Source organism: Bubalus kerabau, chromosome 7, assembly GCF_029407905.1.
Source record: "Bubalus kerabau isolate K-KA32 ecotype Philippines breed swamp buffalo chromosome 7, PCC_UOA_SB_1v2, whole genome shotgun sequence".
Lineage (NCBI taxonomy): Eukaryota > Metazoa > Chordata > Mammalia > Artiodactyla > Bovidae > Bubalus > Bubalus kerabau.
The window spans coordinates 115,541,104-115,685,282 of NC_073630.1; the positions used below are offsets into that span (position 1 = coordinate 115,541,104).

The window sequence follows — 144,179 nt, forward strand, 5'->3', positions numbered from 1 at the left end:
ACTGATGTTGAAGCTGAAACTCCAATACTTTGGCCACCTGATGTGAAAAGTTGGCTCATTTGAAAAGACCCTGATGCTGGGAAAGATTGAAGGCAGGAGGACAAGGGGACGACAGAGGATGAGATGGTTGGATGGCATCACCGACTCAATGGACATGAGTTTGGGTAAACTCCAGGAGTTGGTGATGGACAGGGAGGCCTGGCATGCTGCAGTCCATGGGGTCGCAAAGAGTCGGACACAACTGAGCGATTGAACTGAACTGAGAACTTACACTGTTAATTGTTTCTGATCTCTAAACACATGGAGTAAGTTTCTGTAGCTTTTCATTCTTTCCAGACCTTCTGTCAAATAGCCCTCCAGAAAGTTCATGATAATTTATGTCTTCTGTTAGTCACTCAGTCATGTCCAACTCTGCAACTGCATGGACTGTAGCCCGCCAAGCTCCTCCGTCTATGGGATTCTCCAGCCAAGAACACTGGAGTGAGTTGCCCTTCTCTTTTCCAGGGGATCTTCCTGCCTCAGGGACAGAACCTGGGTCTCCTGCATTGCCCTGCCAAAAGTACAGGAATGTACTCTTGACTCTCAGCAACAGTGGTTTTACAGTTCATCATAATCATTGTGTAATTGGATATTTTATAGTAAAAAAATGATGTCTTGTTATTGTTTCAACCTGTAATCTTTAAGTTACCTGACTGTATATTTGTATGTTTATTGCCTGTATCCATTTATTTTCTCAAGAATCAATTTTGAACATGCTTTTCTTTTTCTTTCATTGGGTTTTTGTTATATAATTTTCAAATATTTTCATACTTCATGTTTTTTCATTGTAACTTGACAATTTGCATTTTTTTTCTTATTGACTTTTATTTTTAGACTTTAAAAGATTCCCTTACTGACTCCTCTATACATGAGTATAGCAGCAACAGAGTTCCACAAGGAACAAGCCAACAATAGCTAGAGAGCCAGCCCCTGAAATGGCTTAAAACCAATCTCTGCTCTTGTTTCCTCTCCAATCGAATCCAGATTAAATATTCATATTCTTTACTTACTGCTTCAAAAAGCCAGACTGAACGTCAGGTATAGAAACTCAGTACCAAAAGTGCAATCTGGAGCTGACATTTGGTCTGTAAGACCAAAAAAAAAAGTCACAGCAAAGTCCTCCCTATACTTTTGCTAAGTGATGCAAAATTTTAAGATAGGATTCACATATCAAGAAATTTACCATTTAAAAGTGTAAAATGTAATGGCTTTTCTTACACTCGCAAGGTTGTACAACCATCACTACTCTCTAATTTCATAATGTTTTCATCCCTCCCCAAAATGACTCTCCATACCCGTTAGGCAGCCGCTCCCTGTTCCCCCTCCCCCAGCCCTGGAAACCACTCCCATGCTTTCGGTTTCTATGGATTCACCCGTCTTGTATAAATGGAATCCTACAACATGCGGTCTTTATGCCTGGTTTCTTTCAGTTAGCACGTTTTTAAGGTTCTTCCACGCTGTAGTTAGAGTCAGTGCTTTTCTTTCTGTAGCCAAACAATATTCTATTGTATGGAGTTGTGTTCCTCCATTTAATGTTGATGGACAGTTGCTTGTTTCCACTTTCCGGCTACTATGAATCCTGTTGCTCTGAAGATTCATGCACAAATTCTCATGTGGAGGTCTGTTTTCACTTCCCTTGGGTATATATCCAAGAGAATGGCTGTCTCATTTAGTAACACTGTTTAACATTTTGGAAAAGAGCTAAATTTTTCCATAGAGTCTGCACTATTTTTCAGTTCCCACCAGCCATGTGTGAGGGTTCCAATTTCTCCACATTCCTGCCAATACTTGTTATTTTAAAATGTATTTATTTTTATTATAGCCATCCTAGAGGGAGACTTCTTTATGGAGGGGACTTTGAGTCTGTTGAAATGAAGACACGTTTTCTGAGTAGGTCTTCCAGGGAACTACTAGACACGTCAAATGATGCTCATTCTTTGGGAACGAAGTTTTGAAAGAATTCCAGCTTTGTTCTGCTCCATCCAGTACCAGGAATGCAGACAGTTATTTTTCAAGGCTACTGATGAGCTGAAAAGTGAGGGATAGGACCAGAGCAAATTAAAAAACTGAAATTATATATATATATATACACACACACACACACACACACACACATATATATATATATACTTTTTTTTTTTTTTTTTTGCAAAATTGTCTGGTTTCTAAAACACCTTTTGAAGGCCCCAACTGAAAACACTCATGGGTCAAAATCAACTGTGGTCCCCAGTTAGGAAACTTGAACACAGAGAAAAGTGGCTTGGAATAGAATGGTTTTCAATTGTTTTAAAGTAGTAGACAATTTTTGTCAGATTGCATTTTTTATTCAGAACCAAATGTGATATGGGGCTTCCCAGGTGGCTCAGCGGTAAAGAATCCATCTGCCAATGCAGGAGACGCAGGTTCCATCCCTGGGTTGGGAAGATCCCCTGGAGGAAGAAATGGCAACTCACTCCAGTATCCTTGCCTGGAGAATCGCATGGACAGAGGAGCTTGGCGGGCTACTGTCCACAGGGTCACAAAAGAGTCTTGACACGACTGAGCGCCCAGCACACACAAGGGTGATAGGGAAAATATTTCACAATCCCAAGGCCTAGCACCGGCCCCTCAGAACAGACTCAGCCTTAGCTGTGCCGGGTGATGCCCTTCGAATGGCGGGACTGTGGGAAGATGGCAGGGAGAGGACCCTCCCCCTATTAGTCCCCAGGGAACTGATGCAAGGGAACCTTCCTTTTAAATGGGGATGGGAAAGGAGAACGTGTCTGCTGAACCCCACCGTAGCCCAGACCCTGTGCAAACCGCACTCCCCATGACCCACATGCTGCTCCCCTACTCCTGTGTCCTGGACCCCCTGCCCCTCGTCTGCTACAGGATGAAGGATGGAGCTGGTGCGCCTTGTTGCTGGGGTCTCCCCTCGCAGGGATGGGTGGGTCTCCCGGCTCCCTGGGTCTCTGCACCCCCATCTCCTCAGGTACTGAGGGGCAGTGGTTACCTCTTCCCACGCACCTGCCATACTAGGGGGCTTCACCCTCTGAATGCAGGTAGGTCTCGGGCATCAGGACCGGGCTGGCTGAGCGCAGCAGTGGGGGCTGGAATCTGCGGCCTGTGTTCTCTCAGCCCCACAGGCGTCCTCCTGGAGGAAGCCTCTCCCTCTGCGCTCCCTGCTTTACCCGGTCTCTCTTCTGATGCTCTGAGTCCTCTCCTAATGCTCCACCCCGACTAGAAACTGCGCCCGCCTTTGTGTGTTTCCTAGTCTAGCTTTGCTGTATGCTCAGGTCTCATCGCTGAGTGCTGAGTCTTCTCTGTCTCCCTGCCTGAGAGAACGGGCTCAGTTCCACCCTTCTCACCCAGAAGAGAGGTCCACGTGAGCCTTGGTTTTTCTGGTCTCCCATAAGGCAAGCACAGTCCCCCTAGGCTGCCTCTTGATCCAAGAGAAACAAAAGCCCTGGCATTGTTAAGGTGTTTTGCTCAGGAGCTTCTGATCCGGCCTGAGTCTGGTTGATACTATGAATCTAATCAGTGCTCAACAGGCTCCACCCTCTTTCATGATTGACACCCATGCCCCTCCACCCCACGCCAACCCCCCGGAATATTTCTCTGACTGTGGATGGGATTAATGACCTCACCTTTCTGTCAGCCCCTGGGTATCAGCAAACTGGGTTCAGTTCTCATCTCCACTGCCTGCTGCGTGACCTTAGGAGGTTCACCTGGTCTTCCTGGACCTCAGGCTCCTCAGTTAAAAACCGGAGATAAGACTGTCCTCCTTGTGGAATACTGCTCAGCCGTAAAAAAGAATGAAGAATGCCAGCTTCAGCAATGTGGACGGACCTAGAAATGATCATACTAAGGGAAGTAAGTCAGAGAGAAAGACAGAGACCATATGATACCACTTTATGTGGAATCTAAAATAAAGAATGAACGAACCTATCTAGGGAACAGAAATAGACTCACAGACATAAGGAACAGACTGCGGTGGCCAAGGGGGAGGGGGAGGGGAGTGGGAGTTTGAGATTTGATGCAAACGTGCAGAATGGATCAACAGCAAGGTTCTACTGGGAACTATGGTCGATGTCCCGTGATAAACCCTAATGGGAAAGATTATTAAATCAGAATGCATACAATGTATAACCAAATCACTGTGCTGTACAGCAGAGATTAACACAACATTGTAAATCAACTATATGTCAATTTATAAGTAAATAAATTAAAGCATTAAATAAAAATAAAAGAGTGTGCTTCTTGCAGTGAAGAATTAAAATAGTGTGTGGAAGGACACAGCCCTCTCGTTGATGTCAAGCCGGCCAGCAACAGAAGGGAGTTTCTTTGTCTGCACCCCTCAGCCTCCGGGGCTGAGCCAGAGGGTGGGTGTCCATGCCCTCTGGGGGGGACCCATAGGAGAGGACGATTCTGTGACCCTCCACTCTCTGCCAGCTCCACCGGCTCTCAGAACATGATCATGATCCAAGGGGTAAACACGGCCCCAGGGCTGCAGAAAGGCTACAGACGGATTGAACAGCTTGGTGGTTCAGTTGGGTCTGAAGCTAGACTGCTTGGGTTTGAATGCTGCCTCCTCCCCTTCCTGTGTTCCTTTGAACTTGCAGCTTTTATCTGAAGTCAGAGTCTTATCTAGAAAAAGGAGTAGCTTGTGAGAGTACCCAGCTCAGAAAATGTACGTGCAGAAGGAATGAGCTAAGCACCCCACTCTGTGAGCAGAGAGTCCAGACCTGGGAAGAAGCACCCTGTCAATACAAACTAGTGTTCTGTGTTTTAACCTCACCAGTTGCCCTGAACATCCAATGAAACTGCAGTATGCAGGCTCTGAGTGAGTTGTACGTTGCTTTTTGAAAATAAAGGCTTTTTATCATTTGATCAAACCAGCAGTTGGGCTTCCCAGTTGGCGCTAGTGGTTAAGAACCTGCCTGCCAGTGCTAGAGATGTAAGAGACACAGGTTCGATCCCCGGCTTGGGAAGATCCTCTGGACAAGGGCATGGCATTCTACTCCAGCATTCTTGCCTGGAGAATCCCATGGACAGAGGAGCCTGGTGGGCTAAGTCCATGGGGTCGCATAGAGTCAGACACGACTGAAGCGACTTAGTGCACAAAATAGCGAAGAGGTTGGGAGGCTGGTCTTGTCAGTTTGGACTAAGTTCAGGAACACAGAGACCGAAAGTTCTAGGTCTCAGGTAGTTCGTCTGCACTGAGGTATGGCTTCAGCTTTTCAAACTCGGTCTGCAGCTTGCTGGGGATGGGCGGGGTAGGGGTTGTCTTGTGGTGTAACTGCAGTCCTCTTTTGCAAAGTGAAGCAAAGGACTTTTGCAAAGTGAAGGAAAGGACTTTTGCAAAGTGAAGGAAAGACGGCATCCATATCAGTCATCTGTGTTAAAATGGCAGAGCTAATTAATGCCATTTTAATTAGAAAATCAGAGGAATTTAATTTGCAGTGGCCGCTAAGTGTCCTGCTCAGGGGGAGGGTGGGGCAAACCTGTGGCTGCGGACACAGAGCTGCATCTGGGAGAGTCCTGGCTCCATCACCAGCCAGATGTGTTGCCTGGAGGGCAAGTTGTCTGCCTTCCCCGGTCTGGTGTTCCTACTCTGAAACATGAGAATGCATGTTGTCACTTCAGTCGTCTTTGACTCTTTCAGACCTTATGGATTGTGTAGACCGCCAGGCTCCTCTGTCCATGGGATTCTCCAGGCAAGAATACTGGAGTGGGTTACTGTGCCTTTCTCCAGGGGATCTTCCCCATTCAGGGATTGAACCCATGTCTCTTATGTCTCCTGCATTGGCAGGTGCTGGGGTTAATAGTCAGCTGCCTGTTACTCTGACTAAGCCATGAGAAAATCACCATGGGAAAAGAATAAAAGCAAAATATAGCAATACAGCATAACCCAAATAAAAGTACATTGGGTGGATTAGTTGGAGTCGTCATGCCCTGCTAAGCTAAGGAAGAACGTAGTGTAGAGTTCAGAATGCTGCTTGTGCACACACCAAGACGTCTTCCCAAGGCATATGTGGGTCTATGATCTCCAGCGAGGTGATACCCCTTGTACAAGAAAATAACAGAGATAGTTTAAAGTAATCAATAAAATGGGAGACATGGCCGGGGACACAAGAGGCTGACTTCATCATAACACAACAGATACTTTCCATTTGCCAAGATACTAAATAAACGTGATGGGGCTCCGAGGAACAGGGCTCTTGATCCAAGAGGTCTTGAGTCCCCTGGTCCCATCTTTAAAACTTTATTTCTGTCTCTAGTTTCTTTTTCCCCTCAAACGGTGCACTGATCACTTTTGATCCCTACCTGCTGCGCGGGCCACGGCAGGCAGGCAGGTTCCTTACCACTAGCGCCACCTGAAACACGGGTGTAGTCAAACCTACGTCATCTAAAGATAATTGAGGAGAACAAATCCAGACAGTATTAAGTCCCACACAAATGCAAGGTTATGTCACGATCACATCAGATTCTTCTCTCAGCTTATGTCCAGGGAGCCCAAGTTCACCAGAGAATGGCGATTTTTGTTTCTTTGTTCATTAATTCTTTATTGATGACCACTTAACAAAGATTCAAAGTAGCATATATATCTTCCCTTGTAGCTCAGTTGGTAAAGAATCTGCCTGCAATGCAGGAGACCCAGGTTTGATTCCTGGGTTGGGAAAGTTTCCTGGAGAAGGAAATGGAAACCCACTCCAGTATTCTTGCCTGGAGAATCCCATGGACAGAGGAGCCTGGTGGCCTACAGTCCATGGGGTCGCAAGAGTCGAACACGACTTAGCAACTAATCCATCAAAGTAGCATATAGAAACAGACATAGTCTAGCAGCATTCCAATACACACCACAGTGAATCACAGAGGGCTATTTCTTACAGGCAATGCAGTGCAGTACAAGTGATTCTTTGGGATTCTACTTCCCACTTGGTTTGTTGAGTGAGTGAATGAATGAATGAGTGGAAGGTAATGAATTAAGATTCCCTTTCAGGAAGATTCCTTTGTGTAGGGAGTGTGTACTTTTGCAGAGTCCATGATAACTTGTTGGGTGATCTCTCCCTTACAAGCATAATCCAGTCCCAGAGGCATCATACGAATGGGATCGGTTTTTCTATCCATCATCACCAAGCATCTGCTTGATGACAAAGAGGCTGACAGTCCACATTGACAGGAGGCAGGACCCAGGATGTGACATGATCAAAGGTTTGATGAAGCACCCTCTGATGGCATGGACCCAAATCACGGGTAGAAACACAGATGCTTTATCTCTGAACACAACAGAACCGAGCAAAGCTCTCCTTTGGAGAACTGGGAATCTTGAGCCTGACCGGGATAGAATGCGGGCCAATTGCTGTGTCCTCAGTCTTTTGGGGAAACCACGATGGAGGGAAATGAAAGGATGCTGTGAGCATCCTTTCTGACAGCCCATACTGACAACTGACAGCCCATGCTGTCCCAGCAGGGCTCAGTTCACCAGATCACCTCTGTACACCACAACTCAAGATGATATGGGCCCCGTTGAGTATGACTCCTGTGTGGCACAGTTGTCCTTAGCCACCGGAGAAATGTCCAATGACATTTGGACATTTGGGGAGGATTGTGAGGATGGTGTGCTTAAGAAGACTCAAGGAAAACTTATCCCACGTGAAAAAAAGAGTGCAGAGAAATAGGTGAAGCTTGAACACACCTGGAGAACCAGCACTGGACTTGGTGACTAGACCTGAGGAGGATGAGCCTGCTACCCTGAAATGAAGAAAGTACGCTGGGTATCTGAGATGAGAACTCCTGCCCAAGGATAAGTCTCTTCAGTCTGGACTGAATCTTTGTGTTCGCCCACCACCCCACTCCCTGGCCTTGCCCCAAATTCATATGTTGAAACTCTAGTCTCAATGTGGTGCTATTAGGAGGGGGGACCTTTGGGAGGTGATTAGGTCATGAGGGTGGTGCCCTTATGGATGGAATTAGTGCCGTGTCAGTCAGGGTTCTCCAGAGAAATAGAACCAATTGGAGACATTGGTTTAGTTGTTGTTTAGGCGTTCAGTTGTGTCCAGCTCTTTGTGGCTCCATTGACTGTGGGCCCCCAGGCTCCTCTGTCCGTGGGATTTAATCAGGCGAGAATGCTGGAGTAGGTTGCCATTTCCTTCTCTCGGGGACCTTTCTAACCCCCAACCCAGGGATCAAACCTGCATCTCCTGCGTTGGAGGTGGATTCTTTACCACTGGGCCATCTGGGAAGCCCCACAGGAAACATACAGTTATATACAAGAGGAGATTTATTCTGGGAATTGGTTCATCTGGTTAGGGAGGCCAAGAAGTCACAAAGTCTGCCCTCTGCAAGCTGGAGAATCAGGAACTGAGGGTCAAATTCAGTTCAAGGCTGCAGGGCTGAGAACTGGGTGGGGAGGGCAGTTGCTGGTTTTAAGTCCCTCTGTCTGCAGGCCCGGGGACCAGGAACGCTGACGTCCGAGGGCAGGGGAAGATGGCATGCCCCAGATCGGGGAGAGAGAGAGAATTCACCCTCTTTTCCCCCTTTTGTTCTTTTCAGACCCTCAACAGATTAGATGATGTTGCCACACTCGTTGAGGGTGGATCCCTTTATTCCTCTTGATTCAAACACTAACCTCTCTGGAAACTCCCCCCGCCCCACCTGCCCTCACGGACACACCAAGAAACAATGCTGCCCGCCCGCCTGCCCCCACGGACACACCAAGAAACAACGCTGGCTCAGCTGTCTGTCTGCCTCTAGTCCAAGTCAAGCTGACACGTTAAATGAGCCATCATGGCGCCCTCATCAGGAGAGACAGGACAGAAAGCGTTCTCTCCTCTTTCTGCTTCCCAAAGATGGTTGCCTGCCTACCCGGGAGAGGCTCCTCATCGGACCAGATCTGCCGGCAACCTGGCCTTGGCCTACCAGTCTCCAGAATTGAGGAAGATTCGTCCTTTAAGCCACCCCATCTTAGATAACTTGTTACAGCCGCCTGACTGGCTAAGACAGCCTGGAAGAGGCTCTCCTGAAGCCTGCCCATCACGGCCTCTGGGGCAGGCGGCGTTCAAACAACTTCCCCAGCCAGCCTCCCAGAACCCAGCCCCCAGGCACTGGACACTCGCCTTCCTGCATCCCTCTCTTCACTCACCCTGTTGCTCTCCTGGGGCTCACGTGTTCACACCCGTTCACGTGTGCACACCTGCCCAGCCTTCCAGGACTGATGTTGGCTCTGATGTCTACCTGAGGTCTCCTCCCCTGTTTTAAAATAATTAACACAATTTAAAAAGTTTGTTTTTGGCTGCACTGGGTTTTGGTTGCAACGTGGTCTTCCTCTAGTTGCAGCGATTGGGGGCGACTCTCTAGTTGCCGCGTGCAGGCTTCTTACCGCAGTGGCTTCTCTTGCTATGGGTCACAGGCGCTAGAGCAGGTGGGCTCAGTAGTTGTGGTTCAGGGGCCTAGTTATCCCACGGCACGTGGAATCATCCCAGACCAGGGATCAAACCCGTGTCCCCTGCATTGGCCGTTGGATTCTTAACTACTGGACGACCAGGGAAGTCTCTCCCCACGCCTTTCCCTAAAAGATTTTTTTTTTTGGGTGCGGGATATGGACCATTTTTTTTTAAAAGGTCTTTATTGAATTGGTTACAATATTGCTTCTGTTTGATATTTTAGTTTTTAGGCATGTGGGATCTTAAGTCCCTGACCAGGGATGGAACCCGCACCACCTACATTGGAAGGTGACGCCTTAACCAATGGCCTGCCAGGGAAGTCCCTCCTTACATTCTCTTCTGTGCTACTGAAACCTTGATTTTGTTCAGAGCCAATATGCTCCAGGCAGTTGATTATGCTGGGTGTAAGCTGGTGTTTCTCAAACTATGGACACAATCTATCACAAGATTATTAAATCAGCTTACTAGTGTGACTAGCATCTAGAAACTATAGAAAATTTTTGAATGAATCAGAGTGAAGGTAGTATTATTTGCGGAAATTTTACTTTTTAGTTACATCTATGTGCTATACTGGTTTCAATGTGCCATGTATGGTTGACCCTTGAACAACATGGGCTTGAGCTGTGTGGGTCCATTTATACATGGAGTCCATGTGGTCACAAAGAATCAGAAACTGAGCAACTGACACTTTAGGGCTTCCCTGGTGGCTCAGACAGTAAAGAATCTGTCTGCAACACAGGAGACCTGGATTCGATCGCTGGTTGGAAAGATCCCCTGAAGAAGGGAATGGCAACCCACCCAAGTATTCTTGCCTGGAGAATTCTGTGGACAGAGGAGCCTGGCAGACTACAGTCCATGGGGTTGCAAAGTGTCGAACTCAACTGAGTGACTAACACTTCCACTTTCCTTTTTTTTTTTTCCAATAAATATGGCGACTGTGGTGTGCTTAGTCACTCAGACATGCCTGATGCTTTGCAACCCATTGGACTGTAGCCCACCAGGCTCCTCTGTCCGTGGAATTTTTTCATGTAAGAATCCTGGAGTGGTTGCCATTTCCTCCTCCAGGGGATCCTTCTGACCCAGGGATCAAACCCACGTCTCCTTTGTCTCCTGCATTGCAGGCAGAGTCGTTACCTACTGAGCCATTGGAAAAGCCCCCAGTGCTACTATACTACTATGGTCCCACGCAGTCCATGGTTGTTTGCATCCAAGGATGTGGAAGGGTGGATTCAGAAGGCCTGCTATAAAGTTATACACAGATTTTGGACTGCAAGGAGGTGGGTGCCCCGAACCCCCATGTCGTTCAAGGGTCAGCTGTGCTTCCCATTACGGGCCTCCATCCAAAACTTCCCAAATCACCGGTGGAGGCCAAACACGAGGCTCTCAGGTTTCCATCTCCCAGACCCGTTTGTAACCAAATACCAGTAAATAAATAAAGATATGAATACACGTCACTAAGATGAAACATCTAATAAATATATTTAAAATATTTAATCTCACTCTTAACAGTAAGTACCCTTTTTTATGGAGAAGGAAATGGAAGCCCACTCCAGTACTCTTGGAAATCCCATGAACTGAGGACAGAGGAGTCTGGTGGGCCACAGTCCATGGGTAAGGCTGGCAAGGATGAGAACAGCCATCCAGCCCATGGCTGGAGGGAGGGTGGGCTTCTGGTGTGTTTACAGTGCCTCTAGAAGCCAGCTTCATAACGACAACAAAATGCGCTTGGAACCTTTGTCCAAGGCATTCCAGCTCTTGGAATTGATGTTAAGGAGTTAATCAAATGTCCAACCAAAGGAAGGGATTAAACAAATTATGATATGGCTGTATATGGAATTCTATACAGCCCTTGAAAATATCTTAAATCGTTGACATGGAAAAATGTCCACCGCATATGAAGGAAATGAAGCATGTTGTAAACCAGTAATGTAGAGCCTCGTGGAAATACATTCACATGTAGAAACCTACACCTGTGTGTATATGATCAGAAGCACTTTGAAAGAACATGCACCAAATCAGACGGTGAAATGATGGACATTCCTCTCCCCCTTTTTATTTTTTAATGTTTATTTTCCTCATTCATTTATTTGGCTGCCCCAGGTCTTCGTTGCAGCATGTGGGATCTTTAGCTGTGGCATGAAAACTCTTAGTTGTGGTCTGTGGGATCTAGTTCCTGGACCAGGGATTGAACCCTGGACCCCTGCCTTGGGAGTTTGAAGCCTTAGCCCCTGGACCACCAGGGAAGTCATTCTACCTTTTTCTAAATAATCTTCTGATTTTTCTATAATGAATGTTGTCTATTACCTGAAGATTGAAACTAACATAAGGGTTTAAAATACTTACCACTGTTCAAGACTGGACGGGGACCCCCACCCTCCTTCCTGAGCACAGAGAGAGCGGTGCAGGGCCTGCTGTTTCCACGTGTTTAGCAAGCACGTGACTAACCAGTGGTGGAGAGCCTTGCTCCTTGGTCCTGGCACGTGCATCCACTCTTGGAAAACTAAGGCCTTGGTTTCCCAGTTGGTACACAGACATCAGGACCCACCGTGGAGGGCTGGATGAGAGACCAAGGAGAGACTCCTGGAAAAGTGCCCACTACCACATGCCTCACGCTGTCTTGGTTCCTTGCGGAGGAAAAAAGGGTGATTCAACAACAAGAAGCAGAACTGGAACAATCCACTTCTAATCCAAATTTAAAAAATAGCACTCAGCCAAGCCAGTCTTTGGAGAATTAGAATCATATGAGAGTGTGAACCGGAAAATGTGAACCGAAAAGAGGTCTGGAGGAATGGAAAGTCTGTTTCACTGCTCGTGCTTTTGTTAGCAAACTACTTTTTTTTTTTAAGATTTTTTTTAAAATGTGGACTATTTTGAAAGTCTTTATTGTATTTGTTACAACGTTGCTTCTGTTTTATGTTGGCCACGAGGCATATGGGATCTTAGCTCTTCCACCAGGGATTCAACCCGCACCCCTTGGGTTAGAAGGCAAAGTATTCCATTGGACTGCCAGGGAAGTCCCAGAAAACTCCTTGATTTAAGAAAAAAGCCTTGCGCCTGTTGGGAAGAGCTCTCATGCAGGGCTGTCCTGGGGTCTGAACACCGAGCTATTGTGAAGGACTGGTGCTCTGCCATCAGAGGGACCAGTCTTTAAAATCTTGGTCCTGTTTTTCCCGAGGTATGTGACTGTTGAGAAAAACCCTCTTGGCCTCAGTTTCCACATCTGCAAAATGGAGACTGTACAGGCATACTGAGCAGATTAGATGAGCTATGAATCACAAAAGCCTTGTATGATGGCTTGTGTGCATGCTCAGTTGCTCAGTCGTGTCTGACTCTTTGCCACCCTATGGACACTGTAGCCCACCAGGCTCCTCTGTCCATGGGATTCTCCAGCAAGAATACTGGAGTGTGTTGCCATGCCCTCCTCCAGGGGCTGTTCCCAACCCAGAGATCAAAACTTTGTGTCCTGTGTCTCCTGCATTGGCAGGCAGATTCTTACCAACCACTGAGTCATCTGGGAAGCCCTAAATATGCTCTAAAATAAATCATTCTTATTCTTATTACTACTACAGCTCTTGCTGTATGACATCAGGGTACAGGAGGAAAGCAACTTGCCCCGGGACAGAGGTTGGGTGCCTGATAGAGCCTCTTTGAGGCAAAATCCCATCTTCTAGGACCTATACCATCTTTTAAAAGCATTACCTTTGAAGGAGAAATGAACATCCAATTTGCAAGGGAAAGTCATATTCTTTGTTGCTGTGATTTCCATTTAAATATGGGTTGAATCTGAAACTGCATGGCTTGATGTCACCCCGCCACCAGCTTCTTTTTTCCCAGTTCTCAGTGCAGTCCCAACAGCAAGGGAGCTGAGCCCGGGTTCCTGTTACTCAGCTGGGGGCTCTAGGGGTGTTGCCTTCCATTTCCTGTAATGCAAATGTGCTTTCCACCCTGGGCTGGTGACCGGGTCTGGGCAGTCATTTCAGAAGGTTAGCAGACCCAGAGGCCACTCATCACAACATCATCCGGTGAGAAACAGAAAATCAGACACAGATCGATTTTACCTCCTCCGCAGTGCCGACATTACAAAGCAGGAGGAAGCCTAGACTGAGTTCTCTGCTCCGTGTCAGTATGGCCAATGGAGCTTTAAAGGTTCCCGCTGGGGGTACGGGGGTGCTCCTTTGTCCTTCCAAGGTGGAGACAGAGCGAGGTCAGCCTGGGGGGTGCTCCTGGCCCTGCCTTGGCCCGACTCTAGGGCTTCCCCAATGTGGTTTATTCCATAAAAACCACCCCCTTGCTGATGTCCTTGATTCCACACTAGCTGCCTGCGACCCGTCCTTCACACAGCAGGAAAATGCAACATCCTGACCCCTTGCCTGGTCCTGAAACCAGGAACATCCTAGCTCCTCCTGGTTCCTGGGCTTGGCTGAGCGGGACCCCTGCCCCCCATCCCACCTTTTACTGCACTCCGGGCTGCCACCTGTCCCCACCGTCACCCCCACCCTGAAGCCCTGCCATCTTCTTTCTGCGGATAGACTATACCCTGCTTGTTCTCCCCTCTGCCAACTCTGAACTTGCTGGTCTCTGCCCGAACGAGGTTCCTACCAGCTGAGGTCACATTGCACGTGTCACCTTTTAGAGGATTTCCCTGACCATCCAGCTTCATGAAAGTATCCCACCCCTGTCACATTACCTGGCTTTCTCTATGGCACCATCACCCACCACCTGCCGAACTACTCAGCTGTTCTCAAGATCACTGTCTGGTTTCTCTACTGGAGAGTAAGCTGTTACCTGCCCTGCTGTGTTGAGGCTCCCAGAACAGCAGGGCTGCTCCCAGAGGGGACCGATCTCCTACAAAGGATTTAAAAATTTTTTTATTGGAGTATAATGGCTTTACTTTGCCAACAAAGGTCTGTCTAGTCAAAGCTGTGGTTTTTCCAGTAGTCATGTATGGATGTGAGAGTTGGACCATAAAGAAAGCTGAGTGCCGAAGAATTGATGCTTTTGGACTGTGGTGTTGGAAAAGACTCTTGAGAGTCCCTTGGACTGCAAGGAGATCCCAGTCCATCCTAAAGGAAATCAGTCCTGAATACTCATTGGAAGGACTGATGCTGAAGCTGAAACTCCAATGCTTTGGCCACCTGATCTGAAGAACTGACTCATTGAAAAAGACCCTGATGCTGGGAAAGGTTGAAGGCAGGAGGAGAAGGGGACAACAGAGGATGAGATGGTTGGATGGCATCACTGACTCAATGGACATGAGTTTGAGCAAGCTCCGGGAGCTGGTGATGGACAGGGAAGCCTGGCGTGCTGCAGTCCATGGGGTCGCAAAAAGTTGGACACGACTGAGAAACTGAACTGAACTGATAGTGGCTTTACAACATTGTTAGTTTGTGCTTCAGAGCGAAGTGAATCAGCTATTGCTGTTGTTCAGTCGCTCAGTCATGTCCGACTCTTTGTGACCCCATGGACTGCAGCATGCCAGGCTTCCCTGTCCTTCACCATCTCCCAGAGTTTCACAGACTCCCATTGAGTCAGTGATGTTAACCATCTCATCTTCTGCCACTCCCCATCTTTCCCAGCAGCAGAGTCTTTACCAACGAGTTATCTCTTCTCATCAGGTGGCCAAAGTATTTGAGCTTCAACTTCAACATCCATGAATCAGCTATATGTACACCTATATCCCCTCTTTTTATGGATTTCCTTCCCATTTAGGTCACCACAGAGCACTGAGTAGAGTTACCTGAGCCATATAATAGGTTTTCATTAGTTATCTGTATTATCAGTTCAGTTCAGTAGCTCAGTCATGTCCGACTTTGCGACCCCATGAATCACAGCACGCCAGGCCTCACTGTCCATCACCAACTCCCAGAGTTCACTCAGACTCACATCCATCGAGTCAGTAATGCCATCCAGCCATCTCATCCTCTGTCTTCCCCTTCTCCTCCTGCCCCCAATCCCTCCCAGTCAGAGTCTTTTCCAATGAGTCAACTCTTCGCATGAGGTGGCCAAAGTACTGGAGTCTCAGCTTTAGCATCATTCCTTCCAAAGAAATCCCAGGGCTGATCTCCTTCAGAATGGACTGGTTGGATCTCCTTGCAGTCCAAGGGACTCTCAAGAGTCTTCTCCAACACCACAGTTCAAAAGCATCAATTCTTTGGCGCTCAGCCTTCTTCACAGTCCAACTCTCACATCCATACATGACTACTGGAAAAACCATAGCCTTGACTAGATGGACCTTTGTTGGCAAAGTAACGTCTCTGCTTTTGAATATGCTATCTAGGTTGGTCATACTTTTCTTCCAAGGAGTAAGTGTCTTTTAATTTCATGGCTGCAGTCACCATCTGCAGTGATTTTGGAGCCCAAAAAAATAAAGTCTGACACTGTTTCTACTGTTTCTCCATCTATTTCCCATGAAGTGATGGGACCAAATGCCATGATATTCATTTTCTGAATGTTGAGCTTTAAGCCAACTTTTTCACTCTATTCTTTCACTTTCATCAAGAGGATTTTTAGTTCCTCTTCACTTTCTGCCATAAGGGTGGTGCCATCTGCATATCTGAGGTTATTGATATTTCTCCCGGCAATCTTGATTCCAGCTTGTGCTTCTTCCAGCCCAGCATTTCTCATGATGTACTCTGCATAGAAGTTAAATATACATAGTAGCATATATATGATCAAAAATAAACAAATGACCTAATTAACTTAAAAGCTTTTGTACAGCAAAGGAAACAATAAATAAAATGAGAAGACAAGCCTCAGAATGGAAGAAAATATTTGTAACTGAAGCAACTGGCAAAGGATTAATTTCCAAAACATATAAACAACTCATGCAACTCAATAAAAAACAAAAACAAAAAATGGGCAGAAGAACCGACATAGACATTTCTCCACAAAGGGTTTTGATGCCCAGTTGCACAACTTAGGGCTTCCCAGGTGATGCTAGTGGTAAAGAACCCACCTGCCAATGCAGAAGATATAAGAGACACGGGTTCGATCCCTGGGTTAGGAAGATCCCTTGGAGAAGGGCATGGCAACCCACTCCAGTATTCTTGACTGGAGAGTCCCATGGACAGAGGAGCCTGGCGGGCTACAGTCCATGGGGTCACAAAGAGTCAGACAGGACCAAAGCAACTTAGCACGGGAGCATGCATTTACACAACTTAATGGGTTGTGTGCCCTTTCTCCCTTCCTCAGCTTTGGTGATTAAGACCTGGGAGTGATATCTCGACTCCATGCTCTGTGATGTCTGCGTGACCCATCTGAGAAGTTCTACTGCTAGAGGTTGGCCACAGAGCCTCGAGGGAGCAGTCGGTGGAGTGCTGGGGCTTGAAGACCTGGAAGCCCCTGGGTCAGTCTTGCTTTGCCTAGTCCAGCTGCCCCTTGAGCAAGCATCAGTAAAGTGCAGATTTTAAATAAAATGTAACCATATGCTAAAGAACCCTGGGCTTCCCTGGTGGCTCAGTGGTAAAGAATCCACCTGCCAATGAAGAAGATAGAATAGACATAGGTTCGATCCCTGGGTCGGGAAGATCCCCTGGAGAAGGAAATGGCAACCCCCTCCAGTTTTCTTGCCTCGGAAATCCCATGGACAGAGGAGCCTGGTGGGCTACCATGCATGGAGTCTCAAATGAGTTGGACACGACTTTGAGACTAAACCACCACCACCAAAGAAACTTCTTTGCCCCGCCCCGCCCACCAATTCTATCTTAGTCTCTTCAACCTTTACCTTGGAAAGAGCAGCTGGAGTTGTTTTTGGCCCCATAATTTAAGGTCCACACCCTACACCGTGATGGCTCTAGGCCAAGGGGTCTTGTACTTGATCATGCGCGACAATCACCTGGAGATCTGTGAAAACAGATTCCAGTTTTGGATTCAACGGGGCTGGGCAGGGCCCAGGAATCTGCATTTCCATGTTGCCAGGCGGTGAGATGCTGCTGCTCTGGGACCACGGCTTGAGGACCACGCGTCTGGGCCGCGAGGCATTGGGTCAGCACAACTTGGACTTGTAGAGTGTTTTTCATTTGCAACCGAGTTTTAGATGCATTATCTTGCTCATTCCTCCCAACAGCCCTGACAATATTATCAAGCCCAGTCGACAGAGGAGTAGACGGAGGTTTGCAGAGTCACACAGAGGAAGCCCCTGACAACACCGCACAGCCAGCCCTCCCTGGGCTTCCTGGCTGGGTGAACATCCTAGACGTCCACCAGGTCACCACACCCTGCTCCCCTTAGGTCCTGCTACTCTGGCGTGAATGAACCAGTCGCCTCCTTAAGGGGTCTATGCCTGTGCTTTGCCCTCTTCCCAAAGCAGCAGAGCACCGGGGTTGAGAGAACAGCTTTCTAGTTAGGAGAGGGTTTTAACTCTGTGGTCTGATGGTGCAACCTGTGGGATCTGGGACAAGTTTCGGAACACTCTGTAGTTTACAAAGGATGGGGACACCTTTGAGAAGATATTGCAGGTTGGGTGCTGGATCACCGCCAAATCCGATATCACAATAAAGTTGCTGCTGTTTAGCCACTATGTCATGTCCAGTTCTTGTGAATCCTATCTGTGGCCCGCCAGGCTCCTCGGTCCATGGGATTTTCCAGGCAAGAATACCAGAGTGGGTTGCCATTTCCTTCTCTAGGAGGGGATCTTCCTGATGGAACGCACATCTCCTACATTGGCAGGCGATTTCCTTACCTCTGAGCCATCAGGGAAGCCCATCACAATAAAGGGACTCAAATAGTTCAGGTTTCCCACTGTTTATAAAATTATGCTTATCTTATAATCTATTGGGAGAAGGCAATGGCACCCCACTCCAGTACTCTTGCCTGGAAAATCCCATGGACAGAGGAGCCTGGTAGGCTGCTGTCCATGAGGTCGCTAAGAGTTGGACACGACTGAGCGACTTCACTTTCACTTTTCACTTTCATGCATTGGAGAAGGAAATGGCAACCCACTCCAGTGTTCTTGCCTGGAGAATCCCAGGGATGAGGGAGCCTGGTGGGCTGCCGTCTACAGGGTCGCACAGAGTCGAGCACAACTGAAGCGACTTAGCAGCAGCAGCAGCAGCAGTATAATTTATTAAGTGTGGAATAGCATGATCTTAAGAAAAAAAGTAATGTATATGTGTGAGTGTGTGTGTGCTCAATCGCTTCAGTCGTGTCCAACTGTGTGTGACTCTGTGGACTGTGGCCCAGCAGGCTCCTCTGTCCATGGGATTCTCCAGGCAAGAATACTGGAGTGGGTTGCCATGCCTTCCTCCAGGGGCTCTTCCCGACCCAGGGATCGAACTAGCATCTCTTGCATCTCCTGCACTGGCTGGTGGGTTCTTTACCACTAGCGCCACCTGCGAAGCCCAAAGTATATACCTCAATTTAATTTAAAAAATATTTTATTGCTAAAAAATGCTAACCTTCATTTGCGTCTTTTTGCTGAGGGAGGGTTTAGAATATTTTAAGAACCAAAATGTGATAGAGACACAAACAGAGAAAATGCTGCTGGAAAAAATTGTGCTGCTAGACTTGTTTGTTGTGGGGCACAAACTTTCAATTTGTAAAAAGTGCAGTATCTGTGAAATGCAGTACAAGGAGGTATGCTTGCAGTTTTTTCTTTTTCATTTATCTTCTCATTTGACAGGCGGTGATCACTCTGGTATATATAGGTGTTGAACTATAATGCTGTACTCCTGAAATATATAATTAATTAATTATAATAAACCATAGTGTTTTAAGGGCTTCTCATGTGGCGCTAGTGGTAAAGAACCCGCCTGCCAATGCAAGAGACGTTAAGAGACGCTGGCTTGATCCCTGGGTTGGGACGATCCCCTGGAGTACGGCGTGGCAACCCATTCCAGTATTCTTGCCTGGAGAATCCCATGGACAGAGGAACCAGGAGGGTCCAAGGGGTTGCAAAGAGTTGGACACAACTTGAAGCTACTTAGCACACAGTGGTTTAAAACAATTAAAAAAACACAAACTCCCTTAATCGCCTCTCATTGCCTACAGGTTGGAATCTGAGATTCTTGGTAAGGCATTAAAAGCTCTGTAAGACCTAGCCTGTCCCCTTCTCTAAATCCCCCCCAGGATAAAGCTGTTTTTTTCAGGTATTTTGAGCATGACGGCTGGCACCCTCTAGGCACTCAGGTATGCATGTCTCCGTGAACAAAGCTCTGTGCTGCAAACATGCTATGCTCTTCCTTCCTTCGTTTATTTCTGAATCGCCCTTCTTTTTTTTTTTATACATTTAATTTCTTCTATTTTCAAAGAAGCCTAAATGAACCTCCTGAATGACTCCCAGGTTTATTCATCCAATAAACATTTATTGGCTGCATCCATGTGCCAGGAATTGTACAAGATGCCAGGGCTACAGTGGGCACGGTGGAGCCCATCAGAATTAGATGTTCTGCCGGGAGCAGCAGCTATGTTTATGGTAGCCCTTAACCTTGGCAAGCGGTCCCTGCCAGACTGCTGATAAACTCTGAGCTGAGAGCATAGCTTTTTCAGTTCTATGCGTGCGCAGGGGCTGAGCCATGACTATTTTACATCAAGCCTGACACTTTTTTGATATACTGCCGCCCTTTCTCTCCAGTCCTCTGTGCTGTTAGGCTGTTCTCATGATCTACTCTTCCTGTACAGTGGCCTGAGACACGGGGCAAGGCACATCTTCCCTGTAGTTGCTGCTTAGTCGCCAAGTTGTGTCTGACTCTTTGAGACCCCATGGACTGTAGTCCATCAGGCTCCTCTGTCCGTGGGATTTCTCAGGCAAAAACACTGGAGTGGGTTGCCATTTCCTTCTCCTGGGGATCTTCCTGACCCTGGGATTGAACCTGTGTCTCCTGCATTGCAGGCGGATTCTTTACCACTGAACTTCCAGGGAAGCCCATCTTCCCTAGAGTATATGAACAAAGAGGACTTCGCCACTTAATGTTTAAAGTGTGTTAAAGACACACTTAAGGTTTTCTCACCCAGATTGAGATAAGCTGGGAGTCTGACCTCGGAGTAAGTGGGGTGTAGTCGTTTTATCTTTTCCCTTTTCCCGACAATCAATAGCAAATACCCAGTGTATTTTCAGAAGCACGTGTTTGGGAAGTGAGGATCTCTATCAACAGGCCCTTTCAGATTTCCATGTGAATGTGAGTTCCAATGGGCTTCCCAGGTGATGCTAGTGGTCAAGAACCGGCTGCCCATGCAGGACTTAGGAGAGGCAGGTTTGACCCCTGGGTGGGAAAGATCCCCTGGAGGAGGGCATGGCAACCCACTGCAGAGCCTGGAGGGCTACAGTCCATGGGGTCGCAGAGAGTCGGACACGACTGATGTGACTTCACACAGCACAGGGGGCTGCAACGCAGACCCTCCTGGTTCAGTGGCTTAGAACCGAGGGCATGTGCAGTCTGCGCTGACTGATCCAAGTTGACGGGCAACTCTGCTTCCCAGAGGCATTCAGAGACCTGGGTTTCTTCCCCACCCCAGGCTCTGCCATCCAGCGAGCCCTGTGCATTCACCTGCCTGGCTAGGGCAAAGGTACACCTCCAGGTTCCAGCTGGTGGGAAGCGGAGAGCTGGAGACCCTGATGACGCACAGCCCTCAGCTTCCAGCTCCTGGTGAGATTCGTCATTTGGCCCCATGTATTCATAACAGCAAGAAGGGCCCGGGAAAGCAGTCCTCCTTGAGGCAGGCAGGTGCCCAGCTACAACTCTGCTTAGCCACAGAAGATGCTGGTGGACAGCAAGCACTACTGAGCAAAAGTCTTCTCTTCCTTCCATTTTATAGAAGCAGGGTGGAACTTCATTATAAAGTTATTTTAAGACCCCCAATAGGAAAAAAGTTCAGATTTCCATCAAAATGCTACAGAACTGTATTTAAGAACTGAAATAAACATGAGAGATCATTCGGTTATCAGACGACTTGCCCCCAGCAGCTGCTGTTTCACTGACTTGTTTAGTGTCAGTCCCCCTAGGAGAGCAGGGACGTTTTTCATTGCTGGTCCCAGCAGCAAGAGCAGTTCCTGACACATAGGAAGTGTTAATGAGTGCACCTTGAGTTGCTCAGTCGTGTCCGACTCTTCGTGACCCCAGGCCAGGCTCCTCTGTCCATGGGACCCTCCAGGCAAAATGGAGTGGGTTGCCATTTCCTTCTCCAGGAACTGTTCATATGTCTTGGTTAAAAGAATAAATAGGTAGACGGAACTGAAACAGAGCAACATGTAGGGATTTTAAATTATTTGGGGCCTTTATATCTTTCTCCGCTGAGTTGGGCTCAGTGGTAAAGAATCTGCCTGCCAGTGCAGGAGACGCAGGAGATGTGGGTTCAATCCCTGGATCAGGAAGATCCCCTGAAGAAGGAAATGGCAGCCCACTCCAGTATTGTTGCCTGGGAAATCCCATGGACAGAGGAGCCTGGTGGGCTACGGTCCATGGGGTCGCAAGGAGTCAGGCATGACTTAGCAGCTGAGCACACAACGCTGTTGAGTTACCAGGGATGGTAGGAACATTTCTGATGGAACACTTTCTAATTATAACAAAATTCTTCCATGTATACCTATGGAATATAAAGTCTAAATGTACAAAGTACAAAGAAAATTTCGACAGGCCCTGAAAAAAGCTATGAGCCTGACTCATGTTGTGCCTTGTATTTTTTTTTTTTTTTAAAAGCCAAAGCACTGTGTTAAACCTGACTCCCAGATGTGAAAAGTACATGGTGTGCCATTCAAAACACCTGCAAAACAAAGTACCTTAATTTGCTGAGATATTAAATGGTCTATGATCAAGATCCAGCCAATATCTCTCTCCAAAGGTAAGAAATCAAACATTTTTCTCCTATTAAAACCAAAAAAGAGTAATTCAAATTAGACAGTCCTGTCACTTGTGAATTGTAAGGAAATTCTTACAGAGTGGGAAATTCACTCCACCAAATATAGCAGTCAATATAATTAAAATAAATTCAGTGGCCGTTTTAAAAAAAGATTATAAAATTGAATTTATTGAGTTTCACACAAGATGCACTTATAAAATTAGTACTGAATGCCATTTTAACAGAGGAAATGAACATCAGTCCAAACTCCCAATATATTCTGCAAAAAAAAAAAAAAAAAAACTTCCCCAAATGACAGCATAGCTACAGAGTCATTCAAGCTGAACTGAAAGATACACCCACATCATATTTTTGCTCTGATCAGGACTTTGTTTGGCAAAGGTTTCCCCAAGCTATTCCCATTCCTCGTGGACACTGTTCCTTATGGTGGTGAAGAGAAGGTGGAAAAACAATAATAACACAATAATAAATCTAATATGGGCCTTCACTGAAACATACACAAAGCAATTTCAAGTCTTTCATTTTTAACTTAAAGTACTTCCTAGTTTCCCAAAAGCATTTCTGTATTATTTCCTTTTTCTTTCTTATGTGAACAATCATCTTCAGATTCCTTTAGCTTTAATGCAACATTAAAATTTGTTTTTATTTTTCAGAGAAATGAGTCAAAGCATTAAAGCCTACTTTATGTTTCACCCAGGAGATAAGACAAATGAGCTTGAATTTACCTTCTGCCATATCACATGCGGGGAATATCAGCACAAGAGCTGAACTTCAAATGAAAACATCAAAGGAAGTTAACAGTTAATGGCAACATCTGGACATTCTAAAATTAGACCCTGGAAAATCTTTATAAAAATGCAGAAAGGCTCCTCAAGATAAAATGTGGTGGAAAAGAACTTGTCCTGTGATGTGGGCCATAGACTGGTAATAAAACAGAAATGGAATCTTGATCTCAAATAAAACCAAGAAGCACCGTTTGGCTGCTCCCCACACAAGCCCCTGTCCACACCCAGACGGCCACCTGCACGCCCCAAACGTCTCCTTTCCTTTTCCCCACACAGCCTGCGCACCTCCAGAGCACAGATCCGGGCCAGGTGCGGGCACGCAGACAGACAGACAGACGGGCAGACCAGCTCTTTCTGGGAGCCCGAGCAAGATGCTGCCCCACCCACACAAGGCTGACTTTAAAACTGGGACTTGAAAAACCCAGTTGAAGTTGATACCTTTGAATTTTGTCCTCTGATGGTTCCTCAGCCTGTTCAACACCAAACCTTTTTAACAGTAACAACTTAAGAAGCAATCGATTTGAAAGGGAAACCAGTTAACTCTACCTGAAAATGAATACTGCTCTGCTTTTCTCAGTATAAAAGTGCCTTTCTGTAGGGGAATTCCTATTTTATCCACTGCAATTACACAATACACAGTTCATGTTTGGCTGTGAAGAGTAAAGCTGAAAAATTAGGAAACATTTTCTGTGATGCAAACCTTCATTCATTCATATTTTTTAAATAAACTTGCTTAAGGGTTTGTTTTTCTTTCCCTCTATAAAATGCTACTATCCATCATGTCTCATTTAAGGTAGCTTTTTATTCTGATTAATTCAGATACATCTTCGAAGAGTATTCTGGTGGTAAGAACATTTATCTTAAGTTTAATTATCGTTTTCTTTTTTTTTTTTTTAATGCTTTGGCAGATGAAGTTTGAAAACTGTGGGAACAGAATGAGGCTGGAAATGGGAGCGTCATGTGAGAACTCCACCGTCTCCAGCGCATCCTGACGCCGAGGAAGACTCGAGGTGGAATCCCACCCTCTGGAAGCACAGAGTGACGGAGCAGAGGGGGTGGTGGGGTCACTCCCGCGGGGCCCAAGGTGACTCTGCGGCTTCCCCAAGCAGGAGGGACCCTTCCTGAGCCATCCATCTGTCCAAGGGCTTGAGGCTGGAGGTCACTGCTGGCTGCCCCGTGTGACCTGACTTTCAGCCAGACCATGTCACCAGAAGAAGGACACTAAGATTTGCTTTCCGTCAATAAGTTAAGTTCTTAAATAAATATTTAAGTGCCGTTTTCAGCATCTGTCCGTCCAAGGGGCACCGCATCTGGGGCCCCGGGACTGCGTCTTTGGCACCCGGAGCTCCGGAATTCAGTCAATTCGGTTTCCACAAATTGTGAACCTGTCTACCTCTAACAGATCTTTCTTTGAGGACCTGTGTTTCAGTTCCGAGTTCTCCTGTGTTATGTCCTTCTCGTCGCCATCCGGGGTGGTCAGAAGCTGATCAGAGCTGCTCGTCACAAGCAGCGGGATCGCATTTTCCTTCTGATGAGTGGGCTGGCTGGTGACTGAGGCAGACAGGGTTTCTTCTGCGGAAAAACAGATCCGTTCAATTAGAAAAGGGTGTCCCGCCAGCCTACCATAACCACAAGCTTTCCGATACAGTGGGACTGAAATAAAGTGTCAACTGTCTGTGCTTTCGGATAAAGCAAATCATAGCCTAATATTAACAGCATGCTGTATAAACCCTATAGCTTACAATGAAACTCAAGAGGCTATACTATTTCCGTTTTCTCATCCAAAATTGTATATGACAGTATAATGTGGACCATGGCCCACAAACAGCACTGTTAGCGGATGTGGGGAAAATCAGAACTCCTGTGTCACAGCATCTTCCTACACAAGCAGGTCCTAAGAAGACTGCTGCGGACCTGAAACACTGACTCCCACCCAGGACAGCAGGGCTGAGCAGACTCCAGACCACTCCGCCTCTCGTGCGTGGTCACGGTAGTTAGAGTCGGCATTTTACCTCTGAGAAGTTCAGATCGGAGATTAAAAACACACCAATGAACAAAACCCCAAACGGCCATGGGGATCCAGAGTCTGGGGGCCTGGACCCACCCATGTCTGAATCGTACATGCAGCCCTTACCTGAGCAGCGTCATCGGGCTAAGAGTGACACCCCACAAATGGTGCCTGGTTAAGACGGAGGATTGGACAGGCGCTGACACACACAGGGCCGCGATAGAGAGAGGAGCACGGTGCCGCACTCGGCACCCCTTCACCCTGTCTCAGCCCCACCCGCGGGCTCACCTCCTGCCCCTTTGCGGGCACACGCCGCACTCGGGCACTGACCCGTCTCTGCTCTGCCGCCTCACTGTGGACCCCGCAGGTCCCCTTCCTGACGAGCCCCTTCCCCGCTGCACCAGGTCCTACTCCCCGCACTTTGGGATTCAGTTCAGGCCTCACCAGCTCCGGGAAGGACCCCCTCCTCCCGTCCCCTCTATAACCCCACTGCTCTCCGATCTGGATCAGCCACTCTTGCTGTCTCCTCTGTCAGTCTGTGAGGTCCCAAAGCTTGATTTATTTACCTCTGTAGCTCCAGTGTCTCATATACCGCCTGGCAAAGGCACGGAAGAGTAAATCATTTAAACTAAAAGTCATCTGAATAAATACTCATGTGGACGTGGAACTGCTGTCCACTGACAACAATTAAGCCCCAGTCATTCCTGCAAATCTTCCAGGCCAGAAATCCTGGGACCATCCTTAACTGCTCTCTCCAGGGCACGACCTCGCCAGCAAGCCCTGTGCTTCTGGTGATGCACCCGGAATCTGGTTTCCCACCGCTCCCACGGTGACCCGTGCGCCGAGCCGGGCGTTTTCCCGCTGGCCTCCACTCCTGGGCTCACCTTCCCGAGTCTATTTCCCACAGAGACTGAGAGTGACCCTGCATCCCGGCCCCCCTCTCTCCAACAGCCCCTTCCCACACAGCAGAAGCCGAGGTGCTCACGAGAGCCGCAGGAGCCCTGGGCGGCCTCTTGCCACCTCCCTCCCCCACCTAGTCCCTCTCCCCCGGGGTTGGGGCCCTCGGGCCCACCTCGTCCCTCTCCCCTGGGGTCGGGGCTCTCGGCACCCTCCACCCCTAGTCCCTCTCCCCCAGGGTCAGGGCTCTCAGACCCCCCAGTCCCTCTCCCCTGGGGTCGGGGCCCTCTGGCCTCCTCGGCTTTTGCTGCCCCTGCCCGAGGCCTCTGCATGTGCAGCCTGCACCCCAGCCCCTCACAGCTGGGGAGCCCCCACCCCACGTGTCCTCCCGCAAACCTGCTTCGCTCTCCCTGACGACACGGTGCATATCTACCCGCTCTTCCCCTGACCATCTTGTCTGCAGCCCAGCTATCCCTGGACCCGCAAGGTACCAGGCACCCAACGACCATCTACTGAACAAGGGACGAACAGAAAAAGTCTTGGAGCTCTTCCCCAGGGGTGCCTGCCATGAGATCTCAGCATAAACACTAAAAATCCACAGCTGAGCAAAGCAAAATCTGGTCTTGAAAGCGCTGCTCAACGGTGATTTTTTTTATCATGGAGAGTTCAGACAACTGATTCTTTAGGTAATGATTCACAGAGATGATAAACAGAGAGCCAAACCCACCTTGGGAGGGTTTACACTTGTTTTGTGATTTACTGGACGGTTTGCCGGGAGCGCTGGCCGGGGGAGGGTTAAACAACTTATCTTCCATTTTGGCTTCCTTCACGTACTGGCAGGATTTCCCCAGCAGGACAATGCTGTTCAGGACTTTCAGGGAGATCAACCTAAAATCGGAAAGAAACCACCATGTGCTGCTGGGGTCCGTCTTTGCACATGGGGCCCAGCCACCCCCAGCTCAGCTGGTGAGGAGGGGAGGTGCAGGGATGGAGGACCACCCGGGGGGCCACAGGACCAGTTCTTCATGCAAACCCTGAGTTTCTGGAGGCTTCTTTACCCCAGGGAAGCATTTTTGAAAAAACTCCTTGGTTTTCATTATAAGAACAAATTATACTTAGAAGTCTTACCTGGTGCTAAATTGTCTAATATGTATTGTCTTACTACAAAACAAAGACATTTAGCAAACGCAGATGGAAACCAACAACAAAACTTAGAGCGCCCCTGCAGTGCAGAGCACGCGACATCCGGCATACGCGCCTGCGGTCACCTGTGCTCTGAACGGACACCTATTTGTACCTCTCGCTCTCCAGAAACGGGGTTTCTTTAAGAAGGCGGTGGGGGATTGGCGCTTACAGCCGGAGCAGAGACTCTGGGGGCTGAGCGTGTGGGTTCAAGTCCTGACTCCACTGCTCAGGACTGTGTGGATCTCAGTGAATTTCCTAACGAGTTAATCCATAAAGGGGTGATTTTGGTAAGATGCTTGGAACAGTGCTGCTGCTGCTAAGTCACTTCAGTCGTGTCCGACTCTGTGCGACCCCATAGACAGCAGCCCACCAGGCTCCCCCGTTCCTGGTTCTCCAGGCAAGAACACTGGAGTGGGGTGCCATTGCCTCTCTGCAGAACAGCGCTGGGCACATGGAAATGTGACCAGCTCTGCTGTATGACCACACTGCTGTAAATGACAGCACGTCCGGAACATTCCCCGACCCATCAGTGCTCCTCACTGAGCTGACCGTGACGGCTCGCAAAGCCTCACTGTGCTGGCCATCATGTAACACAGCCCCCCGAAGCCTTCAATTTCGGGTTACTTAGGTTACTTCTAACATGCTGCTTCTATTATTACAGAAGTGGGATTTCTGGGCCAAAAGGTACATAATACTTTTAGGCATTTGAAATAAATCTGGCAAAAATTCTGAAAAAACAAAAAGAAAACTCTTCACATTGATATGTGTGTGTGTGTGTGTGTGTGTGTGCGTGCACGCACGCATGCACGTGTGCTCAGTGGTATCTGACTCTTTGTGATCCCATGGACTGTAGCTTCTCTGTCCATGGGATTTCCCCGGCAAGAATACTAGAGTGGGTTGCCGTTTCCTTCTTCAGGGGATCTTCCCAACCCAGGGATTGAACCCATTATTATCTCATGTATTACAGGCAGATTCTTTACTGTCTGACAAGGCCTAGAGTGTGCTTAATAATTAGTGTGGCAAACATAGTTGAAAAAAACATTTTTTAAAACACAGAACAACATCTGATTATAATGGCAAATTTATTCATAAAAGAAAACATGGGTGAAACTTAAGCCTTAAATAAGGAGGACTCTAAGTAAGTGATTTCATTAAAAGATTAAAATACAATCTAAAGTGCCATCAATACTTCTGCCAGATAGCATATTTAATTTAGCCAGAATTTAACTGAGTCACAAATACATCTGGGGACACATGCTGTCAAGGGAGATCCCAGGACAGTTGTGACCTGGTTGCTGTTAACTTCTACTACATTGTGCACTTATGTGTGTGTGTGTGTGTGTGTGTGTGTGTGTGTGTGAAGTCGCTTCAGTCGTGTCCGACTCTGTGCGACCCTAAGGACTGTGGCCCGCCAGGTTCCTCTGTCCATGGCATTCTCCAGGCAAGAATACTGCAGTGGATCATGCCCTCCTCCAGGGGAATCTTCCCAACTCAGGGATCAAACCTGCACCACTTTACGTCTCCTGCACTGGCAGGCAGGTTCTTTACCACCAGCGCCAGCTGGGAAGCCCTTTGCAGTTACGCTTTACTGTATAACCAAAAACATATTAAAGAACAGTTCATCTTACCCCAAATAGAAGAGGACAACGCAGGCATAAGACAGGATTCCTTGCACCTTAATTGAACTTGTCACCACTCTGATGAGCTAGCCAGAAACAAACCGAAACAACAAATCACATAAACAAAACACACAACCAGAGTTATGGGTTAATATGTAAAAGAAGGTTTCTCCACGCAACTTTAACGCTCCGGGCACCTTCCTGTGGCCTCTGTCTAAACCCAAGAAAGCAGTTCTGGGACGTGTCGATTCACATCAGAACCTGGCTGCTTGTGGAACCTTTTATGGTAGATTTAGATTCTTTGGGCAAATCTAAAATGCCCGCTAATGCCAAATTCAACCGCTGACTCTAAAGTCAGACACTGCACCCAGCTCGTGACTAACATGTTTACCTGTACTTAACAGAGATGCAAATTAGTTAAGTTTAAAAATAAAAATTGTTGTGGAACATACAGACGGACTCATCTTGCTGCACGCGTCCGCACAGGGCTGGAAGCGCTTGGTGGCATCTCCCTCGTCCCTGCTTTTCCTGTCCTTTGTTCTCTGACTCTCTAAGAGCCCCGAGGACTTGCTGAGCGAGAGAGAAAGGGGAACCCTCAGGAGGCGTGTACTGTTTAACAAAACTAAATACTATCATGAAACTAATTACTTAAAGGCCAGAAAATTTCTCTTTTGGAGAGTTATGGTTGCTAAGTTGCTTCGGTCATTTCTGACTCTTTGCACGCTATGGACTGTTGCCTGCCGGGCTCCTCTGTTCATGGGATTCTCCAGGCAAGAATACTGGAGTGGGTTGCCATGCCCTCCTCCAGGGGATCTTATATTTTCTTACTTATCTCATAGAAACATGACAGTAACAGCACCATCTCTGGACATTTGCTGAATAAATCTGATGGGATCTGTCACTGAAAAGCATTTACACATGTTATAGGTTCAGCTTAATGTACATACATTAGGGTATGCGGGGACTGCTACGTGAAAACAGAAAATCAGGGAAAATAACCAACCTTATTCAGTAATGTCATCCTCAAATGGAGGAGTCTCAATTAAATAAATAACACAAGAACATTTCAAATGATATTTTTAAAATGCTTTTAATAAAAGAGCAATTGGGAGGAGCTAGACAGAATGAACCCTCACATATATTTGATAAAACGTCTGTCTCAGTCTCTAACGGGGAAATGACCTGCCATCAAACATTTGTGACGGAAAGTAATATGGTTCTAGAATTGTGTTCAGAAATAAGAAAAGCAAATGGAGCTTTCAATGACTTTGTTTTTACCCAGTATATTATTAGGCAACTTTAAGATACGTATGTCCCAAGTCTAATTTCCCTGAGACCTTAATATGATCTACTTTTCTTGGATATGAACTCATTCTAGGACTTAAAGTAACATTTACAAGGAAACACCGCTACTCTTGGCCTTACTGCAGGAATTGGCTTGGTTACCGAGGCCTCAGTTTACTCCTCAGGGGCCCTAGGTTTCTGCCAAAGCTCTGCTGTCACTCTGGTGCTCAGGGAGAACAACACTGCCGAAGAAAATCCCCCAGGTCTGCACGTAGCTCCATAATCCCCTTTGAAACTACAGGAGATTTCCCAGAAGTGTTCTGCTAATCAAGTATTAACTAAACTTAAATCTTCTGGTATAACAACCATAAAGACTCACTTAAAAAATAAAGATTGATGAAAAATCTAAAGATATTAATTTAAAAAATTCATACTAATTATGATCAGAATTTTTTGGTAAATAAGTTACTAGACAAATTATTATTTGGTAAAGCAGGGCCACATTTTAATCCAGCCACTTAACTAATCCTTAAAAAAAAAAAAAAGCCGCCTAGGTTTATTCTCACACTGTATGTGTCCTTTTTCCAGTTGCAGAAAACATAGGAAAAATCTTAAATTCTATTTTATCAATCTCTTAAACCATTAACAAATAATTTCACTCTTCAGAATTTTCTGTTTTTCCAAAATTCTAGGAGTTCCTTTTGCTAAGCAAAAGAAAGCCATATTTGTATATAATAAAAACAAGGTACTAACACAACTGAAAACATTTAGAAGTGTTTATCTGGGGAGTCCTGCTGAAGTTTAAATAACATTAAATCTATTAATCATTCATCCTCTAAAAAAAAGTTAGGCAAGCTGGTAAAAAATACAGTTAGTATGACCAAAACGTTTTTATACATCTCTTCATTTCCATGAGACTTTGCGTCTTTGGAAAACTTCAGATGTCCTTCAATGAAAAGACAGCTGCATTTGTTTTGATGTGAGAATAGTTAGCCAAAAAGGAATGCAATAAAATATAAGTGCAGCCAGCAAAATCTTCTTAATTAACATTATTAGAGCCCTAATTAAATATTACAGTAACTATTTGCAAGGCTGTTCTGAGCAATTCATTAAAATATCAGAAGTTGATGACTAATGTTTTTGATCGAGTAAGTTTCAGTGCCATTATTTAAAAATATATATGATATTTCCTGTGTATAACGGCAGAAAATTCCCTTGTAAAAACTTTGGAAAAAAATTTAAGAAGTAGTACTTATAATGAATACAGAATAGTTTTTCATTTGAGCATATTGTATTTATTTAATCTATTTCATGTTGCCAAATTTTTACTACTATAAATGCTACTGTAGTGTATAACCTTTCCTATAAATCACCATTTGACTTTCATGACTGTTTTCTTAGGAGAAATTCCTAGAACTGGAATTACTTCATCAAAGCATAATACTGGTCACAGGGCTCTTTAGAAATGTTGGATCAACTTATACTTCCACCAATACGTGTTACAATGGCCACTCAATGCCCATCACTAGGTATTTCCATTCAAAAAGAAAAATCACTGCCAAATGAATAAGCAAAAATGAATATTCCCAGTGTTAGGAAAGCTATCATGTAAAATATGCCTTAACATCTTTTATCCATTAAATGGCTCAAAATCCAAAAGGGAAATATTATAATTTAAAACAAAATTTCCTTCTACGTCATGGACCTTTAATTTTACTATCAAGTCATTTTAGAACAAACTGATTGATAATCCATTTACTCATATTCTTTAATGACGGTCATCTCATCATAGAAAGCGTACGACTTACTAAAACAGCCAGTGGGAGCGGGATGAACCCCATCCTCCGGGCCACCGAGTCACTGTAGTCGGTACACGCCTGGGCACAGAGGAGAAAGGGATTTATGGGACAGAATTCATCAGAAAAGTCAGCTACAGGAATGCTGTCTGTGCTCACATGTCATGTTTCTTCTTGTTATCTTAATTAAAATAAGAAATGTTTCAAACTTAATAAAAAAAAGTACAATTCACTCATCACCAGCAAATATTCCCAACAGGTGAGACTGTGAGTAAGAAGAGACCCTAGTACCTATACTGAAATTTAGTAAAACAATGAAGCGATCTAAATGTTCATAAGAAGTTTAAAATACAAAGTTGCATAACTGTTACAATGCTGTAGAAATCGTACCCTATGTAATAAGTATTAGCATTATTTTTATTATTTTGTAAACATTTAGTGTCAAGAACAGAAATAAGGTGGTTTACCTAGCTTTCCTGTAATTAATATCCCATGCTACATTAAACTATTGTTCAAAAAATTAATTATTAATTAATTAAACCATTGTTCAGTTCACTTCAGATTATGCCTTTTATATATATATATATAATGCTTACATTTTTCTGTCGACTGCTAACAAGGTCAAAAGCAAGGCTGGCTCTATATTCACTGTAAACCTAAAGACAAATAAGAATGAGGTATTAAGTAATACAGTGCAAATATAGAACATGGAAAGATTTACTTTGTAGATAAAATGTTCAATATCTAGCCAGGAAGGAGGTGCTAATAACCAAGTGACCTCTGGGTAGTTTTTCCCTATTTGTTCACCTACAATAAGAGTGAAAAAGAGCCTCAATTCCCCTTGATAGGTTCAAGGCCTTTTAAAGGTTTCTTTTAAAGAGGGATAAGTATTTAATGATTATGGTTGTTGAGAGTTTAGACTTTTAGGAAGAGTGGCTATTTTAAGTAGTGCAAGGCACGGAAAATAATTCTGAACACTTAAATTAAATGAACAGTTTTAAAAATTATTACTGTATGTCTAATGATAATGATGTCTTCTTAGAAGAGTGAATGCTAAGTATGATATTAAGCTGAGTTGGAGAACACAGTGGTCCTGAAAGCACTTGTAACACTGTCATTTCCACTACAACACACTAAATACTTGAATCAAGGCTATTAGTTTTGACTTGGGCAGCTGAGAAAATGTCCCATGAAAAGGAAGCCAAGAGAGTAAAGGGTGAAATTGTTGTATCCGGCCTTTGCCAGAAACTGCGTGATCATCTTTTATTCAAGGATATTAAAACATTCAGAAATGCCATAATCCCATCATCGATTGTAGCAGCTGCACTGCATTGCATTTTAAGTCTTTGCCTTTTAAAATATGACAATAAGCATGCACAACCCAAACCAAATTGAGATACTGGTGAATTACCATTCATTTTGGGCCTGGGGGAGGAATGAGCATTGCTCTTGAAAACTCGACTGGTGGGATGGCTCAGCGAGTAGGCCTCATTTTGTTCATATCAAGCCTACAGCCACATTTCTATTTTTGGAAATGCTACAAAATGCCTGGCTGTAACAAAGCAAATTGCTCAAAGTTCCAACAAATGTTTTCAGTAGAAAAATATAAGGTGTTTGTCTTCTAGGACTTACCAAAAACCTATTAATAATCACAGGAGAAAAGAAAATCAACTTTAAAATATAAAATACTAAACAATCTAGTCAAAGAGAGAAGTTTTGGTATCTAATGTTTTAAGTAGGAACAATGTGACTTTTAAAAGTTTAACAAGACAGGTTATGATGGTATTAACAGTTTATAATGGTTTTAGTGACACCTTGATTTCAACTACTGATCAGTCTATACCTCTATCCAAAAGTACAGAAGCAGAACTATTTAATTTTGAAATAATTTACTTTTGGCAGCAAAATCATTTTTAGAAATTTAAAATTATAATTCTAATTTTAAAAATGTAGTTCTTTTCTATCATATTCATAAATTCAGTAAATTTAACTTGCTATCCTACAACCTTATGATACTTAATCAGAAGTCAACACCAAACATTGAATTGCCTATTAAAATACATACATCTGCCGTGATGTCATTGAACTTTGTGATAAAAGCATGTTTTACAATATCCACAGCAATTTCTGATGCGACCACCATACAGACATCTGGAAATAACACCCAGAGATGATCTATAAAGTAGGGGAGAAGAGAGACAGTTACATCTCGTAATATGAACAGAATCCGTAACATCCTATCACAGGCTACCAGAGAAAAGTGCACTCTCCACGGGGCAAAACTAGAACATTTTCAACAAGTCTTAATGGAGAGAGAACCGGCATAGAATTAATTATCAGGAAGAGTCCTATCTTATCAGGATAAAGGCTAAGTCATTCAACAAGTGCTGGGTACAGAGGAAGCCTTGAGGTGGGTGCCGGGGTTAGCCGAGCCCGGTTTCTCCCTGAAACCAGGAGAGGCACAGGACGACGTGGGATGGTGAGTGAGGAGGCTCTGTCTAAGCCTCTGGGGCTGCCTCGGTGTGACAGTGTGTAACTGGGAGGACAAGGTGCTAAAGTCAACTGAACTGTTTTTCTCTCTTTGATCACTAAGATTCAATGATACTGATTCATCCTTTATTTCACCGTCATACAGAGGTAACCTGCCAAATTTGCTCACCTTTACCATATTTATTATAATGTGAACTCAGTACCAAGTGCCTGATTAACAAATGCAGACATCAGGATAACCTTCTTAGGCCTTGAAGGAGGATATACGAAGGGGACAGAGCAGGAAGATCAGAAATGCTGGCAGGGATCAGCAGCAATCCCGGCCTGGGGCAGCTGACCGCGGGTGGAGGGCGCAGGGCTGGGGCTCCACCTGCTGACCAGGAAGGAGGTCTCCGCATGTCTCACATGGTCCTGAGCTTTAGCCAGGGCACCTCGACATCTTTCGACACTTAGCTCCGCCACTGACTGGCTACCTGACGCTGGAAATGGTCTATTAACAAGTTCCAGTTTCCTCGTCTGCGAGAGAGAAAAATGTCTACGCTGCAATGCTCAGCAGGGCCACTGGGTGTGCGGCTCCAGCGATGCCACGTGGCCTGTGGGACCTGTGCGCGCTCAGCCGTGTCTGACTCTGCGACCCCACGGACTGTGGCCCGCCAGGCTCCTCTGTCCATGGGATTCTCCAGGCAAGAACAATGGAGTGGGCTGCCATTTCCTACTCCGGGGATCTTCCCCACCCAGGAATCGAACCTGCGTCTCCTGCATTGGCAGGCAGGTTCTTTATCACTGGCTCCATGCTGGGCCAAAGACTACTGCGGGGGGTCTAGCTCCCACCACCCCATAGAGAGCATAGTCAACCCATCCTACATGTGAAGAATGAACCAGCTAAAGGCTTCTGGAGTTTCCTGCACTTTTCTGCGTACTCATTTTATTCCACGGAAGAGAATGATTTTTCGCTCAAGAGTAAAATTGAAAGGCACCATAATTGTTAAGACTTCCTTACCTGGATTCCAAGAAAACTGCTCCATGTTTCTCAGACATACTATTAGCAAAAGCACATAATTTGTGAATCGTTCCTTAATATCTGAAAAAAAGTTTAACATAAAAATAGTAGAGTGTATATAAATAATAATACTATAGTATGTATCCAAAATAATTTTCTTTTAAGTCAGAGTATGATGAAATTATATTACAGTGTTAATGTCTGTGAAATAAATATTTTATTTATAGGGTGGTGCTATACTGGCAAGCCATTTACTTCTTTCACCAATATAATCCTACAGAAATGCCAGTTCTCTACAAACCTCAAAAAATGTTCAAACCATCAATCTGGTCAGATGTAGTCAAATTCCTCCAGTGGTCTTTGGGGACATAAGGAAACTGTTTTTATTTTACAAAAGAAGAAAAATATAGAAACAGAGAGTAAAATACAAGACTTTGGGTAACATAAAACCCCTGCTTCCCAGACTGCTTCCAATCTGGTAAATATTTCAGGTCTGGAACACAAGAACCAACCGGATGACTCCTTTAGCTAGCTAACAAAGCCAACAGCATTACTAAGGGAACTTAGGGGAATAAGATAAGCCAAAAATTAGTTTCATGATGATATTCACATTAATTACTAAGTATTCTGAGCTTAGTCTGAATGAATTTAATAAAAGCAAAGAACTAAATTCCTGCTAAGGGCTATTTAATACAGTTTACTTTTTAAGCTGTTATCTTCTTATCAGCATCTAAGATACTATGTAATCAGGAAATGGAATGAAATAAATCTGTCTGACTTGGGGTGAACTCTTACATTAATTAAAAAGTGAAACTTTTACCAAAATGGGAATGTTTTCTCTTAATCGTTATTAAGGAACTTAAAAACACTGGTGATTAATGCTTTAAAAGTATTTTTGATATTCAAATTATTAATCTCCTTTTTCTAAGTTACCACTGACAGGGATATGCTTTAACATATTTACAATCACGTTTTAAATGTGAACTGACTATTTTATTTCCAAAAGTTATTCAAATGAATGCAGGTACACAGGCTTATGTTAAGAGACTTAAACAGAATCACCCTGAGCTGGAACCTTACTTCACACCAATGTAATGCCTGCAGGATATTTCTGAATGTACAGTTCACAATGTCAGTGGGTTAAAAACCATGTAAAACTCTTCATTTTAAGAACCCAAGTCAGAAAAGCCTAGATTCCATACTCAGCTGGGGCTTACACTGACATGAAGTGGAAGAAAGGACCAAAAGTTAAAAAGTTGGGTTTTATTAACTAAACTCTATTTCATGTGTCCTTGGACAAGTCCCCAAAAGAAAAATGCAGTCAGGCAATAAAATGAAAGGGATAAAGATGCTCTAAAGTTTCCAAACCAGGTTTTTAACATTAAACTCGCGCAAGGTACTGAATTGGATCCCACCTACGTGCCATCTCTCTCTAGGAGAGATTTTTCTTTTTCTTATGTGGGAATGGGCTTTAAGGCTACCTTAGGTAAAATTAATTTCTTGTAAAACTTGAAGGGAGATAGAAGGCGGTACAAGGCAGACCATATTGCACTGTAACATGAGCTATTCTACCTCTAACAAAAAGCAAGACTTTTCATGGTGATTACTAACCATTTTAAGCTATAATATACTCTTGAATTCCTTCTAAACTCACATGCATTGCTTGATCAATATGCCATTGTTTTCAGAGCTTTCTTAAAACTGAAATACTAAATTCCTAATTTTTCTAAGCTAAGAGGTTATAATTCTGGGGACTTGTTTCTAAAAGAAAGGAAAGGGGACATTAATTATCTCAACATATTGGAGAATCCCAGGGACGGCGGAGCCTGGTGGGCTGCCGTCTATGGGGTCGCACAGAGTCGGACACGACTGAAGTGACTTAGCAGCAGCAGTAGCATTGGTGATAAGGTTGAAAATTGTTCACAATCTCCTCCACACAATAAAGATTAAAAACTGTTAAAATTTTAAAAAGACCTGCATGCCTAGTTTACAGCTCTATGAAGAGTGCCTACTCAAATCAGGCTATTAAGTAAAAATAGCATGATTTCCGCTACAAGTGAAAAGTCTTATAGTTGCCTCCATAGAAGAAGAAATCCTATCTCAGCTTCCCTCCTGTCTCTCCCCTTCCTCTTCCATTTCAAATTCACAGAGCTTGGCAGCACACGTTCGAAAGAGTATCACTGCACAGAAGGACACAAGCTCATACTGCCTCTCACAGCTTTGAGGTCGAAGGTTTTATCCCTGCTCCACAGAACGGCCGAAAGTTTCTCATGAGTTCTTTTTGTTCGCTGCCTATCAAATCTCCTGTAATTTCAAACGTTCCTCTGCTTCAATATATTCACGTGCCATTGCTTTCCTTGCCTAACACAGAGGCAAAATTTACACACATGCGAAGTTTTAAATGTAGAATTTGATGGGTTCTGATGAACGCATAAGCTCTGCCACCACTCCCGTAACTAAAACACGAACAGTTCCATCACTGCAGTAAGTTCCTGCACACCCCTTCCTAGCCAATCCCCACCCCATAAGCAATCACTGTTTGATTTCCATTATCATAAATTAATTTATGATCACAAACCTCATAAATATGAAATCACACAGCATGTACTTATTTATGTCTGGCCTCTTTTCACTCGGCATAAAGCTTTTGAGACTCCTCTGTCCAGTCAAAAATACAGCAGTTCTAACTGCTGAGCAGTGTTTGCAGTGCAGATACACTGGCATTTAAGCACCTGCTCTCCTCTCAACAGGAGGGTCTGGGTGGTTTCTAAGTTGGGGCTGTGAATAAGGCTGCCATAACCATTCTCGCACAAGTCCTCTCGTGAAACCATGTTCCTGCTGCTGGGAGACAGGGCAGGTGACCATGCAAGGCTGGAGGAAGCCCCCTAAGGGTTCCCGGAGCGGCTGCAGCCTCTGTGCTGGGGGTGCCTCAGTGTCACTGACACACACCAGCAGCCACTGGACCGGACATTCCGGTGGGCGCCTGGTGGTCTCTCCTTGGCTTTTTCACCCCCATTTGCCACCACGGTGCAGATGGCAACATGGTGAACGAGATAAATGACATCTTCACAAGAACAGTCTTGACTTTGCAGACTCCCATCCAGGGATCCGTGGGCCACACCTTGAGAACCAAGACACTGCTGTTCTGATCGTGACAACTATGTTAAGACGATGTTTCTGCGATAAATTTTGTGCCCTCACACTCTGTAGAATTAGGAAGGAGGCAGTAAGTCTAACTGAGAAGGCTGAGACCTCAGAGCCAATCTGAGGCTTGTCATCATAATTCTTCTCTCAGTGGCTAAGTGGGTGACCTTGAGCGAGTCAGATCATTTTCTCTGTATTTCAGTTTACACATCTGTAAAATGGAGTAATATCAGCAGCTTCCAAGAAATTTCTGAGTTAGAAAGATAAGATAATAAATAACTACGGGCATCTGTATAGCACCGTGTGCTATAGTATGGTAAAGTCTGGCACCATACTATACCATACTACACCATTGTATGAAAGTATGGTAAAGTACTATACAAATGCCTGTAATTATTATAGTAAACATCCTCAAGATCACAATAACCAAAATACAAAAAACATGGTAAAGATGTTCAGAGAGTTAAGAGAAAACACAGCTTTAAGTCAAAGGAACAGTGGCCTGTTGGCAATGTGACATTAAGAGTTTCAGAATGAATTACGCAGTAACTCTGCATAAAGCTTCAAGCAGAAACTGATTGTACATACCGCTATTTGACATTTGAAAAAGATTGTTCTTTTCGAACTTCTTGAAAACACTTCCTTTAATTTCGACAAACTGAAAGAGAAAACACAAAAGTCATCTTTATTATTACCACAGTTTAAAAAAGTGACATGCTATGTATTAAACTTCCCAGAGAATAAATAACAATTAAGGAAAAAAACAATTTTCTCCCATCTAGAATACTGCTGTTAAAGTACCCATACAACCTCAAAAATGTCAAGTAAAATCTCATACTTACGTTATTAGACATCATGATAGTCAGCAGGGACTTGTTGTGTGAGTTAAAAGCCACGTTGAGGGTGGTTGCTTGAACCATTATAAGGATGGCATGCAAAACTAGCAGTTAAGTGATGTCAAGGGAAAAACTGAATTCTGGTCCCAGTTTATATTAACAGATAATGTTATTAAAATCTCAGAAGTTTAAAATGGGGAAAAATACGACTATGCTTTCTCAATCATGCCCTACATAAGTAGTTTCTTATCTTTGTAATTTCCCTATTAGCTATGGTTGATACAAATTTGATGGGATGAGAAACCTATGAAACAAACTACGGAACAAACAAAAGCAGAAACGATCCAACCACTTAGACGGTGAGTTCTGGAGGACAGCCGTCTTGTTCTTTCTGGAGCTTTGGCATTTGGCATGATGCCTGGGAAATGGGATCTAAGAAAAGTTTATTAAATAATGGAATACATTATGATAAATCCTGAAAGAAGAGACTTACATATATACATTGTGAATTCAGATAATTTGCATCCTAAAACAGAAAAGAACATAAAGTGAGAGTCAGTCTGGAACTGATTTTCCTCTCTGGTTTTCATCGGGGGATGGGGACTGCAGGAGTCAGAAATGTCTGGTAATTAAGATTCTTCTTCAGATGCCAGTTCTGAAGACACTCATAAGCTGCAGAATAATATCGCCTGTGGAAGAGCTTAAATTCCATGGAAGAGCTTAAATTAGAACAGTAACTTTTTACTCCACTGTGTCTGAAACAATCTTTTACTCACCACAGACATTTTCCCCATATAGTCCCTTAACTTCCCAGATGTTAACCCAATTCTTTTAAGCACTGCTCTTTCAAAGACAGGACAAAACAAAAACTACGCGACACATTCCTTTGAACCCGTCCTGCTCCCATATGAAACGAGTGTGAGTGTGCACATGTATGTAAACACACAGGCATGCATAGTATACACACATGTGCACACTGTGTTACATAGTAAAACACTTATTCTCCAAAAGAAAAGCTTTTAGATGGAGGTGAGGGAGGGGGAAAGAAAACCTCTAGAATTCCTCCCCAGCTAATTTCAAATTTTACTTCTAGATGAACTGTATACATTTTATTTTTCATTTATTTTTTATTGAAGAACTGCATACATTCTCAGCTGAAGGTTATAACAAAGAATTCATAGGTTTAAAGGCAACTTTATAAAATTCTAACGTAAGTATGAAAAAGCTATATAGATCTATATAAATTTGAAGTATGTATAAATATAACTACCCCTTTATTCTAAAATCCTTCCTTATAACCAGTTTCTAGCAGTTTAAAGGGGCATGCACACATGAGACTCTTTAATTTACAGTTAGAGTTGACCCCTGAGCAACATGGGTATGAACTGCATGGGTCCACTTACACACATGTGATTTTCAATAGTAAAATACTACAGTATTAAATGGTCTGCTGTTGGCTGAACCCTCAGATACAGAGACTGGTTATAACTGATACCCGGATTGCTGCTGCTGCTATTTAGTTGCTAAGTTGTGTCTGACTCTTTGCAACCCTATGGACTGTAGCCCGCCAGGCTCCTCTGTCCATGGGATTTCCCAGCTAAGAGTACTGGAGTGGGGTGCCATTTCCGTCTCCAGGGGATCTTCTTGACTCAGGGATCAGACCTGCATCTTCTTTGTCTCCTGCGCTGGTGGGTGGATTCTTTACCATTGAGCAACCAGAGAAGCCCCATACTTGGATTAGTCCCTGTGTTGTTCAAGGACTAAGTAGACTATTATAACCAATTTCTCAAAAGAAAGTAGACATTTCATGTTAATCTTTAGGATACACACACACACACACGCACACACACCCCTCTCTAAGTCTGAGAAACAGCTAAGTGAACAGGATGATGTAAAATGCGCGTCTCCGAGCAGCCTGAAAGGATACAGACATAGAGGACCGCCATGAAGAAGTGGGGGGCCACCCCAATGTGCGCCCTTCTCCGCTCCTTGGGCTCTGTCGCTGTCCAGTACAGAGCGTCTAATATATCTTGCCCAAATGAGGAAAACAGGCGGTCTGCTACCTAAAGAGAAAAGTAAGGAAACACGTTTCTTACTATGCGATCGGTACATCTTATTAAAATTCAGAGGCAATGCAAACACCGGAGGGGATGAGCTCCAGAAGAGACAGGATCTTTGTTTACTTAATCGTTCACATTTCCTTATTCTCTGACACACGCGGAGCGCCCAAGTGCTGTACTAACTGAATTAGAATTTGTCTAACTAGCCATGTTTGTAACTAGGAAAATCTTAGTCATAAAAATAAAAGGGAGAGGACACATCAAAATCATAGTTCTTCTGGTTTTAACTCTTTGAATTTAAATTCAGGACTCAAAGTTTTAAGGACAAATATATCATTTGACCCATTCTCCTCATACCTAATATTGGTAAGTAACAATAGCTGTGATTTGTTTGAAGTTTATCATATAAGAATATAATAAGCAAATTTATTCCTGGAAGACATTTTCAAGTACTGATCTCCATGAATATAGTACGATAAAGAGAAGCACATAAAAAAGAAAAAAAGGAGGCCTACATTCAGGATTTAGTTGGAATGTCACATTCTGAGACAGGACGTTCCTGGCCTATCCAACCTTTGGTGGCTCCTGTGGTCTCTAAAGCATCACCCTGTTCCTCTTCATCACGGTATTTATCACGGCCTCTCTCCCACCTGTGGAATATTAGCCAGGGGATTAGGCTTGTCCACCTGGGGCTCTTCGGGATCTCAGCATCCAAGAAGTGTTGATTAAACATTTGCCAAATGAAGAAATGATAGCTACCATTGAGGGAGTACCCACCAGACGCCTGGCTTGTGCTAAGCTCCTTCTATTTGCTGTCTCATGGAAACCTTGTAATTCTCCTAATATCTCCATCTCACAGACAACAAACTGAAGAGCAGAGTCACTCAGCAGCTGGATGCATGTGCAGGATAACCAGGATTGGAGGGCATTATCTCTAGACTAGAGCTTGGACTCTGCTCCACTGCGCTTAAACTACATCATCAACTGTAGTCTACAGAGTGAGTAAGTATTTAAACCACCGGGATCAGCAATTCATGGATCCTCCTGCTTGGCCTACTTCCTGATAACAGCAACAGCAGCAGCTTGTGGGGGGTGTTGTACAACAGGAGGCACCTATATTAAGTTTTGGGGGGAGGAAGAAGCCTGGTCAGCTGCAATCTCCCCAGGGAGGAGGCAGTGGGACCTGACAAGGAGAGCTACCCACATGGCCAGAGGGGACAGGAGGCCTGGGCTTTTCTTTGATGGGAGGGAGGGGAGCGCAGGACGGCTACTCTGCTTCACAAACCCAGGCAAGCCCACTGCCGGCATCTCACCTGACCCGTCAAAGCAGGCGTGCGGCAACGAGCCTGCACCAGGAAGCTGGGGTGTGGTTCCAACTCATCTCAGTCGATGAATTTAGGAGCAACCAGGATGGCTAGACTGCGTGGTTTTGTGAAGAGATAGGAAGTCCCCACCTATCACACCCAGGCAGTGGCAGAGCAGAGGGGCCAGCAGTCCCACACAGCTCCACATGTCCACCACGCGTCAGGAAAACCCACTGCAGACATGACTTTGCCCACAAAGGTCCATCTAGTCAAAGCTATAGTTTTTCCAGTAGTCACATATAGATGTGAGAGTTGGACTACAAAGAAAGCTGGATGCCAAAGAATTGATGCTTTTGAACTGTAGTGTTGGAGAAGACTCCTGAGAGTCCCTTGGACTGCAAGGAGATCCAGCCAGTCCATCCTAAAAGAGATCAGTCCTGAATGTTCACTGGAAGGACCGATGATGAGGCTGAAACTCCAATACTCAGGCCACCTGATGAGAAGAACTGACTCACTGGAAAAGACCCTGATCCTGGGAAAGATTAAAGGCAGGAGAAGGGGATGACAGAGGATGAGATGGTTGGATGGCATCACCAACTTGATGGACTTGAGTTTGAGTAGGTGCCAGGAGTTGGTGATGGACAGGGAGGCCTGACATGCTGCAGTCCATGGGGTTGCAAAGAGTTGGACATGACTGAGCGACTAAACTGAACTGAACTGAATCTAACAGACAGGGAGACGTTACTGGTGTCCCCAAAAAGTAGTACAGAAAAGTGCAAACTGAATCTTAAAGGTTAATGATATAACTCAGATTAGTTTACTATTTAAAAAAAAAACTTAAGATTCTGCCTATAAAGCAAAGTGGCTTTTTATTTTGCACTTTGTGTAACTGTTTATTTTTTACATAAATGCCGATTTTCACAGGATGACTACTTTAAAGTGTAGTATACTTTGAAGACATATTATATTAAAAGTGTTAAATACTTAGACAAACTGGGAAATCATTTACTTGTTCTGTGTGAAAATTTAAAAGCAATTTAAAATATAAATCTACTATAGCCAATAAACACATAATCCTAAAAATCTCTTCATAAGATTTAAAGTTCTAACAAAAAGCACACATGGGTTTCCAATGAATTGGGAAAATACTCCCCTGTCATCTGACAGTTTACACTCTCAAGGGGGCACTGACTCCAAAATGTCTAGGCGGCCAGTCGCCCTCGTCCCCACCGGAGGACATGTGATGCCCTGTGGACCGGCTGCCCCAGCGTGTCCCGGGACGCACAGGCACCATCTTGTTAGAGGGGCTCTAATCAGAACGTGCGTTCCCACAAGACCACCCCTGAAGGTGCGAACCCGAGGCTGGAGGCGCCACTGGCAGAGCTGGCGGGAGGGTGTCCTGGGCGGGAAGCTGTGTGCCGTGGGCCGGGCCTGCCGGACTCACCTCGAGCATGTTGTAGATGATGTACAGCTTGATGACCGACTGCCCCCGGATCAGGTGATACATCATGGAGTAGTCCACGTAGTGCATCATGAAATAGCAGATGACCAAGATGACCCCCTTCAGGACGTCACACACCTGGGCAGGCTGCAGCACACGTCTGTCCCTGAAACAGATGAGAAGTAATGAGGAAGGCGAGTCTCACCTTCTGCACCCTTGAATAAATCATCTTTACGGGATTGGCAGTGGCAAACAAAGGGAACTGCAAACAAAAACTTCACGTTAACGAGCAAAGTTATGCTGGTTACTCAACAGTAGCAAGCTTCCCGCCCAGGTAGAGAATATAAAGATACTAGACCAGAATTACAATGAGAGGAAGTGGGAACCTTAACGAGTGACCACAGAGGGCAGGTGGCTGCTGGCTGAGCACCCGGAAGCAATGGGTTTCCACAATGAGGACACAGGCCTCCTAGCTCATCAGGATCCCGGGACCCCACGGGCGTGGCCCTTCTGACACAGGGATAGCGTTCTACGCTATTTTCCATTATCAGTTCTTACAGACAGCACGGTGTTCCACTGCGTGGACGCATCATAATTTAACATAAGACCGACAGATTTCCAGCCCTTTGCAACTGTAAACCATGATGTAAGGTACGTCATACCTCGTAAGTGAAAACACATCTATAGGATAAAGCCTTAAAACTGGAATCTCACGTTATTTACGTTCACTTATCCTTCTGGTAATACCTGTGCTGCCCTCTGCAGGCGTTGCACCAATTTACACTTGCACCAGACGCCTGGAAGCTCACGTGCATCCATCCATCCAGGGACACTGGCTAACGCCACTGGTGAGAAATCCAACCCAGTAGTCTCACTGCTGATTTCTCTCACTAGAACACGGACATCTTCTTTATATATTTATCTATACTTTCTGTGAATCCTCTCCTCATATCTTCTTCTTACTAGTTTGTAGGATGGTTGTTATATTACAAACATTAGCCCTCTGGAACATGAGTTGGAAATACAGTTGCCCCTTGAATAACATGGGTTTGAACTGTATGGGTCCACTTATACGTGGATTTTTTTCAATAAATACGTATTTCAGCACTACGTGACCTGCGGTTGGTTGAGTCCACGAATGAGGAAACACAGACAGAGAGGAGTCCTGGACACAGAGGGACCATGGACATGGCGGGCTGGCCAGTGTGCGTGGGGCTGGTACCCCAACCCTCAGGGGCTCAAGTGCTGACGATGGTTTTTTTCCCTAATTAATATGAGCAGAATCATTCCGTACTTCCGAGGTCAGAGTACAAAGAGCTAACCCTAAATTGTGAATAGAAATGTATTCCTAAGATACAGGGAAAAAATACATTACAAAAGAAGAAATTAAGATGTCTATCACGGCACGTAAAGTTCCTGTGACTGGAATGGAAAGGTACTTTCTCCCAGTCTACTGCAGGCCGACTCCTCAAGATGGAAAACGCTCAGCCCCTGCCTTGGCAGCTTTTACATTCTGTGCGATCAACAGAAAGCCCGAAGATCTGCATCAGGAGATGCAGAGCCTCTTCACTTCCACCGCTGTGATGGCACTTTGGCTCCTACTAAGGGGTGGGCTCACTTTCCAAGGGCCGCCAGCGTCCTGAGCTTTCACTTACTGGCTGTTCCTTGGCTACCTCCTCCCTGAGCTCCTGCCGAGCCCTCGGACACATTCAGATCAGGGGTGCTTTTCTTGCAAAGATCCTTGCTGTGTTCAGCAAGGACAGGTAACCACTGCCCAGAGCGCCGTGCGCTGTAAGTGATGGTGAGGCACGCAGAACCTTGGCAATGTGCCCTGGACATGGCTTTCAGTCTCATCACAGAGAGAACACGGAACCGGACAAACGCCCCAAAAAGAGGCAAACTCTGTGAAGACTGCAGCCAGAGAGGGCCAGCAGCAGATGACGCTGGGCTGAACCAATGAGCTTAGATGCAGAGACGGGTCAGGACGGTCCAGGTCACACCCCGGGCCTTGAGACAGGCGCAAGAGACCGAGGGGAGTTCTCAGCAGTGAAAGTTCAAATCTTGGGGAAAACTGCCTCCAGGACAAGGCTGATATATCTCTACCATCACTCCTCTGTCCCTTTCTGTCTCCAATGCTCTTCTCTCTCCCCACAGACGCGGCCCTGTTTTTCCCCATGAAATCTGGAGTGAGCTATGTCTTAGTTCGGACACTGAGCCCAGAGCACAGAACTCTGCCAAGGGCTGTGCAACTCTCAAGGGAACTCGCTGCCCCCTCCCCCCACGCCGAGATAAGTATTTGTCAAGAGCCGGAGGTAAACATTTCTAATGCAAACCATGAGAAAAGGAGACATGCGGACACTCTTGGGCTCCTGGACTGTCTGTCCCCCCGAGATGGCGGGGGCACAAATGGAAGCATCAGCCAGGAGCGCCCACCCGTGTCTCTGCAGACGTGCGGGCACAGATGGGCACACACTGAAACGCACATGTCACCCACGGCCGGGCCTTCTGTTTAAGCGCTGGAGGCTGTGTTTTATGAATGAAAAAAAATGACAGGAATGAAATGCAGGATGGCATTAGTGGATCTGCATTAATTACCAAAAGCCTTTAGGTAACGAGTTAAAGCAGAAATCTGTAGAGCTTTTAGGATAGAATGGCATCTACTCAGTTAACTTGTCTCAGCCAAAGCTCTTAAAGAGATGAAGGGACTTTTAACACATATATGTTCAGTTGTATCTCTTTATAAACGTTTACAACAATGGAACAATCAGTTAGTATATTCTCTAAGAAGGAACAGGCTTCCCTGGTGGCTCAGATGGAAAGAGTCTGCCTGCAATGCAGGAAACCTGGGTTCGACCCCTGGGTCAGGCAGATCCCCTGGAGGAGGGCATGGCAACCCACTTCAGTATTCTTGCCTGGAGAATTCCATGAATGGAGGAGCCTGGTGGGCTACAGTACATGGGATTGCAAAGAGTTGGACATGACTGAGTGACTGAACTGAATCAAACATTGAAAAGCTATAATCTCAAATAACATACTACCACACTGTTTAAACCGATACTAGGTTCAAAATCTAGCATAAACAACTTTAACTTAGCTTTCTGTTGCCTAGGATTAAACCCGGTCGGGAAAATGCGGAAGTGCTGTAGAAACACGCTACAATCCCCAGGCCCTGCGAGGCAGGCCCCTCTAGGCACTTCGTACGTTCTCTCTTTCAGTTTCCACAGAAACCCTATGAGATCCTATGAGGAAGGCACCACCACCTAATTTCCCAAAGGGCGTCAGGAACGCACCTGCAGCTGCAGTTCGGAATTAACAAGTGGCGGAGCCAGGATCTGACTCTTGGCCTCTGGCTCGAGGAGGCAATTTCTCACTCCCGCCTACTATTCTAGACATTTCTTTAAAAGAACTTTTTAAACTCACAGGAATCAGCAACTCAGCATGTTTGATCTTTCAGCATAATTTAATGCTGTATAATTTACCACTGTACTGTCATCTCATTCGGAAAAATGATTGTGCTAAATACCAAATATAGCTACAATTTTTGCTCTTTGTTTCTAAAAAGAGAGGGGAAAAAAAAGGGCTGTTTCCACTGGATCCGCTGCTTTCTGTGCACTCTCTGCTTTGGTGGAAATGTTCCATTGCTTACATCATAACTGGTTGCTATGGAGATGACTGATTTTAAAAATTAAAGAGATTTATTCAAATAAAAAACAAAAGAAGCAGAACTGTTCAGAAACAAAGGATGCTGCTATCATATAAATGTCCCTGCAAATGAAAAAGGAAAGCTGCAAAAACTGAAGAAAAAAAAATTCTAAGGTGGCATCACAGCCTCTCTGAAGTAAGATCGAACCTCAGAGTAAGTTCACCTGGTGAAAACAACCCGAGCCAGCTCCAGTGTTTGTTTCTTTCTCTGCTGGGACACTTGTGGATGTGTGATACGTGTTTCCAACTCCAAAGGAAGCTTATCCACCAGCTCTGCCAATCAGCTTTGAAGTGGTTCCTGAGTAATGCTTTCAGGGTGAAGCTCTTCCTTATAAATGCCTATTAAACAGCAGTTACTTACAATTCCTTTTGCAAATGCTGAAAATCCTACACAAACACATAAACAAGTGGAGGAAGCTGCTGGACAAAGTGAAAAACCCGCTAATCTAATTTATAGCTTGGCTATCAGTTATCACAAGACAAGTACTATTAACCAAGAAATTCAACAGAACTTGAAATCATTTAAAACTTTCAGGTTAAGCCATGCTTACGGAAATTAAACTTTCTACATTTCTACATTTTACCTTTCGGTCATTCAAATACTTTCCCTGGATTTGCACATTTACCCAGTAAAGGACCCCGTTGCTTCAAGGGCCCTCTTGGGGAACAGAATGATGGAGCAGACAAAGATGGTCAGTTGCAGGGTTTTCCTCACCCTGTGCAGCAGGAGGTGCTCAGCTGACTAAGACTGAAGTGTGAGCTGACAAGTGAACAGAAAGACCAGGAAAGAGGCGGCAGCGTCCGTGACCACAAGACCAGGGTCATCTGTGCCTACTTCATGTTCAAATCGCTGTTCAAACATGCCAAGGCACCAGCATGAGGCACTTCATCACAAAACACACAGGCTGGAGCTATCTTTCTTTCTCTCTTAACGCTTCTAGCTGCTCATGGTATGACTGAAAGAATGAAGAAAGACAAAGGACTATTGGAAAAATGTGAAAAGTCAAAAATGGTGTCCATTTTTGAAAGAGAAGTCATTTTCTAATTTTAAAGTAAACTGCAATAAACTATTGAGATGAAGAGGTTTTCCTTACTTAGAAGACTGAAAATTGAACACCGTAAGTTTTTGCAACAGACAGTAGAAAAATTAACTACAAATGCTTAAACTGAATGACTAAAGTGTTTCTTGGGCTTTAAAATGATTCCAAACTATACTAGGGAAAAAAGCACTGGCTTGATAAAGCTATGTTTGGTACTTGGATGATGCAAAATAAAAACTGCTCACATCGAAGGAACTTAAGCTCACGTGAAGGAACTGATGTGGCGTGGGGAGTGAAGGACTTGATGTCAAATCTAGACAACATGTGTAACCGAAATTCATTTTATCAAGTGATCTTCCTAGGTGAGGTGAGATTCTGCTCAACTCCTGCACAAATGCGGACAAAACTGTCACCAAGGCAGGATAAGGAGGCTCGCTTCCTTCCGAGGCGTCCATCTCCAAACAGTCATGTCTGTCTCTCAGTATAATCAATATCTGTTTGTACTGATGTCAATTTGGCCAAGAGAATAGAAGGAAAATCAGGGTTTACTCACCACGAGGAGTCCCTGTGACACCACATTCCACTCTACAAAGGAAGTGAGAGTGCTCCTCCCTTCGGTCTGATTTACGAGAGAGAAAGAGAGAGAGAACGTTGTAATGTTGCTACGCTGCTGAGAGCGCCGAGGTGAGGAGGAGGAGGGGACGACGACACCTGAGGTGGGAAGACCCTCTAACGAGACCCTGCTCTCTACAAACGAGCACGGAGGCCCGGCCTGGGAGCGGCAATGCCGGCCGGCCGTGATTCCCAGAGAAGTGATGCGAGCATGACAGGGGTAGCGCAAATCACTCAGGTCGAAATTAAGGCTTCTGTCTACAAAGAGGAAAAATCTCACATGTGTGTGTGTTCGTGTGTGAAGTTCATTTCAGGGAGAACTACCTTGGAGGAGGAAAGGCAGGGGGAGGAAACCCAAGGGGCTAAGGAACGCTCGGGCATCTGAAATTCCTAATTCTTCAGGAGATGCGAGACTTCTGTGGGGTAAATTACCACCGCCTCAAAAACAGAAAGGTACCTGAAGCTTCCAGTAACAGACATGCTTAAAGCCAGGGGGAGAATCAGTAAAATTTACTCACACACATTTTACTTGCTCTAATAGTAAAAGAAAAATACTCCAGCATTTACCTTAAACCTCACCTACACTCAGTGCTGTCTAAAATATCACAGCAAAGTTCTCAAAACCATCAGTTCTTGGCACCAGATAGTATAATTTTTCTCTACAACTTCACTCACCTTCTAACTCAAGAAAGACTGAGGATTCTAAAACACAAGATGAAGTCATAGCTTGGAGGAGGAAAAAGGATTCATAAAAATGCCAGGTAAATTAGAAATACACATACAACTGTTATTATTTATTTATTCTATAAGTTCGGAAAAATATCACTGGACACCTCTTTGGCATAAAGCACATTATGCCACACGCAGCACACTGCAGCTACTGCGGGACAGCCTACTTTTCTAAAAACAAACTACTTTCGTTCTTTCAAGAAACAGACATCTCATATAATAAACCAAAACTTAATTCTCATTTTCATCTCATCATCTAAAAAATTATCCTAATTCAAGAACTTTCTCAAATGTTTTTCCAAAATTATACTACCCTACCTGAGAAAGAGGGAAGAGATACATACATCAATAGGCTTTTAGAGAGCCTGCATGCATTTATTTTAACCCACAACAAGGTATGTAACGGCAAAGATTTTTCAAGATTGTTAATTCGTTAGCAGTAATTTTCACCTAAGTGTTCTTGAAATTGCTAAGGGTGGGTGTAAACCTTTTATGGACGCAGTGCAGAAGTGGGTTCAAAGAGTCCATTCAAAAACAGAAAACCTGGGAGACTGTCAGCTTCCACAGGCCCCACAAATGTGACTGCCGGATGTGACCGCACGTACAGGAGGTGAGAGCGCCGATCCCATTGCTGAAAGGAGGGCCGTGCCAGCCCTCGGCCACTGTCGGATGCCAACAACACAGCACCAGGGCCTGCGAACCGCTGCTGCGTTCATGCCAGCATCTTAACCACTTTGACAAATATCCTTTCTCCTCCCTCCCCAACTTTTTGGGTATAATTTCTAAGAACTAAGAGACTAGGAAGACAATAACTTTGTTTGTTTGTTTTGGGCTGCAGCTAGAGGCAGGTGAATTTTAGCTCCCTGACCAGGGATCAAACCTGTGCCCTGGCACTGGAAGCGTGGGATCTTAACCACTGGACTACCAGGAAGTCCCTAACTTTTTTTTTTTTTTTAACAGAAAGGAAACTAAAACACAGGAGTGTGAGAAAAAGGAAATAGAAAAAAATACAATTGACCTCTTTGCTGATCTTTTTCATTTCTTATCTCTTCGAAAAAATTAAGTCAGACTGAAGGAAAGAGCACTTTTTGCTTGCTGAAAAAGATGGAACATGATACAGCCACAGGAAAGAAAAGTCAAATAATCCTGAACAGAATAGAATGTTGGAAGAAAAAGAAGGCAAAACTTGTCTGATTAATAATTTTCTAAAAGAGAAAATGTATTCATATACTCCTAAAATATCTGCAAGGTTTTAGACTTAGTATTAACAATAGTTTTGGTAATACAATTTTTTACATTATATTTTAAGTTTTAAATATTTCAAGTTAGGTGCTTTAAAAAAATAATGCTCAGAAGACTTGGCTTTCTAAATTGCTCAAAGAAAATATGGACTGCAGCCCATGTTACTATCAGCCAAGTACTCCATTCTGATAAAGCACACTTAAGGCACTGAGACAGGGAGGCAGGGTCTTCATATTCTGTATGATCTGCCTATGCTCACGGAGTGCTTAGAAGTGCTGACGTTCTGTTATACCGTTTTAACTGTGCTTCACGGTATATACACATATATAAGTGACGGCATAAAATGTAATTTTTCAGAGGATCCAAACTGCAGAAACAGCAAGAACCCTCTGCCCAGGAAACTGCACGGCCCCTTGCAGCAGTGTGACGGGCCGCCCTCTAGTGTCGGCCTGGCTGCAAGAGCGTGAAAACAGAACAGACCTGAATCCTGCTTTAAAATGCCACTCAGATTAATTTAGATTAAAAAGTATTTTAGAGTAATATATGAAAGCTATCATCTTTACTTTATAGGCTAAAAAAAAAAAAAAATCTGAAAAGGTCTAGAAAAGACTGGCTCCAGGGACCATCGACCCACTGAAGCCACCAGGAGCAGAGGGCTGAAGGTGTCCTGGCTCTCTCCAACAGCTCTCCCGGTTTCCAGAACAAACACCAAAGCGCTTCTCTAGGCGACCTTGGAGCCTTGCTCCCCCAGGGGACACAGACACAGTCTAGATGCCTCTGCCGCAGCGAGAACTTAGAGGCCGTTGGGAACACGGCAAGTCCCCTTCGTCACTCACCCTGTGACCATCCACTGAGGGCTTGAGAGACCCCAGGAGCCCCTCCAGAAGGAAGGGGTCTTTAGGTTACACAGCCTTTTGACCCTTTGCCTCATCACGCCAACAGCCACACAGAACATGCTTAAAGACAGCTAGAGCAGGAACGTGCCTCACACCACCAAGCTGAGAATAACTTAGAGGCAACCTGGCTCATGGAGCAGACATCAAGATCTATATATGGCATGAGGCAGCCTCACCTGGCTTTACCCAGCTTTCCATGTGTTCATCCTTGTTACGCAATCACACATGAAGACTTCTGTTTAGTAATGTCTTACTAGATTTTTTTTTTTTTCTGCTCTTCTGAAAAGGTAACTGAAATAACCATGACTCTATTGAGCTCCCAAAAGTGATAAAGAAATAGGGATAGTATAGAAGGTGAGGCTTTGTGAATGTTACAGATGTCTTCCAAAAAGGTTTCCTGGTATGAATAAGGCCTTCTTAAAAATTCTTCCAAAGGCATAAAGCAAGTACTTGAATCACTTAAAGTTGATGGTAAATTCCTAAAACAGATTTTCCCATTTGATTAATTGTACTTAATAAAAGATAAAACATAATTCTTTCATTCTCGAAGCAGAGTAAGACAAGAGTATAAAGTATTACATGTAACAACAATGTGATCTTAATCCTTGTAATTGTTTTATTCCATGAAATCTTGCAAAGGAGTTTTTACTCTTATCATAATATCATGATAAATAAATTCTTCTAATTTATATCGGAGGGATTTCTTCCTTACTAAAATTGATTGAGGCTCATTTTCAAAAAGGCTGAATGTCATTTGGTACTTACTAAATACCAAGTACACACTCATTTACTAAAAGAGAAACCTCCAGGACTTTAGTCTTTGAAAAGAAAACAACATATAATTCTGGATATATTGTATATTAAACTCAGTTTCTGTGGTTATTGATAATAATGTTATTAATTATACATTTAATATACCCACGGAAGAGTCACCTACTTCATAGCTAAGTTTCACATATTATTATCCATTTCAGTATTCTGAAACTTTTCAGAATGAAATGTATTTAAAAAAGTGATGCAATGTTAGAAATGCAACTTGGGCAACTGTGCTAAGAACTGTAATAATGCTACACAGAGGGACTACACAGAGTAGATTCATGGAGATACAAGTACGGAGAAAAAAACTGTAAAATCCAATCTCTAACCTCAAGACCAATAAAGAATCAAGATTCATGTAAGCTTTACGTTTTCATCTTCCTGTTCCTAGTTTTGGAAGAGAAGGAAGGAAGGAAACTAGTATCTTTTCCTGCCACTACGCTGGGTATTCTTTTAACATCTCTCAATCTTTGCAGTAAAAGATGCCGGCACTAAATACCCCCTTTCTGAGGACGGGGATACAGGCTGAAAGAAGTCAGGCAGTGGCTCATGAGTCATCAGCTCATCACTGCTGGGCCAGGCTGTCTGGTTCTTCCCACCAGGACAATGCCTTTCAGGGTTTTCCCCTCTCACAAATCAGAGGGAGACCGGTCTCACCTGTAAGCAGGTAAGGCTGGCCAGACCACAAAGACAGTGGCTCTCCAATGAGATGGAGGAGGAGCCCGCAGGGGGAGTTCCATAAGGGCTACTGATGCTACCCGCCCCTCCACTTCCCAGCCTAGAACCTGCTCCTCACTTTATACAGACGATGCCCAAGAGGCTGGGGACGTGAAGAAAATAAAAGTACAGGCTGAGCCTGCACAGTGGCCATGTGGTCAGTCCTGACCCTCAGCACTGGGCCCTTTCTATACTACCCTGGTGGCTCAGATGGTAAAGAATCTGCCTGCAACGCAGGAGATCTGGGTTAGATTCCTGGTTAGGAAGATCCCCTGGAGAAGGGAAAGGCTACCCACTCCAGTATTCTTGCCTGGAGAATTCCATGGACAGAAGAGCCTGGCAGGCTACAGTTCATAGGATTGCAAAGAGTTGGATACGACTGAGCAACTAAACACACACACACACACACACAATCTCCTGCATTATTAACATTTGTCGCCTAGCCAAAACAAAGTTCTTGTTCAGAACCATTTGGAAAAAAAAAAAGTACACATAAAAAGTAGAAATATTAAATAAGCATATTATATAATATTCACTACAAAGATCAACAGCATTAAGGGCCAAAGTATGAAAGAAACTTAATGAGTTATTCCTATTCTAAAAAAATCTATCCAAGTGATTATTAAGCACAAGTAGCAAAAATAATTTAAACCTCTACAATAGTTCATCATCTTAAACTTACCTGAGGCCATAGCAAGGCAGGGTGAAGAGCCTGAACAGGGCCAGGAGGACTCTGACAGGAAGCAGGGTGAACACGTAGAGAAACGCGTCCAGGCACAGGAAGATTCCAAAAACCATGAGCTGGATTTCAAAAGGAGAGAAGAACGTAAAAGACGAAATGCAAAATAAGTGTTCTTTAAAATATTGTAGATGAAAATTTCAAACAATCAAGGAATTTCTAAACTTGGTAGAAAATTCATTTCTCATAACGTGGCTACGGGAATAACAAGTTAACAGTTCTCCTTGTGTACATGAGCCATATTCTAATGAAAAATTCCTTTTCACAATGCAAGCTTGTAGTTCTTCTTCCGGAGCCTTTGGTTTATCATCTACACAAGTCAATTTTTCAAAAGACAAGTCACCCTCAACCACAACTATGCCACATCTGACGTAGCTCTCTGGGTACTTCCTCAAGCTGCAGAGATGTTATAGAAAACCTTTCAGATAAAACTTAAACTCTAAATTTAATGTGAAGAGATTATTTATTTTAATACAATTTTAGGTACACTTGAACTTGCTGTGCAGAGAAGTCATTATTCCCAACTGGAGGAGTAGCTGTTAATGTCTTCATCTCTTCTGCTTTCTCGTGTACTTGCCACATCCTTCCTATTTCGGGTGACACTGTACATTTTTATCTGCTACATTTAGGACCATATTTCATGCTCTCATCACTTCATGGCAAATAGAAGAAAAAAAGTGGAAGCAGTGGCAGATTTTATTTTCTTGGGCTGCAAAATCACTGCAGATTGTGACTACAGCCATGAAATTAAAAGAGGTTTGCCCCTTGGAAGAAAAGCTATGAGAAACCTAGACAGTGTATTAAAAAGCAGCGACTCTGCTGATAAAGGTCCATATAGTCAAAGCTGTGGTTTTTCCAGTAGTTATGTATGGATGTGAGAGTTGAACCATCAAGAAGCCTGACTGTTAAAGAACTTATGCTTTCAAATTGTGGTGCTGGAGAAGACTCTTGAGAGTCCCTTGGACTGCAAGGAGACCAAACCAGTCAAACCTAAAGAAAATCAACCCTGAATATTCATTGGAAGGACTGAAGCTGAAGCTCCAATACTTTGGCCACCTGATGAGAAAAGTGGACTCAATGGAAAAGACCCTGATGCTGAGGCAAAAGGAGAAGGGGGTGGCAGAGGATGAGATGTTTAGACAGCATCGCCGACTCAATGGACATGAATCTGAGCAAACTCCAGGAGACAGTGGAGAACAGAGAAGCCTGGAGTGTTGCAGTCCACTAGGTCGCAAAGAGTTGGACACAAGCTAGCGACTGAAGAACAGTATTTCACAGATGGAGAGTAGAATCTTGTGATGCCTTAGCAAATAGCCACACCCAGGCTGCTAACCTGTACTATTTCAAGAGGAGTGACTTTCTGTACATTTGACACACAGACATGGTATGATGTACACACCCTCACACACAACACTCCATGTATTCTTAGTCAATAAACTGACCTACAGAAATGTACTAAGTAGCTAACACCCACAGTTACTGGAAGAGCTGCATACCCTCCCCGCAATTTATATGCTGAAGGCCTGACCACAGGCCTCCCTCCCCACACCTCAGAATGTGACTGTATTTGGAGTGGGGGCTCTTTAAAGAGGCAATCAAGTTAAAATGGGGTCGTAAGGATGGCCCTTATCCAGCATGACTGGTGCGTCCCTGTAGGAGCTGTTAGGATGCAGACACACACAGGGAAGATGATATGACACGGAGCAGACGGATACACAAGCAAGGGGAGAGGCCTCAGAAGACACCAACCGTGATGACCCTTCCATCTTGGGTCTTCTGACCAGACTGAAATCGTCTCTTAAAGAATCGGACTTTCTGTTGGAAAAGAGTCATCCTTCTTAGGCTTAGAGAAACTTGTTTTAGTATTGCTTCCCATCTAGGGCAAGCACCAGTAACAAACATCTAAGGGTCTTCCCATCGCATTTTAAATCAGCCCAGGAAGCAAAACTCCCCCGACCCTTGCGCGCTCAGCACCTAGGGACCACTGGAGCTATCGCGACGACAGATCACAACGTGAAAATGGAAGGAAGCAAGCAGCTGTGATCAGACACTTCAACGGGGGCCAGGAAAGCACCCAGTTATGCCTTTCAGGGTTCAGAAATGTAAACAAGTGACTCCATTCCTGTACCTACTGCTCAGGTGTTACGTTTGTTCACAAAGCACAGCATTCTTTTAAATCCTTTGCCAATGATAATGACAAAAGTCCTTAAAAGGCAATAAACAAGATGTAATCCTGAGAACAGTTACCTTGAGGGAGGGAGATGAATCCCTGGGCACCCTAATGGGTGCTCCAGGGCGTCTGGTTTAATCAACCTGGTGACCCAGGTGTCTGGGTGTCTGTGCTAAGTGGGACTCCCGTGTCCTTGGGCCTCTGGGCGTGTGGCATTGAGTGCTGACTGCGTCATCCCTGTCAGCCCTGCTTGGCACACCAGGGAGCCACAGTTTTGGCGGCTGGACTCTGGACCAGGGCCGCGCGTCAAATGCAGGAGCTGGCCTGTGCGCTGCGGCTGTCTACCCACAGGCCCCGCAGGTTTGAAGCCGTGTGAGCGCAGCAAAAGATCTCAGGCCCAGTTTTTGCTAGGTATAGAAGGCAGCGTGCTTTGGCATCTTGATAAAATGTTGTAGACTGCTGTGGTTGCTTAGTCGCTCAGTCGTATCTGACTCTTTGCGACCCTATGGGCGGTAGCCCGCCAGGCTCCTCTGTCTGTGGGATTTCATAGGCAACAGTACTGGAGTGGGTTGCCATTTCCTTCTCCAGCGGATCTCCCCGACCCAGGGACTGAACCTGAGTCTTCATTGTAGGCAGATTCTTTACCCCTGAGTCACCACGGAAGCCCACCTTGATAAAACAGACAAGTATTAGGATTTACTTTTCATTGGGATCAAATAACCACAAAGCAGTCACGCAGTCTTAAGCAATGGCTGATGAAATTGTCCCTAAAATGCATAAGGTGTAACTACAAAGCAGAGAAACTGCTGTCATATGCCACCCACTGTTTCCCTTCTGAGAAAACAAAAATCTCCTTTAAATGTCACTTGAAAGGTCAAAATGAACACAGCGGTGTGGCTAAAATCAAAGCAGCACGATGCTGCTAGGATGCACCTCTTTAGACCGTGGGTGAACACCCATCTAGCCAGATGGTAGTCACGTCACTGTGCACATGGGTCCCTGTCTCTCGCTCGCCCCATCCCCATTTCTTTCCTGCTCCAGCTCCCTGCACCACCCCCGCACAACTTTACCCATCTTGTAGAAGGTGGCAAATTATGTATAAGTATGTGTAAGTTATAACTATCTCTTGCCTTAGCTGTGTCTGAGCTTTACGGGGTGGTGGAGGGGGAAGCCTTATAAATATGTCATCTCTCTGAACCAGCAATTATATGAATAAAAAAAAAAAGTGAAGTTGCTCAGTCGTGTCTGACTCTTTGCGACCCCATGGACTTGTAGCCTACCAGGCTCCTCCGTCCATGGGATTCTCCAGGCAAGAGTACTGGAGTGGGTTGCCATTTTCTTCTCCAGGGGATCTTCCCAACCCAGGGATCGAACCCAGGTCTTCTGCATTGCAGGCAGATTCTCTACCAGCTGAGCCACCAGGGAAGCCCAATTATATGAAATATAACAAAATGCAAAGACACCAAAGCATAATGAACATGCTTCAAAAAGAAATCCTACACTGCAGCTGCAGGCTTTTATCTCTTTTCCAGCTGGTGGATTTTCCCGGGGATGGATGACAAAATGCTACACGAGGTTTTGTGTGAAAACTTCCCAGGGCTGACTCAGGCTTTGATTTCTTCTTTCTCTCTCTTAACTAAGCATTCATTGCTCGCTCTAAGAGTCCCCTGCCTTTCTGTCTCACGGGAGATCTTGTGTGGAAGGGTTTCAGAAGTCTTTCGCAGGTACTGGGCAATAGGGCCGGGCGCTGGCCTCCGTCCAGCCTCATCTCCACCTGGACCTCATCACCATGCCCCCAACTCTGCAGCAAGGTTCAGGGGCTCACCTGGTGCCTGAGCGGCAGAGGCAGGGCCAGCCCCCCGCAGGTCTGCAGAAGACGTGGCTTTGAGACTGAAGCACTATTTCTACTAATGACACCTGCCACTCAGCCTCAACCTTGCCACTGGATTTGGGCTTGTATGTTAAAAAAAAAAAAAAAAAAAGGATTTACCATTAAGTTTTTAACATCTAAACTCCAATGTGAAAACCAACCACGATTCTGTAACACTGGTCAACATCACCTGCTAGTGAAAAGTTCCACAACCAGCTCTTACCACACTCATTTTGAACCTACTGCTATTGCTCTTGATCATCTGAAAGATACTAGCCTCAAAACAAATAAAACCAAATCAAATGCTGGCCCCTCTCCATGGAGAGCAGAGAAAGGTTTCTTCACCTTTTAAAAATGTTTCCTTTTTTGACCAAAACCTCCTGCCTTCCTTTTAATGCCACTTGGAATTTCAAAATAAATAAAATGTTATGGCTACAAATAAAAGCAGCACAAGTATTTAGAAGATGTCTCTTTGAGCTGCAGAAACCACCTCTGGCAATTCTGTATCCGTTCCCCCACAGCCCCCAAGCAGCGACTGGAGCAAAGGCCGCTGCTATGGGGTGGGAGCCAGGAATCAGGGGTCAAGCAGGAGGAGGGCTTTCTTTCCGCCCCTGGTCTCAGTGTGTGAGGTTCTGGGTGCACTCCTGTGTCTTGCTCAGTCCTATACATGGGATACGAGGTCACTGGGGAGGGACCCCTTCCCCAGGGAATTCAAAGCTAGAGAGGAGGACTGCATGGTAAGGGCTGGATGAAGGATGTACTCTGGGTGCACTGGGGACAAGATAAGGGCTGTGCGCGAGCTGGGGTGGGGACGGGGGCTGGGGAGTGGGCACCCCGGGGAGGCAGGAACGGTCAGCAAAGCTCCCCATGAGGAGAGATGGGCACGAGCTGCTGCCAGGCACGGAAAGGAGGAAGCACCTTGACGAGAGCGCCTGAGTGCTCTCCGCTAGCTTCACAATGCCATCTCAGGACTGTCTCACTGACACAAAAGTGAAACAGCGGCTGCAACTACCTCTTCTTAACATACCCTCAACACTACAAAGCAACAAAAAGGCTTTACATGGTATGTTCATTCAGTTCCTATTTTGAAAGAAGTTTTTTATTTATTTTTCCTAAATGTTTATCACCTGTCTGTCAAAAGAGCAGAACTGAGTTCCTCCACTAGCAAGATCAAATCTCCCTTCTGTGACTCTTTCCCTTGCTGCCACATACTCTCCTTGTGGGCAAACTCATTCACAGGGTCATGGACTGCCGGCCTCCTGAGATGACCGAGTCCAACCTCCTAATCTCAGACAAAGACAGTCAAAGCCAAAGCAACGCCTTGATCGGCGGACCTGAGATGAGAAGGTAAGGCTGTTCATCTCCACCCCAAGACCCCCTGTGCCGCACTAACCTCTCCTTTGCAACAGTAACATAGTCTATGCCCCAAAGACAACGTTCTGTACCTACCGTCATACTTATCTCTTCAACCTGATGTGACCTAAGTAGTTACTATTTAAGACTAAGCAGTTGAATTCAATTTTCTATAAATAATTAATGTACAAAGCATGGTAACAATGAAAAAGACTGTCAAAATGCACAGAATTATAAGGCAAAGAAAAGTCAAAATTATGTTTTCACCTTAGTTCTACCTCTTAGGATAGGCAAAGCTATATAAATGTATGTTACCATAGAAAAGTAATTTTGATAAAAGTCTTCATAATAATCATCTGACATGTGTTTAACTTGAAGGATAGATGTCTTAAAGAGGTAAATTAATCAACTGGTTTGAACCTGAAGAGCACACACCTGGAGTGGTCTTGACCTCTCCCTGCTTCTTTCATTTCCAGTCCATGCTGAACATCACTATGCTTCAGAAGCAGAGCTCTGGAGGGGGCAGATGACCCCTCATCGCCCTCAATCTCTTTCTCCCTTTGCTGGAAAAGCCTAATCTACCCCGGCCCAGGCCCCGTGCAGCGGGGTGGCTGTGTGGCTCAGCCTGGCCAACAAGGCATCGGCGGAAGAAGGCACACTGGGCACCTCTGGGGAAGCTTTTAATTTATTATGAAAGGGTCGGTGGAGAAGGCGGCACTGTCCATCTCGTCTCTGACTGTAATGCAGATATAAGGTCAGAGGTGCAGCTGACATCTTTCTAGTGAAAGGCAGCAAGGGGACCAAGAGCCAATCTGCCAGTGATGGTGAAAGAGAAAGAGAAAAAGGACTTGAGTCCATGCTGGCCTCATGAATCCGCTGGACACAGATCTCCTTGCTCTAGGCTTGTTAAAAGTTTTAAAAACCTTTTTGTTTAAGTCACTGTTAGGTATTCATGCTCAGTCACTCACTCGTGTCTGACTCTTTACAACCCCAATGGACTGTAGCCCACCAGGGATTTCCCAGGCAAGAATACTGGAGTGGGTTGCCATTTCCTTCTCCAGGGGATCTTCCTGACCCAGGGATAGAACCCAGGCCTCTTCTCTGCGTCTCCTGCATCAGTAGGTGGGTTCTTTACCATTGTGCCACCAGGAAGCCCATTCTGTTATACAATACACACAGCTAAAAGTATTCCTGAGGAAAAAGTTTTCGTTTCCTCCCGATGCCAGTCTAAACCCCTCAGTCTAACCTTCAGTCACCTGGTTCCAGCCTGTCCTCTCAGTGCGCCTGTCCTCTGTGTTCCTGACAACCTCCCAGCTCTGGGTCTCCCTAGCACACCTCACCCCTCACCTCCACATGGACTTCCCTGTGGCTCAGATGGTAAAGAATCTGCCTGCACTATGGGAGACCCAGGTTCAATCCCTGGGTCAGGAAGATCCCTTGGAGAAGGGAATGGCAACTCACTCCAATATTCTTGCCTGGAGAATCCCATGGACAGAGGAGCCTGGTGGGCTACAGTCCATGGGGTCACAGAGAGTCGGAAAATATGGAGCGACTAACACTAACCAACACCTCCACGTATGCCCTAAACTGTACAGAAGTGACCTCTTTTTCCTCATCACCTTGCCATTCCCTTCACGAGTCCCATGTTTTATCTCTGTACTTCCCCATGGTAAAAGTGCCTGGAACATAGCACTCAAATCAAAAACTGAGAAGATAAATAACTGCATGAGGGCGGGTGGTTGGTTGCTGAGTCACTAAGTTGCATCTGACTCTTTCTGACCCTGTGGACTGCAGCACGCCAGGCCTCCCTGTCCATCACCAACACCCGGAGCTTGCTCAAACTCATATCCATTGAGTCGGTGACACCATCCAACCATCTCATCCTCTGTAGTCCCTTTCTCCTCCTGTCTTCAATCTTTCCCAGCATCAGGGTCTTTTCCAATGAGCCTGCTCTTCAAATCAGGTGGCCAAAGTATTGGAGCTTCAGCATCAGTCCTTCCAATGAAGGGGTGATTTCCTTTAGGATGGACTGGTTTGATCCTGCTCTTCAAGGGACTCTTAAGAGTTTTCTCTAGCACCACAGTTCAAAAGCGTCAGTTCTTCAATGCTCAGTCTTCTTAATGGTTCAATGCTCACATACGTCTATGGCTACTGGAAAATCCATAACTTTGACTATATGGACCTTTGTCCACAAAGTGATGTCTTTGCTTTTAAATACACTGTCTAGGTTTGTCATAGCTTTTCTTCCAAAGAACAAGCATTATCTCTGTGGCCATCAGCTAAACCCCCATGAAAGATATAAGCTTCACTTTCAAATAGCTTGACTGCAAGGAGAAAGGGAAGAAAACATTTTTCCTAAAGGTTCTTTCCGCCCGAGATCAGCAATCCAAGAGGCCAGGGGTCAGAAATCATGACCCTTCCAGGGTTAGAAGAGCCCTTTATTAGCAAGTGAAGCAGGCTGGTTAGAAGTAGAGCAGGAGATCAAAGAGGGACACAGAGAACCTTGAAAACCAGTCCCCTCCCAACCACTCCCCGCTGGACTCAGCCCAGGGTGACTGCCATCCCCACTGCAAACGAAACGGCCACTGCAGTGCAACCAGGGGACAAGAAACCTTTCAAACTTTTTCCTGTTCTCCCAGGGCAGGGCATTCCAATTTGCTAAGTGAGACTTGTAAAGATTTTAAAACACTTACAGAGGGCTTTTACGGTTGTTTAGTTGCTAAGTCATGTCCGACTCCTGTGAACCCATGGACTGTAGCCTGCCAGGCTCCTCCGTCTATGGGATTATCCAAGCAGGAGTACTGGGTGGGTTGCCATTTCCTTCTCCAGGGGATCTTCCCCGCCCAGGGATCCAACCTGGATTCTTTACCATTGAGCCATCTAGGAAGCCCACAGAAGGCTTACCATGAAATTGACATTCAGATGAGAACACTGAGGCACATGGAAACAGAAGTGAATTGGTCACGGCCTCATACTTGATAAACCGTGGAGCCAAGATTCAAATTCAGGCAGGCTGGCCTTCAATTCATGCCCTTCAACCACTCTGCTATCCTGGCTCTCAGTTCAGGAAGCAGAGATACTGCAGTTTAGCTTCCTCCTTGTGTGGAAGAAACAAATAGAGCTCCCCAGGTGGAGCATACGAGCAGCTACTAGCAGATCCAGACAAGAACCCCTGGTGCGTGTGGGAGCGTGGAGAAAGGACTGCAGAGGAAAGAAGAAGCGTTGCCCGCGGTCAACAAACGCTCCAGAATTTCACATCCTTACGTCACATTGAGAAGTTCACGCATAAAAATGTGCTAATAACTAGAAAAACTACTTTAAATATATAAGTAATTCATCTTTATTAAATGTCAAGTATAACATGTTTATCTACTGACAATATTACACAAAAAACCTGTCTTTTTTTCTTTTTAACAATCACTAAACAGGTTCAGTTGGAGATGCTGAGTTGACCTTTCTCTTGACTTTAAAAGAAGAAGCATTAATTACATGCTTTATAGTATCTGCAACCCCTGAAGACACAAAGTGCTCTTTAATTATCAAGTTTCTCTTTTTGCAAAGGTTAGGTGGAAATACAGCAGCATTTATCCCCCTCAAAAACAAGAACATTTTTTAAAAAATTAGTATGGCATATATATTAAATAAACACAAAGGTAACCAATAAAAATAAGTTATATTACCACAAACGTCTCGACTGCCTCTCAACTCTCACGATAAATGCCTGAAATGGGACCCCGTCCCCACATCAAATAAAGGCCTTAGGGACAGCACAGTGAATTCACGCTGTTATGAGAGATATTTAAGCCTGGAATTAAACTGAAATCTAAGTCTGCTTTCCTCTATGCTCCACTTAGTCTTAAGTTGATACAAAAGAAATTGTGGTTTTGGACTGTGAAGTTTAGATTATGACTATGCTCAAACACATCTTTATTAATCAAAATAGGAACCATTACAATCCACACATTTTTGCCAACAGAAATGTTTGTTTATTCCCGTAGTATAAACATCCATGCTTCAGGATTCAACAGACTCTTGGAAGCCATCTTCTGCCTCCTGCTGGCTATGGCCGTGTTCTGCCTACAAAAAGCTGTCAGAATGCTTGAGGAAGTGGTAGTCGGCTGGCGAGAGGTCAGGTGACTATGGCAAACGAGGCAGAACTCTGCAGCCTGATTCTTTCAACTTCTGAAGCCTTGGTGTGCTTGGGCGCTGTCGTGCAGAAGAACTGGGCCTGCTGTGCTGACCAGTGCTGACTGCGGGCATGGCAGTTTTCAGCGCGTCTCATCCATTTGCTGAGCACACTTTTCAGATATAGTGGTTTTGCCAGGATTCAGGAAGCTGGAGTGGATCAGACTGGCAGGAGACCACCAGTGTCCAAGACCATTTGTTTTTTGATGCAAGTTTGGTTTGGGGAAGTGCTTTGGAGCTTCTTCTTGGTCTAGCCACTGAGCTGGTCATCACTGGTTGTATAAAATCCACTTTTCGTCACACATCACAATCCGATCGAGAAACGGTTTGTTGTTGTTGAAGAGAATAAGAGAAGTGACACTTCAAAACGATGACTTTATTTTGATTTTTCAGTCAGCTCATGAAGCAGCCACTTATCGAGCTTTTTCACCTTTCCAATTTGCTTCAAATGCTGAATGAATGTAGAATGGTTGACGATGAGTTCTTTGGCAACTTCTTATGTAGTTGTAAGAAAATCTGCCTTGATAATTGCTCTCAATTGGTTGTTGCTAACTTCCAATGGGCAGCCACTAAGCCCGTCATCTTCAAGGCTCTTGCCTCCTTTCTAAAACTGCTTGAATTACCACTGCATTATATGTTCATTAGCAGTTCCTTGGCCAAATGCACTGCTGATGTTGTGAACTGTCTCTGCTGCTTTACGACCCACTTTGAATAAAAAAATTGCTCAAATTTGCTTTTTCTTTAATATCATTTTTATAGTCTTAGAATAAACGTAAAACAAACAGCAAGTAGTAAGTCATTAGGAAAAAAAAAAAATAGAGTGAGAAATGAGCCTTAAAATGGGGTATAACATAACCACATTTATATAAGAATGTACTCCAATATCAAAGAGCCAAAGCACAATTACTTTTGCACCAACCTAATAGAAGAAGAAACTTCTCTAAACTGAAAAAGATGATATTCTTTTGTATATTTTAAGCAGTAAAACACCTGAAGTATTGTTCTCAGAGACTAAATCGACATGTCCTAAATAGGACTAAAACCAAAGCCTTTTTCATGGGCAACAGGATTAGAACATAATGGCAACTGTGTGTGAGCGGTGTCCACTAAACTTTTCTCACGCTAATAATGTTTCAAACACGTACAAGTGAAACCGAAGTTTCAAAAAAAAAAAAAAACAAAACACTTACCCTGAGTGCAGGCAATGAATGCAATGTGATACTTTTTCTATTCTTCAATTAAACAGAATAAATCCTCATCGATTACAACTTAGTGCATGGGTTATTCCACCTACTTGTGGCCCTACAACAGACCACAGGCTGAAAAACACTGGTTTATACTGAAGCCCCATCAAGACCTGCAGAGATTTTCCCAGAAGACAACATAGTACTCACAATGACAAATATGAAATGCTTACAAGTTTCTGTGAGAAATCCACCCAGAAACTTGCTTGTGATTTCAGTGCTGCGTGGATCACAAGAAACTGTGGAAAATTCTTAAAGAGATGGGAATACCAGACCACCTGACCTGCCTCTTGAGAAACCTATATGTAGGGTCAGGAAGCAAAAGGTAGAACCGGACATGGAACAACAGACTGGTTCCAAATAGGAAAAGGAGTACATCAAGGCTGTATATTGTCACCCTGCTTATTTAACTTATATGAAGAGTACATCATGAGAAACGCTGGGCTGGAGGAAGCACAAGCTGGAATCAAGATTGCCGGGAGAAATATCAATTACCTCAGATATGCAGATGACACCACCCTTATGGCAGAAAGTGAAGAGGAACTCAAAAGCCTCTTGATGAAAGTGAAAGAATAGAGTGAAAAAGTTGGCTTAAAGCTCAACATTCAGAAAACGACGATTATGGCATCTGGTTCCATCACTTCATGGGAAACAGATGGGGAAACAGTGGAAACAGTGTCAGACTTTATTTTTTGGGCTCCAAAATGACTGCAGATGGTGACTGCAGGCATGAAATTAAAAGATGCTTACTCCTTGGAAGGCAAGTTATGACCAACCTAGATAGCATATTCAAAAGCAGAAACATTACTTTGCCAACAAAGGTCCATCTAGTCAAGGCTATGGTTTTTCCAGTGGTTATGTATGGATGCGAGAGTTGGACTGTGAAGAAAGCTGAGCACCGAAGAATTGATGCTTTTGAACTGCGGTGTTGGAGAAGACTCTTGAGAGTCCCTTGGACTGCAAGGAGATCCAACCAGTCCATTCTAAAGGAGATCAGTCCTGGGTGTTCTTTGAAAGGAGCGATGCTAAAGCTGAAACTCCAGTACTTTGGCCACCTCATGCAAAGAACTGACTCATTGGAAAAGACTCTGATGCTGGGAGGGATTGGGGGCAGGAGGAGAAGGGGACGACAGAGGATGAGATGGCTGGATGGCATCACTGACTCGATGGACGTGAGTCTGAGTGAACTCCGGGAGATGGTGATGGACAGGGAGGCCTGGCATGCTGCAATTCATGGGGTCGCAAAGAGTTGGACAAGACTGAGCGACTGAACTGAACTGAACTGAATGAAGAAAAGAACAGTGGTGCTGGAGAAGACTCTCGAGAGTCCCTTAATATAAGGAGATCAAACCAGTCAATCCTAACAGAAATCATCCTTGAATATTCACTGGAAGGACTGATGCTAAAGTTGAAGTTCCAAAACTTTGGCCACTACTATGAAGAGACGACTCATTGGGAAAGACCTTGATGCTGGGAAAGATCGAAGGCAAAAGAAGGGGGTGGCAGAAGATGAGATAGTTGGATGGCATCACCGACACAATGGACATGAATTTGAGCAAACTCCAGGAGAGAAAGGAGGACAGAGGAGCCTGGAGTGTTGCAGTCCATGGGGTCACAAAGAGTTGGACACAACTTAGTGACTGAACAACAGCAGATGAGGAAAAGAGAAGGATGGGTGTACTGAGCCTGCCTCTGAGGAGGTGACGGTTATGGGGGCTGCTGTCACTGTGAGTTATTTCTACTGCAGGTGGAGTGGTACAAGGGGTCAGAAGGACACCTCCTTAGTTGAAGTCCATAAAGTCTGCCTGTGGACAGTGGACACGACCCTCTGGGCTCACCCAGAGCAAAGCGGCAGGCCAGCAGCTCAGACAGGTGGGTGGACGAGTGTCCAGGCTGCAGAGAGAAGGCAGACCCCCAGCAGGGTCAACTGCAGCATCCTTCCACTTCCAGCCCATGGCTGATCACTGGCAGAAAAAAGTGAGCTTTGAAAAGCAGGTTCAGGTGTTTTAAGAAAGACACAAGAATTACTGTAAATAAAAAATTCTTTTTTCAAGCAGAAGAAATGTCAACCGCCAGGTTCCTCCTGGACAAAACCTTAAAGCTACTCTAATACACAAAACAAGGGAGCTGCTGCCCTTGGGAGGAGGGCTGCACCACCCCACACCTCCCTGCCACAAATACCTCCCTTACCTCCAGGCCTTGGCTCTAGCACAGAGCCCTAGAGAAAAGCAGTGACACGGTAACAGCCACGTGTGTTTGAGGACCCTGGCCAAAGGCACCAAATGTCTGCTGGTTCCTCCACTCTCTAACCTCGCCCCAGTACAGAACACCCCAATGCTCTCGCATGCCACCTGCCACCAAAAACCCACGAAAACAAGGTCTGTCAACCCACCTCTTCACATGCGACCCTCCTCCTTCTACCAAATGGATGGACGGTTAGAAATAAACAAACCTTGGCCAAACTGCCCGTGCCCTCCCTTCTCACTGTCTACCGCTCCTCCTGTTGTTACGGCCCACGGAGAAAGCACACCAACTAAACCCTTCCATAGCAGCTCTAAGAGAAACTGTGATTCCAGGGAAGTGACTCGAACATCAAAAGTTCTGTTTCTAAAAATGTATGAAAACATGTTTCAGCATAGCTAAAGCTGAATTATTGCTTAACTCTTTCCTTCTTATAAGAAACTGTCATGGATGTACAAGTTGGACCATAAAGAAAGCGGAGCGCTGAAGAATTGGTATTTTTGAACTGTAGTGTTGGAGAAGACTTGAGAGTCCCTTGGACTTCAAGGAGATCAAACCAGGCAATCGTAAAGGAAATCAGCACTGAATATTCACTGGAAGGACTGATGCTGAAGCTCCAATACTTTGGCCACCTGATGTGAAGAACTAACTCCTTAGAAAAGACCCTGATACTGGGAAAGACTGAAGGCAGGAGGAGAAGGGGATGACAGAGGATGAGATGGTTGGATGGCATCACCGACTCGATGGACATGAGTTTGAGCAAGCTCTGGGAATTGGTGATGGACAGGGAAGCCTAGCAGCTGCAGCCCCTGAGGTTGCAAAAAGTCGGACACGACTGAGCGACTGAACTGAACTGAAAGCTGAATTATCGCTTAACTCTTTCCTTCTTATAAGAAATTTCCAGATGGTTCAGACTCATCAACTCTGTGAATGCAGAGGAAAAGGGCAGCCTTGGCTTTGTATCTGATCAGTCCTGTGGCCTAGGACACATCAAGGGAGCACGAAGACATCAAGGGAGCACCACATGGAGGATCAGTGCTGCTGTTACGTGTTTATTCCCTACTGAGATGTTTTCTGTGTTGAAGGTGAAACAGACTATCTAATTTTCTTTGAAGAAACTATCCTTTACATTTTTAAAATGAGGGCTTTCTGAGAAACTGACACCTTAACAAAGGGGGAAATTAAATAATTTATATCGTGATGAATGGGAAAAAAAAACTGCTTCTAGGAAAAACAAACTGAAGAGAACTAGAAGGATAAGAAGAGAGTAATTCCTTGAAGAAAGTTATCTGGATGGGACAGAAATGGGAACTGTTGCTCGTATTGTTTAGTCACCAGGAGTGTCCAGCTTGTCTGTGGTCCCATGGACGGGGAGCCTGGTGGGCAAAGGCTCCTCGCGCTGCAGGATTCTCCAGCCAAGAAGACTCGGAGTGAGTACCCGTTTCCTCCTCCAGGGGATCTTCCTGACCCAGGAATAAAACCCATGACTCCTGCATTGGAGGTGGATTCTTTACCACTGAGCCACCAGGGAAGACTCAAATGGGAATTCAGCAAGTTTAATAAATAGCAAAGTTACAGATCACTGGGTCTGACACTGAAAAATGCACTTTTTAAAGACTCTCCCCATCTGGGAGTTCCTAGTCCACCTAATTATTCATGATCACATTATTCCCAATATTTAAAAAATTCCACTCAAGCAGTTCAAATTGTTTTTAATAGAATTAACATGTTCTATTTTTTGAAAATTATGGCAATTTTCAAAATGATGGCAAGTAATTAAAAAAAAAATAACAGTACCTTTTCCAATTCTCTTGGTATTCGCATACACGTGTACACTCTTTCTCTTCTTTCTGTATACTTGGCCTCATTATGTTCAAGGAAGTACCCTCTGGTTAGTTCAGCACTGAGGAACCTGAGCAGTGAAAGCTCTACAAGAAAAAAAAAGACAAAACAAAAAGAACAGCATTTATCAAGCGACTTCCAAGGCTAGCTGGCGCCCCAGGTAACACAGACGTAAAACAAGGTTATAAAACAAAGTAATCTACGTTTCAGTGCCCAGAACTGAACTGCACATAAGCCATCAGCAGAGAGTGAGAAAACTGCTGTTTTTGTGTGATATAAACTGAAAATGTCAGGGGAATATACCAGGGGCCATAGCTATAAGCCAGAATATAAGTCAGAAGTTCTCTGAGAGTCTATTGAGGGGTCTTAGGTGATAGAGGGCCTGGGCTGAAGCAGAGCAGAAGGCAGGGGAATAGATACTAATGGAGACACACGCACACACACACACAGAGCGGGTACCAAGTGCACACAAACGGAGACACACACACACACACACACCTACACGCACAGAGTGGGTACCAAGTACATACAAAACGGACACACACACGCACACAAACACCCCCCCACACAGAGCGGGTACCAAGTGCACACAAAACGGAGACACACACACACACACACACACACACACACGAGCCGAGTCACCCGAGAGGCACTCCTCCAGTCCAGGAGTGAGCTGGGCGGAAGAACACACTCGACACTGGTACAAATCCTTCCTTCCTTCTTCAGTCTCAGAGATGCTGCCAGTGTCTAAATAACACCATTTCCCCAGGTGAAGGCTTCCCAACACGATGGTAACTGTGAGTCACACAAGACAGAATCTCAACCCCATCTGAAGACTGCACTCCCCGTGGACCTGTCCACCTGTTTTCCGTTCCTCTGATGCAAATTCACCCTCCATTGTCTCATCTCAGCTGAGGAAAGAAAGGGTGGAGGAGGCTGAACGTTTTCCACTGGGCTGTATCTGGCAGACCTGGGATGGCAAGTAAGGTTGTTACCTGATCCTAACGTTTCCACCGTGCGGGCCACGCTTCCCGGCAGCCCACCACCTGGTCGACCTCTCGGCCCCCGGCCTCAGATCCTCCCTTCTTCCTTCACTGTCTAGAAGGCCGTCCTCTCTTCCCGGACTCAGGACACCAAGGGCTGCAAAGCATCCTCTCTGCTCTGAGCTGGCCTCTTGCTCCTTTCCCAAACCCCATGTTGGTGTTCCCTCCCACAGATGACAAAGCAGGAAGGTCGATTTCACTCACGAGCGTCCTCCTTCGGAGTTCTGTCTTATGTGACGCTAGGATTTAAAGGCTGCAGGGGTGGGGAAGAGTGCACAGTCCTAAACACTCTGGAAGAGTCTCTAGAAGACTCAGAAGTGGACTTACTACCTCCCAGTGGGCCTAAAACAGCTGACTTCCTCCAGCACTGGGACAGACAGCGAGTTCCTTGAACATCAGGTGAAGTGGCTTGCTTATGTGCAGAAGTCAGAGTTCCACCCATCCCCAAATTACAGATTTCTTTAAATACAAGATTCATAATCGACTTGGAGAGTCAGTGGTACCATGAAAGCCACCTGGAGACTGAAAGAGGTGGAGAACCCGACCAGGGCCTACTGCAGCCGGGCAGAGAGGCAGGTCAGGCTGCACAGTGACCGCGAGCGTGGTGCTCTCAGGACACCACGGCTGAAGCCACGGACACAAGGTGTGGACTCCACCGTGTGCGCCTCAAGGCAACCGCATCCGTGCGGAGTGACACTTCTGGCTCGGAACTTTCTAACTCGCTGGTGGCTGGCTAGATCCAGCACAAGATCTACGGCCTGAAGGAGAGGGAAAAAAAGAGTGTTTTGTGCTGTAAACAAGGACAGCTAAAACCGAAGAGAAAGATCAAACAGTTAAGACTTGAACACAGTTCGGTTTTCCAACTGGACAGAAGAGAGACGCTCTCATTAGTGAATATCTATAAATATCAATTCTTTCAAGTGAATGAATGCTGGGAAGCAACGGGACATTCAGGAAGCAGAAGAAACTGTGATGGCACAAACCGGCACTGACGCCCGCAAGTGGGGTCACGAGCCCCGAAGGGCGCGTCACCAGACTCCCTGGTCTTCCTCCACCTGATCCTGAAGGGCTTGTGGGTTTGGTTGGGTGCTCTTGCTTCTTATGGGCTTTCCAGGCGGCACCAGGGGTCAGGAATCTGCCTGCTAATGCAGGTAGACACCAGAGACAAGGGTTCGATCCCTGGGTGGGGAAGATCCCCTGGAGGAGGGCATGGCAACCTGCTCCTGTCCTCTTGCCTGGAGAATCCCATGGACAGACAAGCCTGGCGGGCCACAGCCCATGGGGCCACAAAGAGTCGGATATGACTGAGCGACTTCATACACACGCACACGCATGCAACACAGCAGGGCCACAGTAAAATTCCGGCCACCCTTTAAGGCCATATTGTTTCATGTGTCACTAGGTGTCTTTTCTTCATTCTTCTTATCTTTCTTCCCTACACATACTCTCCTGGGGCGGTCTAAGGTCAAAACCATCACCTCAATCCTGACGCTGCCATAGCTTCCGCTTTTGACTCCTGAGCCTGGACTACTTCCCACTGCCTGTAGGCAACTCCACCTAGAATTTCCAAAGGCACCTTTAGCCGGAAAACTGCAATCCACCCTTCCCCCATTAACCCCCACTACTGCAGCCCCATCGTTAGTTCAGGGCTCACCAGTGACACGGCTCCAGGCTGGCAGCTGGGGGCCGATTCTGACCATCCCCTCCGTCCCCTTTCCAAGCCCTGATGACTCCTCCTCAAAACGTTTATAAACTTGCCCTCTTGTTCCGAACTCTGCCTGCATGTGGTCCTCCCTGCTCTCTCCAGGTTACCGAGGAGGCTGACCAGCGCCTGCCTTCTGCTCCTCGCTCCCCTAGGCCCCACCTGGCCTGGCCCGGGTCGGCACACACACAGGCGGGCAGCAGAAACCCTCCGGGGCTCGTGGCACCTCCAGGCGAGGTCAACACCCTGGCAGAGGCGACAGCAGAGCCCTGCCAACTCGGCCCGGTTTATCTTTCTTTCCCGCCACGCAGCATGCCTGCCTCCCCTGAACGTCGAGGTCACTGTTCTCTAGTTACAACACGTCTCACCGCGGGCAAACGCTGTGTGTAGGCTCCCTCTGTCCACTCGTGTGAGCACACAGGTGAGCCTCTATGGGCGAGGGACGCGCGGAGTCACCTGCTCCAGGAAGACGCCCCGGGTTTTCCCCTGGAGCCCGGGTACACACACACTCATCCGGTGTTCTTTCCCTCTGCATCCTCGGGACACAGCGCTAAAGAGGGCTCAGCCGATGCTCCCTGAACGAATGAGTGGCTCAGAGGAGAGGAAGGCAGTCACAGAGGAGGGTGTGGTGGAGAGCAAGAATCGGAAATGAGAGGCGGCGGAAGCAGAGCGCGGCAGCTTCTCGAGCAGAACCCGGGACTGGGGCAGGTGTGTTCTGAGATGCGGGCGCTCTCAGCAGGGAAGAGCTCTGGAGCATCTGGTCAGTGAGCATCCAAAGGACGGTCCCCGACAGGCACCTGCACTCCGCCCCAGGGGCACAGCCAGTAAGGGCCCCGGCGCATCGTCCACACACAGTAAGGGCAGGGAAGGGAGCTGGGGTGCGTGAGCTAGTATCTCGGTGTGTGAAGTATAAGATAAACAGGCTGTCACACGAGTGTATCTTTTGAAAAGCAAATTAAACCGAAAGGCTGGGATGAGCTGTCCGTGTGGTCAGGCCACTCAAGACGGCTGTCCTCTTGCTCTCTGTCCATCGGCTGACCGACCAGGGCCTGCTTCACTGTGTCCCTGGTGCAGGGCTGACCTTCCTGCAGAGCCGCCCTCGGCCCTAGTCTGTACTGGTCGAAGGGCGGGGAGGGGCGTGGCCCTCAGCTGGTTTCCCTGGTAACCAAAGAGCCCCCTTCTCCCTGGAAGCCCCCCCCTCCCCACCCCCATCCCTTTCAAACCACAGAGGTCTCTCTGTTGCCGAGTCCCGGCTCTTCCTTCGGTCCTGAACCTGGGCAAGCTCAGGCCAGGTGGGCCCGCGGGCTGCAGCCCGACCCTGTACCCTTGCTTATTTAGAAAGTCATCCTCCGGGCCGGTGTCCTCCCTGGGCCCGTAGATGACGGAGCCTCCTCCACAGCGAGGGTTTTGCCCTGGTCCAGAGGAGGGCACAGGGAGAGCTGTCAGATGAGGGCGGATCCGCGCCGGTTCTGTCTCCACTGGTCCTGGGACCCCGCTCCACCCACAGATCTCAACGTCAAGAAGAGGGAAACCGAGGCTTGGAGCGGTTTTACAACACTTGTCACCTGCTTGTCATTCACAAAGGATGTTCGAGCCACTGTGTATGAAAGGGTGTGAAGACCGCAAAGCATGACACGCTGTCTGGAACCACTTACTAGTAACTTCGCATGGTCACAGCACTAGCCAATCCGCGTTTGGTGGTCACCTAACGTTTACTGCTACGGGCTGCAATCCTGTTTCCAAGGATAAAAGGGAAAATGTCTAACAAGCACATTTAACAAACTATATAACCTAAGGAACTTTCCTTAAACGAGTTTTAAAAAATTATAAAATATAAACCTATGAGGGTGTTTTAACTCTATTATAAATGTGAAGAAGTACTGTATCAGGATTCTACCTCTAGAAATGCAAGAATTTCAGTTGTAAATACCAATTTTGATTCTCCAATGGAAATTTTAACAGTAAACACAAGCATTAAAGGATAAAACATGTTTTGAGTACACAGTTCTCATAACCACGAGACAGGCTTTATCATCATGCCCATTTTATAGATGAAGAAACTGAGGCACAGAGAAGTGAAGGAGGCCTCCAAGGTCACAGAAGAAGCATACAGTGCTGCCAGCATTTAAATCAAGCAGTCCATCCCTAAAGCCTGTGCCTTCTGGCACTAGATTATTCTATCATTGTCTTCAGTGCTTTTGTAAACAGGCCACTGTGTTCTGGAAAACTGGGAACCACCCCCTGACCCCATCTCTGTGCTCCCAGCACCGTGGGTTTACTTCTGTGATGTTACACTGTTTACTAAGCAGCTCCCTTGCCAGCCGTTAAACTTTCTGAAACCAAGCACCATGTATCCAGATCTTCCCAAATCCAGCCTCCAGTGAGTTGAGTGTAAGGGTAAGGTTTACCTATCATTAACACCATACTAGTGGGTTGGAGCGGAAAAGGCAATGGCAACCCACTCCAGTGTTCTTGCCTGGAGAATCCCAGGGACGGGGGAGCCTGGTGGGCTGCCGTCTATGGGGTCGCACAGAGTTGGACATGACTGAAGTGACTTAGCAGCAGCAGCAGCAGTGGGTTGGAGAACAGTTTTAAAAGAAACATTAAAGCAATACTAACAAAAGAATCAAGCTTCATGGGGTGAGACAGATGGAAAGCTTTCTTACCTCCTCCTCCCCACACTCCTCCCTGTCCACCACACCCTTCCACCCCGCCACACTCCTGAAGGACTGGCCCTGCTTAAGGAATTAGGGTCCTCTGCTTCTCTGGTGGCTCAGACCTGCCTGCAATGCAGGAGACCTGGGTTTGATCCCTGGAGTGGGACGATCCCCTGGAGAAAGGAATGGCCACACACTCCAGTATTCTTGCCTGGAGAATTCCACGGACAGGGGAGCCTGGCACAGAGTCAGACACGACTTAGGGACTAACACAAATGTAACACCTGACTGAGGTGGCTTACAAAGGCGCTGCACACATTACTTCATCAAACCCTCACCACAACTCTGAGAGCTAAAGGCACAGTTGACAGTGTTCACGTTTTTCAAACCAAGAATCTGAGGCTCATAGAGCTTCAGAGACTTGTCCAAAGTCACTGAAAAGCTAAGAAGCAAGTTGGGAATAAAACTCAGCACTGAAGAATTGATGCTTGCAAACTGTGGTGCTGGAGAAGACTCTACATAGAGTTCTTTGGACTGCAAGGAGATCAAACTAGTCAATCCTAAAGGAAATCCACCCTGAATATTCATTGGAAGGACTGATGTTGAAGCTCCAATACTTTGGCCAACTGATTCGACAAACTGATTCATTGGCAAAGACCCTGATGCTGGAAAGACTGAAGGCAAAAGGAGAAGCGGACAGCAGAGGATGAGACAGTTAAGATAGTATCACCGACTCGATGGACATGAATGTGAGCAAACTCCAGAAGATGGTGAAGGACAGGGAAGCATGGCGTGCTGCAGTCCCTGGAGCTGCAAACAGCTGGACACGGCTGAGCGACTGCACACACACACTCTCCCCTGCACTGTAATTACCATCCATCTCTCTGACGATCCTTCTAGAGAAGACAACCGAGCCCTGGCCTGGCTTCCATCTCCCAGGAGGAGCCTCTGATCCGCACTGCAGAAGGGGCTTCTGCTGCCCTGCAGCCCGAGCTCCTCAGGTATGATGCGGCAGTCCTGCTGCCGTCTGGTCCCCACCCCACCGCCCCCCAAACCTTTTCCTGGTCATGGATACATTCTTGAATATATCTTCTACTTCTGTTCTGGAACCTTCTGCTCTGGAGCATAGCTGTGTTTCAGTGTTTCTCTTTGTCACTGCTATTGTTTTAAACACTGTTTTCTCCGTTATATGTATGTACCTGAACTCACTTGTCCTGCGATTCTGGCAGGCTGCCTGGCTAATTATTCAGGAAGATGACTACTGCTCTTTGACCTGTGGCTACCACTCTTCAAGAACTCAGCTGGTTCAGTGGACCAGAGCTCGCATGGACAGAGGAGCTGGCGGGCGGCAGTCCACAGGGGCACAAAGAGCTGGACACGACTCGGGAACTGAGCACACACACAACGGGACCTGCGCTTTCTCTGTGCTGCGGCGGGGCTTCATGCCCTCTTAGCAAGAGTGACTTTCATTTGTTATGTCAAACATCTGTCTTTATAGTGTAAGTGCAAATGATTTTCCAAAATAAAATAACCCAATTGTTTGTTTTCTCAATACCGTTTGAGCTTTTCAGATGTCAACCAATTTTAGCTCATTTATCCAGTTCTCACCAACAAGTATTATTAAGTAAAATAGAAGTATTTCACCATTTAATAGAAATAGGAGCTTCTACATTTGAATAAGTAAGCCTTGCCAGTTATGAACATTTAACACTAGGAAAATAATATCAATCATAAATCTGAATCAATTACTCCCGATTATTTTTAATTAGTATACATCTACTACAGAATTGCTTGGTGATCCACTACCCTAAATTGAGAAAAATTACAGTATAAATGGCTTCTTCCTCATACCTGAACAAAGAAATATTATGATTAATTATCTTTTGAGAGAGCTTGTTTTAGAAATAAAAACTCAGGATAAAAAAGTATTAATTTGAAGTAATGAGTAATCATAAATATATTTACTTGTTCAGTAATATGTCTAAATATATCTTTCTTAAAATAGCATTGACCATTAAAAAATTGCAAAGTAATATTGGTTAACTGCTAGGACAATACTATGAAACATGCAAATCTCCATGATCTTAAATAATGTGATCCTTAATAGGCTTTACTAAAGTTACACTAAGATATTAGTTACAAGTTTATTACACAAATACAAAGGCATACCCTTGTACAAGGCCAACTAGGAATCAATAACAGCAATCTTGCTTTCCTAACTCAAATATGGTCAGGAAGCAACAGTTAGAACTGGACATGGAACAACAGACTGGTTCCAAATAGGAAAAGGAGTACGTCAAGGCTGTATATTGTCACCCTGTTCATTTAACTTATATGCAGAGTACATCATGAGAAACGCTGGGCTGGAAGAAGCACAAGCTGGAATCAAGATTGCCGGGAGAAATATCAATAACCTCAGATATGCAGATGACACCACCCTTATGGCAGAAAGTGAAGAGGAACTCAAAAGCCTCTTGATGAAAGTGAAAAGTGGAGAGTGAAGAAGTTGGCTTAAAGCTCAACATTCAGAAAACGAAGATCATGGCATCCGGTCCCACCACTTCATGGGAAATAGATGGGGAAACAGTGGAAACAGTATCAGACTTTATTTTTCTGGGCTCCAAAATGACTGCAGATGGTGACTGCAGGCATGAAATTAAAAGACGCTTGCTCCTTGGAAGGAAAGTTATGACCAACCTAGATAACATATTCAAAAGCAGAGACATTACTTTGCCAACAAAGGTCTGTCTAGTCACGGCTATGGTTTTTCCTGTGGTCATGTATGGATGTGAGAGTTGGACTGTGAAGAAGGCTGAGCGCTGAAGAATTGATGCTTTTGAACTGTGGTGTTGGAGAAGACTCTTGAGAGTCCCTTGGACTGCAAGGAGATCCAACCAGTCCATTCTGAAGGAGATCAGCCCTGGGATTTCTTTGGAAGGAATGATGCTAAAGCTGAAACTCCAGTACTCTGGCCACCTCATGCGAAGAGTTGACTCATTGGAAAAGACTCTGATGCTGGGAGGGATTGGGGGCAGGAGGAGAAGGGGACGACAGAGGATGAGATGGCTGGATGGCATCACTGACTCGATGGACGTGAGTCTGAGTGAACTCCGGGAGTTGGTGATGGACAGGGAGGCCTGGCGTGCTGTGATTCATGGGGTCGCAAAGAGTCGGACACGACTGAGCAACTGATCTGATCTGATCTGAAGCTGTTAAAGCTCTCAATCTGCTTATAAATAACCTCTTTTGGGAAGTAAACAACAGAAAAGATATTCATAAATTTATAGATGGAAAAACAGATACAAAAAGAGTGGTGACTTTTTCCAAGGTTACAAGGTTACAAAGAACTAAAAATAGGAACAGAGTCATCATTAACTTGACAGTCAATGATATAGTCTTTTCAAAGACCTCTTTCAGGCAAACATACCCCAAAGTGGGCTGCAAATGAGCTTCTAGGACTGAATTTTGGAGGGCAAACCCGATGGAAGCTTAACATCTTTAAAAAGGTCAAGATATTGACCTGGGCAAAGATCATATCATTGCTTTTTAGTTTGCAAGTACTAGTTAAATAAAGCAGGTGAGAATTTTAAAAGAAAAGCAATCATTTGTCAGAAGAAAAGAAGCTAATTTTACATTATCTGTATCAGAGTTGTGGTCACTCCAGGTAATTTCTTAGGCAGTTTTACAACTATTCTTAGTTTCCTTTGTAGATGAGAAATTGATTTACTTTAGGGCATAATTTTCCAAATCACAGGCTTTAATCATCCATCAGGATAACTCTCGGGCCACAAGGATAACTATGCAACATATTTTATAGAGGATCAGTTCAGTTCAGTCGCTCAGTCGTGTCCGATTCAGGACTGGTTAAATGAAAATGTATTTTAACATATTAAATTTTCAGTTACACAACAGGACAGACATGGTGAATCTGAACCTTAGTCCCAGACGAAATCTTTTGTGGGAGCTGCTAAAAAGGCGTCAATTGGTTTTTCTGGGCTTTAGTTTTCCTTGCTCTGTTCACTCTCTCATGGAGATAAGCAATGTACTCTGCATCTAAAATGCAAAGAAAGTGAAGAGAAACAAAAGTGGTAGTAACAAGTTTAAGTTCCAGAAGTGAAGAGTCACTACTGAGAAAGGAACGAAATGGGCCCCATGACACTGGGGCCATTTACAGTCAGAAACCTGGATGTTCACCCATACCCTACTCCAAGTTCTTTTGTTTTATAAGCAACACCTGCTCCTATACATATTCCAATACCTGCATTACATAGTCACTGCTTCATCTTCACCAGTAGCTGCTGTGTTTATTCTACACCAGGTCTTCTATTGTTAAGTCTCCAGTTATTAGAGCCAACTTAAATACTTCGGATACTAAACCACTGAGTGGTGGAGTTATGAAACACAGCCAAGTACATTAGGCAAGCACAGAGTCTACAAAGCAATTCAACCATCGAAATAAGCCAAGAATGGATTGCCCAACGCTTAGTCCAAAGTTGACTCGCTGGACCTAGATTCCTAAACGGGAACATGGTTATACAGAAACTCTACCACTTAGAACTTCTGCAGAGCAGTGAGGTGGGGAACAAGCAGGGAAACATAGCAACATGTACTTTTTTTGGCAGGGTGGAGGGGTGGGGGAGTGCTGGTGAGGCGGGTGGGAACCTCCTGGCTGGCAGGATCTTAGTTCCCTGTTCAGGGATCAAACCCACGCCTTTGGCAGTGAAGGCATAGAGTCCTGAAACCACTGGATCATTAGGAAGGATCAGCAATATGCACTTATTATCTGGTCTTATAGCAAAAAGGACAATAGAAGTTGGTCATATTTTGTTTTAATTTTTAAATTTATTTTTATTGCAGTAAAATATACATAAATGTTACCATTTTAACTATTCTTAACTGTACACATTGATACATATTTTTTAAGAAGAAGAAAAAAAGAAGAGATGAATCTGCAGTTCGTGATGACTAATATATCCAGAGTTCAAGACAGGGGACCATATGAGGCAAGGCGGATTAAATACACAGCGACCATCATGAGAGAGAGAACAAAACTGGAGTGAGGAGTGAACTAACCATTTCTAACCATGTTAGAGTTTAAGTACCAGATCTGAGAAAAGTCTCAGCCCACCACCAGGCTACTCACGACTCAGAGGGAATTCAGTGAATGAAATGATTACACGAGTTTGAGGGAGAAAAACAAAGCTTACCCTTAATGTAGCTGTATATATACCAACCAGCGTACATATACATTCTACAAACACATACATAAACACGGACAAGTACAAAATAAAACTAGGAACCTCAAACACTATGTTCTGAATTATTTTCCTTGGACTGATAGGGTGTGGCTAATTACCTAATCTGTATATTCATTTACAGGATCTCGCATGGTTAGGACAGGCCAACAAACATCTAATTTATACAAGTCCTACATTCCTTGGGAGAAATGATAAAGGGGACTTTGGAACTAACTGATGCTTTAGGCCACCAAGACACTAAAATTCTGACTTTCAAAAGGCAAGACAAAGGTTGCCCTGAATCGGCAGGAAAGGAGGGAAGACCAGAGCATCAGAGGCAGCGCTGGAATATAAAAAATGGACAAAGTAACACCTTTAGTGCAAGCATCCAGTCTTGGGAGACATCTGACTCAGGAAGAAATGCTGCTCACAGGACCCTAGGTGGTGCCACTCCAAGGCGCTCTGGCCCAGGGCAGCCCCTAGGGAAGAATTTTCTAAATTCTGGACGGGAGAGGAAGGAAAGGATGCTGAGCAGCGGAAGGGAGCAATGCTGGAGGGTCAGGGTGAATGCACTGGGCACTTGAGCAGGCCACGGCCTTTCAGAATGACTGCAAGACTTCGAATCTCCAGTGAGGAGAGTTTGACCAGAGCAGCATCAGTGTTAGGGAGTGGGTTCTGGCAGTGGCGAGAGCTGTGTGCCTACCAGAGAGGGACAGACACCCGGGAGAGAGGACAAGGGGCCCACGTGGAGGCCAAGACAGAACAATGCTGGCTGGTGACTCCAGCTGAGATCTCCCGGGACCCTCACCTAAGTCCTGATCCTCAAGGACTGCCACACGCATCTCACCTCCACTGAATGGATGGAACTGGGGAAACACTTAACTACCCCAACCACCAGAGCCGGGAGTGTGTCCCTGATAACGACTTGCCGCAACTCTGGGTTGAAAGTCCAGCTTCAAACATGTTAAGTAAACCACCCTCAGTAACCCATGATGAGGAAGAATGCATGGGCGGCATGAAGTCTGTGGAAGTCCACGGTCACAGGTATCCAGAGGGATGTTGGGCAGGGCTACGGAAATGGTGCTAAGGGTCCCAGCATCTGTGCTCATCAAAAGGCTCCTGACAACTTCATTTTTTGTGCGTGCAAGCAACATTTATAATGTTGGATTTCCTGAAACTCATATATATTTCAAAAAATTACAATGGAACCTGGACACATCGCTCTCTCTTTGCACCAGAGTGTTTTTAATTTTCAAGTCCAAGTAAATAAACAGACAGCTGAGAGATTTAATCCTCTGTCTTACTCAGATCTGACCAATTCAGAAAGTAAACACTCTCCCAAGCAAAAGTTTAAATTGACAACTTAACCAAACAGAGTTGAGAATTTTTAAGTGGTCCCATTGAGAAAGACAAACCAAGGCACAGTCTGTACTTAATTTTTCAAAGATAAAGATCTCTACAAAAGCTAACCTATGTCTAGTTCTGATAATTAGCAAATCAATCACCATCTCACCTGATCAGACCAAGTTAGCACTAAAGGACTTCCAAGTCTTCCATACACAAGTACAGCCAATGATGCAGTAAGCCTTAGGACTTAAACATTTATTAGCACGAACTGCAGGAATAACGGCTAATGCAGCTCCTACTGTGCAGCTGAAACAATTTGTAGTTGGAAGAAATTCAAAGGGAGTTATGGCTCCACTGATTTTCAAAACTCAGAATTACGCAGGAATTAAAATGCTATGATCACTCTACATTCAATGAAACATACACCTGTGTCTTCCCTTCTTTCGAGCCCCATACAGAACTGCAGTATGAATACAAAGGCAACTTTTAAAAACTTTCTGAACACAAGAATAAAATCCTACAGCTGAAAGAAACAATACTAAAACAACAGGCTTAAAAACCGGTCATTGAAAGGAGGATTCGCAAGTGCTGCCTTTTCTTTTTTTTTCAAGTGGCTTAAGTTTCGATTTAGGAAAAGTTCACAGGTAACATGTGCAGGAGTGCTAAATATTTATACCCTGGGCAGAAGAGCTGAAACCTCGCTGTCATTACCACCGCCTTATCTGCGGCAGAAGAACACATTATTTAGAGAGCAAGTTAACAGGTTCGGATGACTCAAGTTCGCTGAAAACAGAACAGAAGTCACCTTGGCACACAGATAATGAAATCCAGCCTCGCGCTGCTCAGTTTGGAGCTCCTCGAGCCGGGGGTGGGGGCTGAGATGCTCGCCAACGTTATCGAGGCGGGAGGAGACCCCAGGCGCTCTGTTTCGTTTGTTTGTTTTAAAGAAAGACCTTTCAGAAGCAGCAGGAAAAGGCAGCAGGGACGAACGCCCCCGGCCGCTGTCCCCCTCTGTCTCTCGGACGCACCTGGCCGGGCGGGCGTTTTATCGCCCGGGGGCCTCGGCGCTGCCGGCGGCCCCGCCCGAGGAGCCTGTCAGCGGCCGCGGCGCCCCGGGAGCCCAACCAAGCCCCGGCCGCCCCCGGAGCTCGCGGCCGGAGTCCCGCGCGGCGCCTCTCGCCGCCCTTCGCCTCCGCGGCCGCGGCCTAGCGCCACCCGCCTCCCCGCCCGCCCTTCTCACCTGCGCGGCTGCGGCGCCGCTCCCGCCGCCGGTCGCTCTCGTAGAAGCCCAGCGTCTCCGTGTGCTGAGGCGCCGGCGGGGGCCCGTGACCGCCGCCGCCGCCCAGCTGCTCCGCCTCAGCGCGGCCATCCCGCTCGGTGCCGTCCGCGCCGCCTTCTCTCGGGGCGGCCGCGTCGCCGACGCCCGCCATGTTCCGAGCACAGCAAACCGTCCCCACCGCCTCCCTCCAGGCGCCGGCCCGGCCTCCTCCTCCGGCCGGCCCCCTTCCCGCCTCGCCCCGCCCCTCAGCGGAGCCCGGGCCGCCGCCGCCGCCGCCGCCATCCGCGGCCCGCCGGCCGGCGCGCGCCATTGGCGTCACCGGCGCGTGAGAGGAGGCGGCCGCCGCCGCCGCCGCCGCCACGGCCGCCGCCATCTTCTTCCTGCCGTCCCCGTGCCGCGCGCTGCCCTCCCGCGCCGTGCCGGGCTCCATGCCGCCGGGCCGCGCGGCCGGGGAGAGCGAGCGCCACCGGGTCTCGGGTCGGGACCCCAGCGGGAGCAAGCCAAGCGCGGCGGCGGCGGCCGGAGGGTCGGCCGAGGAGCCCCGGGGCGGCGGCGGCTGCTGCTGTGCCCGCTGCCCGCCGTCTGCGAGGTGGCCGGCCGCTCGCCCGGGGCCCCTTTTGCAGGCTCGGTGCCCGGAGTGCGCCGGCGCCGCCGCCCGCCCGGTCTTGGCACCGCTGGCGCGGCCGCGGCGCTGAGGGCCGGCCTCCAGATGATCCCCGACCCCCGCGAGGCCCAGCCCCGCGGGTCGGCTCCTCGGGCTCCCGCTGTTCTGCATTGTTAGGCTCGCCCGTCAGCATCCCGCGCCTCTGGGGTTTTGTTGTTGTTGTTGTTGACAGTTTCCAAAGCACTTGGGCCAGAAGGTGCCCTGGAGATGCTGCCCAACAGGTGGGGGTGCGGAGCGGGGAGGGCACGGGCCCAGGGACTCCGCCCGAGGAGCCGGGTGCTTTCTACGTTTTTTCGTTTGTTTTTTTCCGCGCCCGCGGACTTCCTAAGGCCGCCTGTCGGCGTTAGGGTTAGGATGCGGCTCTCGGCCGCCCTCGCTCATCAACCGGGGCGCCCCCTCTTTACTTGGGGTGACCGCCCTGGGCAGCTCGGGCGTATGGGCGTATGTGACTCCGCACCGAGCGGGGTGTCCACCGCCGCCGCCGCTGGGAGTCAGGATGCTCCAGACTCCGGGAAGGGGCCGGCCGCTCCGTTTATGGGGTGGGGGGTTTGTGGCCGGTCAGTTTCTTGTCTGCCAACTAAAACCTGTGCCCCTGGGGGTTCCCTTTTGATTAAGGAAAACTGGAATTCTTCGCTTAAGGTTATCTGGAAGTTCCCTAGACCTCAACTGGAGAGCTAGATAGATAAATAGAAAAGTGAAGTCACTTCAGCCGTGTCCGACTCTTTGTGACCCCACGAACTGCTGTAGCCCGCCAGGCTCCTCTGTCCATGGGATTCTCCAGGCAAGAATACTGGAGTGGGTTGCTATGCCCTCCTCCAGGGGATCTTCCCCACCCAGGGATGGAGCCCGAGTCTCCTGCATTGCAGCCAGACGCTTTACCGTCTGAACCACCAGGGAAGCTCTGATAGATAGAAGCGGGTGTGAACAGAGCAAAAATCGACCTCGTGGTGGTTCATCAGAGACCTTGAGGGTTCTGTTGTCGCCAGCGGGTACCCACCTGGTTGCAAACTCAGAGTGGGCTGTTCTGGGCTTCATGCAGAGAGGACAGCTGCCTCACAGATTTAAGAGCAGGTCGAGGGGTAGGGGTCGAGGGACCCAGCTGGACCAGGAAGGCCCGGTAGATGGGAACTGGCCCTTGGGCGCCAGTGAAAAGAGGAACTGATGTCTTTGGAACATCCTTATCCTTCTAAAGAAAACGGAACCGTTGGGAGGATTCATTACATTTCTAAACATCCCTGTGACCACGAAATTCTCTTGTTTTGGTTACATCTGTCAAAACTGAGTTAAGAAATCAGTCAAAAACAAGTGCTCTGATCAAATCTTCAGAATTATTTTGAAAAAAGGTACTGAAAACTGTGCGGCCTCTGAGATTCCTTAAGGCTCGAGTTCTGTTATTCTCTGGTCTTTGATAGAGTAAAACCATCCTGTTCTATTATTTACCGATTGTCCAGGAGGAAGGAAGCTTTTACTGCTTGTTGCTGTCAGTTCCCAATTCCTGTCTCACCACGTTTACTGGCTGATGGGCCCTGCTTTTAACTCCACAGGAACTGGAAGGGAAAGAATTGTAAAGTCTGTTTCCTAAGGCAGCCAGTTGTAGGAATGGATCTCTCTCTTGTTCTGTAACGGCCTGAAGAAGACAGGGTGTTCTAAAGGCCGTCTTTGTCCTTTAAAATAATCAGCAAAGGGAGGGAGTCTTGTGTCCAGGCCAGGTGTGAAGGTGTTTCAGCAGACGACCTAACCAGAAGCAGGAAAGCTGAAACTCTTATACCTTTTCACCAAGTGGGTCTTTTTACTGGCGCTACATTATTTTCTCTGATGTTTTGTGAAATTGCACCATTTCAAACAAACCCATCTTGAAGTGGAACATGATAAAAAGCATTTTTGAGGGACCTCTGTGGTGGTCCAGTGGTTAACACTCTGTGCTTCCAACGCAAGGGGCTTGCATTCAATCCCTGATCTGGGAAATAAGATCCCACATGCTACTCGGCATGGCCAAAAAGGAAATAAAAAGCATTTTTGAAATGAACAGTAAATAACTTTTTCAGTTAACACTATTCTTTCCTTGTCTAGGTATTGATAATTAGTCACATATCTTATTGTACATGAAAAGTTTCTTTGTATTCATTCAACCCATTGTCAGAATTTCAGAATCCAGGAAAAAGGTATTGTCAAATATGTATTCTGTATCATCAAAAAGGCAAGTTACACATAATCTTAAATAGTTATAGAGCATAGAAAACCAACAGTTCTCTGAGAACAATAAACAGAACTTAAAATATGTTTTCTTTATCAGTTGCAGAACAAAAGGTATACGCTTAGATTTATAATGCTACTGTTAGGAAATAATAGGAGTAGTTGAAAAAGACATGATAACCCTCACCATTTAAGACACATCAAAAAGCATTTTGAGTTAAGGTATACATTAAAAGCAGGATTTGGTTGACAATAAGCTGCAGGAATTGAACTTAAAACATTAATTCAACAAACAATTAGATGGTATGCTGTTAACATGTCACTGTATTAACTGCTAGTGAAAGAAATAATTCATTGCAGGGTAATAGTTTCAACAGAGGAAAGTGATGGGCAAGAATGAGAAGCTGAGAATAGTCTTTACATGTAAACAATATAGAAAGAAAACGATTCAAGGAGTGGAGAAACTTCTTAAGGGATTTATACATTCAAATTATATTTTAATATGTACACATAACTGATTATGTAAATTCAATCAAGAGCTTGTAAATTGCTACACATATTCTTAATTAACTGTGTAACCTTTACCTAATGGTGGTAGTATCTACCATGTAGCTGCTGTATTTTGAAAAGAGCAAAACACAAAATGTTTTTAAAAAGAATGAAAATTGGGTGAGTAGTGTATACAGTTAAATCACGTAACTTCATTTTTAATAAATGTTTAATAACTGATGTTATGACTATAGAAAATACATTGAACACATTGTATATGAACCATGGATTCAAGCTTCAGAAAATTTTCTTTTGAGTCTATAAACTCTGGTTCTCAGTATCTTTCACTGGTAAATGGGGCAATACCTACACAATAGTAGGAGTTAAAAGAACAAAACAAAAAAAGATTTCCTTTTTATTCTCCTTAGTGGAGATCAGCCCTGGGATTTCTTTGGAGGGAATGATGCTAAAGCTGAAACTCCAGTACTTTGGCCACCTCATGCGAAGAGTTGACTCGTTGGAAAAGACTCTGATGCTGGGAGAGATTGGGGGCAGGAGGAGAAGGGGACTACAGAGGATGAGATGGCTGGATGGCATCACTGACTCGATGGACGTGGGTCTGGGTGAACTCCGGGAGTTGGTGGTGGACAGTGAGGCCTGGCGTGCTGTGATTCATGGGGTCGCGAAGAGTCGGACACGACTGAGCGACTGATCTGGTCTGAGTGCTAACTTTGAATGCTTCCTTTTGTTTAGACTGAGTAGGAAGCAACTTACCTCTTGATAATATTTCTGGTATATTGCCCCTAAAATATATTTGAAATTAGCTCCATATACTTTTCCCGAGTAACAAAAACATCACGTGCTTTGCTGACTTGAAAGGACCCTGAATCTGGAGAAGCCGGGACTTGAGCTCTCCCATCAGTCTTTTGACCTGAGGTGACACGTGACATCTCTGTGTTTCATTGTCTCCCCTGTAGAGCATTACACTGGATTACCCTGGTGTCCTTTTGTAGAATTTTGTGATAAAATCCTTCCTAACCCTTTGCAGATTCTTGGACCCCTGGATTATAAAAAGCTAGATATTTGCCTACACTCTCAAGATTTGTAGAAAAGTATGAAATCCTTAGTTATAGAATTACTTTGTAATCAGGCCTAAAAGTTGAATGCAGGGATTTCAAATGCAGTAACTTTATTGATAGAGGCTTCCCTGGTGGCTCAGTGGGTAGAGAACCCACCTGCCAATACAGGAGATGTGGGTTCCATCCCTGGGTCGGGAAAGATCCCCTGGAGAAGGAAATGGCTACCCACTCCAGTATTCTTGCCTGGAAAATCCCATGGACAGGGGAGTGTGGCAGGCTAAAGTTCATGGGGTCACAAAGAGTCGGACAAGCATGCAGGCACACAACTTTGTTGATAGCACATCAAAGGTGAGTAATCTTTAATGTCCCTTCTTCATGATGTAAGCATCAGTTCTTCATCCCTGTGTGTGAGAACTGATGGTTCCTGCTGACCTTTCCAGTTCTAACCCCAGGACTTTTGTATTTTTGTAAATTTCCTATACTGGACTTGTGCATACGTAAGTCTAAGAATACTGGTTGAAGGTGGCATTGAACAACAACTGCAGAGGTACTGGGTTGGCCAAAAAATTCGTTTGGGTTATAAACATCTTACGAAAAACCCAAACCAACTTTTTGGCCCAACCCAGTATTTGAGATGGTTACCGCTGTAACGTTCATTTTGGTAGTATAGATTCAGCCACCGAATAGAGTACTGCTGCTAAGTCACTTCCGTCGTGGCCGACTCTGTGCGGCCCCATAGACGGCAGCCCACAGGCTCCCCCGTCCCTGGGATTCTCCAGGCAAGAACAGTGGAGTGGGTTGCCATTTCCTTCTCCAATGACTAGAGTACAGTTGAAAAGAATTCTGCATTTCCCAGTTGAAAATTGATTTCAGCAATACATGACTTCTATTCTCTAAACCATAAATACCATGGATCTAATTCACAAAATGTAGTGCTGAAGTTAATTCATCTGCCATTTTCTTTCTGAGAAAAATGTATGAATTGATGTTTTTAAAAAATCCGAGCAGCTTTGCAACTGATGTTCTAAAGAAATAAAATATACTATGGGCCCCAGAGCAAGCCTTTGCAGTAAATTTATGTGAGTTTATTGAATCTCTGAGTTTCAGTAATAATATTTCCTTTCTTCAGCAATCATTTTTGGACTGATACTAATTATGTTTTATCCTGTCTGGGCTTTATTCCATGAATTTCTAAAGAACATCAACTCAGTTTGTTTCTGGAAGATGTAGCACAAATTGAATGATGTGCCTTTGATTCTAATGTACCTGTTACAACTTAACTAAAATGGTCAGGAGCAAAATCTTATTTCTAAAAGCTTTTCTCTGGCACAAGAATATAGGACTCAAACCATTTTAAACAGGACCTACTGAAAACTGTATTTTGTTACAAGAGATGCTTCATAAAAGATACTCTGTTCTGAAGACCTAAAAGTAGGTTCTGTTTATGTAATAAAAGTGTATGAACATAAACCCATATTTTATTGGCTAATGAGACCTTTTATTCATGATCAGTTATAAGGTTTGTTTCATGTGAAATTTTAAATTTCTGGAAAATTCTGAAATACTGATGGGACAGACTATAGTGATGGTTTAGCAAACTGTGCAGTCCAGGTTTCTCTCTTGGAGGAGAAAAACATTGTTCATTTTTCATTATCCCGATTAAAAACACAGATGTGTCGTGTTTAGAGTGGTTTTAATCATTTAGTCAGTTAATTAACAAGAATCCATTTGCAGACTGAACTGTTGATAACTGTCAAAATCCTTCATTAGGATTCTAGCTACCAAAGGTTTTAATTTTAGGAATCATGCAGCAGAGAAGATTTTATGTATCACTTGGTTCATGTTGGTAGCCCTTTTGGATTTTGCCTTTCAGAATTTTTTGTTTTTATTGTCCTGTTTCCATTATTCCCTGTGGTGAGTTATTTATTGCTTCTTCTGGCCAGTTACCGAGTCGTAGTTGGTAGTCAGAAGACCTCACATGCTATTCAGGTCAATTTTTCTTTCTTTTAGTGTCTCTAGTTGAGCTCTCTTGGATCAAAATAACTGAGTGCAGTTTCTCTTTACTTCCACGCCCTTTTAAGTTCCCTTCGGCTGTGATCATGCAGTCCTGCCCTTGTAATTAGTTTCCTTCTGCTCGTGAATCAGTATTTCCACTCTAATATTTTTTTTCCATTTCTCCTCTTTCTTTCTGATATAGTTAGAAGTGAATGTACCCCTTGGTTCTTATTAACATCGATTATTTAAATTTTGCCTCTTCTTGTGCAAACCCAAGTATTTATCTCTTTTTGGTCTTTGATACCAAAATAATAGAGCTTCAGAATAATCCTTTTAAAAGGGTTTTTGCTATCCAGGCTTTAGAAATTTGTATGAGTTTAAGGCCTTGAATTTTCAAATTGCTTTTTTATAAGCATCTGTCGTAATCTCCTTTTCAATATTCTAAATTTACGTTTATATGTAAAATCCTTTTTTTGTTTCCGGTATTTTTCTAATTTAGTATCAATTTCAAATACTGCACAACTTTTACCTCCTTATCTTCCATATGAATACTTAATAAGTACCTTAACTTAGGTGTACAGTTTCCTGGAGAAAAACATTATTATAGCTAGTTCTTAAAAACAGCAATAAAAAGAAAAAGTGTCTTGTGGCTTTACTTTCTTGGGCATTGAGCATTACTTTCTTGGGACAGTTTTATCCTCCTAATTATGCTTTGCCTAAGGTGATACTAATATTAATTCACATTGCCTTGTACATATGCCCACCGATGACAGATATATGCTAGGGTTACAAATGTGGCAGGGGTAATTCACACATAAATATCTGATTGCTAAGGAAACAAGCTAAATCAGATGCTGATCATTATTTATCATCTCTTGACTTTAACTCTGACCTTTTCTTAGCTCTGTAGTAACACAATATACAAATAAAAATTCATTTCTAGTCCTGCAAGCTATTTTTATTATTTTATTCAGTTTTAATATGTATCATTCTGGAATTTATCATCTGACATGGTTAGCTAGATATCCTTTTTCTAGATATTGTTCAGTTTCATGCAATCTGAGTTTATTTTTACAAGCTTATTATTCTCTTTCATAGTTTCCAGTTTATCTTAGTGCAGACAATAAAATCATTCTTGTACTAAGTAAGTACAGATTCAAAAATAAGTTGATTCTGGTGAGTTTGGGCAACTTAATATTCACTCTAAATCTTCGCCTGTTTGTTTCCTTCTTACATTGTAATAATGTTCCATAGAGAAAGCCTAATTGGTACAATATGGTCTCTTCACTGGTATTTTATAGACAATGTTCTGTTTTATAGACAGTAGTATAATTGGCTTCTCCCTTGAAAGCAAATCATTTTCTTTGTATTTGTGGGGATTGTTAAGTTGTATTTTTAAAAACAATATATTAGGAGTGGTTTTCTTTTTATCAGAATCTGTAATTTTTAAACTAAACTTTCAGATAGGCAGTGTCCGTTGATTCTTAAGGGACTTACATAAACACACAGGTGGATTCATCCATGCAAGCATTCATTTCTAGCTAGCTGATGGTTTTCTCAAAACAATCTGTTTTGCTTCTGTACCAGAGTGGGTGGCATCTTTATTTGGAAGTAGACCTTACAAAGGCTTTCCTGGTGGTTCAGATGGTAAAGAATCCGCCTGCAATGTGGGAGACCTGAGTTCAATCCCTGGATTGGGAAAATCCCTTGAAGGAGTGCATGGCAACCCACTCTAGTATTCTTGCCTAGAGAATCCCATGGACAGAGGAGCCTGGTAGGCTACAGTCCATGGGCTCACAAAAAGCTGGACATGACTGAGTGACTAAGCACAGCACAGACTTTACAATCTGGCTTCCCCATTGGCTTCCCAGGTGAAGAACCTGCCTGCAAATGCAGGAGACGTAAGAGACACAGGTTCGATCCCTGGGTTGGGACAATTCTCTGGAGGAGGGCTTAGCAACCCACTCCGGTATTCTTCTCTGGAGAATCCTATGGACAGAGGAGCTTGGCAGGCTGCAGTCCATAGGGTTGCAAAGAGTCAGACATGACTGAAGCGACTTAGTACAAGGATGGGAAAAGATTCTACAATCTAACATCAAGTGATGGCAGTAGGCTGGAAAAGCTTCACTGAAGACGTTACTAGTCCTTGGGATGAGCTCTGGCTCTTAACCTGATAGCAGAGGATGGGCTATATTTTCTTGAAGCTTCCTTTCAGTTTTAGACTTAGGAGGTTTTAAGTATGAATACCTCTTGGGGGTATTTTAGGTTGAAGTTAAATGTCCGACTTAGCATAAAGCTTGTAATGTTATTTTTCTTCTGATGAAGTCAAGTTCCCTATTCTAAATTATAATGCTTATCTTAAATTGCTTACCTTTAATCCACAGACTTCAGCATTTCCTATCCAGCAAACATTCGTTGAGTGTGTTTGATGTCGGTTACTATACAGAACCCAAGAGTAACAAAGACAAATGACATGTGTTTCCTGTCTGCAAGTAATTATATTGCAGTATGATAAGTATCAGGGCTTCCCTGATGGCTGAGCCACAGTGGCTCAGTGAGTAAAGAATTGTCTGCAATGCAGGGAACATTGGTTTGATCCCCGGGTTGCGAAGATCCCTTAGAGGAGGGCATGGCAACCCCCTCCAGTATTCTTGCCTGGAGAAGCCCATGGACAGAGGAGCCTGTTGAGCTACAGACCATAGTGTTGCAAAGAGAAGAAAGGCTGAAGCAACTAAGCACACACACACACGTGGTAAGTATCACTGTAGAGGGATGAATGAAGTCCTGTGGCAGTTCAGACGGGAGACGGAATAATTCCGCTGGGCGGGGGCAGGGGGTGGGGTGGGGCGGGCAGGACAGTTTAGAAGCAAGTGGCTTTTGAACAGGTCTTGGAAGATACCCTGGTGGCTCAGCTGGTAAAGAGTCTGCCTGCAATGCGGGAGACCCTAGTTCGACCCCTGGGTCAGGAAGATCTCTTGGAGAAGGAAATGGCAACCCACTCCAGTATTCTTGCCTGGCAAATCCCATGGATGGAGGAACCTGGTGGGCTACAGTCCAAGGGGTCACAAAGAGTCGGACACGACTGAGCGACTTCACCGGGAAGATATGTCCATCAGGTGGAAAACGGGGCAGAGGGAGGTGGCTACAAAGGCCTTAACGGGGAGATGGAACAGTGTGGGCAGAGGGAGCAAGGCAGGAAGATGCAGGGTTTGAGTAGAGGTTCAAGACTGAGTTTGTTTCCAGGGCTAAACCAGGCTCCTCTGTCCATGGGATTCTCCAGGCAAGAGTAATGGAGTGGGTTGCCATTTCCTCTTTCAGGGGGTCCTCCCAACTCAGGGATTGAACCCGAGTCTCCTGTATTGCAAGTGGATTCTTTACCACTGACCCATTGGGGCAGCCCCCATTTACTATGTATTAAGCTTTATTCCGGGAAATAGTGGAGGACAAAGGAGCCTGGTGTGCTACAGTCCGTGGGATCGCAAACAGTAGGACTTGATTTAGCCCCTGAACAACAACAACAACAACAAGTCTTATTCTCAAAGTCCAAGTCTCATACCTGGTTAACTTTTCAGTTCAGTTCAGTTGCTCAGTCATGTCCGACTCTTTGCGACCCCATGAATTGCAACACGCCAGGCCTCCCTGTCCATCACCAACTCCTGGAGTATACTCAGACTCACATCCATTGAGTCAGTGATGCCATCCAGCCATCTCATCCTCTGTCATCCCCTTCTCCTCCTGCCCCCAATCCCTCTCAGCATCAGAGTCTTTTCCAGTGAGTCAGTTCTTTGCATGAGGTGGCCAAAGTACTGGAGTTTCAGCTTCAGCATCATTCCTTCCAAAGAAATCCCAGGGCTGATCTCCTTCAGAATGGACTGGTTAGATCTCCTTGCAGTCCAAGGGACTCTCAAGAGTCTTCTCCAACACCACAGTTCAAAAGCATCAATTCTTCGGCGCTCAGCTTTCTTCACAGTCCAACTCTCACATCCATACATGACCACTGGAATAACCATAGCCTTGACTAGATGGACCTTTGTTGGCAAAGTAATGTCTCTGCTTTTGAATATGCTATCTAGGTTGGTCATAACTTGCCTTCCAAGGAGTAAGAGTCTTTTAATTTCATGGCTGTAGTCACCATCTGCAGTGATTTTGGAGCCCAAAAAAATAAAGTCAGCCACTGTTTCCACTGTTTCCCCATCTATCTCCCATGAAGTGATGTGGCTGTAGTCACCATCTGCAGTGATTTTGGAGCCCAAAAAAATAAAGTCAGCCACTGTTTCCACTGTTTCCCCATCTATTTCCCATGAAGTGATGGGACCAGATGCCATGATCTTCGTTTTCTGAATGTTGAGCTTTAAGCCAACTTTTTCACTCTCCTCTTTCACCTTCATCAAGAGGCTTTTTAGTTCCTCTTCACTTTCTGCCATAAGGGTGGTGTCATCTGCATATCTGAGGTTATTGATATTTCTCCCGGCAATCTTGATTCCAGCTTGTGCTTCTTCCAGCCCAGCGTTTCTCATGATGTACTCTGCATATAAGTTAAATGAACAGGGTGACAATATACAGCCTTGACGTACTCCTTTTCCTATTTGGAATCAGTCTGTTGTTCCATGTCCAGTTCTAACTGTTGCTTCCTGACCTGCATACAGATTTCTCAAGAGGCAGGTCAGGTGGTCTGGTATTCCCATCTCTTTCAGAATTTTCCACAGTTTATTGTGATCCACACAGTCAAAGGCTTTGGCATAGTCAATAAAGCAGAAATAGATGTTTTTCTGGAACTCTCTTGCTTTTTCGATGATCCAGCGGATGTTGGCAATTTGGTCTCTGGTTCCTCTGCATTTTCTAAAACCAGGTTGAACATCTGGAAGTTCATGGTTCATGTATTGCTGAAGCCTGAAGAATTTTGAGCATTACTTTACTAGCATGTGAGATGAGTGCAACTGTGTGGTAGTTTGAGCATTTTTACTCTTGCCTGGAAAATCCCATGGATGGAGGAGCCTGGTGGGCTGCAGTCCATGGGGTTGCTAAGAGTCGGACACGACTGACCGACTTCACTTTCACTTTTCACTTTCATGCATTGAAGGAAATGGCAGCCCACTCCAGTATTCTTGCTTGCAGAATCCCAGGGACGGGGGACCCTGTTGGGCTGCTGTCTGTGGGGTCGCACAGAGTCGAACACGACTGAAGTGACTTAGCAGTTAGCAGTTGAGCATTTTTTGGCATTGCCTTTCTTTGGGATTGGAATGAAAACTGACCTTTTCCAGTCCTGTGGCCACTGCTGAGTTTTCCAAATTTGCTGGCATATTGAGTGCAGCACTTTCACAGCATCATCTTTCAGGATTTGAAATAGCTCCCCTGGAATTCCATCACCTCCACTAGCTTTGTTCGTAGTGATGCTTTCTAAGGCCCACTTGACTTCACATTCCAGGATGTCTGGCTGTAGGTCAGTGATCACACCATCGTGATTATCTGGGTCATGAAGATCTTTTTTGTACAGTTCTTCTGTGTATTCTTGCCACCTCTTCTTAATGTCTTCTGCTTCTGTTAGGTCCATACCATTTCTGTCCTTTATTGAGCCCATCTTTGCATGAAACGTTCCCTTGGGATCTCTAATTTTCTTGAAGAGATCTCTGACATCTTTTTTTCTGAGGATTTATCTCAGTATGTTTACAGAACAAACATTTCTTAAAGATGTGTTTTGTTTTGTTTGGCTAGAAGGCAAAGGATTAGGTATTTGTCAGAGAATCACAGGGGCAATTTATTTTTTTTATTTTTTATTTTTCTTGGTTAATAGTGTCTTTAATTTATATACTTGCGGTAGACCTTTACAACAAGTTATCCTACCCTCTCCTTCCTGAGTCTAACCCCCAGAGTCAAGAGGCTTTTGTTGTTATTCAGTTGCTCAGTCATGTCTGACTCTTTGTGACCCTGTGGACTGCAGCACACCAGGCTTCCCTGTCCTTCACCATCTCCCAGAGCTTGCTCAAACTCATGTCTTTTGAGAAGGTGATGCCATCCAACCATCTCATCTTCGGTTATCCCCTTCTCCTCCAGCCTTGAATCTTTCCCAGCATCAGGGTCTTTTCTAATGAGTTGGCTTTTTGCATCAGGTGGCCAAAGTATTGGAGCTTCAGCTGCAGCAACAGTCCTACCAATGAATATTCAGGGTTGATTTCCTTTAGGATGGACTGGTTTGATCTTGCAGTCACAGGGGCAATTTAATGATAAGAAATGTATTCTTTACATAGAGAATATTACATTTCACCTCCAAGTCCCAAATCTTTCAGTCTATTGAAAGAATAAAATGGGATGACAGCTTGGAGGTTGCTCTTTGGAACATTAAAGCTCTAGATTATTTTGAATAATTATAAATATCAGAAAGAACACTATTAAATGTTATGTCTGAGTCTTACCCCTCTCCCCCCGACAGTTCTGGGGTGGGGTAAGAACTGTATGTCAACTTGGAATCAGGCTGTTTGGAGCCATTTAATTTAGACTCTTATTGTTTTAATATAAGCACTTTTCCTTTGGCAGGCAGTGTACAATTTTAATTAGCACTTAGAACACAGCAGAATAGGTTGACGAGGTACACGACATGAAGAAATGTGTTCATAACAGCCTGCCTGAGGACCCTGGCAGTGTCCAGGAAAGCGGCTTCCAGCGTTGTGCCCGACACTTCTGAGAAATCACCTTCGCTGGCACTTGCACTCTTACACATTTAATCACTTCAGTATTTTGAAATGTCAAAATGCTGGCATCCAGTGCTTTGTCATCTAAACAACACTCGGAGGGCATATTAATTTCTTAAGCTTATTATGATGCAGCAACTGGTATATGAGAAAACTAAACTCATTTTCTACATCTGCCTAAGGATTTGCTTCCCAGCTTTGCCAGTCAAGCTCTTAGTCATCCTTTAAACCCTAGTTGGCATATCCCTCCTCCCAGTCTTTCCTAACCTCCCCTTTCCCCATGGCCAGTCTGTTTCCTGTATGTACCCATTATCCACGCGCCTGCAACTGCATTGTTATTTATTTTTAATAATTTCACTTGCATACTTGGCTGCGCTGGGTCCTCGTTGCTGCGCGGGCCTGTCTCACGTTTCAGAGCTGGGGCTCAGTGACGGCTCTCTGTGGTTGTTGTTCGTGGGCTTCGCGTGGCAGTGGCTTCTCTTGTTGTGCAGCACGGGCTCTAAAGCACAGCATTGTGCTTTCAGTAGTTGTGGAACACGGGTTCTATGGTATGTGGAATCTTCCCGGACCAGGGATCGAACTCGTGTCTCCCACATTGGCAAGTGGATTCTTTACCACTGGGCCACCAGGGAAGCCCTACACTGTCATTTTTCAATGCATTGATCTCCTGTTGACTCTCAACACCGTATCTGTAGGAATTGTCTCCGTATCTATATTTTGTGTGCATCTAATTCAAAGACTGTTGGGGGCCGGTGTGAGGCACTCTACCCATGGCAAAGGTCATGAGGAAGGAGGCTCGACATACGCAAAGGCGGGATCGAGCCTCAGGAGTCCCCCTGGAAATCCTCGAGCATCTACCCCCATAACCAGAGCCTGCCTGCTTTACTACTTTGTGCTCTCCCCTACACCTCTGTCTTTACAGGGGGCTGTCCCCCACCACCTCTTTCGGAGAAGGAGTTAACTTAGAGCTCCAGTTAATAATAATTCCTGGGCGTGATAGGAGTGTTTTAACCTACAAACTCCTCTGAAGGTTCTCTAGCCTGCCTGACAGGCTTGTCCGGCCACATGTGATTGCTCACAGCCTCCCAACTGTGAGAGGCATGAGCTGCTTTAAACCTTCTAAAAACAGGTTCCTTAGAAAAGTTAGAAAACCATAAGTATAATGGGCTGATTAGAAATTGTATTGGTGAAGGGTTTTTTCATTTGTTGAGCCAATGTTTGTTGCTAAGTCTCCATATCCCCTGCCCTTACACACATTAATGAATATATACAAGAAATAAGTCTTAACCTTTGATATAAATCACGTTAGACCTTAGGCTAAGTAAATTATTTCCTTAACTAAAACCCACTACACCTTCACCCTATAGGAATGTAACTTTATTTGGGTGGCATCTGTTTTAAGAATAATCACCCCTGGAGAAATAAGTGTCCTGGTTGACTGACCGCTGTCACAAGGAGAGGGTCGTAAATTGTCAGCAGGCCCCCTGGCCAGAAGATGATGTAACACCCCTAAGACCTCTGTATATATTTGTATGAAGCACCTGACTTTGATAAAAGTCAGGACTGCTGACCCCGCGTGACTTTTGCATAACATCTCACTGTATAAAAGTAGACCATGAAAAATAAAGAATTGGGATCAGTTCCTCGAAAGACTGGTCTCCCCATGTCTCTCTCTCACTCTGGCTGAGTCTCCATCTGGAGCGTGGAACCCACCATGCTTACTAATTATGCCTGGGCTTCTAAGATCCGACTGGGGAGGCCTCAGTGTCTCCTCTCCTTCAGGAGAACGGAAGGATGCCTGTGGCCTACGTAAGTGGTGCAAACTTCTTGTCTTGAAGTTTTATTGGTCTCCCGCGTAAACCAAGCTACTCAGCCTCTTTTCTCCACTGAATTTTCCTACTGAGCTATCCTTATTCTATTACTCTTTATATCCTTAATTAACGTTTAATTAAGCAGTTGTTTCCTGACCCTCGCCTACGCCGCCTCTCCTTCAAATACCCTGGATCAGCTGGGGCTGGACCCCAGCAAAAGACACTCAGTCAGTTCAGTCGCTCAGTCGTGTCTGACTCTTTGTGACCCCATGGACTGCAGCACTCCAGGCTTCCCTGTCCATCACCAACTCCTGGAGCTTTCTCAAATTCACATCCATCATGTCAGTGATGCCATCCAACCATCTCATCCTCTGTCGTCCCCTTCTCCTCCAGCCTTCAATCTTTCCCAGCATCAGGATCTTTTCCAATGAGTCAGTTCCTTGCATCAGGTAGCCAAAGTATTGGAGCTTCAGCTTCAGCATCAGTCCTTCACATGTATAGTCAGGACTGATTTCCTTTAGGATGGACTGGTTGGATCTCCTTGGAGTCAAGGGACTGTCAAGAGTCTTCTGCAATACCACAGTTCAAAAGCATCAATTCTTTGGTGCTCAGCTTTCTTCAGAGTCCAACTCTAACATCCATACATGACTACTAGAAAAACTGTAGCTTTGACTTAGACATTTATCAGCAAAGTAATGTCTCTGTTTTTTAATATGCTGTTTAGGCTGGTCATAGCTTTTCTTCCAATGAGCATGCATCTTTTGATTTCATGGCTGCAGTCACCATCTGCAATGATTTTGGAGCCGAAGAAAAAGGTCTCTCATTGTTTCCATTGTTTCTCCATCTATTTGCCGTATGGGAAATAGTGATGGGACCGTATGCCATGATCTTAGTTTTCTGAATGTTGAATTTTAAGCCAGCTTTTTCACTCCCCTCTTTCACTTTCACAAGAGACTCTTTAGTTCTTCTTCACTTTCTGCCATAAAGGTGGTGTCATCTCATATCTGAGGTTATTGATATTTCTCCCGGCAATCTTGATTCCAGCTTGTGCTTCATCCAGCCCGGCATTTCTCATGATGTACTCTGCATGTAAGTTAAATAAGCAGGGTGACAATATACAGCCTTGACGTACTCCTTTTCCTATTTGGAACCAGACCCAATTTGTAACAGAGACAGTACATGATGGAATAAAAAGAATGTACACTTTATGGTTAAACTGTTATAGGTTTAACCTTAACAGCTGTTTACTTTCCGTGGAAACTTGGACAAGTTGCCTGACTTCTTTGTGCTTCCTACAATAAAGGCAGTAATGCCTGCTGTGCAGGATTGTTGTGAAGATTAAATATGATCCATTCTTCTGTTTGACAAACACATAGAGAGGGCTCCTATTACACATAGGCCACTGTACTCTGTACTAAGAATACAGTGGTGAATGAGGCATGATTCTCCCCCGAGAACTTTATGATTTATTGGACAAGAAAACAAGCAACTGCAATGTCATTCTTGAAGGACATGTAGGAATTCACAAGCACAGGGATTCTTGGGTTTGGATGAGGGCAGCTGGATTTGAGGTCTAAGGGGATAATGTGAACTGCTCTTGCATCAGAGAGAAGATGGCAGGTCAGGACGCAGAGACAGCCGTCATTGACCAGTGGATGTGGGGTTGAGGATGGAGATGTAGAAACCCATGAGGGCCCCTGTGTGCCAGGCACGAGGCAGAGGGAACCTGGGATGAATGTGTGATCAGATGAGACATTCAGAAAGCTCTCCCTGCGTCCAGTGAGTGGGAGTGGTTTACCATAGTCTCAGAAACCAGGAGGACCAGTTAAGAGGCTGCTGCACTCAAGTGCTGTGGCTTCCATAGCAGGAATCATAGTGGGGATGAGTAATGGGAACCCATCGAGGGGCATTTAGGAGCAAGAAAGCTTTCCTGGCGGCTCAGAAGGCAAAGCATCCGCCTGCAATGCGGGAGACCCAGGTTTGTTCTCTGGGTTAGGAAGATGCCCTGGAGAAGGAAATGGCAACCTATTCCAGAACTCTTGCCTGGAGAATCCCATGGACCAAGGAGCCTGGTTGGCTATAGTCCTTGGGGTTGCAAAGAGTCAGACACGACTGAGCAACTTCACTTTCCTTTCCTTTTCCTTTAGGAGCCAGAAAAGGCAGGATGTGATACAGTGAGAGGGCGGGGAGGGGGGTGAGGGAGAAGAAATGATGTGGGATGTAAGTGGGGGAGGAAAAGAGAGTCCTGTTTGGAAACTGTGGGGTTTGAAGTGCCCATGAGGGAGTGTGGGACATTTTTGACTTCATCGTTTTCAGCTCTTGTATATTTAGACCCTGCTGGGTTTTGTTCTGGAATGTAAACACATCTGTTAGGATGATGTCAACACGGATGAATTCTGTAAATGCCATGGAGGCAATTTAATTCCTTGATCCACTTTCTCTGCAGCATATTACAACTGTTTCCATTGGTTTCTACTTTCATTTTCATCTTACCAATATTTCCATCAGGATAAAATCTTTCTCATGTCCCTTTCATAAGGAAGACATGACTTTTCAACCTCTTTTTCTTCATCACTGTCAAATTTTTATAGATCATAGTTTTTTCTATGGCAAGTTTCCTTTTAGGTCCACTTTTTTTTTTTTTTTTACCATGCCAAATTTTTATATACATAAACTTTAATCAAATCTTTTTGATTTTTCATTAATCTATAAAATATATATATATATTTTACCATTTGCTGATTTAGCTATTGCCCACAGTGGTTTGCTTTTTTTTTTTTTTTTAACCTAACCCAGTGTTTTCTGAAAAAAATTTGTGGTTTTTAAATTTAGCAATGATATATGATCCTCAAGTCAGCTTTTCATCTGTCATAAATTTTTTTGCATCTCATTTTCCGTGCTCAGTCAGTTAGTCGTGTCTGACTCTTCACTCAGTCATGTCTGACTCTTCATGACCCCCCCATGGATTGTAGCCCACCAGGCTCCTCTGTCCATGAAATCTTCCAGGAAAGAATATTGGAGTGGGTTGTCATGTCACCCATCCCTGGGACCTTCCTGACCCAGAGATCAAACTCAAGTTTCCTGCGTGTCCTGCATTGCAGGCAGACTCTTTACCATTGAGCTTCCTGGGAAATCTGTTTCATTTTGGCCCTTGTCAGCTTCATTTTGGTCCTTCAAATCAAACTGCCTTCTAATGATAGAATAAAAGTGGCCTATTTCAGCCCACTAATAGCCAAGGAAGGGTGTTCAGGAAATAGCCTATGTATTTAGGTATGGCGATTTGGATAGAAATTGGGGTCAAATGTAGATTTGGGTGTCATTTGCGTCGGGTGTTGAGGACAAGGGGATGGGTGACATCTCCCAAGGAGGGTAGGCAGTATGATTGGAGAGCACCCAGGAAAAGTAGGAAGAGCACCAGCATTCCAGAAAGTTGGAGGAGCCGGAGGAGAGGTCCATGGAGGAGAGGCAGGAGGAAACCCGGCGGAGGGCGTCACCACAGAAGGCGCGTCGAGGAAGAGCAGTGGTCAGTGACCAGGGTGCCGCAGAGGGCGTGCAGCAGGCACACGAACCTGTCCTTTAGCATGAGCAGCAGTGACATCTTCATTGTCACGAGCAGGAAACACAGCGGGGGGTGGGGGGGGGACTCACAAGAGGAGTGAGAGTGAGAATGGATTAAGTTGTCCAGCCAACCTCGGCTGCAAGAAGGCAAGCTTGTTTGCTTATGTGTTGATTGGTTTATTTATTTCCTTTTAACAGAAGAGAGATGGGTTTCCCTTGTGGCCCAGTGGTAAAGAATCTGTCTGCCAACCAGGAGACTTGAGTTTGATCAGTGGGTCGGGGAGATCCCCTGGAGAAGGAAATGGCACTCACTCCAGTATTCTTGCCTGGGAAAGCCCTTGAAGTCACAAAGGAGTCAGACATGACTTAGCGACTAAGCCAACAACAAACAGAAAAGAGGTTTGAGCATGGTTAACGGCCTGTGGGTTGGAGCAAGAGAATGAACATGCAGGAGAATTGGAAGAGGATCTCCAAGGACAGTTAAGGCCCCAGTCCTTTCCAGGGGGTGTGATCTGACATCAGTCTCGCTGCCTAAAGCTCTGTATCCAGTGAGTGCCCCCAGAGATGTAACCATCATAAATCAATTGGCCTGTCTAGTTTGGTGTCCCAGTTAATATTGCGATGCCTTACTGGGCCTGGAGCTCTGCCTTCAACTATCGCTGTTTGATTCACACTTAAAATCATTAGTCAAGGGGATTTTATCTCTTGTCTCTAAACCCACAGTGCTATCATCCGTCTTGACCTGCTGTAGTGAATGTCCAGCTGCCACGTGGCTTTCCAGGTGGTGCTAGTGGTAAAGACCCTGCCTATCCAGGCAGGAGACATAAAAGAAGTGGGTTTGATCCCTGAATTGGGACGATCCCCTGGGGGAGGAAATGGCAACCCTCTCCAGTATTCTTGTCTGGAGAATCCCATGGACAGAGGAGCCTGGTGGGCTACAGTCCCATAGGGTCGCAAGGATTCGGACACGAGCGAAGCAACTTAGCACACGCACACGCATGTTTTGACACCCTTGCTTTCTAGTTTGCGAGCGGGTGTTTAGCACGTCGACCTAGAACCGCTGCTCACGGGCATGGTGCTATGACCCTGCCCATCCCTGCTTCTCCCATTTGTTCTCAGACTGCACAGTACTTGGGTTGCCTCACAAAAAAGGAGGCAGGAAGCAACACATATCCGCTGTACATCCTCCAAGATCCCCCCAGCCCCCCCAGCCATCTCTTTGCTTCCTGCTTGGTAGGTGCTTACTTGCACCGAGCACTGTGGTGAACAGTGTGGTTAAAATGTGAAAACACACTGTTCTAGCCCTCTCAGAGCTCACGGTCCAGCAGGTGAGTTAGTTTGCAATAATGAGTGAGTGAGTCGCAATAATGTGTGAAAGTGGATAGGGTAAAAAGCCAGCAGAGACGCGTACACACATTCATGCTCAGTCGCTCAGTCTTGTCTGACTCTTCGCCACTCTGGGCTGTAGCCCACCAGGCTCCTCTGTCCATGGGGTTCTCCAGGCAAGAATACTGGAGTGGGTTGCCATTTCCTTTTCCAGGGAATCTTCCCAATGCAGGGATCAAACCCTCACCTCCTGCATTGGCAGACGGATTCTTTATCACTGAGCCACCTGGGAAGCAGACACTGGTACATGGCCTTAATTATTATTATTATTTTTGTAGAATCTGTATCAATCTTGGGCTTTCCTGGTGGCTCAGTGATAAAGAATCCTCCTGCCAGTACAGGAGATGTGGATTCAATCCCTGGGTCAGGAAGATGCCCTGGAGAAGGAAATGGCAACCCACCCCAGTATTCTTGCCTGGAGAATCTCCTGGGCAGAGGAGCCTGGTGGGCTACAGTCCATGGGGTTGCAGAAGAGTCAGACTAAGACTGAACAACTAACAATAATAACAAATAGCAATCTTAGGAGAGCAGTTGAACATATGAAATGCACTCTTTTTTTTTTTTTTCAAACTTTAAACTTTTAATTTTGTATTGGGGTATAGCTCATTAACAATGTTTTGATAGTTTCAAGTAAACAGCAAAGGGATTCAGCCTTTCATATACGTGTATTCATTCTCCCCCCCGCCCCCAACCTCCCTCCCATCCAGGCTGCCGCATGATGTTGAATAGAGTTCCCTGTGCTATACAATAGGTCCTTGTTGGTTATCCATTTTAAATATAGCCGTGTGTACTTGACCTTCCCAAACTCCTTAACTATCCCTTCCCCTACCCAGCCCTGCAACCTAAGCTCCTTTTCTAAGTCTGTGAGCCTCTTCCTGTTTTGTGAGTTCATTTGTTTCATCGTTGATACACATGAAATGCACTCTTTCCCTCATGTTGTCATTTCACCTGCCAGTTCACACAGACCCAAAGGTTAACTTTGTATGAGGAAGTCGAACAGGTTTCAGGACTGTGATTACCTTCGCGAAAGCTTGTCTCCTGTAGCAGCTGACACAGCTACCACCTTCAGGACTTGGAAGAACCCTCATTGTCTTTGCTTCCTTTGTATTTATAGCTAGCATCCCTCCCACCCTGTCCCCATTCTGACCTTTCTTTGGTTTGTTTTTCTGCTGTTGTTTTGCCTTTAGGACAAAGTACAGGGCACTTCTGTTGGCTGTTCTTGAGTCAACTGTGTTTGTGTGACCTCCTTGGAATTTCGTTCTGAATTAAACAAAGGTGGACTGAGCAATCACGAGTCCTCCCTGACAAGTTCTCTCAGCTTCTGCCTTTGCTTCGTGTTGCCCTCCCAACCCCACAGAGATGCCGCTGCCTCTGGGTCTTAGCACAGACACCCGGTGTGTCTGTGACCCCCTGGTGGGTCAGGACGGGGCTGGGTAAGCTCAAGGAAAATCAGAGACACCCTACTTTTGTTTCCCCGCACCAAGCCAGAGTTCCGCTTGTAGCGTGCACGTGTCTAATGAGGTTGGAAAGAATCAGAGATACTGGGCGTATCTTTCATCCCCTAAATCAAAGTGTGGGATCAACCCTGCATGCAAGTGATCTGTAGGTTCTGGATGAAGTCGCTCAGTCATGTCCGACTCTTTGCGACCCTGTGGACTGTAGCCCACCAGGCTCCTCCGTCCATGGGATTCTCCAGGCAAGAATACTGGAGTGGGTTGCCATTTCCTTCTCCAGGGGATCTTCCTGACCCAGGGATCGAACCCATGTCTCCCGCAGTGCAGGCAGATGCTTTAACCTCTAAGCCATAATACTAACTCCAGACCCCATGGGCTTTCCTGGTGGCTCAGAAGGTAAAGCATCTGCCTGCAGTGCGGGAGACCGGGGTTCAATCCCTGGGTTGGGAAGATGCCCTGGAGAAGGAAATGGCAACCCACTCCAGTACTCTTGCCTGGAAAATTCCATGGGCGAAGGACCCTGGTAGGCTACAGTCCATGCGGTTGCAAAGAGTTGGACACGACTGAGCAACTTCACTTTCACTTCCAGACCCATGGTAGGTTGCTGGGAAGAGGAAACCCTCACCCCATCTCAGAGTGGTCTCTCTTCCTGATGTGTGTCTGAGTTCCTGACCTCCTTCCCTGCCAGAGAATGGGTGGGGCTGGGGCTGGGCAGTGTCCACCGCCTGTCTTTATAGGTAGGACTCTACACAGCCTTTTCACATGGCGTGGGTCTCCCCACAAGGCCCCCCCTGCGCTCCCCCCCTCCTTTGCCACCCACCCCCCCCACCGCTCCCCACCCCCCCACCGCTCCCCAGCCCCCCCACCCCCTGCCACCGTCTCCCTGCCTTGCTTGGAGCACAGATCTCAGGCTGGGCTTTGCCTGGAGAGTCCTGGCCTCGTGTTCAGTCCATTCCTGGCATATTAGCAGGATCCCCTCATTCTCAGGACCCTAGACATCATTTTCTCGCTCGTCTTCCCTCTTTCCTGGTGCAGCGGGTGGAGCAGTGAGTGCTGGACAGACAAGCATTTGAGGTCTACCCTCCCCATCTGCTCCCCAAGGCAGTGAAACCCATGGGCACCACCTCCCTGCTGTGATGGGGACATGGAAGCAGAGACCAAGGGTGGGACACACGTGCAGAAACAAAGACACAGTTTACTGTCTTCAATTAGGATCCTGTCCCGCAAGCCCCGAACGCTCATAGCAAAGAGGGTCTCTTCTAAATATTTAGAAAAAAATGTTTCCGATTTAAAAACAATCTGGGGGAATGACAGGGTCCTGGTGCTACGGAGGGGGAAGTCCCTGCGGGCCGGCGGAGGGGCGGGGTGGGGAGTGCTGTCGCGCTCCTGCTGCTCTGCCCTTCCGGCTCTCCTGCCGCTTCCTCTGGGCCCCCTCCTCCTGAGCCACGTGGCCCCTTGCTCCATGCAGCCCCGCCTGTCCCCGCGTGTGTCCTCCTCCCATCCTATGGACATCCTTGGAAAGCCCTTTGGAGAGGACTGGCGGGCCCCAGTCGGACCCCCACTTTGGGGGTTTTGTCCAGGAGGCCATACACCACGTTTTGACTTCTCCCTAGGGTTTACTTTAGTAAAATATCTCCTTTTAATTTGTGCAGGAGATTTTTTTTTTTTACATTAAGTTTTACTCTTGGAACACAAGATTTGTGTGATTCCAAAGTCAAGAAGGGAGAGTCGTCCTCAGGGCCCCGTTGCCTTCCTCCTGTGCTCTGCAGCCCTGCTGCCTCTGCAGTCTGCAGGTAACTCAGGCTGTGGCTGCAAGCAGCCTTCTACTATTTCTTTCTGCGAATATAAGAATATATATAGGAAACACGGCATATGACTTGCCGGGTTGCACCTTGCTTTTTTGCACATCATTTATCTCAGCTTCCATATTGGTACATATGCCATTGATCTCATTTTTCTTCAAGGCTGAATATACAGGATTATGAGAATGTATTATAGTTTATGGGCTTCCCAGGTGGCTCAGTGGTAAAGAGAGGGCTCCTGCAATGCAGGAGACAGAGGATATGTGAGTTCCGTCCCTGGGATGGGAAGATCCCCTGGAGGAGGAAATGGCAACCCACTCCAGTACTTGCCTGGGAAATCTCATGGACAGAGGAGCCTGGCAGGCTATAGTCTTTAGAGTCACAAAGAGTCGGACATAACTGAGCGACTGAACAGCAGCAGCAGTAACAACATCGTAGTTTATAAGTCCTCTATGGATGGAGGTTTACATTGTGTCCCGTGCCCTGCTAGTATAACTTATGACACAGTGAATAAATAGCCTTCGCCCTTTGTCAGTGACTTCCTTTAGGTAAAACCACTAGGAGTTAGTAGGCAGGAGGGAGGAATAGATGGAGAGGTAGAGAGAGAGATGCTTGATTGTTTAAAAAGATGGTGCTTGGGACTAGAACATTTTTGCAGAAGCTGACATTCCAAAGCATTTTCTCTTCCCAGTGGCTTTGTGTCTTGTGAGAGAACCCTGAGAACCACCCCAGTCCATCCACAGGCACCGAATTAATGGAGGACCCTGATTTGTTTCCCCTTCATGGATCACAGCCTTGTTGTGGTCAAAGGGCTTGTGTAACTCAGTGAAGCTAGGAGCCATTCCGTGCAGGGCCACCCACGACAGAAGGGTCACGGTGGAGAGTTCTGACGAAACATGGTCCACTGGAGGAGGGAACGGCAAACCACTCCAGGATTCTTGCCGTGAGAACCCCATGAACAGTATGAAAAGATAAAAAGATAAGACACTGGAAGATGAGCCCCCCAGGTCGGAAGGGGTCCAATATGTTCCTTGGATTGCAAGGAGATCCAATCAGTCCATCCTAAAGGAAATCAACCCTGAATATTCATTGGAAGGACTGATGCTGAAGCTGAAGCTCCCTGGTCACCTGATGCCAAGAACTGACTTATTGGAAAAGACCCCGATGCTGAGAAGGATTGAGGGCAGGAAGAGAAGAGGGCAACAGAAGGTGACATGGGTGGATGGCATCACCGACTCAGTGGATATGAATTTGAGCAAGCTCTAGGAGATAGTGAAGGACAGAGGGGCCTGGAGTGCTGCAGTCCATGGGGTGGCCAAGAGCTGGCTTCGACTTAGTCACTAAACAACAACAACAAGAACAACTGCTCTGTTTTAAGTTTGAATTTGTCCTTCAGGGTGGGACTGACGGTCATCTACTTAAGCCGGTCAGGGTTTCCGTGGTGCCGGGAAGCCTCCTCTCCAGCACATTCCCTGATTTTTCCTGACTCCTTCTACAGGAATAAGCCCGACATTTACGATCAGAGCTGTCCAGCCAGAGAGCACTTACTGGCCTCAGTGTGTTGATGGCAACTGTCCCAGTGTCCCAGGCACTTCCTTGAGAAGACGTTTCAGTAGAGCAAAGGTCAGAGCGAGTGTGACTGTGCCAGGTGGGAAGATGGGAGGTGGGGAGAGGAGTAAGACCCACAGTCCCTGCAGCCTTCACATCTCACGCACAGGTAGACTTTAACCCCTGATGCTGCTGTTCCCCATCTTATTAATTTGAATATCCTTGCCTTGGTTCACTGGAAACCTCAGTAATCTGTGCTGATCTCGGTCTCACTTCTTCACCCTGCAAATGTCATTTGTTTTGTCCCTTCTCTGTTCCCTGGTGGCTCAGATGGTAAAGAATCTGCCTGCAATACAGGAGACCTGGGTTTGATGCTTGAATTGGGAAGATCCCCTGCAGAAAAGAATAGCAACCCTCTCCAGTATTCTTGCCTGGAGAATCCCATGGAGAGAGGAGCCTGGTGGGCTGCAGTCCATGGGGTTGCAAAGAGTTGGACCCGACGGAGCAACGAACATGTCCACACTTTTCTCTTCCAGTTCTTATTGCCCTAGACAGAACCGCAAACGTTTCTCCCCTGGAGTCGAGCAGAAAAGCCTGCCTACTCTGGAGCCAGAATCCCAGGTTTTTTGTTTGCTTTTGGCTCTGCAGAGCATCGTGTGGGATTTTAGTTCCCTAAGCAGGGATCGAACCCATGCCCCCTGCATGGGAAGCTTGGAGTCTTAACCACTGGACACCAAGGAGGTCCTGACTCGCAGGTTGACATCACTGCTCCGTGCTTAGCAGCCTTGGCTCCCTGGACCGCTTACTTAGGTGTCCGGGTCTCAGTTTCTTCCTGCCGTTTGAGATGCACGACAGGGTTTGTCACATTCAACCCCTGTGAGGATTAAGTGAAATAAAGTGTGGAAAATGCTCGGCACAGCGCCTGGGATGTCCTAAGTACACGGTGAGCACTGGCGATCACTTCAAGAGCCTCCTGACAGATTTCGCTGCCTTCTCTGTTTCTCTCTAATCCATTCCCCCCCAGGCTGGGCAGACCACTTCCTGTGGCAACTGCTTACACAATACTGTGGACCTTCGCAAGCCGCAAGTGTCAAACTCTGGGAGGTTCCTATACCGAGGATTTGCTGGCCTCTCCTTCCTGAGCTCATCTGCTTCCTTGGAGGCAGTTAAGAGAAAACAAAATAAAAATCTCTGAAGCCATGAAAGTAGTTATGGTTTTGTCTCATCGTCCTGCAGAAAGAAGAAGTTTCTCTACTCTGCACGGCTTCCTTGTGGGGATCCTTGATTTAGCAACACAGCAAGGAACACACAAATCTGAGTCCTTGCGGGTCTGTGTTGAGTTCTCAGTCCCCTTTTGGAAAGCATTTGCTAAACAAAGCTGGGTTAGGCTGGGTCCTTAGAAGCAGAGCCTGAGGCAGGGGGTGCTGTGACTGTGATATTTTGAGGGAGTGCTCCCTGCAGAAGGGGCGTAAAAGGACAAGAGCGGGGAAGGAGGAGGGGACCCCGCATGGACGTGGCCTGGGGGCTGACTTGGACCTGACCCCGTGGGGAGCTTCAGAGCATGTGCTGCATCACAGAGCTGGTCCACTCTTCAGGCAGAGGGGCGGTGTTTCAGACCCTTGTGTTGGTCAGTCATTGTCCCTGTCTTCTCTGGAGAAGGGATGGTGGAAGCTGAACCTCCTGGATGATGTAGCTCTTTTTGGTTGGATGCCCATAAATTTTGCCCACAATCCTGGAGCAACAAAGTGGAAGGAGGAAGCTAAGAGGGCATTCTGATGACTAGAAATATAACCTCACAGGCATCTTGGAGATACTGACATGGGAGGTGCTAAGGGGGTGCAAATGGCACCTCCATGTGTATGCCTGTGTTGGGGTTTCCCAAGGCACCTGGTATGTTTGTTGTTCTTCAGTCACTAAGTCGTATTCAACACTTCGTGACCTCTTGGACTGCAACACAGCAGGCTCCCCTGTCCTTTACCATCTCCCAGAGTTTGCTCAGACTCACGTCCATTGAGTTGGTAATGCTATCTAACCATCTCATCCTCTGCCACACCCTTCTCCTCCTGCCCTCAATCTTTCCCAACATCAGGGTCTTTCCCAATGGGTCAACTCTTCACATCAGGTGGCCAAAGTATTGCAGACTCATTGCAGCATCAGTCTTTCCAATGAATATTCGGGACTGATTTCCTTTAGGATGGACTAATTTGATTTCCTTGCTGTCCAAGGGACTCTCTAGAGTCTTCTCCAGCAACCACAATTTGAAAGCATCAATTCGTGGTATGGGGCCCAGGCAGTTCCATTAGGATATTGATAGGATGATGATCTTAGAAGATAGAGAACTTAGCAAAAGGGAAATATCAGCCATTCATTTTTTGATAATCCAGCGTCTGTTTAAAAGACCAGAGCTGTGCCATGTCTGTGTCTAGGTCTAGAAGCAATTGATTATGGCAGGGTGTTATGCTTTCTACTTAGTTTACTTAATGTATTTAGAAATTTTACCTGACTTTGTTGACTTTAACTCATATAAATGAGGCTGCTCCAAAAGACAAGTTCTGTTCAGTTCAGTCACTCAGTAGTGTCCGAGTCTTTGCAACCCCACAGAGTGCAGCACACCAGGCCTCCCTGTCCAGCACCAACTCCCGGAGTTTACTCAAAATCATGTCCATTGAGTCCGTGAAGCCATCCAACCACCTCATCCTCTATCGTCCCCTTCTCCTCCTTTCTTCAATCTTTCCCAGCATCAGGGTCTTTTCCAATAAGTCAGTTCTTCACATCAGGTGGCCAAAGTATTGGAGCCTCAGCTTCAGCATCAGTCCTTCCAGTGAATATTCAGGACTTATTTTCTTTAGGATGGACTGGTTTGCTCTCCGTGCAGTCCAAGGGACTCTCAAGAGTCTTCCCCAACACCACAGTTCAAAAGTATCAATTATTCGGCGCTCAGCTTTCTTTATAGTCCAACTCTCACATCCATACATGACTACTGGAAAAACCATAACTTTGACTAGGTGGACCTTTGTCAGCAAAGTACTGTCTCTACTTTTTAATATGCTGTCTAGGTTGGTCACAGCTTTTCTTCCAAGGAGCAAGCGTCTTTTAATTTCATGGCTGCAGTAACCATCTGCAGTGATTTTGAAGCCCAAGAAAATAGTCTGTCACTGTTTCCATTGTTTCCCCATCCATTTGCCACGAAGTGATGGAACCAGATGCCATGATCTTCCTTTTTTGACTGTTGAGTTTTAAGCCAGCTTTTTCACTCTCCTCTTTCACTTTCATCACGAGGCTCTTTAGTTCCTCTTCACTTTCTGCCATTAGGGTGGAGTCATGTGCATATCTGAGGTTATTGAAATTCCTCCTGACAATCACTGCCCAAACCTTTGGAGTTACTGCAGGAGACTCTAAATTGACCTCTGAGACTTAAGACAAAAATGAGATAAGACAAAAAATGGGATAAGAGTCTATTATTTGGAATAAAAGGAAACTATAATATGAAGAAAGACACAAAGCTTTGTTAACCTCTCCCAATAATCTCAAACTGAATGGGTGGAATGTGTGCCCGACTTGGGCAGCCTTTTTCCTGGTTAGATACCTCAGATGGCTCCAAACATGACTCCCAGAGATTCTAGCACTCCCGGTGTCCTGAAATAACTTCCTTGTCTGCTTCAACTTGTCTTTGTAAGAATAAATGAACTCAAAAAGCTGGTGGACTTGAAGACATAATTGTGGCCAACTCTGTATTTTTGTGTATTGAAGGGTCTTTAAAACGATCACAGCTTGCTAGTTGACTGTATGTCTGTGGGACCTGCTGAAAATTTTACTGATATCAGATGGTCCAACATCATATCTCTAAAGTTTTTCCCATTAGGTTTTCAGTGGATAGTCCTGTATCTGCAGTCACCATTTTCTAGATGCTTGAGTAATGTCTTCCAAGAGGCAAGGTTATTCTTGGTGAAAGAGCTTGAACAGTTTGAAAACTGAGTTTGAAAATTTTGCCTTCCGAAGAGTCACCTGATCCTAAGAACTGTGGCTATTGCCCTTTTCTGTGTGTATGTGTGATTGAGAGCTATAGAGGCAGATGCTGTTTCAACAGCGCCTATTAATAGTCTGAGAAATCTGTAATTGCTAGCTTCTTTCCTTCTTTCTTTTAGAAGTCTAGGGCAGAATAAGTAATTAACAGTTGATTGAGACAGTCCATTCATTTTGTTTCTGGTTAATATCAAGAAGGCTCTAATCTTGGTGCTATTGACTCCAGGAAATGATGTGTCAGACTACCTACAAAACTGCAATGATATTATTAAAAGATGTTTTCAGAAAAGTCATTTTCTAAGCAGAGATAATAAGACTTAAGATGTATGTATGTGCTTATATCTATAATGAGTACCTGGTGTGCTGAAATTTTTTAGTTAAAGGTGAACACAGAAATTCACATAGGAGTTGCATCCTTTATATAAATGTAACAATTGAGGTATACCTTGACTTTGGGAAATGGCATACTAAGTAGCTTTAAAAAAAAAATCCTGTGATTTAGCCAAACTTTCCCTCATTTTTCAGAGGTTTGGGGAGGAAGTAGATGTATTTGCCTAAAGATCCCAAAAGACTTGTGAAAAGAAAAGAGGTAAGGTACCAAACCCCTTCCACCAAAACTGTTTTTTGTTTTTTTTTTGCTGGGCCAGGTCTTAGTTGTGGCATGCAGTATCTTTGATCTTCATTTCAGCATGAGGGATCTTCAGTTGCAGCAGGTGGGATCTAGTTCCCTGACCAGGGATCAAACCCAGGCCTCCAGCACTGGGAGTGTGGAGCCTTAGCCACTGGGCTACCAGGTTGCTGTTCAGTTTCTAAGTCATGACCAACTCTTTGTAACCCCATGGACTGCAACACGCCAGGCTTCACTGTCCATCACCATCTCCTGGAATTTGCTCAAATTCATGTCCATTGAGTCAGTGATGCCATCCAACCATCTCATCCTCTGTCGTCTCCTTCTCCTTTTACCTTCAATCTTTCTCAGCATCAGGGTCTTCTCCAGTGAGTCAACTCTTCATATCAGGTTTCCAAAGTGTTGGAGCTTCAGCTTCAGCATCAGTCCTGAACAGCATGAATATTCAGGGTTGATTTCCTTTAGGATTGACTGGCTTGATCTCCTAGCAGTTCAAGGGACTCTCAAGAGTCTTCTCCAACACCACAGTTTGAAAGCATCAATTCTTCAGTGCTCAGCCTTCTTTAAGGTCCAACTCTCACACCCATTCATGCCTACTGGAAACACCATAGCTTTGACTATATGGACTTTTGTCAACAAAGTCCCCTAAATTTTAAAATTAGGAAAACCTGCTACAGTGGATGGTGGTGGTCCTGACCAAGGTGCTGAGACAGAAGAGGACACTTGAATTCCCCAAAGGGAAGTTCACCACAAGACACAGCAGAGTCTGGCAGTGATCCGGGTGCCACAGGATAGTCCCAAGTCCAGGTGAGCAGCTTCTGCTGATCCACCATAAGTCTGAGTCCAGAAGATCCACAGGTGGGAGCCAGGAGACTAGCCATCTTGGATGGCTGATAAAGAGCTTAATTCTGGGTTAAAGAGTTCTAATCAAGGCAGTGGCCTGGTTTTGGTATTAAGGACTTCATTCCAGTGGCCAGTGTAGAGACTATACCTAAGAGGAACAAGAGTGGAGTCTGGGAGGAGGTTGTTGTGGTCCAGGGAGAGGGAAGGGGCCAGAGACAGAAGAGAGAAATTCAAGTAGTGAGTGGTCATATTGGTAACTGATGAATTCAACGGGAGCAGTTCTTAATTTGTTTGCTATTTGTGCTGTTCATTATTATTATAAATGGTGGGCATTTGGAATAAGTGGCCAATTATTCTTTTCTTGATTCCACTTGTTTCAGCTGTTGGTCTCTAAAAAGAAAATTATGACGATGGGGCTTTGATTAACTTCACTCATTTTCATAATGACCATGGTTATCATTCCCAGTTTCTTGAGCGGAGTCATTGTTTTAATTTGCATAAGTGGCTTTTGGATATGCAAAGCCAATTAATTAAATGCTAGATATCAGTTGATACAGAAGAACAATTATCTTGATACGTCCATGATGTTAAAGAGAACAAATGTCTGACTGGAGGGTTTGCCAACATTTCCATTGAGTTAATTCTAGCTGCCAAAGATTGATGAGAGGAGAACACAAAGAGAAGAAGAAATGTAGATGGTCTTGGCCAAATGGTGTCTCTGCAGCTTAGAAGCATGGGGAGGGGGGTGATGTCATTTGTTTTTCTTTTTTTACCAAGTGTTTAAAATGATAAAACTAACATATTTTTGTTGTAAAACAATGACAACAACAACGACAATAACCTAAAATGATAAAATGGGGTATATATTAGAAATGAAAAAACGTCCCCCCCTCCCCACAATGTCCTACTTTCTGGACTCGGTTAGTAACCACTTTTCATAGATTCTTGTGGACTCTTCCAGGTCGAAGGTGTCCTCAAAGCAATCCTAATCATTTTCCAGAGTCGAGGACAGCACACGTGTCATCGAGGTAATCCTTGACCTATTTTGTTATCGGATAAAGTCCACTTGATGATTCAGTTCATAGCTTGCTGGTTGGCTGAACGCTGGGATTGTTGTTGGCAGGAGATGCTGTGCTGTTGGGACAGCAGACAGAGAGACAGGACAGGAAGCCAGGGAAAAAGGGTCAAGTGAAGGTTGAATACAGATGGCCGCTGCCAGGCAGGAAACTAGGCAGAGCTCAGGATCAGAGGCTTGGAAGTCTCCCTTCTCCTCCTTCACTTTCTCTCCCCAATCCTAGTCCCTCTAATGCCTGGCTGCTCTACATTATTCTCCCAAAGGTCACAGAGGGACATTTGGTCAGCACACTGAATGACATTCCCTCAAATGTCACCTTCCTTAACCTTGCTCAGTATATGGCATTTCCAACCACTGTCCCCTTCACGAATCTTCCCCTGTCCTTGTGAAAGGTTGTTGCTGAACGGAAAGATGCCAGGATTCTTGGCCTCCGGAGGAGAATAATTCAATCTGGGGCCAGAGATGAGGCTTGACTTCTCAGAGCTTTTGTATAATAAAGTTTTATTAAAGTATAAAGGAGATAGAGAAAGCTTCTGACATAGGCATCAGAAGGGGGCAGAAAGAGTACCCCCCTGTGCTAGTCTTCAGCTGGATGTTATATAGTCACTGCTGCTGCTAAGTCACGTCAGTCGTGTCCGACTCTGTGCAACCCCACAGACGGGCAGCCCACCAGGCTCCCCCGTCCCTGGGATTCTCCAGGCAAGAACACTGGAGTGGGTTGCTATTTCCTCCAATGCATGAAAGTGAAAAGTGAAAGTGAAGTCGCTCAGTCGTGTCCGACTCCTAGCAACTCCATGGACTGCAGCGCACCAGGCTCCTCCGTCCATGGGATTTTCTAGGCAAGAGTACTATGGAATTTAGAAAGATGGTAACAATAACCCTGTATACGAGACAGCAAAAGAGACACTGATGTATAGAACAGTCTTATGGACTCTGTGGGAGAGGGAGAGGGTGGGAAGATTTGGGAGAATGGCATTGAAACATGTAAAATATCATGTATGAAACGAGTTGCCAGTCCAGGTTCGATGCACGATACTGGATGCTTGGGGCTGGTGCACTGGGACGACCCAGAGGGATGGAATGGGGAGGGAGGAGGGAGGAGGGTTCAGGATGGGGAACACATGTATACCTGTGGCAGATTCATTTTGATATTTGGCAAGACTAATACAGTTATGTAAAGTTTAAAAATAAAATAAAATTAAAAAAAAAAAAAAAAAGAGTACTGGAGTGAGGTGCCGTTGCCTTCTCCCACTAGCAGTCTGTTAATGAAAGAAAGGAATGTCTTAAAACTCAGAATGGCACCAGGCCCCTCACCCATAAGATGTATTTTGGGATAATCTTGGCACCAAAAGGTTCATCCTGGGCCATAAAATGATTAACTTGAATCTTGTAGAAGGGCAGATTACCATACAAATAGTTTCATTTACATAGATTAGGGGAACAATATCTGAGTATAACATACTGGTTTGTCAAGTAGGTTCTGAGCCATTAGGCGGAACCGACTTGAAGACAGAGTCTGGGGTAAATGCATAGCACATTAACATAGTTTAAGACAAATATTTCCATAAGGAAAATGCGTTGGTTAACTCAAGGTTTGAGAATAGTTAACTTCAGGTGAAACCAGGTGTCATTATGGCAACATAGTATTTTAAGAGAAACCTCTTTTTAAATTTGTATAGAGAAGGAAAAAATATTGCTAGTTTGTTTCCTCCTGCTGCTTAAGAGAGATAAAAATGTCTGACACTTGCAGGCTATTTCCTCCATTTGGAGACCTCTGGCCTTCCTGCCTGTTACCCTCTCACTTGGCTCCACTGATGATGTACCCTTTCAGTTCTTGACCATCCCTGACCTTTCTGGCCCTGATTTCCATCCTGACTCTGCTCCTCTCCCAGTCCGCAAGCTGTGGACATTGCCTACAAACCGTCCCTTTCCTGCTCCTCTTTTCTCTGCAGTTCCTGTTTCTTGGACATTTAGTTCACATCTATGTCTTAAAGAGCCTCTTGATGAAGGTGAAAGAGGAGAGTGAAAAACTGGCTTAAAACTCAACATTCAGAAAACGAAGATCATGGCATCTGGTCCCATCACTTCATGGCAAATAGATGGGGAAAAGATGGAAACAGTGACAGGCTTTATTTTCTTGGGCTCCAAAATCACTGCAGACAGTGGTTGCAGCCATGAAATTAAAAGATGCTTGCTCTGTGAAAGAAAGGTTATGACCAACCTAGACAGCATGTTAATAATCAGAGACATTACTTTGCCAACAATGGTCCATATAATCAAAGCTGTTGTTTTTCCAGCAGTCATGTATGGATGTGACAGTTGGACCCTAAAGAAGGTTGAACTTCTTTAGCTTGACCAAAGAACTGATGCTTTTGAACTGTGGTGTTGGAGAAGACTCTTGAGAGTCCCTTGGACAAAGGAGGCCCAACCAGTCAGTTCTAAAAGAAATCAGTCCTGAATATTCATTGGAAGGACTGATGCTGAAGCTGAAGCTCCAATACTTTGACCACTTGATTCAAAGAGCCAACTCACTGGAAAAGACCCTGATGATGGGTCTTGAGGGCAGGAGGAGAAGGGGATGACAGAGGATGAGATGGTTGGATGGCATCACCGACTCAATGGACTCATCTGCAAGCTCTGGGAGATGGTGAAGGACAGGGAAGCCTGGTGTGCTGTAGTCCATGAGGTCACAAAGAGTTGGACAAGACTTAGTGACTGAACAACAAAAACAACAATAATGTTTTCAACAATGATCTCTGTGAGGGAGATGCTGAAATATTACAGACATAGCTAGAAATGTAAGTAAGAGTCTGGCCCCAAACTTCTCTGGGGTCTGAGCTTCCATTTTCTGTTGCCCTCTAGACACGTCCTGTGTATATCTCAGACTCAGCACTTCTAAGACTAGGGTTATCCTCTTCTCCACCTGGCAGACTCCTCAGCATGACCTAGAGGGGTCTTCATGATCTGTCCTCACCCATCTCTGTCCAATCTCTTCTCTTGCTGCCCTCACAGAAACACCCGGTTTCCCAGTCATGTGTAATAACCACAGATGCATGACCATGCCATGCAATCTTGTGCTTCAACACTCTTAACTATGTTCCCTCCACCTGAATAACCCTTCTTTCTACACCTGGATTTCTCTTCTCCCAGACAACCCTTCTTCAATCTTCAGAACTTCCCTTGAGCATAACCTTTTCGAGGAAGGCTTCCTTGAATTCCTGGATCCACTGCCCCTCTGTGGTTTCCTGTATCACCCCTGTTATGAAACAGGAAACTCCTGTTGTGAAACTTATCACATTACAGTTTGATTGGCTGCTTCCTCATTTGTGTTCCTGACAAGCTGTGCGCCCTTTGAAGGGAAGGAAAATGTCTTTGATCTCTGCACCCCCAAGGCCTAGAGAAGTATTTCACATACAGTAAGTAGTTAATAAATGCTGGATGAGTACAAGAATCAGCGTCTCCCTCCTGGGTGATGGAAAAGCCATCTGACGTTTAGATCTCTAACCCTGACATCTCCCGCAAGTCCAGAATCATGTCCTTCCTTTGCAACTTGTCCACTTGAATTTTCAGCAAGTTGATCAAAGATAACAGGTTCAAAGCAAAGCCCTTGATTCCTTGGCCCACTAGTCTCCATCTGAGAAGGGCACAACTATTTACCCAACCACTCAGAGTGAAAACTTCTGAAACATCCTAATTTCTCTCCTTTTCTTCCATACTACATCACATTGAATAAAACAGATCCTGTAAACCTTATCTAAACATATATTGGGGGAATCTGGTTGGTCCTTTGTCTTCTCTGAAAACATCACTTTAGGCCAAGCCATCATCATCTCTTGCCTGGACCTGTGTATTGTACCTTCTTGCTTTGTCTTTGTGTTTCTACTTTTGTTCCTCTACGAATCATTCTTTTGCACAATGACCAGAAGTCTTTAGCCTGGCCTTTGGCTCCCCTTTTAGCCTCCAAATCTCTGTCACTTCCACAGAAAGTACTCTGATCACACATCTTAAAAAATACCTCCCTGATGCTCTCGCCCTCCGTACTCTCACCCTGACTTTTGTCTCTTTAATCCCATGACGTTTTATATTTCTTTGTACATCTTCTGATGAATCTTATCCCTGGTACAGATGCTCCCTGAGGGTAAGGTTCACCAAATTCTTAGCTGCAGCCCAGAATCTGGAACAGTTCCTGGCATTATAGTAAGAGCTCAATAAATATTTGACAGATGAATGACTTATTCTAGCTTGAAGGCTGTGAATCATTTTTGCCTCGTCACTCGCCTTCCTTCCTGTGTCGAGTCACCAAGTCCTTTAGCGTTTTCCTGGTGTTAATTCAATTAAGATTAACTGATGCAAATTGATTGACTTGCAGTGTGTCTACCATTGAGTGATTTACTTCCCACAATTGCCGTATCAACAGAAATAAGTGGTGGGGTAAGAACTTTGTAAACTCTAAAGCACCGCACACACATCATTTGCCTTCCAGCACCCCTACCCACCCCGAGATGACACTAATTAACATTGCTTCCACTTGAGCCTCTCAGTTATCTTCCTGCTTCCAAACTCTCCCCAGATAATATATTCCAAACTCTGCGGCTAACTTAATTTTCTTAAAGCATTGCTATAATTATGTTCCTCTCCTACTCAAAAACTTTGCCTGTCTTCCAATTTCTGACCAAAGAATATATACAAATCCTTGGCTTGTAACCAAGATTTTCCCCAACCCAAGTTCAGATGGCCCTTCCAGGGTCTCCCTCTTTTACCCACTGAAGCTCTTGATGTTCAAGTCCATCTATTCCACTCAGCTGTCCCTGAGGACAGCTTCCTTTCCCCCTGCCCTTCACTCATGGTCTCTCTCTGGCAGAAAAGCTTCCTGCACCCCTTCCCCTGAAAAATTCACACCTAGTAGGTTCAGAGCAAATGACCTCATGACAGTGCTATCCTCCCAGGGTTTTTCCACTTCCAAGTGAATGTTAATGGCATTTAGTTTTTCCTTTTGAGGGAGCACTCATCTCCCATCCCGCCTTTCCTTAAAGGAGGAAGGAAGGAAAAGGAGGCAAGGAATAATTTTAGTATCTCTCTCTTCTCTCTCCATCTTGATTGGGGAGATAGAGAAAGTTGGATGTCCGTTTGTCCAAGCTTCTGTGATTGCTTCCCCCAATCTTCCAAATGGGCCATGTGACTGTCTCTCTGGGATCTGCCTTTCAACAACCGGCTTGCATTCGTGGCTCCCGCCTCTGTATGATAGACTTCGAAGATGGGTTTTCATCTTGCTGGATGTAGTGGCCTGCTTTTCTGAGGAGGAGGAGCCTACATTTGCTACAGGATGAGATCCATGCTCCAACCTAGCCTTCCTGAATTGTAAATTTAATGCTTTGGCCTCCATGCATTGGACTCTATTTCTTAATTGTTTCTGGACTCTGAGGAGGAAGAGCAATTAATTATCACCCTCCCTTAAACTCAAACATCACCCAGATGATCTTTTTTAATGTACTCTCCTATAGTACAGAATTTATAATATCTTATTCAGTATTTGTAACCTAAGATCAGAGCCATACAGAAAAGAGAGGCAATATTCTATACTGTTATTCTTCCTGAATCTTTAGACTTCAGGTTCACGGGCCACGATTTATTGGCATGGAGGTCGTGATAAGCAAACAAAGTTGACACGAAGAAACAAAATTACAAATAAAATACGGATGATGAGAAATGGGAAGTTTCCTGTAGAAATTCTGGCTGAAATTCAAAGCTAGTTAAGATGTATGACAAATTCCCCATGTTATAAAGATCAGTGCTAGACACATTTCTGCAGGATTTACTGAGAGGTGAAGAAACCGATTCTTTGTCAGCTCCATCAACTCCATCAACCACCTTCAACTATTTAAGATAAAGCTGGATGATGCTTTAAGTGGGATTCTTAGGTATAAGAGCATCACAGTATTTTTCTGGTCTTCTCTCTGGGGTGAGAAAGGAGTGTTGTCCCTTTAAGCCAAGTTAGAGTGGTCCTCAAGCAAAGCTAGGAAGGAGGAAAGTCTGCCAGGAGAGGACATTAACATCCCCCAACCATGAGACTTGGGGCCTTCCCCTTGCCTGGGGGTCCTGAGGGTTGGAGGCTGATCAGAGCTGTCTGAGAGGGCAACTGAGCACTGAGGGCAGGAACGACCGTCCAGGACTTTAAGAGTGTGATAGAGACGCATGTCTGAGTGACCACAGAGAGGGCATTCAGTTGACAAGGTATGGATTATTTTATTAATCCTCAATGCAAACCTAAGCAGTGGTACTTTTATTCCCATTTTATAGATGAGAAAATAGAGACACGAAGAAGTTATTTACTGAGGATCATAGAATTAGCCTGGGGCTGACCAGTGTTGAAGAGCAGATCCTTGGCTTGATTTTGATACCATCTATCTATTCTTGGAGTTCCCTCATAGCTCAGTTGGTAGAGAATCTGCCTGCAATGCAGGAGACCTGGGTTCGATTCTTGGGTCAGGAAGATCCCTGGAGAAGGAAATGGCAACCCACTCCAGTATTCTTGCCTGGAGAATCCCATGGACAGAGGAACCTGGAGGGCTACAGCCCATGGGGTCACAAGAGTTGGACATGACTTAGCGGCTAAACAGCCACCACCATCTGTTCTTGATACTTGATATCAATTTGAATTGAATATTCCCAGCTCCTCTCTCTCTCCTGCACTTTTCTCTCTCCCTGAACTCAAGGCTTGTATATCCACCTGCTTATGTGATAGCCTTATTTGGGTATTTAATAGGTAATGGAAAAATTATATATATGAAATTAAAACTCTTGATGGAAACCCTGTTCCGATCTCACTTTTCCCCATCTCAGGTGCTTAAGCCAGTCCCTTTCTGTTCCCCTCTCTTGTCAAATATACTTTGTTCACGTAGAACTCAAACCCATCCACTTCTTTCCCTGTCTACTGTCCCCTTCTTAGTCCAAGCCCCATCACCTCCTGTCTTTATTCTTTCCTCTTCAGACTGCATAAGACACTCCCTTCATTGGTCTTGCATTTCTCTCCAAATAAAAGCCCCACTGTGTGCTCTGGAGCCCTGGGAGGCCTGGCTTCTCCTGCTCTTACCCTTGCCCCATTGCCCACTGGACTTCAGCAGCACCCCCTCTGCTCTGTTCCCCAGGAGCCTGGGAACTTGCTCGTGTCTTCTCTCTGCTTGGGAGGCTCTTGTCCCATCATTTTGCATGGGTAGGTCATCTCTGGTGGATGTGAGTTTGAGCAAGCTCCAGGAGATGGTGAAGGACAAGGAAGCCTGGCGTGCTGCAGTCCAGAGGGTGGCAAAGAGTCGGACACGACTGAGCGACTAAACAACAACAACATCCTTTTCATCTTTAGGTCATTTCAATTCATAGGTCACCTTCTCATTGCTATTTCTGGTGTCTCCATCTCTCTTTCCTGTTTATTTTTTTTTATAGCCCTTTCATACAATTGGTAATTATCCTCTGCCTTCTTTTTCTTGCGTTAGTTTTTGGAAGTATTCATTTCAATCTCCTCCCCTCAATAAGAATGTGAGCCCCCTGAAGACGGGGCCTTGCTTACCTTCTTCTTCATCACTGTATTCCCAGAATCTAGCGTATCACCTTGTGTGGAACATGTGTGCACAAACACCGGTAAAGCAAGTGAATGGAAATTTCACTAAACGTTTGTTGTATAAAGAGCACCATATGGGCTTCCCTGGTGGTCCAGTGGTTGAGAATTCACCTTGCAACGCAAGGGACATTGGTTCCATTCCAGGTCTGGGAAGATGCCACAGGCCTTGGGTCAGCTGAGCCCGTGAGCCATGACTCATGAGCCTGCCCTCTGAATCCCTCCAGCCACAACTGCTGGGCCCACACATCATAACTACTGAAGCACATGTGCCCTAGAGACTGTGCTCCACAAGAGAGGCCACCGCACGAGCAGCCTGCACACTGCAACTAGAGAGGGCCCACCCAGGGCAACAAAGACCCAGCACAGCCAAGAGTATCTTTTTCATTTTTAAGAGAGAGCACCATGTATCAGAGGCCATATACTGGACATGGTCAAGTTTTGACTTGATGGGAGTGGAGGTCTGCTGGGGGTGCAAAAGCACATGGTCGTCATGATTAGGACAATTGTCTCTTCTGGAGACACTGAAAAAGCACCACCACTCACTCATACTTACTCCTGTGTTCAAACAGTACTTATCATGTTCTCATGTTCGAAGCCCTGGTTTAGTGGCCAAGGATAAAACGACAGGCACAGTCCCTGCCCCCTTCTGGTGTAGCATCCTCCACCAGGAAAGAGCAAGGGAGAGTGGGGAGGGGGCAATAATGGAGCTAGTCTCTATAATGTCTGCAGGAAGTTGCACTCTCAGTATTTTAAACTTGTGTTAATTGCTCAGTCAGGTCTGACTCTTTGCGACCCCATGGACCGTAGCCTGCCAGGCTCCTCTGTCCATGGGATTCTCCAGGCAGGAATACTGGTGTGGATTGCCTTGCCCTGTCCAGGGAATCTTCCAGACCCAGGGATCAAACCCTGGTCTCCTGCACTGTGGGTGGATTCTTTACACTCTGAGCTGCCAGGGAATCTTAAATACAATTTAAAAGAAAAACACAGAAAGAGTCTCCACCAGATAGCAAAATGCCCACTCTTTAAAGACAAGAACCACTGAGTAGCTGAAGCAGGACTTCATCTAGAGATCAGTGAGATTAGTTGATGTGAACATGGCTCTTCTCTAATGCGAAAACTGTAAGTTGGCAATCCAAAAGCTGAGACTTAGAGCTCAAGATACTTTGAGCCATTTAGAAATTACACCAGCCCTGTTATTCAAGACTTCTGCCAATATCCACTCCTAATGCAAGGAGACAGGGAACAATGGAGAAGGCAATGGAAAAGTTGAGATTGAAAAAGTGGATAAGAGTGCCTGCTTTGTTCCTGCCGCTCATGCACCTTAAGAATTTGCTTAATCTTTTCTGGTCCCAGACGACTCATCTATGTATTGGGGATGAGAAAAAGCACATATCTCGTGATATCATTGTAGATTCAATGAGCAAATGCATGCACAGTGCTTAGCATAGAGCCAGTCACCTAGCACAGGGGAAAATGTGAGGTGATATCAACATGATTTTGGGGGGAAGTTATCATAGCAGCACCCGAGTCAAAGGGTTGTCATGAGGAGTAAATGATGTGTGTATGTGTCTGTGTGTGTATGTGCGTGCCTGTGTTTAATACCTATTACAGTGCAGAACATGGTAAGACAATAAATAACAGTTGAATAAGCTAATGTATTAGAAAATCTACAAGGTGTAGATTGTTATAACAATGCTTCTGCTTTTTATTATTTATTGTCTCAATAAAAATAGGTCAAGGAATCAAAAGCCTTTGTGTGACAAAAAAAAAAAAAAAAAAAAAAAAAAGAGAGAGAGAGAGAAAGATGCTCAAAACTTTTCCAACCAACCAGGAATGGTATTTAGAATACTTAGCAATCGGTAGGGCATGTGTGTAGATCAGTCAGAATGGCTGCCAGCAGTAGCTACAGAGAGTAGGGTTCCAAGACCTCCCACCCTTCCCAGCATTATCCTTTTAGCTATAGATTGTGAGAAAGCCTTGGAGGAGCCCTAAGGAGGAACCAGAGAAAAAGAAGAGAGGTCTAGGGTAGAGACATTCGTGTAGCATAGAAGTCATTTTCTAACAAATACAAACAAATTTTGCTATGGACCTAGAGGGCATTATGCTTAGTGAAACAAGTTGGACAGAGAAATACAAATACTGTATTTATCACTTATATGCGGAATCCAAGAAATAAGACAAATGGAAACAGACTCACAGGTATCGAGAACAAACTCCTGGATACCACTGGGGAAGAGGGAAGGAGGCAGACAAGGTAGGAGTAGGGGATTAAGAGGCACAAATTGCTGTGTATAAAATAGATAAGCAACAAGGATATATTGTACAGCATGGGGAAATACAGCCATTGTTTTGTATTAACTTTAAAGGGAGCACGATCTATAAAAATGTTGAATCGCTATGATGCACACTGGAAAACAGTATTGTAAACAAATTGTCTTTCACTATAGGAAACCATTTCGCTGATTTAATATCTGGGTCAGCTGTGTTGGTGCCTGTGTTCTGCGTGTGTGCATGCTCAGTCATTTAGTCGCGTCCAATTCTTTGCAATCCCATGAGCTGTAGCCTTCCAGGCTCTTCTGTCCATGGGAGTCTCCAGGCAAGAAGACTGGAGTGGGTTGCCATGCCCTTCTCCGGGGGATCTTCCCAACCCTGGGACTGAACCTGAGTCTCTTACATCTCCTACATCAGCAGGCAATTTCTTTACCACTGGGACCACCCAGAAAGCCTGCCTATGTTCTGATGCAGCTCTAAACTATATCCTCTGGAAACTGGAGTTGAAAGGAGAGAGAATATATCCCATTTATACTGTTCTCCCATTCACTTTCCATCCTAAACTAGGGCTTGTTTGCTTCTAAGTAATGTTCTGGAGAAGGCAATGGCACCCCACTCCAGTACTCTTGCCTGGAAAATCCCATGGATGGAGGAGCCTGGAAGGCTGCAGTCCATGGGGTCGCTGAGGGTCGGACATGACTGAGTGACTTCACTTTCACTTTTCACTTTCATGCATTGGAGAAAGAAATGGCAACCCACTCCAGTGTTCTTGCCTGGAGAATCCCAGGAACGGGGGGAGCCTGGTGGGCTGCTGTCTATGGGGTCGCACAGAGTCGGACACGACTGAAGCGACTTAGCAGTAGCAAGTAATGTTCTGTCAAAGAACTAGGTCAAAGAAAAGACCCCCGAGAACTCAGCATCAGGAGAAGCGTGTGAGTGTTCCTTTAGGAATCTGTGAAATGCAGTCTGTTTTTGGTAATACGTGGGTGAGTTGCCAATTGCATCATCCATAGCTGTTCTCTGCTCTTGATAATCCATTATTAGTCATTTTTATTCTGACAAGTTCCTCATGAACTATAGATTCGATGCAGAATTTCAAATCCACTTGAGTAACAATATGTATAACTGGAATGTTAGAAATCCTGCGTTATTTGAAAAACACCAATTTATTTGATGATCAGAGGGAAAGTTGGTGAATAAACAAACTTCTAGTCACTATATTATAAAAATGCTATTAAGGAATTGATATTTAATATTCCTCTGTAACTCATTTAAGATCTATATTGATGAACTAGATATCCTGAGAAGTCAGTGGCCTCTGTGGGGTTTGAAGTCTGGAAATTATAGTTAGGAGAGTCGGAAGTGAGATCAAAAATCTTTATGTTCTTTTCCAAGTGAAAGATGTTTGAAAAGGCTATGTAAGCTGATTAGCACAAATGACTTCCATAATTCACTTACCTTATGTGAAAGTACTTTTTGTAAAGTGTATTAGCCAGGATTCTCCAGAGAAAAAGAACCAAAGATTTGTCTCTACCTCTATTTCAATCTCTATTTCTAATCTTTGTATCTATTTTTCTATCTATTGATCTGTGAGATTTATTTTAAGGGATTGGCTGTATGTCTAATCTTTATATTTATTTTTCTTTCTTTCTCTTTCTATCTATCCATCAATCTATGAGACTGATTTTAAGGAACTGGCTTATGCAGTTGTGGAGGCTTGGGGAGTCCAAATTCTGATGGAACAGGCCAGTAGGCTGGAGACCCTGGGAAGAGTTGTAGTTTGAATCCAAAGGCAGTCTGCTGGTAGAATTCCTTCTTTCATGGGTGAGGTCAGTCTTTTCTATTAGGACCTTCAACTGATTGAATGAGGCCCACCCACATTGTGGAGGGCAATCTGCTTGATCCCAAGTCCACCAGTTTAAGTGTTACTGTCCTCCAAAAAAATACCTTTGGAGAAACATCAAAAGCAATGCTTGACCAACTGTCTGGGAATTATGGCCCAGCCAAGCTGACAAATAAAATTAGCCACCATATACTGTGAAGTATGACCAATATTTTTATTGTTATTTATCTATCTGTAAGAGAGAGCTGCCAAAATGGCAAACAGCAGCTCTTTGAGGAACAGCTGCAGGTTGAGATATTAAACTGGAAATAAGACAACTTAGGGGCTTATCGTAATACAAAGATAGGAACACTTTGCTGTTCTCACAACCCAGATATATATGTCACACACACACTGCATATCTCTAGGCTGTGAGAAACATCAGGGTGTTACTATCTTGTATCTCCCTGTATCTTATACTATCTTATATATATATATATATATATGTATATCTTGAATATATATATATATATTTTATGTATCTATCTTACATATCTTCTGCATTTGCAAAATGCACAAATGCCTGCATATGAAAGGCAAGGAGGAGAACCAGCACTTTCAGAGGAGGTGGATTTTGACTCAAGACGAGTTGGAACCATCAGTCAGTGATGACTTCGGCCACAGCTGATCCCACGCAGCACCACCCCTGCCCTTCTGCGGTGCCTTCATCGCCCACTGCTCGCAGTGACTGACACAAAGTTTTCCCTTTTCCCTCAAGTCCCTCCCCTCCCATTCACTTTATTTCCCTCAACGCAGAGACAAAAGGCCACCCATTCTGTAGCATCCTTCTTAAACACCTCTATTTTAAGACCTTCTTTCTTTCTATCTCAATGGATAGATTTCCTGGATTTTTCCCAAGACCAGTTTACTTGCTTCTTTGCTTGCCTCACTCTTTTCCACCTTCTCCAGGTCCTTGCTCATTTGGTGAACATACAATTTTTTAGAAATAAATATGAGATGTTCTTTGCACTTAATATTTTGTAGCAGTTAGCTTTTTCATCTCATTGTCTGCTGTGCTAAGCTTATGGCTGACAGGATTTATATGTAAACCAGATGAGTAACATATTTATCTATCTATCCATCTCTCACCTACCTAGCTTCTATCTATCTGGGTATGTTCGGACTAGTGCAGGGGTAAGTGAAGTGAAGTGAAGTTGCTCAGTCATGTCCAACTCTTTGCAACCCCATGGACTGTAGCCTGCCAGGGTCCTCCATCCACGGGATTTTCCAGGCAAAAATACTGAAGTGGGTTGCCATTTCCTTCTCTAGGGGATCTTCCCAACCCAGGGATTGAACCTGGGTCTCCTGCACTGCAGGCAGACTTCACCTTCTGAGCCACCAGGAAAGCCAGGGAACTGTGGGAGTAAAGATAACAAAAAGAAACACAGACATACAAAAACAGAGAACCATAAAGCGTGAGGTATTTTTGGGCAGAGAGACTGAGAATTCTCTGCTATTTGTACTAAGCTTTAATACATGCTAGCAGAGAAAGCATGGGCATGGTGACCAGAATCACCCACTTACTATGCATGAAAGACAAGTTGCAGACAATAGCGACATGGATGTGGTGACTAGGCTTCCTCCTTTCCGTATTTCCCTATCCCCACTGCTGGACCCACTATCTTGTTTATCCTAGTATATAATTGACATAAAATAATTCCCCCATTTACATGCATAGTTCGATGAGTTTTCAAAGATGTGTACAGTTATGTAATCACCGACACACTCAAGACGTAGTTTCAATCCCATCATTCCCCCAAAGTCCCCTCATGTCCCTTTGCATTCAAATGTCCCCCACTCACAATTTTAGGAAACCACAGATCTGGTTTCTCTTGGTGTCCTGAACTGCATGTTTGTATCTCCCCAAGATGGATGTGTTGGAAGTCTAACCCCCAATAGGTGGGGCCTCTGGGAGATAATTAGGTCGTGAATAATTAGGCCTGCATCATGGGGTTGCTGCTGCTGCTAAGTCACTTCAGTCGTGTCCGACTCTGCGACCCCATAGACGGCAGCCCACTAGGCTCCCGTGTCCCTGGGATTCTCCAGGCAAGAATATTGGAGTGGGTTGCCATTTCCTTCTCCAATGCATGAAAGTGAAAAGTGAAAGTGAAGTCACTCAGTCATGTCCAACTCTTAGCGACCCCATGGACTGCAGCCCACCAGGCTCCTCCGTCCATGGGGTTAGTGCCCTTATCAAGAACTATGAGAAATGTTTGTTGTTTAAGCCACCTGGTCTATGGTATTTTTGTTATGGCAACTTGAGCTGACTAAGACACTTGGTATTGACTACTGCTGCCTTTTCTAGAGTGGAATTACATATTAGTTTTGACTGTGTAAATAAATGGTGGCAGACAGTATAACTTGTTTATGCTTGATTTCTTTTCCTCAGCATCATATGTTCGAGATTCATCTATGCTATTATATGTATCAGTAGTTTGTTCCTTTTTATTCCTCAGTGCTATTTTATTGTCTATGGTGGTGGTGGTTTAGTCACTAAGTTGTATCCAACTCTTTGCAACCCCATGGACTGTAGCCCGCCAGACTTCTCTGTCCATGGGATTCTCCAAGCAACAATACTGGAGTGGGTTGTCATTTCCTTCTCCAGGGGATCTTCTTGACCCAGGGACTGAACCCAGCTCTTCTGCATTGCAGGTGGATTCTTCACCACAGAGCCACAAGGGAAGCACTGTATTATTGTATAAATATACCATAATCTGTTTATTCAATAAACACGTTTGAGTTGTTTCCTATGTTTGGCTCTTATGAATAAAACTACTGTGAACATTCATGGGTGTGGACATAAATTTGAATATTTGGTAGGGGGTACATGCCCAGGAGTAAGAAAGTAAGTGTGTGTTTGGCTTTATAGGAAAATGCCAAACTGTTTTCTACCAGCAATATTGCTTCATTTCTTCCTGGCAATATTTTAAAATTTATCCATTCTAATAGATGGATAGCTGTATTTTGTTTTTGGCTTTTAATTTTCTGCATTACCTAATGACTAATGATGTTGTTTGTCTTTTGGGTATTCATATATCATCTTCTTCTGTGAAGTGTCTGTTTAAGCCTTTGCATATTTTTATTGAGTGTTTCTCCTTCTATTATTCAATTGTAAGAATTCTTGGTATATTCTGAATTCAAGTACTTTGTCAGATACATTCATTGAAAATATTTTCTCCCCATCTCTGGCTTGTTCTTACATTTTCTTAATAGCATCTTTTGAAGAAAAGGTTTTAATTTTATAAAACTCAAATTTATTATTTTTCTTTCATAACGCGAGCTTCTGTATTCTACCTGAGAAGCCCCCAATGTTGGGAAGATTTTCATGTTTTTTTTTAGTAGAAGTTTAGTAGTTTTCGTTTTTATGTCTGCCTCTTGTCTATTTTGAACTGGTTTCTATGCATGCAGTGAGCTAAGAGTTGAGGTTAATTTTTTGTGAATGGATATTCAGTTGTTCTTTTCCATCATTTATGGAAAAGACTATTGCTATTGATTTATCTTGGCGTTTTCAGCAAAAATCAATGGGCTGTGTCTGTTGGCATCTGTTTCTGAACTCTCTCTTCTGATCCATTTATTTATGTGTCTATCTTTGTATGAGTCTCACATTGTCTTGGTTTCTGATGCTTTACAGTAAGTTTTGAAATTAGGTGATGTAAGTTCTCCAACTTTACTCTTCTGTTTCAAAATCGTTTTGGCAGTTCTAAGTCATTTAGATTTACAAAAAAACTGTAGAATGTAAGTCTTCTAAAAAAACTGCCTGCTGCTTTTCTGATTGTGTAGAATTGACATCTTAACAATATCGAGTCTTCTAATCTGTGAATTTTGTTGTTGTTTTTCAGCCGCTCAGTCGTGTCCGACGCTTTGTGACCCCATGGACTGCAGCACGCCAGCTTCCCTGTCCTTCTCTACCTCCTGGAGTTTGCTCAGACTCATGTCCATTGAGTCCATATGGCTCTCCATTAATTTAGCTCTCCTTTACTTTCTCCCATCAGTATTTTGTATTTTTCAAGGTACAGAGCCTATATATACATATATTTCAATTAGCTATTAACTGGTTTGTGTTTTTTGATGCTATTAAAAATGGCTTATTTTGGGAATTTCGGTGTTCATGTCTGTGGCTGATATGTAGAAATATAATTGGTTGCTGACCTTGTATCTAAAACCTTGACAACTCCATTTAATTAGTTCTATCAGTTTTGTTATTTTTTTTTAGATTCCTCAGGGTCTCTATGTACGTATTCCCTTTAAAATCAGCTCCATATCCCTGAATATTTTCCTTGGAGAGCTGGACTACAATCATTTCTTTGAATCTGTGGTTTCTCTCCATCCTCTGTGTATGGACTTTCGCTCTTTTTGTTTTAGACTCTGACCTCACCAGCAACTCTGATCTTGGAGCCTGTTGCTGTCTTGGTGGGAATGCCTTACTCTACCTCCAGCTCTAGCACTAACCTCAAGAACCCTAAGTTCCTTCCTAGATGTGTCTGGAATGGAAGGCCATTCCACATTCCTTAGGATCATGACCTGTAAAAACATGGGATAAAGTTTTAGGGTGATACAGAGTTGGAAAAATTAAAGAAAAAAGCAATCACTTTAGAGAGACATGCACTGTTCACCAAGCACAGTTTACAAGGAATTTTTACCAGCATAGCATTGACTGAAAAGAAAAATGCACAACATCAAAGTTGTGAGTTGTGTTTTATTTGGCAGGTTTCCTGAGAACTTCAAGCCCAGGAGATAGGACTCTCAGATGGCTCTGAGAGAACCGCTCAGAAGAGATAAGGGAGGAGCCAGGATATATAGGAGTTTTGTAACAAGAACCAGGTGGTAGGAGCATCAAAAGATGACTGTTAATTAAAGAAAATGAGATATCTCAAGTTAATGAATTTAGTGCTTTTCTATACATGGGAAGATGCAAAAGTCTGGACTCATTGAAATTATTCCTTGTGGACCTCAGCTCTCTGGGGCCAGTATCCTGTGTTTTCACATTCCTGAGTTTCCAAGGGAGCACCCTTGGGGGAGGGTACATACCTGCAGTGGTTGTGGGCTTGATGGTGGGCACCCTGTTTCCATCCTGAGATGGCTTGATGGCTGCAACATCCTTTGTTCCCTGATGCGGCAGATGTCATTCCTGGTCCACCGCGCAATGAAGAAGAATTGAAATGTAGTGCTGATAGAGTTATATATGGTCCAATTTTATACTATGCAACAAGAAATTATAAAACCGTAGTGCAATCTACACTAAGAATATGATTTCCACGCGTCTAAGGTAAACTGGCAGACCTCAGCTGGCCATGCTGGTGCAGCTGGTGGGGTGAAGTTCACTCCACGTGCTTCTCATCTTCCACCTGGCCAGCCAGGGCACACACTCGTGATGGCAGCGGCACGAGAGAGAGTAAGCCCAGTGTGCAGCCCGTCTCAAGCCTCTGCTTGTGTCACAGCTGCTAACCTCTGCTGGTGGAGTGACAGGATTAAGCCCAAGGTCAAGGGGTGCAGCAGAGCACCCTGCTCACTTCGGAGTCACATGGCAAAGACTGTGCACGCAGGAAGGTGTTAATAATGGGACCAAAGGACTCTACTACACTGCCAGAAATTCACTAGGTATTGGGTTTCCCAGAGGGCTCAATGGTAAAGAACCCTCCTTCCAGCACAGGAGATGCAGGAGACTCGGGTGTAGTCCCTTTGTTGGGAAGATTCCCTGGAGGAGGAAATGGCAACCCACTCCAGTATATTTGCCTGGGAGAGTCCATGGACAGAGGAGCCTGGTGAGCTGCAGTCCATGTGATTGCAGAGAGCCGGACATGACTGACGACTGAACACATGCCCACTGGGTATTATCTGTAGATGTATTTGAATGTGCTCAAATTTGTGGTTAGATAAACCACATGCAATTTGCAATTGATGGTGCGTGTTCCGCTATCTTCCCCAAATCAGGAGCAAATAACATTTGTTTAATGAAGTTCTGATTTAGCCCCTTCAGATGTTGGTTTAGTTATCTGAAATTGGAAAGCACTCATTGGCTGTTACTCACCATTTTGGTACCCAGAACAAAAAAAACGGCTATCATTCACAGAGACACTGGAGTAGTTAAATGTGAAGTGCATAAGACACTGTTTGGTCTTTTGGTCAATAAGTGTTGGTTATTTGTATTCTTATTTTTTGAAACTTAAATCTTATCATCACACTCCTTTGCTAATCCCCTCTATGGCTCCCCATCTTGCCTGAAACTGATTCTCAAACTTCAGTCTGCTTCAGGATCACCTGGGAAGCTTGATAAACATGCATAATTCTGTATTCCATTCCATACGTTCTGACTCAGTAGTTTGGGATGGGGCTCAGAAATCTTTATTTCTACAAGTACACAGGTCATCCGGACACAAGTGGTACTCGCATCACACTTGGAGGCACGTAGACCACAGGGAAAAACTCCAGGCTCTTAAGCATTGCACCCAAGTCCCTCTTCTGAGGCCTTATCTCCAACCACATAAAACTTTGATATTTACTAAACAAATGAAAGGTAAGAATGACACGGCTATTCTTTGTTTTCTGAAGAGGTTGTCTTTCAAGTTATCTTAAGCCAAGGAATGTTTTCTGAATTTTAATTTTCCCTAGGATGGGACACATTATCCTTTTTCTTTTCTTTTCTTGTTTAGGTACATAATGTCAACAGTCCCATTGCCCTTCACTCCTCCAGACTGTTTTGCATCAGAGAAAATTACATTTCCCAGGCCCCTTTGCCTTCTGGTTTCCTGAAGGTTTGGCCAATGAGAAACATGGGTGGAAAGGGGAGAATGGGCAGGTGTTTCTCTCCCTTTTCTTTGGCTCTGCTCACCAATCATGGCAGCTCTGCCACCTGTGAGGTGTCTTCTGTGGTCCCAGCTCTTACCAGGCAGCTCCCACCATGCTCCCCCAGCATCGGACTCTAGGGTACCGCAGCAGCCCACTGTCCCCCCAGCTCTAGTGCTGGTAGGGATTCTTGCCGTCAGTGGTGTGATGGGCGGTCTTCTGTATCAACTAAGCTATAGCACCCAGTTATTCATCAAACTCTGATCTAGGTGTTGCTGTGAAGGTATTTTATAGATGTGATTAACAGCTACAATGAGTTGATTTTCAGGAGATGATGATCAATAATGTGGGTACACCTGATCCAAGGTCCTTCTGTTGAAAGGTCTTAAGAGCAGAACTGAGGTTTCCTTGAGAAAGAAGACATTTTGCCTGCAGCCCTGTGGATTGCAGCATCACCCAAGCATCCCGAGGGAACGCTTTTTGACAGCCTAGCTGATGGCTTCAGCCTAGCTGATGCTTAGCCAGCAATGACCTGAGCTAATTTCTCACAATGTGTAACGTATGTAATATCTATCTATCCACCTATCTGTCTGTCTGTCTGTCTAATATGCTGGCTCTGTTACTCTGGCAGAGCCCTGAGTGATGCAGGTCCTCTCTGGGTTATCTCTCTACTCTGTTGGCCCTCACTGACACAGCATATTTTAAAGAAACTTTTCAAAGGACATTGTTTACAGACTATGCCAACGTTACCTTAAAAATTCATGTGTGTCATAGATCAATGCAACAGCATAGAGAGCCCAAAAATAAACCCATGTGATTGTGATCAACTAATCAATGACAAAGGAGGCGTGCACACACAATGGAGAAAAGACAGCCTCTTTGATAAGTGGTGCTGGGAAAACTGGACAGCTACATGTAAATGAATAAAAATGGAACATTTTATCACACCCTACACAGAAATAAATTCACTAAAGATCTAAATGTAAGACCAGAAACCATATAACTCCTGAAAGGAAATATAGGTAGAGCACTCTCCAATGTAAATTGTAGCATTATTTTTGGGATCTTGTCTCTTAAAGCAAGATAAATAAAAGGAAAAATAAACAAATGGTGCCTAATTAGGCTTAAAAGCTTTTGCACAGCAAAGGAAACCATCTACAAGACAGACAGCCTTCTGAATAGGAGAAAATATTTGCTAATGATTTGACTGATAAGGGGTTAATTTACAAAATATATGAAGAGCTCATGCAACTCAATATCAGTAAAACAAACGACTCAATGTAAGAATGGGAAGAAGACCTGAATAGACACTTTCCCAAAGAAGACACACAGAGGGCCAGCAGGCGCAGGACAAGTTGCTCAGCATCATTACATCAGCGAAATTCGAATTAAAGCCACAATAATACATCACCTCATACCTGTCGGAATGGCTGTCCTCCAAAAGAACACAGATAGCAAATGGTGGCAAGAATGTGGGGAAAAGGGAACCCCTGTGCATTGCTGGTGGGCGTGTAAATTGGGGCAGCCACTGTGGAAAAATAGTATGGTGGTTTCTCAAAAAAAAAAAAAAAAACACCAGAATTACCATATGACCAATAATTCCACTCCTGGGTATAAATCTAAAAAAAAAAAAAGAAAATGCTAATTCAAAAAGATACATACTTTCCAGTGTTCATAGCAGCATTATTTATAATAGCCCAGATACAGAATCAACCTAAGTGTTCACCAAGAGATGAATGGATAAAGAAGATGTGGTATATATATATACATACATACATACCGTGGAATATTACTCAGCTATAAAAAGAATGAAATAATGCCAGTTATAACAACATGGGTGAATTTGAGGGGTATTAATAAGTGAGATAAGTCAGACAGGAAAAGACAAATGCTATATGGTATCACTTATATGTGGAATTTAAAATAATAAAACGAATACCACAAAAACAATACAGACTCACAGATAAAGAGAAAAAACTAGCGGTTCCCAGTGGGGAGGGGGAAGGGGGAAGGACAATACAGGGGTGGGGACTTAAGACGTACTAACTGTTGCATATAAAATAAGTAAGTTGCAAAGATATATTGTACAGCACAGGGAACATAGCCAATATTTTATAATAACTGTAAATGCAGTATAACCTTTGAAAATTGAGAATCACTACCAGTATACCTGTAACAATACTACACAGCTCAGTGGGTAAAGAATCTACCAACAGTACACAAGACATAGGAGATGGGGGTTTGATTCCTGGGCCAGGAAGATCCTCTGAAGAAGGACATGGCAACCCACTCCAGTCTTCCTGCCTGGAAAATCTCATGGACAGAGAAGCCTAGTGTGCTACTGTCCAAAGGGTCTCAAAGAGTCAGACACAACTAAGCCTGAGCATGGATCTCTTGGTTTACAAACTGAGGGTGTGTGTAATTAATGCTTGAGGAAAAGTTTATCATTTAGAGATAAAATTGCCAACATCCGCTGGATCATGGAAAAAGCAAGAGAGTTCCAGAAAAACATCTATTTCTGCTTTACTGACTATGCCAAAGCCTTTGACTATGTGGATCACAAGAAACTGGAAAATTCTGAAACAGATGGGAATACCAGACCACCTGACCAGCCTCTTGAGAAACCTATATGCAGGTCAGGAAGCAAGTTAGAACTGGACATGGAACAACAGACTGGTTCCAAATAGGAAAAGGAGTACGTCAAGGCTGTATATTGTCACCCTGCTTATTTAACTTCTATGCAGAGTACATCATGAGAAACGCTGGGCTGGAAGAAGCACAAGCTAGAATCAAGATTGCCGGGAGAAATATCAATAACCTCAGATATGCAGGTGACACCACCCTTGTGGCAGAAAGTGAAGAGGAACTCAAAAGCCTCTTGATGAAAGTGAAAGAGGAGAGTGAAAAAGTTGGCTTAAAGCTCAACATTCAGAAAACGAAGATCATGGCATCTGGTCCCATCACTTCATGGGAAATAGATGAGGAAACAGTGGAAACAGTGTCAGACTTTATTTTTCGGGGCTCCCAAATCACTGCAGATGGTGACTGCAGCCATGAAATTAAAAGATGCTTACTCCTTGGAAGGAAAGTTAAGACCAACCTAGATAGCATATTCAAAAGCAGAGACATTACTTTGCCAACAAAGGTCCGTCTAGTCAAGGCTATGGTTTTTCCAGTGGTCATGTATGGATGTGAGAGTTGGACTGTGAAGAAGGCTGAGTGCTGAAGAATTGATGCTTTTGAACTGTGGTGTTGAAGAAGACTCTTGAGAGTCCCTTGGACTGCAAGGAGATCCAACCAGTCCATTCTGAAGGAGATCAGCCCTGGAATTTCTTTGGAAGGAATGATGCTAAAGCTGAAACTCCAGTACTTTGGCCACCTTATGTGAAGAGTTGACTCATTGGAAAAGACTCTGATGCTGGGAGGGATTGGGGGCAGGAGGAGAAGGGGATGACAGAGGATGAGATGGCTGGATGGCATCACTGACTCGATGGACGTGAGTCTGAGTGAACTCCGGGAGTTGGTGATGGACAGGGAGGCCTGGCATGCTGCGATTCATGGGGTGGCAAAGAGTCGGACATGACTGAGTGACTGAACTGAACTGAACTGAACACAAATTACATCATGTAACCCTGTCTCTCCCTTTGTCCCAGTGAGCTGCATATTACAATGCTGAAATTTAATGAAGACAATGAGTCTCAGACAGGCTAAATAATTTAACCCATTTCATGTACCTGGGAGCTGGAGGGGCTATGGTTTGAGCCCTGGTCTCCAACACAAAATCACATTCAATCCCCAGCTCCCCTTGTGGCCACATGAATGTCGGTCCCATGAATGACCACCGAGTGTGCTGTCGGAGAACACGACTATCTGTGTGTAAGGGGGCAACTTATTTACAGGATCTGGGGCTGGTTTTCATACCTCTGAAATAATAGTAGAATCTATTTCACAGGTAGATTTTGAGGACTAGAGGAGATAATTTAAGTAAAGAACTAGAAAAATGCTGGGTCGGCCAAAAAGTTAATTCGGGTTTTCCGTAACATTGCAGAAAAACCTGAATGAATTTTTTGACCAACTCAATACTTGGCATAATAATTCCACCAGAAAATCTAGCTATCACAACTGTTGCACTATATGTAAGTTGATGCTAGGTGTATGTTCTTGCCTGGAGAATCCCAGGGACGGGGGAGCCCGGTGGGCTGCTGTCTATGGGGTCGCACAGAGTCGGACACGACTGAAGCGACTTAGCAGCAGCAGCAGCATATATAATTCCATTTACACTGAAAACATGCTTAATGAATGGTCATTATTAGCTTCTTGTGCTAACAAGGGTGGTAGCTGTCCGTGAGTAATCTGCTAAGAGTCTCTAACAAGGTAAAATTTGGAAACTTTTATTGCAATTTTTTTTTTTTTTTGCTTCCTTGATGGCACAGATGGTACAGAATCTGCCTGCAATGCAGGAGACCCAGGTTTGATCCCTGGGTTGGCAAGATCCCTTGGAGAAGGGAATGTCTACCCACTCCAGTGTTCTTGCCTGAAGCATTCCATGGACAGATGAGCCTGGCAGGCTACAATGCATGGGGTCGCAAAGAGTCAGATGTGACTGAGTAGCTAACTTTCACTTTCACACTTTTTCATAGCAACTTTTTACATTGCTCCAATATCTGAGAACATCATCAGTGAACTCATTTTATTTCTATAGTATTTTTTTTTTAAATGTCAGTCTGCGATGGGTTGTTGTTGTTATTTTTCAGTTGTTAAGTAGTTGAGTCCAGCTTCTTTTGACCACACAGACTGCAGCACACCAGGCTTCTTTATCTTTCACTATCCCCTGGAATGTGCTAACTCATGTACATTGAGTCATGAGCTATGCGTGATGGGTTGGGGAAGGAAGTTTCTTCATCACAGAGAATTTGAGAAGCACTAGGAAAAAAAAAGCACAGTCTCTCATCTCGGGGAACCCTGAAGATTGAAGCTCCTAAACTCAAGAGCAGAGGGGCAGTGGAATCGGGGAGCCAGACGTCACATGAGAGGTGTTGGAGAGGTTCTTCAAATGTCCTCCGTGGAGACAGATGTTGAGTACGGTTTAAGCCAGGGGCCGCAGACTGAAACTCCCAGGTGGGCAGCAAAGATGAGTCATGGGGCCCAAGTCTAAAAAAAGTCCGTGTTATTTTGATATGAAACATGTATGAACATTTGTCTTGTTGTTCTCAAACTATATGGACTTCACCTTTTCATCTTCTCAATCTTTGCTGGAAACCTGTCATGGTAATAGCTCCGTGTGAACACGATTCTAAGAAACAAACAACAAAAACACCAGTGCAAGTTTGATAATGAACGATACACTGATTTAGCCAAGTGTGGCAGGCAGGATTCTAAGAGTCCTGCCTCATGTCTGTGTGCATGGCCTGCAGAAGCCCTGGGCCTGTCACTGTGACGTGACGTCACCCCCATGAGTAGCTTGTCTCACACAGGGACTTGGCTTCAAGGATAGGAGAGGAACTTGGTGGGCCAGCCCTAGTCAGGTGAGGCCTCAAAGGGGACTGGGCTCCTCCTGGAGGGAGAGCTGGGGCATGAGTGGGGTGCTCCCTTGCTGCCTTTGAATATGGACGAGGCCAAGTGGTAAGGAATGCTGGCGGCCAGCAGGACTTGAGACTGTTCCTGCTCAGAACCAAGAGACAAGTGGGAAGTGTAGGCATACAACCACACAGGACTGAGTCCCTGCTCCCACCACGTGGTCTGGAAGGGGATGAGAAAGCAGGCTGGCTGGCACACAGACAGTAGCTTTGTAAGACTGTGAGCAGGAAATGCAGTCATGCTGTTCCCGGGCTTCTGACCACAGGGCTTCTGACCACAGAGATGTCAGCTGCCCTATGGGTGCTGTTTTAAGCCTCTAAGTTTGTGTGGTCATTGTTACAAAACAATAGAAAACTAACATAGCTAGGAAACAGACACCAGGGTCAGAGCAGATGGAAGACTCTGTAGGGCTCCTAGTTGGTTAAAGGGGGCGGCTGCCACTTGATGCCAGCCTTCTGCTGCATGTGAAAATATGGAGAGCATATAAGTATACCCCACTCCAGTACTCTTGCCTGGAAAATCCCATGGGCAGAGGAGCCTGGTAGGCTGCAGTCCATGGGGTCATGAAGAGATGGACACGACTGAGCGACTTCACTTTGACTTTTCACTTTCATGCATTGGAGAAGGAAATGGCAACCCACTCCAGTGTTCTTGCCTGGAGAATCCCAGGGACGGGGGAGCCTGATGGGCTGCCGTCTATGGGGTCGCACAGAGTCAGACACGACTGAAGTGACTTAGCAGCAGCAGCAGCATAGCTGATTCACATTGTGGTATAAACAAAGCGATTATACTGCAATTAAAAAAATAAATTAAAAAAGAGAAAATATGGATTCAGTGTTTGCAGATCTCTGGGCTCTAGAGAAGCCAAGAATCTGGATTTTTGTATGAAAGAGCTTGAATTTTAATATGGAAATTCTACACACACACACATAGACACGTATACATATGAAGTCAAGAAAGCACTTTCATGCCCTGACTCTGTAGAATGCCAGTTTTCTACCAACAGTCTTGAATTTCTAATTTGTGCTGGTATGTTTTCTTAGAGTTAAAATTTCAATTTTCATTTGTAGATCATTCATTGCCAAGTAAAATCCAAGATCTGACTTTGAGAAAAGTTTCGTTGTAACTGGTGTTGGTATCTATCAACAGCTCTCTTTGCTTAGAAAGTGAAAGTGAAAGTCGCTCAGTTGTGTCCGATTCTTTGTGACCCCATGGACTGTATAGTCCATGAAATTCTCTAGGCCAGAATACTGGAGTCGGTAGCCTTTCACATCTCCAGGGGATCTTCCCAACCCAGGGATCGAACCCAGGTCTCCTGTATTGCAGGCGGATTCTTTGCTTAGAGGTGAATTGTTATTTCCTTTGGTTAAATATTAATGAAGAAAAGATACCTCGTAGAATCCACCCTTTTTCTCCATCATACTTCAGTCTCGAGAATTTTTACCTGAAATGGAATGTGTGAGTGTGTGGACTACAATAATGCCTCTAATAAATCCAATTTCAAGTTAAGCTAAAAAAGCACTGAAGTTCTTTCTGTTGTTTTAGAAATCTTTGCGAAGCTGACATTTGTTGTTAAAGTAACTTCTCAGTTTTGGTGCTGCTGTGTGACATCATTATTTCTTATTCCTTGCTGCCACCTACTGAAATAGCAGAAGGGCTGTGCGGGTGAGTTCAGATTTTGTGCTCTTTGTATCTGAATTTTGGTGAGTATTGTGATTCTCCCAAATTATATAGCGGCGCTTGTGATAAAGAACCTGCCTAGCAATGCAGCAGACATAAAAGACGTTATTTTGATCCCTAGGTTGGGAAGATCTCCTGGAGGAGGGCATGGCAACCCCCTCCAGTATTCTTGGAGACCCGGGTTCAATCCCTGAGATAGGAAAGTCCCTTGGAGAAGGGAATGTCTATCCATTCCAATATTCGTGCCTGGAGAATCCCATGGACAGAGGAGTCTGGTGGGCTACAGTCCATGGGGTCGCAGCGTTGGATGCGACTGAGAGACTTTCACTTCCACACTTGGAGCGAAAGTATTGATATAGACTAGATTCCCTAGAAAATGAAGGGTCTATATAATAGGAATGCTTTTAGTTTTTTTAAAAAGCATTGTTACTTTGTTAGATTCTTGGAGGTCTAAAATAAAATTCAAAAGCAGGTTATTTGCAGCAACATGGATGGATGTAGACTGTCATACTGAGTGAAGTAAGTCAGAGTAGGAAAAATATCATATGACATCCCTCATAGGTGGAATCTAAGTGGAATTTAAGGTAGAATCTAAGTGGAATAGGTGGAATGATACAAATGAACTTACTTACAAAACAGAAAGAGACTCACAGACTTAGAGAATGAACTTACTGTTTCCAGGGGGAAGGGATAGTTAGGGAGATTGGGAAGGTCATGTACCCATTGCTATATTTAAAATAGATAATGAACAAGGACCTATTGTGTAGCACAGGGAACTCTGCTCAATGTATGTGGCAGCCTGGATGGGAGGGGAGTTTGGGGGAGAACGGACACATGTGTATGTATGGCTGAGTCCCTTGGCTGTTTACCTGACACTATCTCATTGTTAATCAGCTATATCCCAATACAAAAAAAAGCAAAATCTTGAAAAAAATTCAAAGGCATGCTATATCTTTGCAATCTTTTAGCCTTACATATAGCTTGCTTTGTTTTCAAAATTGTCATGTTTCATTTTTTGGAGATGTGGAGGTTCACAAAAACAGGGAAATTTCCTGGGAAAACAAGTCATCATTCTTTTGAGTGTTTCTTTAAAGCAAAGTGCTCCTGCTGCACCAGCCTGCACCCTAGTAAGTAAATTCTTATGTTCCTGCTTCCCCCCATCATTCCCAGTCTCCCCACCATCTTGTGCCCAGTTCTAGGGCTTTAATTTCTCAGCAAAGTACTTTATATCTGAAGTTTCCAATATGTGACAAGCAGGTCACCTATTGCAATCATTCATAGATTCATAGCATCTCCTCTGCTAGAAATGACCTCAGACTTTAAAAACATGTACTTTTCTCTCTTTAGAGAAGAAGCATCACTTAGATGGGCCCTGTGGCTTTCTCTGGCCCCAGAGCGTCTTCACAGCAGTGCTGGGATGAGGCTGAAGTGTCTTGATGGCCATCAGGACACCAGGACATGCTCCTTGTCCTGATAAGAGAGCTTGCTGGGGCTGAGCTGGGCTGGGGAGGAGATGCTGCTCCATCAGAGGGGCAGGAGGACCCTGGTCAAAAGAAGGAACCTCAGCTCTGGAGCACTGGGGTGGTCTGCAGCCAAGGAAGAAGTGTTTATCAGCAAACTCTTCTTCACCCAGCCTGTGGGGACTCACCCTGCATCTGTTCAGGTCATGCAGGGCAAGGAAAAGGTGTGCATCTGCCCTTCCTTAGAGAAGGAAATGACAACCCACTCCAGTATTCTTGCCTAGAGAATCTTGTGGACAGAGGAGTCTGGTGGGCTGCTGTCCATAGGGTCGCATAGAGTCGTACACAACTGAAGTGACTTAGCATGCATGCGTGCATTGGAGAAGGAAATGGCAACCCACTCCAGTATTCTTGCCTGAAGAATCCCAGGGACAGAGGAGCCTGGTGGGCTGCCGTCTATGGGGTCGCACAGAGTCGGATACGACTGAAGCGCCTTAGCAGCAGCAGCAGCAGCTACTCTTCCTATTCAGAGATGCTGGCTGGAGCTGAGAGATGCTGAGCTGCAATTGGTAGCTGGCTTGATGGGGTTGAGCCTGCACCATCCTCTTTGACTCCCCAAACCTTTTTCTATATAAGCCAAGAAAAAGAAAAACTACTATAGCCATATTCTTATACTATTACTAGCCATTAATGATCAGTTATTAATTTCATACAATTAATTATCAAAATTAAATAAATACTTATTATTACTAGTAATTGTTAATTGCCTATATTAGTTTAATTCCATGTTAATATTTAGTATACTAGTATACTATGGTTTTTCCAATAGTCAAGTACAGATTTGAGAGTTGGACCATAAAGAGGGCTGAGCACTGAAGAATTGATGCTTTCGAATTGTGATGTGGAAGAAGACTCTTGAGAGTCCCTTGGACTGCAAGGAGATCAAGCTAGTCAATCCTGAAAGAGATCAACGCTGAGCATTCCCTGGAAGGACTGATGCTGAAGCTGAACCTCCAATCCTTTGGCCACCTGAGGCAAAGAGCCAACTCATTGGAAAAGATCCTGATGCTGGGCAAGATTGAAGGCAGGAGGAGAAGGTGGTGGCAGAGGATGAGGTGGTTGGATGGCAACACCGACCCAATGAACGTGAATCTGAGCAAACTCTGGGAGATGCTGGAAGACAGAGGAGCCTGGCATGTTGCAGTCCATGGGGTCACAAAGAGTCGGACATGGCTGAGTGACTGAACAACAACAAAAGCTATCTAATTATTACTGGCTGTGTTAATAATTAGTACTAGCTTTTTCATAGCAGTAAAATCAATGGTAGAGATAAAGACGGTCGTAACCATAAACAACCCCCCAGGAAACTCGAACAGTTCTGAACTCATCTGCACCTAACAGCATGGTTTTCAAAATACATTCTAAAACACTGAAAGAATTTTAAGGAGAAATGGGTATATTTCTGCTAACGGTGAGAAAGCTTCAGTTCGGTTCAGTTCAGTCGCTCAGTCATGTCCGACACTGCACAGGCTCTAAGCTCTTGAGCTCTGCTAGTTGCTCTGTGACATGTGGGCTCCTCCCAGACCAGGGATCAAACCTGTATCCCCCGCATTGGGGATTTGGTGATTCAGATAGGGACAGATTTTACTCTGGGGATAAGCAGACATGCAGAAAATCTTGGAATGAGTCTTGTTGGACATGGGCCTTTTTAGATTAGATACACAGAGTAGATAACAGATCACCGTGGCCACATGTTCCTGCTTAATTCTGAACTTGACAAGGTTTGTTTTGAGTGGAGGTCACTAACCATCTAATCCTTTTCTATTTTGGTTCATTTTTAACTATACATATTATCTCTGTGAATAGATTAGAAAAAAATTACAGAAGGAAAATAAGAGGGAAGGAGGATCATGATTGCGGCTGTGTTCCAACTTAAAAGTAGACAGAGTGTGACTGAAGGAAAAACATCTGTCCCTATAGTCTCCCACTGAAGACATTTTTAGAGCTCTTCCTGAACAAGTATTTATCCAGCTCCTATTGGATGAGTCCCTTTGTTGGCAAGGACATCCAACCAGTCAATCCTAAAGGAAATCAGCCCTGAAGTTTCATCAGAAGGACTGATGCTGAAGCTGAAGCTCTAATACTTTGCCCACCTGATGTGAAGAGCCAACTCATTGGAAAAGACCCTGATGCTGGGAAAGACTGAAGGCAGGAGGAGAAGGGGACGACAGAGGATGAGATGGTTGGATGGCATCACGGACTCAATGGACATGAATTTGAGCAAACTTTGGGAGACAGTGAAGGACAGCGTAGACTGGCGTGCTGCAGTCCATGGGATCACAAAGAGCTGGACAAGACATAGGGACAGAAAAGCAACAACATTAGATGAGGGCCAAAATGTCCTGGGTACTAGAGCCAGAATGGTGAATTGGAGACTGTCCCTGTCTTCAGGAGGAGGGAGGCCAGGCTGGTATCTTACAATGTCTCAATTTCCTCCTACTCAAGCCCTAAATTAATCTCTTTTGTTATTGTTGTTGTTTAGTCGCTAAGTCGTGCCCAACTCTTTGTGATCCTATGCACTAAAGCCCGCCAGGTTCTGTCCATGGAATTCTCCAGGCAAGAATACTGCAGTGAGTTACCATTTCCTTCTTCATGGGTGCTTCCTGACCCAGGGATCAAACTTAAATCTCCTGCTTTGGCAGGCAGATTCTTGACCACTGAGCCACTAGGAAAATAGTTAAAATTTAACCTCTGCTCCATCCCTATTGGCATGTGGCTTGGAATGGTGGTTTCATTCTGTTGAAATAGCCCTGCTCAGTAAGCATTTTAAGGAGAGAGGTCATTATCCTGTCACCCAACAGTACTCAGAACCCAGAATGTTGACTACTTGGCACCTTTTGCTGGCAAGTTAT

General features: G+C 45.0%; 1 protein-coding gene and 2 long non-coding RNA genes across 3 annotated transcripts in view; 1 reads left to right on the forward strand and 2 right to left on the reverse strand.

The window, feature by feature from the left end:
- LOC129657324 (uncharacterized) overlaps nt 1-695 on the forward strand; it is a 9,635-nt gene extending 8,940 nt beyond the window's left edge. Inside the window, exon 3 of the long non-coding RNA XR_008716684.1 lies at nt 505-695. This is a non-coding gene — a long non-coding RNA (uncharacterized LOC129657324). The remainder of the gene's footprint in view (nt 1-504) is intronic.
- Nucleotides 696-807: 112 nt separating this feature from the next.
- LOC129657325 (uncharacterized) lies at nt 808-3,373 on the reverse strand. Its single transcript, XR_008716686.1, has 3 exons — nt 3,032-3,373; nt 1,413-2,067; nt 808-1,124 (listed from the first exon to the last, which is right to left on the reverse strand). It is a non-coding gene; the product is annotated as an uncharacterized LOC129657325 (long non-coding RNA).
- Nucleotides 3,374-22,395: 19,022 nt separating this feature from the next.
- On the reverse strand, nt 22,396-83,563 carry TAPT1 (transmembrane anterior posterior transformation 1). The gene is made up of 14 exons (XM_055589158.1): nt 82,730-83,563; nt 69,459-69,589; nt 54,542-54,660; nt 44,109-44,271; nt 41,228-41,363; nt 39,307-39,404; nt 39,053-39,122; nt 35,321-35,401; nt 33,896-34,005; nt 32,427-32,486; nt 31,843-31,911; nt 28,760-28,836; nt 26,674-26,834; nt 22,396-24,613 (listed from the first exon to the last, which is right to left on the reverse strand). The coding sequence occupies exons 1-14, from the start codon at nt 83,541-83,543 to the stop codon at nt 24,396-24,398; spliced, it is 2,307 nt and encodes a 768-aa protein (XP_055445133.1). The 5' UTR covers nt 83,544-83,563; the 3' UTR covers nt 22,396-24,395.
- Nucleotides 83,564-144,179: the final 60,616 nt, after the last annotated feature.

Bases quoted from the DNA above. Each gene is read 5' to 3' on its own strand.
- TAPT1 (XM_055589158.1), bottom strand. From the start codon at position 83,543: ATGCAGAACAGCGGGAGCCCGAGGAGCCGACCCGCGGGGCTGGGCCTC. The intron at 41,364-44,108 runs GTGAGTCCGGCA...TTTTCTCTTTAG, and splicing joins TCATCTACAACATGCTCGAG to GTAGCAGACCGCCTGTTTTC. The intron at 35,402-39,052 runs GTATGTACAATC...ACTTTTTTTCAG, and splicing joins TTTTCAAATGTCAAATAGCG to ATATTAAGGAACGATTCACA.